This window comes from Elgaria multicarinata, chromosome 4 (genome assembly GCF_023053635.1).
Source record: "Elgaria multicarinata webbii isolate HBS135686 ecotype San Diego chromosome 4, rElgMul1.1.pri, whole genome shotgun sequence".
Lineage (NCBI taxonomy): Eukaryota > Metazoa > Chordata > Lepidosauria > Squamata > Anguidae > Elgaria > Elgaria multicarinata.
The window spans coordinates 62,608,773-62,752,951 of NC_086174.1; the positions used below are offsets into that span (position 1 = coordinate 62,608,773).

Here is a 144,179-nt window from a genome sequence, read left to right on the forward strand (position 1 = left end):
CTAACCATTTCTACTCAGAACTAACTCTAATTAAAATTAATTGGATTTGCTTCTGAATTAATATAGTTAGGATTGGAGTGTTCAGCATTTAATAGTCCTGTTCACACAGCACACTAAGCCATGGTTAGGCCACTAACCCTTTTGCATAAATGGTTAGTGAGTGTGTTTGAACTGTGGTTATGTAGCCACCATGGTGAGGAATGGTTCACACGACACGCTGAGCCATAATGTTTAGCTCAAAATGCTTAACCACTGTGGCTTAACGTGTTTGATGGGATATTTGATGGGGCATGTATTTCCTCTCTTTCTTGTGGGAGTACATACTCAAAGAGCAAGGTTTGGCACACATTGGGAAAGACAGGTTATTCCAGGTGAAAGAGGCACCATGGTATCCAGGAGGGAAGACAGATGGAAACTTGTTGGTAGGCCTGACATGATTCTGAACTGAATAGAGGCAATAAATCTCTGGTCATTTAATTTCTAGTATGTATACATACTCTAGAGCAGCCTTCCCCAAGCTTGTGCCTCCCGCATGATTTGGACTATCATTTCCAGCATGTCTGACCATTGGCTGTGCTGGCTGGGGCTTGTGGGAATTGAAAACATCTAGAGGGGACCAAGTTGAGGAAGTCTGCTTCTAAAGGGCAAGAAGGTGCATTACACGAGAAGCCTAGGGTGCTTCTTGACAAGGCTTTTTTCATGCCATCGCCCTGCCTCGTTTACAGAATTTTACTGGGTGTTCAAACAACATTGTCTTCCACTCATAATCTTCCCACTGCGTCTTCTGTCTTTTTTCTTACAACAAAAATCTGCTAAGGAGGGGGGAAAAAAGTTAGAATAGCTGCACAATGCCTTCTAATTGATAGCATTAGGAGCCCTCTGTCTGGAAGCAGCCCTGGTATGACCAAGAGATGGAATGTGTGAAATAGTTTTTATTTGCGTGGTAGTACTAGTAAATACAACTTGCATCCTGAAAGCATAGATATGTTCCTGGCTGCCACTGAAAACTCTCCTTGATTATCGCTGAACACCCAAATCCCAGCATTCTGTCTGCATATGGCTTGGCATGCTCTGTATTGGCATGCTGGATGCTGATGTTACTAAGACATATGGCCACCTGAGTTTCAATTACTAGACTTAGTGTCCTATTTTCAGCCTTTTCTAGTATTCAAGATGCCATAGATGCCCCTATATGTCTGGGTCCAGGTTATCTGACAGACCGCGTTCTCCCATGTGAGCCTGCCCATGCGCTGAGATCTTCAGGGGAGGCCTTTCTCTTGGTTCCACTATTATCTCAGGCACACCTGATGGGTATGCTTGAGAGGGCCTTCTCAGTGGCTGCTCCAAGGCTCTGGGACTCCCTTCCCACGGAGGCTAGACTGGCTCCCTCCTCATTACACTTTCGGAAGCAGGCAAAAACTTTTTTGTTCTGGCAGGCCTTTGGAAATACTCCAGACCTGTGTTAATATATTGGATTTTTAATTGTGAATTGCTTTTTACATTTTTTTTAAAAAATGTTTTTACTATTACAGGGGTTTAATTCTATTTTAACTTTTGTAAATTTATATTTATGTGTTTTAATTGTATGTGTTTTAATCTTGTAAACTGCCTTGAGTCCCAACATTGGGGAAAAGGTGGGATATAAATAATAATAATAATAATAATAATAACAACAACCTCAATTTCAGCCTTCTATTCTACACTAAAAGCATTGTTGACGCATCTCAGTGAGTCAATGAGGTCCAAGCATTTTCATACGTATGATCATGTTCTAAGCCTCTCATGTTCCCATTGGAAGTTATTATGAGGTTTCTGTTGCTGGTACTTTCTATAGATCTTTATTAAGGACAAAACTACTAAATTATTAAAAGAATTTTAACTGAACACCAGAAATACAGTTGGAAATGACATCTAGCCCAACCTGCTATTTCTGTTATTTTCCCTCCCCTAAAATCCAGCCTTAATTCAAGGTGCTGCAACCTGAGGCTTTTCCTAGTCTAACACTCTAACCTGTATAACATGTTAACTCTCTTTTACACGCTTGGGAGAGTTAAGTGGACATGCAGAACCTTTGGGACCTTTCAGGGAGGCTGAATCACAAAATCTGCTGAGTGATTAATAAGGACAAAAAATACCTCTAAAATTAATCCTAATGTGCTATACATTTCTAATGATATACTAATTTGGTATCTTTTTCAGCTGTACTATGGAGAGCCCCATGGACCTCTGTTTTTCTGAAGAAGGATGTAGCAGCAGCATAGTTCTTGAAAAACAGGTTTTTAGATCCAAAGTGCCAGAATCACATGTTCAGCTTGCTTGTAACCTCCATTATTGTGCTTTTCCTTTGAATGGGAATGAACTTTGCATTTTGAATACGACTGATGATCCTAACCACCAGGTTAGAAACATATTTCTTTGTAGGTGCTCAGTTCACATTGAAAATCAGGGTTCGAAGACATACAATCCATGTGCACTGCCCATATACAAATAACTTTATAATTAATGGAAGGAGTACTTAGGAGACCATACCCAGTAGCAGCAAATATGATGCTGATGACAATGATCTAAAGTCCAGTTTTCATTTTTAATTATTGTGGCCTGGACAGTATATAGCTTAGTGCTTAATGTCAAGTTCTTCATCGTGGTCTCTGTGCATCACACACTATGGGCTTCTGCGCCTGCGCGGAACCAGTGTCAGGAACTTCAATAGCTGAATAACATTTTTGGCGGGAGACCCGCCCACCATCCTACTGCGCATGTCTGGGGGTCCCGCCATGTCCTTCAGTTCTCTTTCGACCGCACTGCTACCAGCACGCCAGGAGCTTCGCTCTTCCTTAGAGAACAGTTTTAGCTGAGTTTTCTTCCACTATCATCTTCTTCTCCTTCTCCTTGCTTTTCCTACAAACAAACAAGGTTAAGTTAGTTTTTTTCTTCTATTTTTCATCTACCTTTGCTTTCCCTTCTCTACGTCTGACTCTAATAGAGGCCCTTTCAAAAGGTGCCGCTCCTGCAACGGGAAGGTTCCACTCTCCGATGGGCATTCATTGTGTCTCCTACGCTTGGGCGAGTCGCATGTTGTCGAAACCTGCCCACATTGTATGAAGTTATCTCGGCAATCTCGCCGTAACAGAGCTGACTGACTCAAGGCTCTCCTCTGGAAAAAGGTCCTCGAAGCGGTTGACAAACCCGTACCAAAAAGAAACCCTGTCGAGACGAGGCGTATCCGCCATCTCGCCCCCCCGACTCCTCAACCGCAACTGCCGCCGGCGGTATCGTCTCCTCCGCCACCATCGACTTCGCCGGAGCTGACTCCAGCTTCGGTAGAGCCGTCTTATCCTCACTCCTGTGAAATCACCACTTCCAACGAGACTACCCTCCTCCGGTAAGTCAGCTTGCTACTCGCCCATAGTGTGTGATGCGCAGAGACCACGATGAAGAAATGTAGGTTGCTTACTTGTAACTGTAGTCCTTCAAGTGGTCATCTGTGCATTCACACAACCCACCCACCATTCCCTCCTCGTCTCGTTAAGCCTTGGAGGCATACTGCAATCATCATACCAATAGCACATACTTGTACACACACACATATATATATAGGGGTAGGCTGCGTATGTGTGTGTGTGTAAATATATATATATATATATATATATATATATATACACGCATGTGTGTATATCTATATATACATGGGCATACCCTTTGGTTCCAAGATAGCTGCGGTCTCAAGGAACTGAAGGATATGGCGGGTACCCCGGACATGCGCAGTAGGATGGTGGGCGGGTCTCCTGCCAAAAACGTTACTCAGCTGTTGAAGTTCCCGACACTGGTTCCGCGCAGGCGCAGAAGCCCATAGTGTGTGATGCGCAGATGACCACTCGAAGAACTACGGTTACAGGTAAGCAACCTGCATTTTCACTGTGCTTTATGACAAGTGCACCATAGACAATTCCTGCTGACCATGAAGAGTGTCTTTTGGATAAAGCCTTCTGTGTGTTACATTCAAATAGTGTAGGCAAAAAGAATTTCATTATCATAGGCTAGTTCTTCAATCTGAAACTCCTTTAAGATGCTTGCCAAAGCTCAACCTAGAACATTTTTCTGGGGCAATTTAACCCATTAAAATATAGACATATTTACTTGCCAGGGATTAGAATAGGATTATTTTATCTATGAATTGTATCCAATGATGGTCATCCCATTGATGGATGATGTTCACCTTTGGAGCAGAGCGGGAGCAATTTATAGCAATTCCCCCTCCTCTGTGCAGTGCATCACACACCCCAAATCTTCTTCCGAGGGTCCCCCAACTGCTGGCAGATGTCTTCCATCAGTGGAGTGACCACAACTGGATATAATCCTATAGGTTTATATTTTATAGTATGTCTAAAATGTTTGTATCTAATTATTATAAGGCCACAATGCTATGCATGTTGAGACAAATTTTTTTTTGTTTAACTGCCAATGTTCTGGCTGGGGAATGTTGGGTGTTGTAGGACTTTTTTCAGTCTAAACATAGGATTGCAGCCTGAATCACTCTGAGAAAGCGAGAGTTTAACTAAAATGAATTTTTGGAAGAAATTGAGTTTCTCTAGCTGTTAATATATATGCATTTCAAATAACCCAAAACATCTTTTGTCAGCCATTACACTTAATAGGTCATCACCATTCAATTACTGCACTGACATTTGGGAACAAAGTAAATCCGCTCTTCATCTGCTCTGCTTCACGTGATTATGTGATAGTGTGGAATCTGGATGAATGCATGAAGAAGGTGCTACAAGGTGAACTTTATGTCGTATTTTCAATATCATTGCATTATGACTTAACAAAACCTGCTCCATACATGTAGCCACATCAAAGATAACATATGAACAATTGGAAACAAGCTCTCTCTCTCTCTCTCTCTCTCTCTCTGTGTGTGTGTGTGTGTGTGTCCTTCCCTTTACCTTTTCCTCTTGCAACCCTTACTTAATACAATACTTCCTGGTTTTCAAGCCACCATTTTCTATGACATCAATTGTCTTAATAATTTAGTGTTCTGTTTCAATTACTGCAGGGTTAATGCCACAAGGCATTGTGATAGGAACACTTTTGGGAATGGTGCTTTATGTCCGATTTAGTCCAGATGATCAGACTGTGGCAGTATGTGCTGGCAATCGGATATATATGCTAAATGCAAAGGTGAGAGCATATGGTGTCAAAGATATTATATTCACTTTTAAAATTTAGTGTGATATTTGTGTACATCTAAGCAGTGCCAAAAGAGAAGTAGAACTAAGTTGAAAGAAATTTTTATTCTGATGCATCAAGTAGAATTTTTCACGCGTGTTGGAGGAGTACATTATTTGAATTTCTCTCATTTTATATCCAGTGCAAAAGCCACATTGCTCATAATATATGTTTAAATTAAACTGCTACTACAATTTTGTGTATCATTGAACAATATATTAAAGGGGACATTGGAGACAAAACAGCCTAGAAAAAAGATAATGCTGATAAGAGGAGGAAAGAATTGAAACAGAAAAAAATACATAGCATGGGACTATAATTTAGGAAGAATTATTGGGAGTCTCTAAGTTGCAGACCTATTATATTATACTTTCAAATTATTGTTTCTTTTCCCAATTGCATCTGTGTAAACATCACTATTGATTTGGTTTGAATTTAATTTATGTTTGGATAGCCACATAGGATAAGTAAACATCTTAAAATTCTTTCCAGCAGGTAGCCATGTTAGTCTATTGCAGCAAAAACAACAATGAGTCTTGTAGCATCTTAAAGACTAACAATTTTTTCTGGCATAAGTTTCAATGGACTATAGCCCACTTTATCAAATGCATGGAGTATTGTAGAGAGTTTCTGGTTTATATACTGTACATATATTGGTGGTGGTGGTAAGGAATTGTAAACAGTGAGTTCAGAAGGAAATTAAATGCAGAAATTATTGGCAATGACAGTCACATTAGTGTCAATGGGCATTGGCAGAGAAGTAGCTGCTGATAATCCAAACATCCTGACACTACGTAAACCAATTAACACAGATGGTGTGACAAAAATTCTTTTATCTGAATTCATACCTCTGGTGACAGAATTGAACTGGATGATGAATTCTAACTCAGCAGTCTCTTGTTCTAATCTCGTTTGAATTTTCATTGTTCCACAATGGCCACTTTCAGTTACAGAGTATCATGGCAGGCTGAAATGTTTTCCCACTGGTTTCTGAATATTGTCATTTCTGATGTCAGATTTGTGGGCATCAATAGAGAACATTTTAGCCTGCCAGGACAAAACTGTCACTGATCTTAAGGTGCCACAAGACTGTTATTTTATCTTGAAAATCAGTGAATGCTAAGTGTTTATGAAATTAGGTGGATGACAAGTGTTCATGAAACTGAATATAGCATTAACTGTAGAGGACAAAGATAATGCAACAGACATAGGGCACAATCCTCCAGAAATGACTTGTGAGAGTTCCTTTGATATGAATGGAAATGGCACAAAAACACAATTGCACTTTGATATAGCTCTCATTCACTTCAATAGTTCTTGAATAGGAAGCATTCATGGTGGTTTGTGCCAGAAGCCTCTAGGTGAGATTGAATGTGTAAGTTATGTAATTACAATTGTGCATTAGAATTTGGCACAAAACTCTAGTAGCTTTACATAAATTAGTGAACAGAGTCAAACATGACCATTTTAACTTTGAAAATTTATGGACTTTTATTCCTGGATTAATTGCAGGATGAGGCTATACTTGCTGAATTGGAGGGCCATCTTGCTCCAGTGACTGCTGCTGAGTTTTGTACTTGGGAGAAAAATATACTTATATCGGTTTCTGAAGATAGAAGTTTTAAGGCAAGGAAATTGCCTCTTTGTGTGGGTTTTTTTTTATGTCCTATTTGGCTCAGGATAATGTCAAAATAAAAGAAACAGTACTGAAGTATAAAATTGAGGTAATAGTAAAACAAAATCCATGATTCTCATAAGTGGTATAAAACTGAAGACTGGGTAAACTGGATAGCATTATTTTTCTGAATCAGATGTTATCAGTGAACATTAGCGTTCAGTCATAATTCCATTTTCTGTATTGCTTGGTATTGTGTAGGGTTCAATGCCCATCCTGTGAAACGAACAGAAAACCTCTAAATGGTTTCTATAAGTCTATATTTTACTCTTCGTTATTTTTAAAGCAAATGTTGCTCACGATTTGCTTGTTTTGATTTTGTACCTGCTGATGTTAGGACTCATTTTTATCTTAATTTTAGAATTTCTGTAAACCGCCCAGAGAGCCCTGGCTATGGGGGTGGTATATAAGTGTAATAAATAAATAAATAAATAAATAAAATTTTGTGCTCACAATCTTGTTTAATGGCCATTCAAATAAAAGAGTTTCTGATTCAAGCTACCACAATAAACATGCTTATTTGAAAGTAAACAATATTGAATTCAAGATGAGTAATTTCCACAGATGTTTATGTTAAGTTCTAGGCACCAATCATTTTCTGCAGTAAGGAACAACCATCTAGAGTTCCATATGTTGTGTACCTTAGAACAGCAGTGAATACATTTGTTGAAGTTTTGACTTTGAACTATGCAGAATATTAGTTTACATAATATTCCATGCTTGCTTTCATTGTTATCTAAACTGGCTTTTATATATTACAATGTTTTTCAAAGGTATGGGACTATTGTACTGGACTGTTAATATATCAATCAGCAGTAATAACAGGTATGTTTTAAAAATAAATATATTATGGTCAACCAATGTCTTCTTTTAAAAAACAATATTTGAAACAAGAGATGAACATATTTATCCATGCCAGTACTATTATTTGGAGGGAAAGGGCAAAATCAATACATTGTTAGAATTATGGGCTGGGACTTAAATTTAGTTCAATACCATTGCACCCATTCTCCATGTTACTCCTAGTGACAACAATAATGGTATATATAGTTGCCCTGATCCAGAGTCCTCATATATGTTCTAAAACATACATGGAGCTTTTCCATCCAAAGTGCTGCCCTGTGAATATTTGTGGAGGCCACAGATCTGCAAATGAATACCCTACTCAGATAGGACAGATGTTGTATCCATGTGTGCAACGGCACTCCTGTATCCATAAACATCATTGTATTGGGATGACACATTATATTGAATGCTAATTATTATTGGTTTCTGTGTTTTACTGTTGTGCTGATTTGATAGTGCGGGTTTTCAGTTTAGGCTGACTGCTCCTTTCTTTTTCTTCTTCATATTTTGTTCGTTATTTGCTTCTTTTTCCTCAATCTTGGGTTTCCTTATTCAGTTCCCAGCATTACTGCTTGGAAGCTGTTCCCATGGGCTTACTACATATTACATGTAAGTGCATGTAAGTGTTGCCCACAAATGTTTTAGAAAAGCAGCCACTTGAGAGATAAATTGCTCTCCCAACAGATCTCTCCCCCATGGAGTTAAACATGTGTTTGCCCATAAGTGGAAGGCTATTTGGCACAGGAAATTTGTGAGCAGGAAAATAATTAAGCAGCACTCTCCCCACTACTTCTGTGCTCAAAATTCCCTCCTCTGGTCTTGGGAATTGTTCTTTTAGTTTTTTTTTTTATTAAAGCTCTGTTACATGTACTGTATGTAGTCAGCGCCAGTTCTGTGCATCTTGACCTTCATTTTTACCTTTCCACCTTTTATCAGCAGTGAAATAGTCCATATTCTCTTTGGAATAGTTGCTCAGAGAAATTGTTTCAGATCATGCACACATTTATACATTTCATTGCTCACATTCACTAAATTTTTCAATGGGGAGCGGTATATAAATATTCTAAATAAATAATAAATAAATAAATCAAAGTGAAAGACTATTTCTAAGATTGCAGCCTTACTGATGGATTTAGCAATCATATATATCAATGTCAATAGAACAAGATCCACATATTTTAAACTCAGCATCCAAACAACTCTTTTAAATGAGCAAAGATTTACTGCTGTGCATCTTCTTGCTGTGGGCAACTTAACTAATACCATAGATTACAGTATAATACATTAATAACACAGTGGAATTTGTTTGTACAGCATTTCCTCTTCTAAGTCTCTACATTGATGAAGAGAACAAACAGATTATCACTGGATGTGCAGATGGACAGGTAGGAAGCATTTGACTATTGGATTATTATAAAATTAGACAGTAAAATCATGCCTTTTGATTGGCTAGTCCCATCCCAGGTTCAGTTCCTGAGATCTCCAGTTATGGTTGGGAAAACCCCTGTCTGAAATCCTGGAGAGTTACTGTCAGTCTATGTAGATAAAATTGAGATCGAAGCAGCAAGGGCCTGACTCAGTATTAGGCAACTCTGAATATTTGTAAAAACTGTAACTATCAATATAGTATAGGATATTCTTTATATAAGCCATATAGCCCAGTATCTGACTCTCGGAATCAAGTCTTTCTAACAAGAGATATGTAGGACTGAATCTGCAACCATATACAGACAAAATAGGTTTTATCACTGAGCTGTGGCTTCTGGATTGTTGGATTTCTTCTTTGGGACAACTGAAAAACATATATTTTTGTAGTCACATGTTTTATAATGTATTTATATATAGGCTGAAAAGTTCCAACTTTGTTAAAAGTAAATGAAATTCAAGTTTTACTTCATTGACACTTTATTAGTGAGCCAAAATTCACAGTTATGCTTCCTTTACTTATACTGTAATAAATCTAGCCCAAATAAAATTGCAGTCTGAGCTGACATTCTGGAAAGTTGGTTTCATGGCCAAGTTGGAGAAAGTTAGCATTTATATTTGGTATCTTGCCACAACTTTACCGTTGAACTCAGGTGATATCACCAGAACATGCTTACTAAAAGACAAATGTGGAAAAGTGGGTTATTGTAACTGTTTTTTCTCTCTTTCAGTTGTGGATCTTCAGCTTGATTAGCGGGCATCAGTATCGCTGTGTGGTACATATCAACGTAAAGAAAGAAAGAGAGAAGTTTTGCAACAAAATTAGGAAATCTGAACATTTGGGTAACGTGATGCTTCCAGGAAACGTTTTGAGAATTATTGCCTGTTAATTAATGATATGGTTAAAATTATTTTCAAATATATATTTTTGATCAGTATAGATTAGTTGTATGCTCAAATGTCATATACATATATAACACGTGCATACAAATCAAGAGGTTCTATGAAGTAGAGTGATGTTCTTGGGCAGATTGATATGGAAAGAGGCAATTCCTGATACTCTCTGGCACTACAACATTTAAGGCTTTAAAGGTTCAAACCTGCTCTTTGAATTGATCCCCGAAACAAATTGGCAATCAGTGAAGTTGATTGTGGATTGGCATAATATGATCTGATTTGCTGTCCCTCGTTTTTACTAACGGTTTCTGGTACACCAGCTATACCCTTTGTTTGAGAAATCAGACCAAGGCCCTGCCTGGTCTTGATGGCACTGAATTGCTGCCACATTTAGGAAAACCTCACGCTTTCTCTGCTGTGGGATGGCAGAAACTAATCCTGATACAGAGAGATGGTGAGGGCTTTCTGGCGGCCATTTGGCCTGTTGAGACCACCCTCTGCCCAGGTCAGGGCTCTACCATGATGCTGGAGTGAGGTTAGACAGTGGTTGCACTGTATTTACCTCGCTCCAGCGAAAAAGTCCCTGACTTTTTAAAATCGCAGCTTTGTGGGAGAGCCCCACGATGGCTGTGAAGTGGCTGCTGCGTCATATAACTGATGGAGCGCCACTGCGCAGCAACCGTGGGCCTTTCAAAGCATCTAAGCAGCCCCCTAGACACAGTCATTCATAACCTAGTTACTTTGTGTAGGGCTGCCCTTAAAGACAATCTGAAAACTTCATTGGGTCCAGAATCTGGGCACTGGGGTTTTGTCTGGGGCCATCCGATCAGATCGTGCTATGCCAGTCTTCAGTCAACCTGCCTGATTGCCAGTTTGTTTTCATGCAGTCTTCAACCCCCCTCACTGAAGGCTTTTCTACGTGAGGCTTTTAACCTGTCACTTTACTGAGGCTTCTGCTTGAACTCAGTGGGATTTACTTCTGAGTAGGCTTGCTTAAGACTGCATTGTAAATACTGTTTTTAAACTGTCATTTATGTTGCTTTTTTTCTTTTAAAGTTTTTTTAAATTGTTTGCTATTCCTTTAAAAAAACACTTGTAAACAACTTTGAGTAAATTATTATTATTACTTATTATTTATTTCATTTCTATATCACCCAATAACTGCTCTCTGGGCAGTTCACAACAATTCACAACCCCCCCCCCCTAAAGAATCCCACCCTACAACATTGTAAACATTATACAACGTTACATAATACAACATTCTAATAAAAATAGTCTAAAAAAAATTAACATACAAAATGTAAATCAATTTTCATAACTAAAAACAATGTCGGTAAACAATTTCAATAACAGACCTGTTCAAGACAGCTGACATAACTGTTCATCATATGCCATTCAATGTCTGGGAGTAGAGGGCCATGTTGGCGCCAGGTGGGCCTCAGTGGGCATAGTTGGGGGCCACCACTGAGAAAGCCCTCTCCCTTGTTGCCATCTTCAGAGCCTCCCTCGGAAGAGGCACTCGGAGGAAGGCCCCACACGTTGATTGTAGAGTCCAGGTAGGTTCAGGTCAGGAGAGGCATTCTATCAGAAACTGCGATCCTGAGCCATATAAGGCTTTATGTATTAAAACCAGCACCTTGAATCAGGTTCAGAAACATATAGGGAGCCAGGGCTAGCAGGCCAGAATAAGTCTTATGTGCTCAGACCTTCTGGTCCCGGCAATTAATCTGTCTGCTGCATTTTGTACAAGTTGCAGCTTCCGAGCAGTCTTCAAGGGCAGCCCCACCTATAGTGCATTGCAGTAATCTAATTTGGAGATTACCAGAACATAGATTACTGAAACTAGGTAATCCCTGTTCAGATAGGGTATAACTGAGTCACCTGTCAAAGCTGACACTGAGCCTCAAGTGATAGAGATGGTTCAAAGATAGAGCCTCAAGTGATAGAGATGGTTCAAGCTACGATCCTGTTCCTTCAATGGGAGTGCAAGCCCATACATATTAATGTAGAATACTCAGGTTATAAATTATATAAATAGGGCAGTACCACAAATATGTCCTATAAGGGTCTAGTGTTTTTTAACCTAAGTGAGATCCACCACAGACTCCAGCAATATTGGAATTGGGCCCTGAAGTAGGAATGTATGAAAATTCCATTTGGGGCATGAAAACCTGACGGATTTTTCCGGTTCTGCCCTGCAGATTTCGTGCCGTTCTCCCCCCTCCCCACCCCTGGCATCAATTCGTTTCTTCCTCTCCACACAGTACTTCATTTCTTCCAACAGAGCTATATTACGTACTTGTCAAAGAATTCATCAATCCCCACCCCCTTCGCAAAAAAAAAAAAAAAAAAAAATCATCTGGAAGTGCCAAAGTGGAGGATGAAATTGGCAAGTTCTTTGACAAGTATGGAATAGGCTAAAGGAAGTAGTATGTGGAAAATACGAAACTAACAAGGATATTGAAAAGAGGGAAAAATGCCCCTGCAGGACTACATAGTGGACAAGTGGACTTACACAAGACTGCCAATAAAAAAGTATTTTTTTAAAAAAATTAGGACACCATGGAAGTATCCAGTGGTGCCCTTGCTTTGGCGGCCCAAGCATGCCTGTAGTAGCCTGCACACGGCCCCTGCTGCTGGCAGCCACAATATAGTGCTTCCAGTGGCAAGTGCTGAAATGAGCGGAAATGCTCATTGTTCCTGCTTGTTTCGGCGTTTGCCTCCAGAAGTGTTACATCATGGCCACCAGCAGTAGAGGCCTTGCGCCTGACAGGGCTGGCCATGCAGACACCGCCGCCAGCATGCAAGGGCTGGCCGTGCAGGGGTACCATTAGATCAAAGCCTACTTGCACAAATTTCAAGATCCCCCCAAGTTTGCACAAATTAAAGTTTGTACAAATGGCAGAAACTGAAGGAAATGTGCAAAATAGGGGAAACAGAATTCCCAGTGTCACACGTCCCTACTCTGAAGCTGTGAAACAGTAGCCCAATACACATTTTTAAAATTTCAACGTAAACATTTGCAATGTTGTGGATTTTGCTAGGCGAAAAAGTCCTGAGGATGTATTTTTTATTATTTATAATGTGAAGATGTGAAAGTCAAACGTCTTTGCATGTCATCTTAAAAGGAGTCGTGTTCAGCTAACAGCATGATCACATCTGCTGTGTGCTGCATCAGTGGGGCGAATGCAGAGAAGTCAATTGGTATTAGTTGCTCATTGCACCTTCACAGCTATGTGGAAGCTAAGTTTTCCCAACACAGTTGCTTATGCCAGGCAGCTACGCCAGCCCAGTTATCTACTGTAAGTGCGCAAATTTAGTGAAGAGAACATGGTAGGATAGGGACAGAGGAGGGGTCAACTGAGTTGATATCATGTGTGCTATATTCAACGATTAGAGCTCACCCTCATGCTGTTGCAGGACGACCAACAGAAAACACACATGTATTTCACTGTGAAGTAATTGTAAAACACCACCTCATAAATTGTCATACAAATGTGTTCTGAATTAAATCTGTTTATTAACTAATTCCATTTTAATTTTAAATTGAATGTCTTGGTCAGCTTGCATCTGATATGATAACATTGTCTGTTTTCCACAGATGAGATTCAGAATACTCCTAAGATGTATACTCCAAATGATTTAAGAGAAGAAGAAACAGTTGAAACCACTTTTCCAGTTCTCAGAATTGCACACTGTGATAAGTCTACAAATTTAGGTGATGAAGAACACAAGTAAGTGCAATAATTTTGGATTGATTGCTTGGTCTCGTATGTTACATAAAAGAGAATGATATAGATGTATGTAATATTCTATAGTATAGTAGGTGATTTTTTTTAATGTTGTAGTAACCTGAGGACATTATTTTATCGGCATTCATGTTATTTTAATAATATATAATATCAAACCCTTTAATATGAAATAAGCAAATTACAAAGCAAGTCGAGCACTTAAAACAGCATAACTCCTAATCTTGATTTCCTGACTTCATTTCACAGGTTTGATTTATGGCTGTACCTAGGCAGCCAGTTAGCCTCTCCGTTTCCCCTTCCATCACTGTTGAGTCAGCTTTTCTCTTTAAAGATGTTTAAAGTTTAAGATGAGTTTTCAAGTAATTTAAAATGAGGTTTATCTGTTTGTAGAAGGGGGGAGGGCGGGCTGATGAGCCCAAATGTAAGGAAAAATACCAGTTTGAGTATGTACAAACTCCAATTCACATGGTAAGTATTCCCTGCATCAAAACTATGAGATTTAAGAGTATCTCATTGTATCTGTAATGAAGACAAGGCCTGTTTTTTCCTAAAACAATTCTAAAATATACACAAATGTATTTTGGGGTCATTTTACTACCACAAGCCATTTTCCAATTTATCCTGGAGTGGTAAAATGCCCCACAACCTCAAATCCATCTGTGGTATCATAAAAATTGTGTTTTCAACTGAAAATATTAGAATATAACAAACTGTCAAAGTAACATTTTGAGCAAAACTTTTTTATTTTTAAAAGCTCATGTTTTTTGGTTGTGTGGAGCATTTTTCTAACCCCATAAGAAATCTGTCTCTGGTGAGGTAATTATTTCCCCCTCCCGCCCCCCCCCCCCGAAACCCCATGGCTTGTGCCAACCTACTAACAATCAGAGAACTTAAGTCTGCTTCCCCAGACCAGTTTCCTTTGAAAAACTGCATGGGACGTTTTTACACCCCAGAATGTTGCTTATGTTTGGGCCATAAAGATGCCTCCCAAGGCAACTCAGTAGATTCTGTCGATATTTTATGTTCCATATGTGGCTTTGTTTCCAGAAAGAAAACGGCAATAGTAAGAGTAAAATTTGGGGATGTTGTGCCGGTGACTGTACCCAACAATGTCGTGGGAGGTCTGTGTTATAGGTCTACCTCTGTGTAAATTCTGCAGTGTAAAGTGCAATTGGGGTAAGTTTGTTACTCTGCCTGAATGGAGGAGGCTTATAAATAGACATTTTCTTTCTCTCTCTCTTTTTTTAAACTTAGCTTTCCTGCTGTGAATGCCCGATGCTTGTGGATAGGAAGTTCTACTGGTTTATTCATAATCAATATGGCCAATTTCAACTTGGAAGCTGTTTTACATTATAGAGGTACAATTAAATGTTTGTTACAGTTTGATGTGCTTTATAGCCACACTAGTCTATGTGCGTGCGTGCGTATAGAAAGTCAGCACTTCTGTTTAAAAATTCTCTTCATTCATGTGTGACTTTCTTGTTCCTGTTTCTGCTGACTGGTTAGAATTACACAGTCTCTTCAGGGTTGACTTATAATTTTTGTATGATTATTGCAGTAGAAGCTAATGATTTCTTTTTTCTTGCATATTTTGAAATTGACAAATCCTTTTGTAGAAATCAATAAATCTATATTGATTTAAAACACATATGAGGAAAGAAATTAACACAGTATTTGATATAATATGATGTAGTTCTAGCTTAGAAAGATGGACAAACGTTTTATCATGTTGGACATTTTTGTGTGTAAAGATTTCAGCGCCCTCAGCGTTCAGTTTGCTGGATCGTGCGCTTTAATGAGGAGGGCAGTCAATGGTAAGGTGAGTACAGTATTGATTTTAAAATATTTTAAAATATTCAATAATTTTTGTATGTTCACAACATTGAAAACTGAAAATTTAGAAGAACCTTTTATTTTCCAGAATAACTAACAGATATGGTATCACATGCTAACAACAGTTTTAGATAAGGCACCCACCCCAGTTTTATTTTGAGAATGTAGTGGTAATGATGCAAAATTCTACACCATTTAAAATATAGCATTGGAAAGATTTATGCTGCTGCTTTATATCATTTATAGAACTATCATAGGAACATAGAAACCTGCCTTATACTGAGTCAGACCATTGGTCCATCTAGCCCAGTATTGTTGACACCATCTGGAAGCAAGACCTTTCCAGGATTTCAGGCAGGAGTTTTTCTCAGTCTACCTGGAGAAACCAGGGATGAACCTGGGACCTTCTGCATGCAAAGCGTGAGCTCTGTCACACTGCCCCTGCACATATCCATTATTGTCGACTCTTAATTGGCTACAGTTCTTTGGGGTCTAAGGCAGAAGTCTTTCCAAACCTTGCCAAGTTTCCCAATGACACCAAATTATTTACGGTTGTTAAAACAAAAAGGGATTGTGAAGAGCTCTAAAGGGATCTCTCCAAGCTGGGAGAGCGGGCATCCAAATGGCAGATGTGGTTCAATGTAAGCAAGTGTAAGGTGATGCATGCTGGGGCAAAAAAACCAACTTCAAGTATAACCTGGGGGGAATCCGCACGTCGTTCCGAGATCGCTTCTAAGCGACCCCAGTGCGGCGTGAAAGCGAGCGTGTAACTGGCCTTTGGAAGAGCCAACGAAGAGACGTCCTTCCCGCCGCTGCCACCCGCAGACCTCCTTGCTGGCTGGGACAGAGAGCTCGAGGGAAGAAGGCGGGGTGGAGAGCTTCTTCCACTCTCAACCCCGCCTTCTTCAGCCGAGCTCTCCTCACCGGTCAGCGAGGAGGTCTGTGGGTGGCGGCGGCGGCGGCAAAGACGTCTCTTCGTCAGGTCTTCCAAAGGCAAGTTACACGATCGCTTTCACACCGCACTGGGGTCTCTTAGAAGCGATCTTGGTACGACGTGCAGATTCCCCCCGATGGGATCTGAGCTGGCGGTGACTGAACAAGAAATAGATCTTGGGGTTGTGGTGGACAGCTCGATGAAAACGTCCACCCAGTGTGCAGCCACTATAAAGAAGGCAAACTCCATGTTAGGCATTATAAGAAAAGGAATTGAGAATAAAACTGCTAGTACCATACTGCCTTTATACAAACCTATGGTGCGACCACACTTAGAATACTGTGTACAGTTCTGGTCACCACATCTTAAAAAAGATATTATAATGCTGGAAAAGGTGCAGAAAAGGGCAACTAAAATGATCAAGGGGCTGGAGCATCTCCCCTATGAGGGAAGGTTACAACAACTGGGATTGTTTAGCTTGGAAAAAAGGAGGCTAAGGGGAGACATGATGCAGGTGTACAAAATTATGCATGGTATGGAGAATGTGGATAGGGAGACCTTTCTCTTCCTCTCTCAAAGTACTAGAACCCAGGGTCATCCCATGAAAGTGATTGGTGGGAGATCCAGGACAAATAAAAGGAAGTACTTCTTCACAGAGCACATAAATTATGGAACCCACTACCACAAGATGTAGTGACAGCCACCAATTTGGATGGCTTTAAAAGGGGGTTGGATAAATTCCTGGAGGCAAAGGCTATCAATGGCTACTAGCCCTGATGGTTGTGTGGTACCTCCAGTATTCAAGGCAGTAAGCCTGTGTGCACCAGTTGCTGGGGAACATGGGTGGGAGGGTGCTATTGCACCATGTCCTGCTTTGTTGGTCCCTGGTTGACAGCTGGTTGGCCTCTGTGTGAACAGAGTGCTGGACTAGATGGGTCCTTGGTCTGATCCAGCATCAGGGCTCTTCTTATGTTTCACGATGCAGATGACTGAAGGCACAGCTTTGGACACACAAAATAGCTTCTCTAACACTGAGCTTTGTCCTCTTCTCTTCACTTTTCTGATGCTGGGATACAGTGCTTCAGGGGCTTTGTTAGGCTCCTAAAAGTATTTCGGGACCAGGCCCCTAGCACACTAATCTGCATCAAATCTGAATATGCTAATATGCATGCAAATTTAGAAATGATTACAAGGATTTATTTAAATTTCACAGGGGAGCAAAGCTAGGCAATTAATTTATAATCCCAATAATTCCAAATAAAATACGTTCTTCCATGAATTTGTATCTTGACCCAGATCATCCCAAATCAATGAGATTTTTTTTCTAATTTAATTGCCATGCAGGGCAAGATTTCTTTAGAGAGTTGGTTGCAACCTGTTAGAAAGGGAGAGTTAACCCTTCCCACTTCAGCTTCAATCCTCCTTGAAAATTGCCCGCTTCATGTCAATTAAATTTAGGAAAAAATAACTTTCATTGGCACCAGTGCTCACTCAGGACTATGTAGAATCTGGGGCCCCGAAGAAAGTATTTAGGGCAGGGGTCCTATGGGCCCAGGCCTAGCAGTGTCCCTGGGGTGCTTACAGATGATGCCTTTGCCCTGTCTTATTCACGGAGATTGAATGGGGTTCAGTCAACATTGTCCGTTCCTCGTGTCTCTCTTGTCTTTTCTTACAGTTTCTTCTGTCTTTTTCCCTTAATGCAAAAGCAAAAAACAAAAACAAATAAAAATTCATTAAGGAGAAAAAGATGGAACAGCTGCACAATGTCTTCTGATTGCTAGCACTAGGAGTCCTCCAAAACACAAGGCAGCGTTTGGAAAGAAGTGAGATGTCTGCTTAGCAACTCTTGGTGTGGGGTATATGGCTGCCTTTGTGTTATGAAGGTAAAGCTAAGTCACAGTTATTATGATTTCCTTATCTGAAGTTCAAGTATGCAAAGAAGTGAAAATTAGTACTCTACGGATTTCCCAGAATGAATCAGCGTGAGGATGGTATGTTTGCAGCTGGCGTGCCAAAAAGACACATGCATGGCACCGAAAGAGCAAAGGTGCCTCATGCGAGGGTCACTGATTTTCACCAATTTCCCCTTCCTGCTGCAGCCCTGCATGCCATAGTTCCAGAGAGACCCCCAATCTTAATGAAGGCGGGTTTGAGGGGCAGTTCATGGGGTTGCAGTAGGAAGAAGGAAATGAGAAAGCCCCGTTTGATGTGCAGATCTCTGATGACAAGATACAAGCCAATGATGCTTTGGTACTGATGTTAACTATGATGGGAGAAATACTTAATGGACGTGTCTCCGCAGGTTTTCTGTTTGCTAACTTCAATGTTTGAGAACAGAATTGCCTTACTGGAGATTAATGTTACTGCCCTGTTGAGATCCCAGCAGAGTGAGTTCCTTGTAAGTGGAAGGGAGAAAGCCCTTTCAGTTGTTGCCAGGTAAAGAATCATTTCACTTTTATTGCAGAGTAATAGGTTAAAATATAAACTGATCTAAAATTTGATTGAATAATTAAAGCATGTCAGATTAATGTGTTGCAGCAGTGGTAACATATATCTATAAAAAAATTGAGTGTTCAGTGCACTTTATGTATACCATCTGAGTAATCCTTACCATAGCCCAGTAAGATAGGTCAGTTGCAGAAGGGGGGTTTGAGACTAAGGCCGTTTCTACACCTGCCTTTCCCCCCAGGATTGTCCCGGGATCATCCCTGTGCATCCAAATGACATACAGGGGATCCCGGGAGCAGGCAGGGACGATCCCTCTATTTTCTTGGGATAATCCTTAGGTGTAGAAATGGCCCAGGAGAGAGTGGTTTGCTTAATGCCACCTTGTCAGTTCATGGCAGAGAAGATATTCGAACCAGAAACCTCTTGGTTTGCATCTTAGACACTCAGTTAGTACATTGCATTAGTGCATTTTTATATTGGACTGGCAAGCCTATCTTTTTGTTTATACTTTTTTAAATGTACATGTAAAGGAAAGTGGTATGACATAAAGGAATATGATACCGGATATGATACTATTGTAAGTCCATGGTGCCCCAATTATTCTGAAGAAGTGCTATTGAAGTCACCAGTATCACTTCTCTATAAATTTATTGATTATTTATTTATTACATTTATATCCCACCGTTTTTCATCCAAGGAACCCAAGGCGGTGTACGTGATCTTCCTCCTTTCCATTTTATCCTCACAACAACAACCCCGTGAGGTAGGTTGGGCTGAGAGTCTGTGATTGGCCCAAAGTCACCCAGTGGGTTTCCATGGCTGAGTGGGGACTAGAACCCGGATCTCCTGACTCTCAGTCCAACACTTTAACCACTACACCACACTGGCTTCATGAATTATGGTGAGAATTTCTTATTAATATATATGGTTTGTTGATTTTAGGTGCTCTCTTCTGCCAAACTCTCCCTTGTGCCCAAAGAAGGAAAAAAGCAAACTTGGAAATAAAAAAGGTAAATCTGGTAAACTTTAAGAGGCTCATCTGACAGGGGGTAATTGTGTTTCCCTACTGTTGCTTTGCCTCCTGCTTCTGTCCCACAGTGGGAACGAACAGCTTCCTCTTTCTTCACATGGGGAAGAAAGAGGAAGGAAGCAAAGTCCACGTGGCCCATTCAGTGGGCGTTTTCTGCTCCTGCAAACAGCAGGAAATGGTGGCAAGTATCGTTATATCCCCCCAAAATAGGATTTTCTGAGTCATTTTTGTGATGGAAAAAGAACAGAAGGAGCGGGAGACGCACGGGGGAACACTGCATTGTTTAAAAGTCCCATGAAGAACTGTGAGTGGCCAGTCAAGAGCGTGCCATGAAATGCTCATCTGCTGACGCTCTAAATCAACTTGGCACTTTAGAAACGTACTTCGTTCTATGTTAGAATACCCTTTCCCATTTCCACTCAACACATTAAAGTTTCATTCCTCTTGTAGTTGACACTGCATTTTTAATTCCCTTTCTTAAAGTCTTAAAATGTATGAGCATGTGGTGCTTCAGATTACAGTTCTTTACATTTGGGTTTATTGCTCTGTGTGTTTCTTGACCAGCAGGGCAGAGGAGCAGGCAGCAAAGAGCTAAATCCTTTCAGTTAAAAGGCAGGCCTAAAATGAAATGGTTTATCTTTCCTGGAAAGGAGGACCATCCCAGTATTCTGGCTCTGCCTTCTAGTGAAGAACAGGGTTTCTCTGCTGCTCTTCAACCCTTATTTGGGACTGGCCTTTAGGCCTTTTGTTCTAGGCTTTCCTTTATCTTCTCCTCTTTCCCATTGCGCCTCCTCAGGGGAAAAGGAGAAGCCATCAGATCAAGCATTTCAAAGGATGCCCCTTATGCTCATTTTGAGTCACATCACAACCAGTCCACCCAGCCTGCTCCCCTTCCCCTTCCCCTTCCCCTCTTGGAAGACAGTGGATGTAAGCAGGGCAGTTTGCAGCTGGATGTCACTAACTGCTTGATCAGGTGTCCTGCTTCCTTACCTCACTGATAGGAAGGAATGAAATACAAGCCAGTGCAATGCAACTGTGCTTCCCTGCACTCATTGATAGGGCTGGTCCAAGATATTTTGCTGCCTGTGGCAAAGGACAAGATGGCGCCTGTCCCCATTCTATGTACAGAAACCAGCCAAACTGGAAATTGAGTTTTACGTCAATACTCAAGATGGGGGCAGCATCCTCCACCACATCTGAGGACATCAGGCTAATGGAGGGTGAGGGCGGGTGCAGGACAGACTGTGTAGCATACACAGCTCCATCCTCTTAGCTCTGCCTGAGGTGACTTGCCACTGCTCCACATTCCTCAGCATCTGCTGCCTGAGATTTCCAAAGTGTATTAGTAACGCTATGTTTGCTAAATGCATTTATTTACTGTTACTTGGTTGTAGTGTTCATTTCTCATTTTAACTACTGGTTTTCTATAAACTCAGGTGTAAGGAACCCAGTAAAAGACCAGCCACTGGTTTTCCATAACAAAATTAAGTCATCGGGTTATACATCAGAACCACAGTGAGTAGAAATGTAGTGGTAACATTATTTCAAGTATTTTAATATCTATTAAATGCAGAAAAAATGCAGGTGGGACAGTCTATATATTGTGACAGACAGCAAATTATTACAGGGAAAAAAAAGGAAAATTTGAACTTACTGAATATTTTCATTCTCAGGGGTTACAGAGTGGGGGAGTCTCTACTTTTGGAAAGCGCCTCGTCCTGGTGGCAGTCAGGGCTCTAGCAAGAAACAACACCAAGGGGAAGGGCTTCAACTCAGCTCTGGGAGCAGACCTGTTTGGCTAGCAGGTAACAGGTTTCTGGCATGGCTTGACGTTGAGGCCTTGCAGTACCTTTTGAATTGTAGGAAAGCAGGTTATTCAATTGTGGGAGACATCCACGTGTTCAGGCAGGGGCTCAGGCCATCCTTGATTGTGCTGCAACTGTCAAAACCTGAGAGTGTTGCTGAGATGAGGAGAACATTCCTGAGGAAAGAACGTTCCTTGGGTTTTGGCCTTCCACTCCTGGCAAAGTTTTGGCCTTCCACTCCTGGCCTTCCACTCCTGGCACAGCTGCCTCAGTTGGCTTCTTTTCCAGAGTAGGAAAGGAGCCAGTGCCAAACCAAAAGAGGCTGGTAAGATGTACATCCCCACCCCCTATACTCCCCAGTAGCAAGTCTTGCTTGACACGCTGCCTTCCTGCACAAAGCACGAGTAATTTGGTGGCTGGTGTGTTGCACTTTTACTGGAGAGATCTGGGTACAGATCCCTTCTTGACCATGGGGCAGTCAGAGTGGTTTTGACAACATTGTTTTCTCCTGGCCTAATTAACCTCTACATTGTAAAGGACTCAAATACGTTAAATACCATAATGCTAAAAATAATTATTTAATGTTCTTAAGATGGACATTTCAGAAGATGTATTTCCTAGGTCTGTAGCTTCCTCATGGAGAAAGATCTCGGAAATACTGTAAAGCTGGATATTTCCCTTAAAGACCTTAGAGATTTTAGATGTTTCACTCATATTTTCTTGGATGTCTCATATTTTATTATCTTTTTGCTATGGCTATGCTGATCAAAGTTAAAGTCCTTTTGGAAACTAATGGGAGAAGGTGTTTTTCTGTGCAAGAAAGCTAACCATACATGCTACCCACGTAGCCAGATATTTCCCATCTTTGGTGAAGAAAGGAAATAAGAGAGATTATGAAATCACTCAGATATTTAATGCGATGATTCCTGACCTCGAAATGAGAACTGCTTAGCAGCTTGTACTGGAGTAACTTCAGACACCAGCTGATTAGTGGGTACAGAAAACACTCTCCAAGGACTAAGCCTTGCAGCTGCCATATTACAAGGGCAGTTTGTTGTATTTTCCTTGAACTAGGTTTCAGCCTTTAACACTAGAAGATCTCAGCTGAACTTCAAGGCAAGTTCCTGCAGAACCTGGGCTTACCAATTGAGTCCCAGAGCCATGCAATGGTCACTTAATGGGACCCCTAAGAATGGCAGTATTCAACCCCTTCAAGAATCAGGAGGTTCATTACTGCAAAAGAAATTAATAATGGTTGAGTTCTCATTGTGGAGCAACAGTAGTGATGCCAGGAGTCAGATCTCTATGGCATCTGTTGATCCCTCAAAAACAATCTCCACAACTGTTTCTAAACCAGAAGGTTCCATTTATCTCTTTTCATCCCCAAGCAACTTTATATAAATGTATAGTTTATGGGGGTCCTTATCCCTAAAAAAGAGTTGATTTTTTTCCCCTTACCACACAATATCATCTTCTGGTCTTGTTCAGGGAAGGAGTTGGAAAGATTTGAGCCTGTCTTGCCTGTCTTAGAGACTACTGCTCCATTTTAAATATAGCTGAGAGCTCTCTTCCTCTGATACAGATATGACAACTTCTGGACTTCAGCAATTCCCACTCAGGATCCAAATGTATTTATCCATTCAGTCGAAGCTGATGTTATGTGTAAAGTGTGTGTCCCGGAACTGAACTCATTTAGTTAGTACTGAATTAATAAATATAAGCTCAGCACAGATCCTCAAAGTGCTGGATGTCAACCTTAGATACCATCCTGGGATTCAACAAGGAAAAGGTTATTTTTATATGTCTTCCACATATACAGCATTTAATTGCAATATTAAGTTGTTCTATAGATCTGAGAATGGAAATTTACAGTACATTCTGGAGTGATACAGTCTATACATCTGAGCTATAGAAAAGCAGTACAGCCCTGGAGTGGGATTATGTTCTCTCATATGCTAGACACATACTTTCTGAAGACACATCGATCAAAGGCTGCATCAGAGAAGGGCAAAACCATTGATGCAATAGTGCCTATTGTATGGGCAGGTCAACAGATTTCTGTCCCATATGCTGATTCAACTGATGGCAAGTTCCTATAGTCTGTGGAAAGTTCAGAACATTTCAAGGAATGATCTGGAGTGCCTTTCAATGGGACAGATATGTCGGACAGAAGTCTCATATCCAAGTAGCCATAGAAACCCCAGAAATCAAAGAAGATTGTCCAGGACATATGAACAATATTTACACTTTTTAGAACCCTGAGGAAATGGAGGGCTCTTATAACATTCACATGATGCCATTCTTCTCCATCATCATCATCATCATCATCATCATCATCATCATCATTATATTTATTTATATCCCACCTTTTGCCCAATGCTGGGCCTCAAGGTGGCCTTGCAATGTTTAAAACATACATTGGGGGGGGGGGGAACAAAACCATAAACATTTAAAATACACAACAAAATTATAAGACATTAACATAGATGGAGGGCCAGATTATTCTCCAAAGTCCTGCTGGAACAAAAATGTTTTAGCCTGCTTCCGAAAGCTCATCAAGGAGGGAGCCAGCCTAGCTTCCCTGGGAAGAGAGTTCCAGAGCACCGGAGCAGCCACCAAGAAGGCCCTCTCCTATGTTCCCACCAAGCGCACCTGTGAAGATGGTGGGTCCGAAAGAAGGGCTTCTCCAGAAGATCCCAAAGCATGGGCAGGCTCATAAGGGAGAATACATTCTTTCAAATAACCTGGACCCAAGCTATATAGGGCTTTATAGGTCATAACCAGCACTTTGAATTGTGCCCGGAAACAGACTGGAAGCCGGTGGAGCTGTTTTAACGGGAGTTGTGTGCTCCCTGTAACCAGCCCCGGTCAACAATCTGGCTGCAGCTCTTTGAACCAGCTGGAGTTTCAGAACACTCTTCAAAGGCAGCCCCACGTAGAGCGTGTTACAGTAATCCAATCGGGATGTAACTAAGGCATGTGTCACCGTGGCCAGGTCCGACATCTCTAGGAATGGGTGCAGCTGGCACACTAGCTTTAACTGTGCAAATGCACTCCTGGCCACCGCCGAAACCTGGGCATCCAGGCTCAGAGCTGAATCCAAAAGTACACCCAAGCTGTGGACCTGTGTCTTCAACCCCATCCAACACAAGCTGAATCCCTGTTCCCTGATCTGCCTTTTGACTGACCAGGAGCACCTCTGTCTTATTTGGATTAAGCTTCAATTTGTTTGCCCTCATCCAATCCATTACTGCCAACAAACACCGGTTTAGCACAGAAACCGCTTCCTTGGAATTGGTTGGAAAGGAGTAGTAGAGTTGGGTGTCATCAGCATACTAGTGGAACCACACCCCACAACTCTGGATAACCTCTCCCAATGGTTTCATGTATATGTTAAATAGCATGGGGGACAAAACAGAGCCGTGAGGGACTCCACAGGCCAACGGCCAAGGCGTCTAACAGAAGTCCCCCAGTACCACCTTCTGGGTCCGTCCATCCAGGAAGGAATGGAGCCACTGTAAAACAATGCCTCCAAGACCCATCCCAGCAAGGCGGCCCAGAAGGATACCATGGTCGATGGTATCGAACGCTGCTGAAAGGTCCAGCAGAACCAGCTGGGACACACTCCCCCTGTCCAGTTCCCAGCGAAGATCATCCACCAAGGCGACCAGAGCTGTTTCTGTCCCATAACCAGGCCTGAAGCCAGATTGAAATGGATCTAGATAATCTGTCTCATCCAGGAATCCCTGGAGTTGGGAGGCCACCACACGCTCCAGTACCTTGCCCAAAAATGGGATGTTGGAGACTGGCCGGTAGTTATCCAATACAGTGGGGGCCAAGGAGGGCTTTTTCAGTGTGGGTCTTACCACTGCCTCCTTCAAGCAGGCTGGGACCCTTCCTTGGCGAAGGGAGGCATTGACCACTCCACTTACCCACTCAGCCAGTCCCCCTCTGGCAGCTTTTATAAGCCAGGAAGGGCAAAGATCTAGTATACACGTGGTGGCTCTCACCAATCCAAGGACCCTGTCCACATCATCGGACTGTGCAAATTGAAAGGTATCCAATAATACTGGACAAGCAGGTGCCAAAGTTACATCCACTGGGTCTGTATCAACAATAGCATCCAAGTCAGAGCGGATCCGAGCGATTTTGTCTGCAAAGTGCTGGGCAAATTGGTCACAGCAGGCTGTTGAAAGGTCTGAAATCACTTTTTGGGGGCCAGAGTGTAGAAGGCCCCTGACCACCCGAAACAGCTCTGCTGGACGGCTCTTTGCAGATGCAATAGTGGCAGAGAAAAAAAGGTTTTTCGCTGCCCGAATTGCCACAGAGTAGGCCTTCAAATAGGCTCTAGCCTGTGTTCGATCAGATTCACTCTGAGTTTTCCGCCAAGTCGCTCTAGCCTCCGTCTCACTCGTTTCAATGCTGCCAGTTCACTGGAAAACCAAGGGGCTGGTGTGGCTTGCAGAAATGTGTACTATTTCCTTTGAAATAGTAATTCAAGCATAAGGAGTGCAAGACCCTCTTCTCAGTGGTTCTGGGGTGGGGCAGTCTCCTCACTCATTAAAGAGAGAGAGAGGGAACATCTGAACAGTCAGAGGCAAAAGCATGAGCCAGTACTCACTGATTTGTGCTTTTGGGATGTCTGAATTGTCAGTTTCGAACTTAGAGATTCTGAGTCCAGTGGGATTTCCTAATGATTTTCTTTAGTGTGCACCAGCAAGTGCACTTCTACTGCTGAATGGGTTTCTTGTGTTCTGTATATATACCTTTCCCTTGTTAGGGCTAAGGGGTTTTCTTCCAGGCTCTGGGCTTGGGCTTGGAGCTGAGGGGAACCCTCTCCCCTTAGTGTTGCTTCATGCCGGAGCCCTGTCTACGAATCTGGAGGACTCACTTCCCAAATGTATAGACTGCCCCAACCTGGAACCCCTGAGAATGGAAATTTACTGTAAGTTCCAATTTTCCTTTTTCTGTAATACTTTGCAATCTTTCACAATTTTAAGTAGATATATCCTGAGTCTTTGTACACAGCGCAAAATTGAAATTCTGAGCCCAGTCCCTTCAAATTCTGTACTAAAAGAATTGAATTCTGTGACCTGACCTGTATAAATTATGCAGATTAAGCAAAACCTGCATACCATTGTCTGCAATCTTTCATTCTGCATAATTTATTTGGTTTTAAATAAATGATCTTATTTATTTAAAATAAATAAATAAGGTGGGTTAAGGCCAGGAAATATGTAGTTCACTGAATCCTTGTCCTTAAGCACTGAAGATTTTTTTCAGCTATCTGTCTGGTTTCAGCAGGCATTGCCGATACACTTTGAAGTATACCTTTGCAACCATAAAGGCGCAAAAAGATTTTGACAATAAAGGTTGAGACACTGTGTCCAGGACTTCATTCTGCATGTTTCCTGAAGTTTTCTTCTTTTAGAATCACATTTTGCTTTTCTGTGTAACTTAGATTTTGGGATGTTCCTATGCTAAGGCAGTTACTTCATATTGCTCATTACAAGCACTCAAGGCTGCTTATACCAAGTGGGATGCATCTAAATATTCTCTTCCTCTGACAGATGACGCTTCCTCTCTGGAGGAAGAGAATCTTTGGATCCAATCCAGTGTTATATTAAAACAAAGATGCTTTACAATCATGGCATAATCCATAGAAAATGAAGTTACTGGGTATTTAGTGGTCTGTTCTCATGTTTACACGAATTTCTCTTGTATCTAATGGGCAAAAGATTTAAATTAAATCAAGCATCAAGATTTAAATTAAATCAAGGAACTTCTATGGTCATTTCTAAAGGCCAAACTAGATGTGATGCTAAATGTACCTTTTCATCTAGCCAGCAGATTTATTTGTTGCTGTTGTTTTAAAAAAGAGAATTGTGTTAGTTGAGGTGGAGGGGAGCTGATAATCAACAGGAACAGAGCAGCCACGGAGGAGTTTCCTACCCTGCTGTAGTCCTGAACAAAATTCTTTCTCTGAATCTGGCATTTGCTTTGGAGGAGAATCTCCCATTGTCACTATTTATATGTCTGGTGCAGTTTGACCCTAAGCGCTATCATCTTTAGTTGTGCCCTTTGTTTTCCCTTGCAGAATGACCATGTTTTCTCCAAACACTAAAGGAAAGCAAAACAGTTTGACATTGAAGTGCAAGAGAAGTTGCAAACGGTAAGTAATACAATGGATCTGTGGAACCAAAAGTATTTTAAACACCTAAGCAGTATTAGCATTATCCTGAAATCCTGAAACAAAGAAAAGGTGGGTTTTTTTTAAAAAAAAAAAACTTCAGCAATGTGTAACTTTTAGTTAAACTTGCATATGAATACAGGGGAATATTACATTTTCTTTAATAAATGTTTGTATGTATCACAATTTGTTCTTTTATCCGTTTAACTTTTCCCATATTATTTCTTTATTCTTGAAGAAGAAATAAAGAAGAATATCCACTTGCAGAATCTCCTCCAACAAAATCTGAGAGACTGATTACTGTAGCTGGTAAATCAACTTCAGTATGTTGTATTCAGTATTCAGGTACAGAAAAACCTACTTTTCCGTGGTTTATGAATTAGACGCCTTAACATAAAAATGTTAAAAATAATGTTGATTATCATAAGACTTAATAGGGTTAATTCAGACAGCAAGCTTGCCTTGATTTGGGGCATTGATTATATACTCCTATGCATGTCTGCTTGAAAGTCCCATTGATTTCCATAGAACTTACTCCCTGATAAATGGGTGTAGGAATGTAGCCTTGTGAGCAAAGAGCCAATTCTACTAATCTAATCAAGCACTTCCATACTTTTTGTGAGATTGAGTTTAATCTTGACGTCAGGCTTAAAAAACCCCACCAAAACTTTAGCTGTGTGGTATTCCATGTGGCTAGCATCTTATTTAAACTGTATCACCTCAACTAAGCATATATTCTAAATACACCATCTCTGCTGTGGATAGATGTCAGTGTCCTAATATTGCACACGTTACAGTTGACGGCTTAGCTTAATTGAGAAATCAACTGTATGGAACTTCACATTGGTAATTTTTCCTTACGCATCCAGTCTCTCATTCAGAACAAGAACGTGTTAGAAGTACTGGGAGACCTGAGATACATCATGATTGAGTTGGGACCAAGGGAGAACAGGCTCAGATTGCATCCTTCTCTTCCTTTGCTTTCTCCTTCCCCATTACTGTATGTAGGTTCTTTTGTGAGCCATCTCAGTTGGGACAACTCACATTGGAGCAGAGTGGTTTCTTGGTGACCTTACAGTAGGTCCCCTCAGAACATAAGAAGGGTCCATCCAGTCCAGCATTCTGTTCACACAATTACCTACCAGCTGCCCATGGAAAAACTAGAAGCAGGACATGAATGCAAAAGCACCCTCACAACCGTGTTCCCCAGCAAAATGGTCCATGGAGATGACAATACCCAACAGGTATTGCCAGTTCAAATTTCCTCAGCTTGACAACTCCCCTGGTTGATTCTTTGGCTTTTGTCCTTTAACATGAAGTCAGACAGATTACTCATGCCCCTCAATCAACTATAACCAACTCCTTCCGAGTGAGGTCTCTTCCACCAAATAGTCTCTTTGATTGTCTTATGTGAAAGTCGGAGATTGCTATTAGAACATACACAATTAATTGCTCTGATATAGAATACTATATTCCAGATCAGAGATCACAATTAGAATATTGATGACAGTGATAACAAATTGCAGATTATTAACCCAGTTACAGCTCTTTCAGATCTAGTCCCCTTGAATTTTGAAGGCAAGGAAATTAATATTACTGAAGCAAAACAAAACTTGTTGCCTGAATTAACTTTTAGAGCTTATAGAGCAATGAGGATGGCATCTGTGTGGAATTGCAAAGAATTTTTCCATACTTCTCTTTCCGTTTATTGAATTTTCATTTTTTGTATTTAGTAGTACATAAATTAGCTGAGCCTTTTCATTTTACACCGCTAACTGATACAAAATCTCCATGGCTAAAGAACTAGCAACAATTCTTCCTCGCTGCCTTTTCTTTTTTGTAGCACTATTGCTACTTTTAAGGCTGTTATATAAAGATATATAGATATATACCTTAAATGCAATATATATAACTGCAGTATTTATTTATTTATTTATTACTCTTCAGTATATTTTTTATTTAGAATTACTGCATTAACTTCCTATACTCATTATTCTTATAGGGGATGGAGAATTATTGGCTTGTGGCTTAGCTGACAAAACTTTGCTGGCGTTTAATTCCAACCTTACAGGAACACCAACTGTTTATTCAGGTAAATTAATTCTACTCTTTTCATCTTAGCTACTCTTTTCTGTCCTTCATGTGGACCATGATTGACACAAGATATTGTATTTTAAGTTGTTGATTCCCAGATTTTTAATTTTTTTCTAATCTACTTTTTAATTTCTAAGGTGCACTCCTTTGCATATTTAGACAGAAAAAATCCTAGAAGACCCCAAATGGTTGGCTGGGGAATGCTGGGAGTTCTAGACTATTTTCTGTCTAAACCTGCATAGGATTGCATCCTAATAGGATCTGAGCTGCAATACTCTGGCCCATCTATATATTACCACAAGCTGATAAATTCGAGCAAGCATAACTAGATTTAGTTCTCCGTCATCAGATGGGATCAAACACCCCAGCAGCACTGAATATTTTAAATAAACGTTCATGGCATTCTTCTACAACTCCAAGTTTCAGGTAGTCCTTAACAATGACAAGGTTTGAGTTGCCATGTGGTTTTTCAGCCCCCACCCACTTCTTAGTTGACTGAAAAAACTGTTGTGGCTTTGGGGCTCAATTCTGTTCCTACTAAAATGACTGGAACAATTGAAAAGCCATGCATATAAGGTGCCTGGTGTTAAAGTGACCACACCAAATACTTTTTAAACATATTAAGTTATTTGTCCTGTGCTGTATGGAGACTGGGACCAAAGGTTTCTTGCTCTATCAGGCACTCCCTCGCCAACTGGTAGAGTGAGCAGTGTTGCTGTTTGGTTTGTGTGCAGGACCTGGTTTGAGTTTCCTCTCCTGAAGAGAGTGCTTGGCTCCTCCTGGCTCACTTGCAGCAGAACGAGGGCCCTGAGTCTACCACCATGCAGCATCCGAATCAGCTGCACTTCCTGCAAATGCTGCTAACTCTGATGTTGATGATTGGCGAACCTGGCTGTGCAAGTGGGAGGGATTTCTATACATAAGGCATACGTAGTGTGTGAGATAAGATGGTAGGATTGCCCTGTGAGAGGCCCTTGTGGACCTCCAGTTCTAGATAAAGATCGGATGCATTATGGTGCACATAGCATTACATGTGTGTCTTAGTGTGGGATGGTGGTGATCTTAAAGAGCCGTAAGGGAAACCCTTCCTGTGCACCCAGCTGTGGGTCACTACTGGGGATATGTTTGCCCCAATCTCCAAAGTTCACCCCACTAAAATGTCACAGGAATTGGGGAGGGGATATTACACTTGGGAGGCTCATACCATTTGTTCTTAACTTAGAGAAATTGGCTGTGACCAAAATGGAGAATTCCTACAAATGAAATACATTGCAAAGTAAAATTTTAGTGATGTGCACTAGGGGACAGCCTAGGACCTTTAAATATCTTAACATAAACAATTTTCACCTTGGGAAATAACATGAAAATGGGGTGTGTGTTTTCATTTTGAATTTCTTTACAGTTTATAGAATTGAAGAATTAATTAGTAACATAGTTAACTTTCAGTTGTTATATTAACTGTTTTATAAGTCCTGTCTCCTGTTGGAATCAACAGAAGTTTATTGTTTTCTGTGTTTGCTAATCAGAACTCCAGTGCATATAACATCAAATTGTATCTTTCGTTATGAGAGTTTGTTATTTTATTTTTCTATATTCCTTGTAATCAAACACAATAAAAATAATATCATTTAAGGAAGATACTGTTTTAGCACAGTTAATTGCTTTTTAAGTATTTTTATATTAAACTTGATATTAAGCAATTGTGTTATTTTGCACAGATATTGTACATATAAAGATCTTTTAAGGAATGTTACCATTAAATTCCGTTTATGGCTATCCATAGTTCCTCTCGCTGACTTAATATTGCTGCATAGGTTAGATTTTTTTTATAAGAGATGTTTCTTAACTAAAAGGATTATTTTAAGGCTTTTTAATTATTGCATATTTGAATTATGCTATAATTGATGGGTAATAATTGATGGCCGCCTTGAGGCCCAGCATTGGGCAAAAGGCGGGATACAAATAAATAATAATAATAATAATAATAATAATAATAATGGAAAATAATTGGATGGGTGACTGGAAATGATGCAGTAACACTCTGACTCCACTCTAACAGAGCATACATGGGTGGGGCAGATTTTCAAAAAGCTGACCCTTCTGACCAAGTGGGGAAGGGGAAATGGAGAGGTGATATAATCCAGCCTCCTCTCTTCCCCTCTGTAACAGCTGGTTTCTGGACCATTGTTGTTGTTACCTGGTTGCTATAAGGCTGAAACCATTGCTACTCTAAGGCAGCCTTTCCCACCTGGTGCCTTTCCGATGTTTTGGACTGTAACTCCCATAATCTCTGACTACTGCCCAAGTTGGCTAGGGCTGATGGGAATTGAAGTCCAAAACAACTGGAGGGCACCAGTTGGAGAATACTGTATAGGGAGGGAAAAAGCATGCGGCCTGTATATAGCATGAGGATACTTATTCCAATATGGAGGAATTCCAGTTGGAAGGGTGAAATTAAATTGCATGCCACAACACAAGAAAAGGGATTCATTGGTAAGCTTGGTGAATTTCCACTTTGTCTCTCCTGTTAGGGTGAACAGTCTGATTGTTCCCAGATCTCACCTTACCTTAGTAATACTGAGGCATTTGCTTCGGGCGTCTGGTTTTGGGTGTCATGAAAGGTCAACACAAGTTATTTGATGTACTATTATTGTATTTTTATTCCCAGAGAGAGGTGTTTGTAGGATTTTCTGTCTTGGATGCCGAAATAATGTAGCCAACCTTGTTTAGTATATATCTTGGATGGGTGATACACACCATTTGCTGGTCCTAATTTTTCCAAAGTGGTCTACTACTTTGGAATTGGGAATTTTGTAATCTAAGAGAGATTGCAGTTTCCAGATGGATCACAGTCCTCCCTACATAGGCCTAACCCAGTAGTCCACTGCAACAGAAGGAAGAGAACATACCTATGCAAATGTTTTCTTCTCCTTATGGGTGAGAGGAAATAAATCCATATATACATTTTAATCTAAGACCTCTAAAGCCCATATTTGTGGGTATATCTGATTTGAAAAACACACCCAAACATTGTAAAATGAATGGTGATATTTCTGGATAAAAATACCTTATGATTTAATATGACTCTATGATAAACCTGCTTTTTAGAATGTATTTTCTTTATTTTTATTAGGGCATGATGGTGCTATTAATTCAGTTGGTTGGAGCCATGACAACAATTGGCTTGTTTCATCTTCTGAAGACAGAACATTAAGGATCTGGTCAGTCAGCAGTGCAGAACCTGCTTTATGTCTGGTAATAAATAGCTCATGCAAGCTGGGTAGATTTGTGGTTCTGTCCTGTATGCAGCCCCAAATCATATTGATTATATGCATTTGGAATATAATGCCCATTAGCATCTGAAAAAATGTCAATTATAGCTCAATAGTTTTAGTTACTAATAGTGAAGGCACTGGAATTAGGCTCATAATATGTTTTTGCAGGTTGTAATTCAAGCAATTTATGAACCAAGTACCGACCCCCTGAAGTTCTCCAGCATCTTAGAATGGTTACTAGACTGGTGTGCATGATGCAGGTCCATGAGGCTTCCTAACGGCCCTACTAGGAATTTAGAGGCATTGCTCACATCCCAGCCGGCTCTCCCACTGGTGACTTTCCTTTCCCTAACTTACTTTGTTTAGGGCCAAAGGACTGGCAACAGTGGAGGTCTCTCAGCAGTAGAGGCCTCATTCATAAGAACTGGATACTTCTCTGTTGACTCTAGCAACCCAGGATTACCATCTGTATCAAAGGTAGCAGAATGTTTGAAAAGGATATTAACAGAGTAGAAGCCTTTAGTTCTGGAAATCAGGGGACTGCTGGTAATTTTAGTAAGGGCAGTTACTGTGGGACAAAGGGCCATTCAGACTGTATATTCTTTGTAAGAAACTTAATTTTCAAAATTGCATTGTCTTTTCTTAGGGTTCTGACTAATTTGCGTAGTAATTATAGTAAACAGCAATAAACAATGTAAGGTGAATCAAGATTTGTAATCAAGAGTAACTGTCTTTAGCCAGAAAAATTAACACAGTAGGTAACCTGTTAAAACAGTGGTTCCCAAACTTTTTCAAGTAACCGCCCACTTGGTTCCACAAACTCATGCCCAGTGCCCCCTACTCTACACTATAAAAATCATTATTCAGAATAGCGGTTTTCAATGACCCACTAAGGAAGATAATAACAATAAAATTTAAAACAGTAACAGTTAATTGAATATTTATTCAAAATCCAATTACATTTTTAAAGTTTATTCAATTAAACATAATTGATTAACTAGATCCATCAATTGTCCAGAGCTGTGCTGCCAACAAGACCCTCCTCAATCCACATATGTATTAATACCGTTTAAGAAGAGTCCTTTTAACGGTGAATTGAAATGTTTCAAAAGCACCAAAACGCTAATGAAGAGACATACCCTGCTTGGTGTGCCCCGCCCCGCTGGCTGCAAACAGAGGGGTCCGCTCTCTTTTCCTTCCCTCCCTCGGCAAGCCTGGGGTGGGTGTTTCCCATTTAAAGGGTCCACGCTCCTCAGGATCCTGCTGGTCTGGGCGCCTGGGCTGAGCGGCGGCCAGGCGGAGGAGCTGAGCTGAGAATGAAAAAGGGGCCGTACTGCGCGCAGCCCCTTTAAATGGGAAGCACCCGCTGCAGGCTTGCCGAGGTAGGTAGGTAAAAGAGAGCAGGTAGGTAAAAGAGAGCGAACGCCTCTGTTTTGCAGCCAGCGGGAAGGGGCACACCAAGCAGGGTATGTCTTTTCATTAATGTTTTGGTGCTTTTGAAACATTTCAATTCACCATTAAAAGGGCTCCTCTTAAACAGTATTAATTTAATACATGTGTGGATTCTTCCCCTAAATGGCTTGGGACCAAACTACCTTCTCCCATAAAAATGTCCCTGGGTTTTAAGACCTTCTGGAGAGGCGCTTCTCGGAAAAGACCACCTCGAGCGCCCCCCTGCAGCCCCCTTGCCTCTTGGTGCCCCCCTGCCACCCCCTTGCCTCTTAACACCCCCCTATGTAATCCCACCTCCCCCAAGGGGGTGGTACCGCCCTCTTTGGGAACCACTGTGTTAAAATAACTATTCTGTAAAGAAACCAGCTGGATTTTCTAATGGTAAGTTATACAGCACATAATGTTAATTATGTATTTTTAATTTCAGGGAAAAGAAATGTTTCATAAGTCCATCCGATCAGCCCAGTTTTATTATATCGATACATTTATTTTATTATCTTGTGGAGCAGAGTTTTACTTGTTAAGATATTATCTTGACACCAGCAAAGATGAAGTGAAACGGTAGGTAAAAATGTATGGTAGAATCCAATGTACTACTAGCAGAAAAAGTAGAAGAGGTGGCATTGTTCTGCTAGTGGTAGTGTGTTTTGCTAGTGGTTGTGCAAGCACTAGTGGAATAACTAGAGACATAGAGCAAGTGTGTGTCTGTTGTTACTCGTTGATGGGCCCGTTCAGACAACCCTGAAGGCTCTGTGGTTATCTTAACTGTGCTTCTCTGTGAATAGCACTAACCACAAGTGGAATGGTTGCGTATGACACTGTTAACCCTGTCAGGTTCCTGGTTTCCTTAACCACACGCTAACCATAAACCTGTTAGATGAGCATCTGAGCCCTCCAAATGCTCTGCCCCATATCCCAGCATTCCTTGCGCTAAGAGAGACTGCAGTTGAGCCTGCCATTTTAGTTCTATCTAGCCATTACTTGTATAATGTGGCCCTTGAGGCTAGCGATTCCAATGTTCTGGGGCTCAAGCACCGTTTGGCATTCAGGATTATTGATCCCCACCCTTTCAGCGGCCAGGAGTTATGCCAGCAGATTTATTTGCACAGAATGTGCAGCAATGGCAGCCTGCTTCCCCTGCCATTTTGGAAGTGTCTCCTGCTTTCCCTTACTCCTGCAACAATCAGGAGTAGTGAGCGAACCTGCAGGCTAAAACAGGGGAAACAGGGCTTGTCCTTGTCTGTCAGGTCACCGGAGGCCTTTCTGTGTTTGTCCCCTTCTGAGAAAACTAGATGGGGATGGGTGTGTGTGGCAGTAAAGGAATGGACCTTTATGGAACTTTCTCCCAAGGAAGCTCACCTGGCAATGACATCTCTTTGCCAGGCAAAATACATGCTCATTTTCTCAGGCATTAGTTATGACCCAGTTGTTGTGGGTTGTTTTTGGTGGTGTTCATTCTAGGCTGGGGGGAGGATGGGTGGAGCAGTGAGAGATTTGTGTATTGTTGATGAAGACATCTCATATTGTATCGTTCTTCTGTGTGGTCTCTGTGCATCGCACGTATGGTCTTTCTCCTACACCTATGGGCTCTGTGCTTGCATGGAGCTGCATTTGGGAAACTTCTATGGCTGAGGAATGTTTGGTGGGAACCCTCTCCCATATGCCCCAGTGGGCATGTTCCTAACTTTTTATATTGTATTGTTTTAGGTTATGTTTTATGGTGTTTATTTGTATTTGTATTATTGTGGTGATTATAGTTCATATTGATTTTGGTGGGCTTTTTTATTATATTATGGAGTTCTGTTTGTGTGTAAGTCACTTCAGGACATTTTTTTGCAGTGGAAAGCAACACATAAATTTAATAATAATAATAATAATAATGATAATGATGATGATGATGATGTAACTCATGTGACTTTGACATCAAAAGTAGATTTGAATTTTCTAATGACATTTATGTAGAAGAATATTTACATATGTTACTTTTACGTTGATTTCAAGAACTTGTAGTTATAAGATACTTGATAAAGTTTTTAAATTATTTCTTTGTTTTTGATTATTTAGTGTCATTCGTATTATTTTTTCAGATACAGAACAAAGAGCATTTGCAAATCAATACAGAAATTTCCCATGGCCTCGACAGTGGAAATTACCAGCCTTTCAGCAGTAAATGATTTCTACTCTTGTATCCTCCTGCTGATTATTACCGGAGTTCAACATTTTAGTTAGAAACATTTGATCTAAAACGATTGGCATTTGTTCCTTAGCTAACTGTAATTCTTATCTATAATAATAGCAGTAAAAATAATAACCTTATTATAAAAAGTGATGCCACCAGCTTTAATATACTGTTATTCGTTCTCATTTTGTAAAATCAATAGTGACCTAAATCTGGGAATATTCATTATGATAATACAACTTAGTCAGAGCTGTTAATTCTACCGATCTATTGAACGGTGTTGGCCAGTGTGGTGGTTTGCTAGGCAAAACCACTGGCCATCATGGTGTGACAATAAAGAGAAGAGGGATCTTTTTGCCATTACCTTGAGACAGTAGTGAAAATGTAGGATACTGAGGCCAGCATTATGCCAGCACATGGTTCTTGAGTGGACGGTCATGATGGTGCAAGAATAGGCTGCAGAACTCATCAGGATGACCATCTATTCAGCAACTGTAAGAACATAGGAAGAGCCCTGCTGGATCAGACCAGGGGTCCATCTAGTCCAGCACTGTGTTCACACAGTGGCCAACCAGTTGTTGACCAGGGACTCACAAGCAGGACACAGTGCAACAGCACCCTCCCACCCATGTTCCCCTGCAACTAGTGTATACAGGCTTACTGCCTCTGATACTGGAGGTTGCACTTAGCCATCAGGACTAGTAGCCATTGATTGCCTTTTCTTCCAGGAATTGGTCTAACCTTCTTTTAAAGCCATCCAAATTAGTAGCCATCACTACCTCCTGTGGTAACAAATTCCATAGTTTGATTATGCACTATGGGAAGAAGTACTTCCTTTTATCTGCCATGAATCCCCTCTAATCAGCTTCATTGGATGAACTTGGGTTCTAGTATTATAAGAGAGGGAGAAAAATGTCTCACCTCTGCTTCCTGGCCACTCCCTGCTCTATCACCATGCCATGATGCCCTGTACGTTCTCCTGCACAGGCACCGAATATTAATCTTGCCTATGAAAACAAATTAAGGATGTATTTCAGTGAAATTTGATGCCAATAGTTTGATGCCATTTAAATGTGTACATTTCCCCATAGATATTAAACAAGATGTACATACAAACAGGTCTGAAAGTGTTTATTGCTGTTCTTGTAATGCAGAATTGATTTAACAGAACTTTAACTTACAGAGATAACAGATATTGTACTGGCAGCTGGTAGCAACCGAGCACTTGAAGTATTTGACCTCAATGTGGGTTGTAGTGCAGCAGTGATAACAGATGTTCATTCGAGATCCGTTCACCAGATTTGTCAAAATAAGGTAGGCGTGAGATCTATTAATAATAATTAGCAGTTTTATTCTACATGCAAACCAACATAAAATACACACTTAAGAATAACTTCACTATTACATTTGTTATACTTCAAACTTCTGCAAAGGGGAACACAGCTCATATTTAAAATGGATCTACCTTTGTTGGGAAGATTAAAAATTTACATGCCAGATACAATGGATGGGGCAAAAGTATAGGGAAGCAACAAGCTCTACTTCTCTGCTTCAATCATATACTGGTCTGTTGCTAGAGCAGTTCAGCTGATCTGTACTATGGTGCAAAGCAATATCATTGTTGAGCAGGAAGGATATTGTGAGTTGGAGATGCTAACTTGCATATTCATTCAATTCCTTGTATATTCTGCCCCATTTTCCTTCCCCTCACCACCAACAGTCAGTCTGCATTCTGTTGCCACTGCACATGCTCAGCCTTCATTGCTGTTTTTGTTTCCCCCTTTAGGTTTTTTTGTAAACAGATTTTTTTGTATCTCTGAGAACCTTAGGGTTGTCCCAAGACTTATGATATCTCCCTTTTGTGTGTGGATTGTGCCATTGTCGTTTCCTATTAGTAAATACATAGGACATGGGCTGCAATATAGCACAGTTACCTTCATAGAAATCCTATCGGATTCATTGAGGGACTCAATGTCGTTGAGTTTGATGATTTGACATTTCATTTATCAAATGTTTCACCCTCATGAATACTCAGGAACAAGAGGCATTTGCAATGTTGTGGCATAAGGCTTTACACATATGTTTCCAGAACATTATGAAATAAATCAGGATTGTTTGAATATATGTTTGCTGTGATCCAGAGCATTTATGCATGCTCAAGTGACTCTATGTGTTATGGAAGAAGATTTCATTTGGCCTGCATTTTTAAGCAAATTGGCTTAGTTCACACTTCTCGGACTAACATGTGGGTTGGAACATGGTTATTCTTCAAATTGTACACTTCTCCTAATTTTGTGATCCAGATTTTAGCTCAAAGATCATAGAATCATAGAATAGCAGAGTTGGAAGCAGCCTACAAGGCCATCGAGTCCAACCCCCTTCTTAATTGAATACAAAAATGTATATATTAGAGAAAGATGCCTATGAAATGCATATACAAGGGAAAGATGTGTACAAAGTTCTGTATGACGATAAATGTGATTTTTTGTTTTTTTAAAAAATCCATAGAATGATGTGGAAATTGGACAGAATGGACTTTTGATTGAATATGTACTAAATTGACAAGGACCAGATAGAGACTGATTTGTCTGTCCTTAATGTGCAGTGGGAGATTTTTCTTTCTTTCTTTTCATTCTAGCCCCATAAACTACTCTTGAAATCCCCCTGAATTGCAAAATCCACTGTGGGGCTATTGTGTTGGCAGAAGAAAGACCAAAAAGGTTCCCTTGTGCACATATGTCTGGCACCCACAAGCTTCTCTGGATTCCAGTCAGTAGGCCTGTTTGCATGATCACCAAAGCCCACCATGTCTTACTTAAGTCACTATGGGTTGCGGTGCGTGCTGGAGCATGCCAAGTGACTTTTGAATATTCAAGCCACAGCCATAGCTAGTTGGGTCGTGTGAACCCAATGAGGATGGGTTATTGGTGTGGTTAATAAACCACACACAACCCTAAATCAGCCCATGTTTTACTGCGGTGATCTAGGAGACATGTCACTCTCTTTAGTCCTTTGACATGTTACACGTACCACACCATTCCCGGTTGGTAGATGCATTTTTTCAATGTGTTTCTTACAAGTAGCTGGAGAACATTCACTGGCACCCTGATCTTTATTTATTTGGAAGTAAGTCCTGTTGGTTTCAATTAAGCCTATTTTCCAAGTACTCATGCTTAGATCACAATCTTGGTTAAAATATTTTTCTGAAGTTGGATTGGCATCATTAGAGCTAAAACAACATTGCTATTATAAAAAGTAATCTGTCAGCAGTTCCATTTTAATCCTGATTTTCTTCTAGTATTTATAAAACTACTATAAAAACTCACTCTTGGCTAAAGCTTGGCATGCAGTAGTCAGGAGTGGAGCGGGGTGGGTGGGAAGTTCCCAAATTTAGTCTGAATAAATTCCATTTTCTAGGTTTCAGTAGTGCAAAGCAGTTCTTGCGGTTTCTGATATTTCTTGTTAATCCATAAATCAAACATTTAAACGCATTTTTGAAAGCTAATTACTCTATAATTTAGACTTTTATTTTTTTATTTTAATGACATGAAACTAGATCATTCTCTTAGAAGTTAGCTACAGAGAGAATTCCAGCAGAACAAACTCCATTTAAAACTTACATAATCTGTCACATGGAGGGAAGTAACTCCAAACAGCTTTCCACAACCCCTTCTTCGTGCCTCTAACCCCTTCCACATTAGTGGTGCGCATGTGGATGTGCAAGTTTAAAACAGTTTGACATGGTAGATGGAGTACAGCCTGGCGAGGGCACAGTGCAGAACCACATCCTGGTTTACCTATGGTAAAATGTTAGTAGGAAACATCCTTTCTCGTGGATTTGAGCTGGTTAGCCTTCTAAACTTTTCCTTATATGTTGGTTATGTTTTCTCTACAGCTAAGGAAACACAAGCATCTGTAACGTTTGAAAGTTATTTTGATGTATATTTCCTTTCGTGATATGCACATATGACCTGCTCAACAAGATGACAAGTAGCCATTTGTGTCTTAGCATGGTGAAAGGGAGTGGTGGAACTGATATTTCTTCTTTGTGGTCTCTGTGCATCATACATATGGGCTCTGCGCCTGCGCGGAGCTCATTCGGGAAACTTCCATAGCCGAAGGAAACATTTTGGGTGGGAACCCCTCCCCCACTATCCACTGTGCATGTCCGTGGTTCCCGCCCATCTCCTCAGTTCTCTTTCAACCGCCTTTCTAGACAGACGTCTTTGGGGGAACTTCTGTGTTTTCTTTCAAAAAACAAAGTGCTGTAAGGATTTCTCCTGTTTTTATTTTTTCCTAACTAGTAGTTTAGTCATATATATATTAGTCATATATATATAAAAAATTAAATTAGAATAGTTTCAATTGTCGGTCACGTTGGACCGCATGGCCATAAATTCCCCCTTTCGTAAGTGCCTTGAGTGTGGCAGTAAACTCCCTCCATTGGACGGACACTCTTTATGTTTATTGTGTTTGGGTGAATCCCATGTGGTGGAAACCTGCTGCTTTGGTGCAAAATTTACAAGGCAAACTAAATGCCACAGAGCTTGACCGTCTTCGCGCCCTGTTGTGGCAGAAAGCTTTGGAGGCTGCAGATCATTCAAAGGTTGCCACTGTAAAAAGGGCAACCGGAATGTCAACCACAACAACAGGCTTGTCGGAACCATCATCTCCTGGCCATTCCTTGGCTGTATCTACCGCCAAAAAACTTGCCAAAAAAGCTCACACTGCCAAGCCAGCAGGTACCGAGCATAAAAAGAAAAAGAAGGATAAGGCGCTGAAATCTACGGAACTGGCGATCCCATTACGGACACTGACCCCACCACCTCTGCTGGGGTCGCCTATTCCACACGTTTCCGCCTCGGTACAGGTGGCTCTCATAACCTGCCAGCACCGACTGTTTGCTGTGGCTACAACAGCTTTCCTGCAGTAAACAAGGAAAGTATGAATGGTAGATACTTATTCCTTGGCTTTGATGAATGTGACCTGGATGTTTATGTGCCTGCCCTACACTTTACATGTTTACTTCAATGAAATACTGGAGTAACCCAATGTACCCATGATCACTGTTTGCATCAGGAAGGGGGAACCCATGGACTTAATCCATCTTATGAAGATGCCTCATCCAGCCCAAGGAGGCTTGGGCTCCCTCCGAAGGTCCTGCCCACTCCCCCAGCTCTGATCTTTAGCCTGGAGGTTACTGTGAGTTTGGGAAAGAGGTGGAGAGAGGAATTCCCTTGTTATCTCCCATATTGGAGATAACAAGAGGATTCCCCTGGGGAAATGGTATGCTAAATGCTACACACACAGCTGGCACTTGCAGGAACTTCTGCAAACATCAACCAAGTCCCTTCCCTCCACACCCCACTCCGTCAGTGCTTGCAGAAGTGCCTGTTACATCTCAATTCATAAACTGTTGACAAACCACATTGCTCCCCCTCAAGGGGCTGTTGTTGATGGAGATGGGCGTTAAATTATGAACATTTGAAGCTGTGCGCTTTATAAATGGGAATGAAAGCTAATAAGCATCGCTAAACCTTAATTTGCCTGTTTTAAGCATGGAAATTCAGACCATAGTGTGAGTTCTTAACAACAGTTAGCACAAACTGTTGGTGTGCTGTCTGAATCAGGCCTTAAGAATGTTTCTATGATTGTCACCGAACCTGAGAACCCTGGTTGCATTGGTGACCACAAGTACTTTCCCCCAACTATATTTGATATGAAGGCTGTGACTATACTTGTTTGATTCAGGTACAGCAAACATCCTATATAACTTCATAACTTTGTGAAGATTGTTATGATGCATTCTAGTTGGGTTGCACAAGGGGACTGCTTGAGAGCTTCATTAGAGAACATGTTGGCCTGCTTCCCAACCTTGGTGAATCAATGGATGCACATTACATCGCTGCTCCAGCATCTACATTGTTTTCCTGTTGTGTTTCAGACATAATTGAAAGTGATAATTTTGTCCAAGCACTAACCACATGGTGCTTACAAGCATAGAGACTGCCTTTTCCACTCTGTTCCATCACAGTCTTTAAAATTAGCTGACCATACCTCTTGCCTATGCGATCCTTGCCCCTTGATTTGTACATCAAGGGCACATTGTCAGTAGCTACTCCACAACTTTTGAACATGTACATTTTCTGTGTTTAGTGTTTTAATTAGTGTTTTATGTATTGGTTTTATTGCATTTTAGTGTGATTATTGGGACAGACTAGAAATATATAAAAATGAATTTTCTGGATAGTTTATCACAATATTTCATCGTCTTTAAGGTGATTAAAGGTGATTAAAGGACACTGCTGTGGTGTCCTTTTTGTAGACAGGCAACTTGAGACAAGTAAAGGTCTCAAACTGGAGCACCAGTTTCTCTCTAACCACTATATGTGGTATTCTGAGCTACTGAGCTATGTAAATAAATAAATAAATAAATAAATGAGGTGCTGCCTCATATTACAATCTTTCTCTTATGGAAAAGAAGCAAAATAGGGAAGACAATTTTATGCATTAGCTTTACAGATCTGTTGTAAACAGTGTGATATATAAGACTCTGATAAGGTTTAAAAAACACTTGAAAGAAGCCCAAAGTAAACTGCTTTGTTATCTTGTTAAACCTGCCATGATAAGTACATTGACTTTGTGTGTCTGTAGGCCCCAAGTAACCCTTCATCTTGAAGTACTTTTTTTAGTCAAAATGGTAAATTTTCTAAGCAGAATCGGGTTGCTTCTCAACTTTAATCTTGGGCAGGAGACATAGAATTCACAGCCGTTATCTAATTCTCAAAGTTGTTTCAGGAATATCTACCGGCACTCTAAGGATTACAGACACGTTGAGATATTACGATCATTCCTCGTGCCCAGCTTTGTCTTCCTGGTTTGCTTACGCTCATTTGTTAGCTACAGACAGTAATCCATTCTCAGTTCTGAATGTCTTTTCTTTTGTGGTTTTAAAACAGTTTCTTAGAATGACTTTAGCATAGGTTTTCGTGGTTTTCAGAGAGACTGGTCTGGTATAACACTTAACTTTACTAAACTCCTGCAGTATTATTTGTAATACATTGATGCTTTTACTTTTTCTGGCTTTTCTTTTTTGCGTTGTCAGCAAAGTGACTTCAAGTTACTTAAGCAGAGCACATTTTGAAGTTATGGACGTACATTCACATGAGGAGAGAAACTGGAGCTTGTTTTTATGGAAAATTGAGGATTACAATCCTAAATCAACCTTTGCAGTTTTGTAACACACATTAAAGGTTTAAAATGAAATGCTTACTGGTAAAACACTGTGGCCACAATCCAGCAAGTCCCTTTAGACGAAAAGGCTTTGGGAAGCCGCTGTTAGAGAAATATATAAAAAGATAGAATCCCACTGGATGCATAAGTTATGCTTCTTTTGATCATAGCCTGTAACAATTACATGCTGATGAGATAGATGAAAGATGCTAACTCATGATGGTTTAAATAAGCCATCATGACTTACTTAACTCATAGTGGGTTAAACTCGTGACATCCGAACCCAGTCAGTACATTGAAATCATATTAGTATAAGTCAGACAAACTCTTACATAAAATTATGAAAGCAGTCTACTTTTAAAAACTTGTTCATTTTGAATGCAACGTGATGTTTCTGCTTTCCTTTTATGATATGATTATGATATAATTGCATCATGATATAACTGCAGATAAATTCCATAATAACTTTTTTCTTAGGCACAATGGCTATAGTCCAACACAGTGTTGTGTTTACTCCCAAGCAGTGTTCCTTGAGGGTACAATGCTGAAATCAGTGCTGCTGTTGGAAAGCAGCATTGGGAAGATGAAGAATGCTTCACTCTGGCTTGGATTGTGGCTTTGAGCATAAAGGGTACATATTTATTGGAGGTGCTAATTGGTAGGGTGACCATATGAAAAGGAGGACAAGGCTCCCATGTCTTTAACAATGTATTGAAAGGGGAATTTCATTCGTATGCATGCAGCACCTGGTGAAATTCTCTCTTCCTTACAACAGCTAAAGCTGCAGGAACCATAATCTCTTTTGTATCTGGTCACTCTAGTATAGCTCCTGGAGCTTTAACTGCATGCATATGAATGACACCAGCTGAAATTCCCCTTTCAATACAACAGTTATAAAGATACAGGAGCCTGGTCCTTGTTTTCATATGGTCACCCTACATTGGTTTTTGTATTACTGTAATATATTTCTATCGTCCAACCTGTCATATAGAGCTTTCTAGGGCTGAAGACACACAATATACTTATTCTGTGTTTGGTATTAAATTGTTAGTGGAATGCTGTTCACCTATAGTCCAGCCAGAAAGTAAAAATGTTGCTAATTAAAATAGGAGGTATGGCATATGCTTGGATATTATCTACCAAAGACTCCACCACAAACATTGTCCAGTAAATCTGAGGCTGAGCAAGGATATAAATCCATGTTTCCTATTCCTAAGTCCAATATTAACTACAGGTTCACACTGTTTCTCAAATAAAATAACTATCATAAATATAGTTACTGAAAAAATGTTTCCTGCGATGTCCTCTTTGATTGTATCTAAAACACGAGATGTTCAAATACCTTCCAAATGTGAGTCAATTTTAGCAATTGCCACATAACCTCATCTGAGGTCCCCTAGCTGCTGTTGTACTTCTTGATGCCCTTTTGATTTTGATGAAATTCTAAACTTGTATACATACCCTTAATGGGAAATAGTACTACTTTTATATTTGCCAGATATATTGTTAGAACTAAGGATAAGCAGCAATCAGCCACATATACTGTTAGTTTTACCCTACCCTCTGCCTGCTTACCCTACCCTGTGCCTGTTGGCATTCTCTTCCCCTCCTTATTGTTTTACTATGATTTTGTTAGATTGTAAGCCTATGTGGCAGGGCCTTGCTATTTACTGTTTTACTCTGTACAGCACCATGTACATTGATGGTGCTATATAAATAAATAATAATAATAATAATAATAATAATAATAATAACATGAAATATGACTTTGTTAGGGACATGCTTATAAGGCAATATTGAGCACTGAATCATCCTCAAAGAAACATGAAAAGATTTTTTTCCTAGTTGTGACCTTCGCACTAAATATTATCATGCGTATGAAATGAACATGGATGGAATAGGGAATATATTACCAAAACTTTAATCATTCAGGTGGTGTCAGGTTTCCTAGTCCCTCAGGCAAGCACACATTTTGGCAAACTGACACGGGATACCCAAATTAGTGAGACTTCTTTATTGCAGGAAATCTCATGGCAAAAGCTTAATGGTTACACACTTCAGAAATCTTATAGTTGATAGTCAGTAGCTACAGGCTCTAAGAAATTCTAGAACAGTCAAAAGCTAGTCACAACTACTGTGATGAGATCCCCAACAACTTGGTTTCCCCGTTGCCATCTCCAGAGTTCTGAACACAAAAGAAGATCAATCCATACATGGGTTCCAAAACCGAACAAAGGGAGGGGAATGATTCCTGACATGATCCCTCAGGCAATAAAAGGAGCAAATCCTTGGAAGGCCTAACAAACCACCCGACCTCGGATCACATGTTGGTAACTCCAGGTGACATGGTCAAGGCCTAAACAAGATCCAGGGAAGGGTAAACCCAAAGACACAAGGAGTTATGTGCCACTGCTGTAGCATGGGCAACTCCTTGCCGCATGAGGCCAGACAGGAGAAAGTCCAAGAGTCATAGATCAAACCCAGTCTGCCGGTACACTGGGCTGCCAACAAACAAAGACATACAATCCACAGTAAACAAGTGTTCAAGTCTATGAAAAGCCTCACAGTACTTTTCATGGCAAGTCATTAGTGATCCAAAGTTCCAATTAGGAGTGACCATGTGCAGAGTGCCCCTAGAGCCTCAGACGATGAGAATCCAAACAGGGAGGGGTTTCAAGCATTGTAGATGAGATGTTCCTAGCAAAGGCTCGCCTTTGCATCAGTTTAGGGAGGTGTAGGCCTCTTCCAGACTACTTGACAGACAGGGGCTTTTGGCCTTTCAGCAATGCTCCTGTCCAAACAGGGCAGCACTGCTCAGCCTACCAGGATGATGCTTCACTCTGGGTGATCCTTCTGCAAACCCCTACCCTTTCTCTATTGGGTTCTCACAGGTAGCTTGCCTTCTCTCAAAAGACACTTAGAAAAGTTGATGACCAATGAATAAGCTGTTTTGAGTATGTGGAAACTGGCATACCTGTAAACTCTTCAACCATTGCTAGGTTCCACATGTACCTTTTAATGCACTTTCATAAATGAAAATTTTATCTAACCATATAGGATTCAGCTATTTCAAACAAATGTTTTGTCTTGCAGGGATCAGCCTTTAGCTGTCAGCAATATGAAGCTTACAATCTTTTCTTAACAACAGCTATTGGTGATGGCATCAAGCTCTGGGATTTGAGAACACTGAGGTAATGGGTGTTTATTTATCTTAAAATAAAAAAGGCAAAGTGTTGCTTCAAACTGTTCACACTTGTTTGCAAATGACTGGTTCACATATTACACAAATTCTTGGTTACGTTGAGATTGTCATGCTAACTATGACAAAAGTAGTTGAGTTACTGGACAAGTGTCATTTTGTGTGTGTGTGTGAACTGCAAAGCCCATTTTTCACCCCATCACATCATTTGGTTTCCTATCATTTGGTTATGCAGATTTTTTCCTAACACTTCCATGTATGCACACTTCTAGGTATAGATCTGTGGTTCTGCATACTTTTCAAAGATACTATTGATCCAATATGCTACAGATTCTACTGTCACTCTAGACCGCCCGAAAACTACTGGGTAGTATGACTCTCCAGAATGGAATTGCTATAACAGCTTTTGAATGGAAAATGTGTGTAAATACTTAGAAACCTCTATAATAACATCTTAATCGTTTTGACTCCGCTATTCCCAACTGACTTGCAACTTCACGAACACTTATTTTCTTGATTATTGTGAGCCCGCCGAAAATGTTTATTGTGATTCAGTGAATTATTGTGATCATTGATATCCTTCAGATTGTCGTTTTGTCGGACAAGATTTTCACATTGTCTTCACTGACATTCCTGATTCTTGCAGTATTATGAAGCTCCTGAATGATCCTGTTCTTAAAGCATTAATGTCTCATCTAGATTAGGCCAGTTGTGTAGAACTCCTTAGCGATAACGCATGGTATTATGCTTTAAAGAAAGAAAGAATTTACATACATCAGGACATAAATCCTTTGATGCCTTTGCTGATCACTTATTGTGTTTCAGTTAGACATGTTACAAAAAGTATGTACAGAACTGGAAAACTATTCTGACTTGTCTGACTTGAAAAACATTCAATATATAGGATTACAAAGCTGCAGTAGTACAGGAAAGAGCATATATGGAGAGATCACAGTAAATCATTAAAATATAGAAAATGTCTAAGTGAAGTGTTGGGGGGGGGGAACTGCTTTGGAAGAATGCAGCAGCCATCTTAATATCAATTGCTTTTTTGTTATTGTTTTATAATTTAATCGTATCTTTTTGAAGGGAGCTTGTGAGATTTTGCCAAACTGTAAAGGTTTATTACCCCAACCAAATGTCAAAATATAATAAAATGAGAGACATTGTATCCTTATGTTTTTGCAATCAACTGGTCTAACTACAGTTCATGAATAATGAAAAAGTTGAAAGTTTTTCACAGGTCACCTATATGCTGTCTCCTTTTAAAACATTAATTTTAGCAAAGGAGATGAATGGTAAAATAGTTAAAAGTAAAATCTGGGTAAGTAATTTATAGGGCTGCGCATGGACCCCCCGATCCGCTTCGGATCCCGATCCGCAACTTCCAGATTGGGTCTGCTCCGCAGCGATCTGCCAGTGGTCTGCTCCGCTTCGCTGCAGAGCTCTGGATCCGAATCAGAGCTCCGTTCTTCCCCCCATAGACTTGCATTGAAATCCAAACGCTTATAACTTTTTTCTGTTAACATTAGAAACCTCAAAATTGGCACCATAAGACCTTATCCATCTATCCACCTTCATGCCCAGTTGGAAGTCAATCTGAGCCTCCCCTGATTTTGGGGGAATTTTTGAAAATCTGACACCCCATTTTCAGAAATGGGATTTACTCTGACATTTTTACAGATACAAACTTGGAAATGGGCACCCTCGCAGATGCCATCTAGATCTACATGCATGGCAAGCTTCAAGCAAATCCCATTATCCCCTGATTTTTGGCGGGTTTTTTCCCTTTTAACTCACCCCAATTCAAGTCCCATGCTATAACTCTGTCACTTTTCATGTTAGAAACCTCAAAATCGCCACCATGACAGCTTATCCATGTATCCAACTTCGTGCCCAGTTGGAAGGAAATCCGAGCCTTCCCTGATTTTGGGGAAATATATGAAAAATCCCCCACAAAGAACAGTATGCCCATAAGGAAACCAGACCTGCCCTTAGGGATCCATTGCAAAGTGTTTGCCTATAGCAATCAATAGCACAGATCATTTGGGGGAATCAAGATTTTTTTCTAAATAAGGATCTTCATCTGAGGTGAAACACTTCCAAAAATGCACACACACGCGCGCGCCAAGAGCATGCAATGCAGCTGCCTTTTATCACACGGAAGGATACCCTCCCTGAGTCAAAGCAAGACACGCACAAACCATCCCTGCGAGGCGGGCACAGAGGAGGACAGGCAGCACTGGGAGCAAGTTCTAAACATGCATAGGTTTGCACCTCTAGATTCCATATTCTGATAAGATTATGCTTTTCTTGTAAAGATGTTGGGTAGATTTATTTATTTTTATTTATATATTTATTTCTCAACAGGATTTTCAAAGCAGCTTACAACAAAAAATGCAAAATAGAAAACAATTGTAAAATTCAGAATTGAAAATAAAGCCACAGTTAAAATAGACAACACTTAACAGTTTCTCAGCAAATATGTCCACAAGCCTGGCAAAAAGAAAGATTTTCTTGGCTCCAAAAAGGGCTAATTGAATTGTTCAAATATATTTCCACCATGAGCCAGAGACCACCATCACTGTAAAATACCATAAATCTGAGAATTTATTTATTTATTTTATTTATTTATTTATCATACTTATACCCCGCTCCTCAGCCAAAAAAGGCTCTCAATAAATCTGAGAATTCCAAGTGTTAACCACTTAGTTAATCTTTATTATAATGTAACAAAAATTAATTTTAATCTTTCCCCAAGATACAAATTAATTCTATGCAGGGATGCCCTTTAGAAACAAGCTTCAGCTCTCCAGAATGTGTCGGCCCAATTAGTGACTGTGGTTTAGATATTAGGAAAACAGCACCCTGATGGTGAAAAAATACTTAACTGGTTTCTGAGCTAGTATCCAGACACAATTTAAGTTGCAGGGTTTTATTTTTAAAGCCCTAAAAGGTATGGATTTGGTATGCCTAAAGGAACACAGATATATACTCCCCGCTTAATAGTATATGTGCATAATTATTCCAAGATGGCAAGCTGGTGTCTCTATTCTTTGTCAAGCAGGAGATATTCGCTGACTGTTCTCTTTCTAAGTGGTTAAAGCTGCTGCTGAATCCTGCATTCCATATTCTAGCCATATGCATTTTGGTGCACAAGATAATCTTTAGTATAAAGTTTACAGCTAGGACTATAAAAGCTCCTCCTCCTAAGATGATTCAGTGCTAATGTAGTTGTATGAAGCCTTGCTCAGAGTTTTCTTCTTTATTAGACACCAAACTAAAGGGTAGGGTGCTTTCTTGGTTATTTATGGAATTCCCCTAATTTATGGAATTCCTCCTGTTTGCCTGCTTTGCTTGATCGAGAGCATTTAATGTTATACAACACTGCACTGAGAGCAATTCCCAGTGGAGAACCACTTATTATTCCTTCCAGATTGAATAGCTTGTTACTAAGGACAAATTTCCAGTCAGTTGTTTACCCATTTGAGATGTTGGTACTTGTGTATAAATCCCTAAATGATTTAGATCCAAGTCCTTAAAAGAGCACCTCTCCCAGTACCAGCCAGCCTGGGCTTTAAGATTATTCGGAGAGGCCCTCATCATTATCCCACCAGTAGGCCTGACCCATGGTGTGGGGACTTGAGAAAAGCAGTGCCTCAATTATGGCACTCCCTCTCTAAGGCAATGTGGGTGGCCCCCACATTGTTGAATTTTAGCCAATTACTAAAAACATACTTGTTCACTTGGACTTTTGTCAGGATCAGGTACTAGTGATGAGTACTTTTAGGATCCAGGTCCGATCCAGGTGCTGGCAGAATTTATTTATTTATTTATTTATTTATTACATTTCTATACCGCCCAATAGCCGAAGCTCTCTGGGCGGTTCACAAAAATTAAAATCATAGTAAGACAATCAACAGGTTAAAAGCACAAATACACAATACAATATAAAAAGCACAACCAGAATAAAAACCACGCAGCAAAATTGATATAAAATTAAAATACAGAGTTAAAACAGTAAAATTGGTCTTCAGCTGGCGACGAAAGGAGTACAGTGTAGGCGCCAGGCGGACCTCTCTGGGGAGCTCATTCCACAACCGGGGTGCCACAGCGGAGAAAGCCCTCCTCCTAGTAGCCACCTGCCTCACTTCCTTCGGCAGGGGCTCACAGAGAAGGGCCCCTGAAGATGATCTTAAGGTCCGGGCAGGTACATATGGGAGGAGGCATTCCTTCAAATAACCTGGCCCCAAACCGTTTAGGGCTTTAAATGTCAATACCAGCACTTTGAATCGGGCCCGGACCTGGACCGGCAGCCAATGAAGTTGTAAAAGGACTGGCGTAATATGATCTTCAGAACTCAGGCCCCGGCCAGCAGCAGTTCATGATAGGGTAATTCGGTGCAGCTAGGAGCAGCTAGAGTCAGGGCTATTTAAGACCCACATTGTGACTCCAGCATTTGCCACAGCAACATCATTCCTGTGGTGCTTGGCGCCTGGTTTGTTCCTGACCTTGGACTGCTCTTTGGACTGTGTTATTGCCTCTGCCATGCCTTGTTTGTTCCTGACCTTGGACTATGCTCTTTGGACTATGCTATTGCTATTATCTCTGCCATGCCTTGTCTGTTCCTGACCTCAGACTGTTCTTTGGACTACGCCATGTCGGTTATGCCAGTAAACCGCTCTGTCCTAAACAGCTTGTGTGTGGGTTAGTCTTTGTACACCTTCACTCTCCCGGGTCCTGGCACTCAGTCTGCGCTCCCAGCCACCCACATCCTGGACTATTACAACTTTTGAGATTTAACCTAGCCCTCGAACTTTGCTGCTTTAAGTTTGTGTGTCTTCTGCTATGGTTTTTTGTTTTATGGTTTAAATTATTGTATGCACCATCCTGAGCTCCTTTAAGAGGGAGGAAGGGAGGGAGGAGGAGGAGAAAGAGGTCTGTTGGACATTGGCACAATTTATGCTAAACAGATAAAATCATTCATAGAATTCTTTCACACTAACCCCGTCCCAATTCATAAAGCCATAGTAAAAGCAGATAAAAATTACACTCCACTCAACCCAGCACTACAAAACGAAGACCAAACATGACACTCAGTCGCAAAGAGAAAAAATGGGCACAAGAAGCACTACGGGAGAAGCACTATGAGCATCATCACATGGGGAAATCGTGTTTGCTTACCATCGCTTCTCCGCCTGCCTGTTTGTCCCTTATTACTTACTCTTTTGAAAGAGGAAGTAAACCCCTGCTTCTCCTGCACACAGCAGGAGATAGTGGCAACTTCCATCTTTAAAAATAAGTCAAACATTCTGGGTTTTGTTGTTGTTGCACGAAGAAGTCTAGAAGAGGTGGGAGGCGCTTGGGAGGCAGATGGCGTTGTGAGAGGGGCCCACGAAAATCTGTGAGTGCCCAGTAACAAGCGTGCAATAAAATGTTCATCTGATGGAGCTCTACAACATAATACAGACCCCACAAATAAACAAAGTATAATCGTACAAATGGTTTAGGAAGGGAGAGCTATTTCCTGAAACAGAAGTATTCCTAATAGCCATAAAGGATCAAGTTACAGCAACCAAGAACTACCAAAAATACATCATAAAAGATAACAGTGTAACAACAGATTTATGTAGGAAATATCAATTCCAAGAAACGAGGATGTAAAATTATGGCATGAATGGACTATATGGACAGCTGCAAAACTAATTCACCAACAAATGGTCATCAAATTCAACCTCATTAAACAACCTAAACCATACTATACATATTCACCCAAAACAATCTTGGAAAATGCAGATTATAAAATATACTGGGACAGAACAATTCATACTGACAAAACAGTACCCTGCAACTTTTCAGACATAACAGTTATATACAAAAAAGAAAAACACACATCATCATCATCATGACAAAAATGTTGTAGAAAAGGAAGAGGAAAATAGAGAAAAATATACACCACTGGCTATCGAAGTTAAAGAACTATGGCAACAGAAAAAGGTCACAATTATTCTGTTAGTCACATCAGTCACTAGGATCACATCAAAAAGACTAAACAGGAAACCTTCAGAAACTGGGCCTACCAAAGTACATCCACACCAACATCCAGAAAACACTCATACTTAAAACATGTTCGATAGTCAGAAAATTCCTTGATCAGTAAAAGACAGCATGACTTGATAAAGCCCATCATGTCCGTCTAGAAAAACTGCCACAAGTGAGAAAAAAGAGATAATAATAGTAATAAATGTTAGCGCCTTCTAATTCATATTTCTGAAATTTACCTGATGAGGATATCATGTGGACCTATCTCAAAGCCTTTGCTGAAGTAAATCTATAGGATATATGTTCAATTAATTTTGTTGGTGGTACTATTTCAATACGACTTATCATTAGTCTCCATTGAATAAGAAACTGAATACTGCATTGGAAAATATACTGAGGGAATATTCAGGGAAAGAAAACAATTTAGAATAAGGGAAAATGCTCCAATTTTTGCTGGAAAAGGAAGGTTGACATGGTAGCCCATGGTTTTGCTTGTTCAAATTGTATGCAAAGCAGGGTTTTGTGGGTTTTGTGTGTGTGTTTTTGCTCCGCTCCACTGAACGTTTGTAAACTGCTTTAGGAAGACAGGACAGTGATGTATTAGACGGGTGAATCTATCTCCGTCTGCACACATATATTATCATCTTTGGGCTCACTGATGTTTTAGCAATGTGGTTAATGTGGTGACCAATTTTTTTAATTTTATTAAAAGCGAGCATTATTGTGTTAGAGCATTTAGCTGGTATTTTTTCTAATGCTTTTTAAAGTTAAAACTATAGTGAAAAAACATTTTAGTGATAATCAAAAGAGTGATTAAAAAGGCGCAGATGATAAAATGGCCCCTACTGCAAAGGTCATAGTGAATGTGTTCTAAGCTTCAAATGACTGCTCAGGTAAATTGTTCCTTCCCCTTCTAGAGCAGCTATGTCATGCCACTGGTCTGGATGGAACATAGTGGGATGAACTTATAGAAAAATGCAATATTTCCAGTAGATTGGAACATCGGTTGTAATTCCGCTTGATTCTTACAGCAGAAGTTCAGTGATTATTAGCATTAGGACGTATCTGTTTGGAAGCAGTCGCTATTCCTCTGAGATACTTAATATGCATTCATCCTATTGTCTTCAATGTAAATGCAGACCTGACCTGACCTGTCGATGTCATAAACACCTAGGAATCAATGTATGCCTGCTGTGGTGTGTCATTTACTTTGCATCCGGGCTGGGTTCATGGGGAAAATGGATACAAAAGAGTTGTGAGCCTCCTTAAAATTAATGATTAAACCAAGAAGTAATTTGTTCTTTAAAAAATATAGTACTTATATTTATTTATTTTTCTGAAGGTGTGAGCGTCGTTTTGAAGGCCATAGTAGCCGCTGCCACCCTTGTGGAATTGCTGTTTCACCTTGTGGACAATTCATTGCCTGTGGATCGGAAGATAAATGTGTATGTAATAGTAGTTTATTTCTGGCAAAGCACACTAGTATAAATACAAAAAAATGTTATGTCATTTACATTTACGGCAATAAATTAAAGGAAAAACTGAGACCCAACTGACACATTGCATTGGTGTGGTAGGTACCGGAAAACAGTGCCTCAAACCACTCCTCTGTACTCTGGCTCTACATCGCCTTGGCAACCTCTTGAAGGTTAGCCCATATGAGATTGCCCTGATCATGTTATTTCTCACACCAGCACTCCTCCAACCCCCGTCGGGTGCTGATATTGGCTTGGGAACAGTGTGATTAGGGTCACCGTGGACCCTGACTTCCCAGGTATTATTGAGCGGATGTGGAGCATGGATACAGAGTGATTTCTTGACAGCTGCCACACCATAACAGTAACATGAACTGGACGTGAGTCTTACCTGCTTACATATGAAGGAATACTGTTCACTTTTAAAGGAATATGCATTGCTGCTCTTTTATTTGGCCTATTTTTTTTTCTTTCCACTACTTATTGGCATCAGTAGTGCAGCTAGGTAATTTTACACCTTAGACATAATGGCTATATGAGGGTGGGGGCACTTTGGATGGACCATGTGTTATGAAGCACGCTTGTAATTTTTCTTTTCCATTCCATGCTTTACTACTGCTTCTATATCCCTGATATGTTAGAGCAATACAAAACAAACTGTTGTCAAGCCGTGATAAAAAAGAAATATTTTGAGGATGTGCAGTTTTACATTTGAAATTTATTTAAATCGTAGAACCATGATGACTACAGGAATAAAACTCAGCCTGTTTTTGCTGTCCTGATGCTACACACATTGACTTGAAAATAGGGATAATTTTGTTCTAGAAAAGGATAACATATTTTAGAATCATAGAATTGGAAGTGACCATTTAGACCATCAAGTCCAGTCCCGCTGCTCATTGCAGGCATCCTGTTTCAAGCATCTCTAACAGATGGCTGGCCTGCCTGCTTGAATACCTCCAGGGATGGAGAGCCTCCAGGGATGGAGAGCCTCCATCCCTGGAGGTATTCAAGCAGACAGGCCAGCCATCCTAGGCAGTGGGCCTCATTGTCTGGCTGCTCTAACCATTAGGACGTTTTCCCAATGTTCATCCAAAACCTGTCTTCATGTAACTTGAGCCCATGTCTTACAGTCTTGGATGTTAGAGAACAGGTTTCAGCCCTTTTCAATTATTAGGTAATTGAAATATGCTGCCATATCCCCTCTCAGTTTTCTCTTCTTTTTAAAAGTAAAAATAATACAGTGAGCATCTGGAACCCTGTACATGCCTGATAGCCTGGCAGCCGGCCCCAGCTATTAAATGTTTTTAAAGTAAGAAAGAAAGGATACCACAGTAAACAGCATTACACTTGGTGGCCCCCAGCATACCCATGTCCAGGCACTGATGCCAAGCCTGTTTGCGGCGGTTCCCATCGCCTGCTGCTCTCTGAGTGGTCATCCCCCCCTTCATTCCCCCTTCATCCCCGTGGTCATCCCCCCCCTTCATCCCCATGCTGCAGGGGCTGATTGGCATCCAGCCTCTAACTGCATTTTAGGCTTGTAGTTTAACTGCAAGGTTGCTTGCAAATCTCTCCCTTCTATGTCCTAAACAAAGTTTGTATCAGTGCGCTGAGCTATGGGAAACTAGAAGTATACTGTGCATGAGGCAATGAAGGGAAATCATTTGGCAGATCTTGCAGGGCTAGAAAAACATATTGACACAGAGAGACTGAGCAATAGTCAGAAAATTATGGAAGTGCAAGTACTTGGACATCATCTAGGACCTGTTCAGGCAACACACTCAGCCATGGTTAGGCTGCTAACCCTTTTGCAGCAAATGGTTATTTATTTATTTATTTGTTTGTTACATTTATGTACCGCCCCATAGCCAAAGCTCTCTGGGCAGTTTACAACAGTTAAAAACAGTAAACATTAAAAGTATACAAAATTTAAAAACATAAAAACAACAGTATAAAAACAACAATATCCATTTAAAAACAATAGTTCTGGGGGGCCATTAAAAAACAAACTTAGCATTGTTAAATGGTGTTAAATGCCTGGGAGCATGTTTAAACCGTGGTTATGTAACCACCACGGTTAGGAATGGTTCACACGACACATGTAAGTCATGGTTCACACAACATGCTAAGTCATAATGTTTAGCTCAAATACTTAACCACTGTGGCTTAGTGTGTCATCTGAACAGGGTGCTAGGGAGCTATACTGGCACGACCAGAATATGGCTACCCTCCAGGCAAAGTACTTACAGCCAGGGCAAGAGACATCGAAGGTCTGCCTGGTTGAGTGGAGCTATACTGGAACCTAAGGGGCTCCAGCCTGTTCTCTGATCCCCAGTAGCTTGCCACACCAGGCAGCAAAACAGGAGATCCCTGTGCTGGCTGCTAATATGCATCTCTCTCTCTGAGCTTTGCATCTTATAACTATTGTTTGGCTTTCCAGATTAACCGGAGATAACCCCCTGCTCATCCAACGTGGATTTTATTGTGGACAATGGGAAAAGTCATAAAGAGTCTTGTGTCACCTTAAAAACTAACACATTTATTTTGGCATAGGGGTTAATGGACTACAGTCCAAATTTGTTAGTATTTAAGGTGTCAAAACTCTTTGTTGTTTTTGCTGCAATAGATTAACATGGCTACCCTCAGGAAGTGGAAAAAGTATATGCGATGCTGTGGAGAGAGTCTCCGATCACTCCACCAACCCTGCTGGCCACCAGTGATATTATTCTTGACTTTAAATACTGGAACCTAGAAACAAATCTGTTATTTAAGCTTCCTCTTCCCAATAAGTCTGTAATGATGATTAATATCTGAGACCTCTGTAATTCTGTTTATAAAGCATAGTGCTCCTTTTAAGGAAACGTGTAATGAATGAGAAGCCAAAAGAGACAATAAAATTAGTGATATTAATCTTAAACTGTCTTCCACAATTCACAAGTGCTTGACAGGGAAGAATATGTGTTGGCAGCACTGCTTAAAAACAAAATTGAAACCATATTCCTTTTCTTGGTACAGAATCAGATCACTGTGCTATGTTATTGTAAACAAGAGTTGCAGGTGGCTCTCCTCCAGTTCCTTACTCATAAAAATAGGTTAGAGACCTACTGCTCACTAAAAATAGCTTGGCACAGCTCCTCATTGGTTTAAGCTACTGTTCCATGATTTCTGAACATATGGTGGAGCTGGTTCCAACAAATTAACATGGTACCTACTAGTGTTCTCTTCCATTTGTTTTTCATAACATTAGGAACTATTAAGGTGTAGTGCCTGATTCCATAATTCACCAGTACTTCAATAAATTGATAAGAACATTCTGGATAACCTCCAACTTTCACGGAGTCCAGATGAAGAGGTTATCATGATGTACAGGCTATTAATATCCTATTTGTTGCTCAGAGTAATGAGCATGAATTGGGATAGGAAGGTATGCTTCTGTTAGCTCTCTGGCAGAAAATTAACCCTCCTTTCTAGATACTTCTTTTAAAGGCCAGAACTATATGTGTTAGCAGACCCATGCCTTCAAATACTACTTAGGACCAAACCTCTATAAAATAGGGCTTTAGTGATGATTCCAAGTGGAAGGGCTTGAGTAGAGTGAGAGTTCTAGACCTTTTCTTTGCTTTCTACTTCCTCCTGAGCAGCCTCTTCTACCAGTGACTCTTCCCACCCTTTTCTTTTACACCTAAAATCACATATACACACCTGCTATGCAGGCATTTCCCAGCAAGCAGAGCTTGAAGACACAGGTCTGCCACCATCATGTATTTAGCATTGTAGACACTTAGCCATTGTTAAGACCATGGTGGGAATGGATGCCACTGAGGGAGGTAGTGGTGGTAGACAGGAGGCATGTAATCCGATGGCCCACTCCTGATATATTGACCATGGTGAAGAGATCCAGAGTGTTTTGTATGCTGCATTATGACTGTAAGCCCATGGAGCTATTAAACCAAACACCATGTTTGTTGTCTCACAATTTCAGAAGCATTGGTATTCATTTATTTATTACATTTATATACCGCCTCATAGCTGAAGCTCTCTGGGCGGTTACAAAAGTTAAAACAGAGAACATTAAAAACAAGTAATTTGTTAGGTATTGGTATGTTAATTGTTATGTTGGTTTGTATTTTATGTAGTAATAAATAAAATATTATATATATAAAAAAGAACATTAAAAACAAATATACAAAAATTTAAAAGCATAAAAACAGCAATATCATTGCCACTGAATTACTTCTAAAGCACAATATTTACCTTGAGGTTAATGCTCATTTAAGGAATTTCAATAGAATAAAAATTCCAGAAATGTTCCAAAAATGCATAGTTTCTCCTGTACATGCAGAAAGATGCTACAAGGGAAAAAAAATTGTTTCCAGTATTTAGGGTGTGTGTGTGTGTGTGTGTGTGTGTGTGTGCATGCGCGCACACGCACATCTTTGTACACCCCTGTCTTCTGCTTCTTTTTACATAGTGATAGAAAGTTAAACTAGAACAGGAAGCATAACTCACATGTAACATTGTAGCTCTTCTCCCCAGGCCCACAGAGATGGTATATTTCTTGTTCTAAGTACTCTATAGAAAGAACATTTGTCATTGCTTCATTTTTATAGCTCGAATATAATTACATTAGCAAAGCACCCTTTGAATGTGCTGAAAGCAGTCTCTACATTTCCAATAAAAGGAAACAGAAGTAGGTGTGTGGTTATGAACACAGGAAGGCACTGTGGATGTGAATAGTACAGGTAAACCTCTTTTATGTTTAGCCGAACTGAGGCGAAAAGGAAAAGGAAATATCAACTGCTCCTGAATCAGTAATTTTTATTAGGAAAAGGTTTATATAAGAAAAGAAGAATTTATTTTGGCTCTTGTGAACCAGACTTACATATGCATTTTCCCTATATGTCCATTACCTTCATGGCTCCTTTCCTCCCTTTGTAACTTTACTTTGCAGGAAATATGTAACATCTAAAGCTAAATTCACATACCTGATTCCCAGTTACTGTTGTGCCTTCATTAAAAGAAAAAATAATATTTGAAAGTTTCTTATTTGTTAGTAATAATTTTGGAACAACATTAAAGAAGTTTAAGTGGGAACCGTTTAACTTGGGGAGCTTTGGCTATTGGACGGTATAGAAATGTAATAAATAAATAAACTTAAATCTAATAAAATTAATTAGGGAAGCTGGAAGCCAGTGAGGTGGGGCAGAAAGCAAGTAAATGGCCGCCATCACTAAAAGACAACCAAGAGGAAGAGGAGCCCTCTGTCCTTCCCAGTGGGCAGTTGTTGGAGGAAGCTAAGGCCGAGGGTGGCTTGCAAAAATACCATGCAGATGTCATTCTTCCCAATGCACTGGGCCTCAGAAGGCCTTTGAATACATTTCTCAACAATGGCACATATTTATAAGCTATCTTGTTAAAAGATAAATATGAATAAATATTTTAGATAAATAATAATAGATAAATGTCATCTCCTAATATTGTGCGGCAACAATAGTAGTAGCAATAATGAAAATTGCCTTCCACCAACTACACATGTTAAGAAGTCTATAGTTTATTCTATCTGAAAAGAATGTAACACCATAATCCATGCCTTTGTAGCCCAAAGAAATTACTCTCTCTCTTTCTTCCTCCCTCCTTCCCTCCCTACCTCCTCTCTCTCTCTCTCTCTCTCTCTCTCTCTCTCTCTCTCACACACACACACACACACACACACACACACAGCAGCCCCACACCCATTAGTGTCAGGGAAATTAAATACAAGAACCATGGTTGTGAAAAAACAGCAAAAATGCAACCCACTTCCCACAACAAGCCATCAGGTCGTAGGAAGCAGCAGTAGCTACACTGTGTGTTGTCCCTCCTCGCATAGGATTGTTCTTCCCATTTATGTAATAAAAGTTTTAAAGAATAAATGTTTTATCCAAAGTATCTTAGTACTTGGATTGTTATCCCCCCCCAACCCATCCCACACACACACACACACACTGCAAAGTTCTAGTTTCATTATGTGATTTTGACATCTTTCAATGAGAGGCCTTTTCGGTGGTGGCCCACCGACTGTGGAATGAGCTCTCCCACGTTAGGCCTGCCTGACACCAACAATTTCGTATTTTCAGCACCATGTTAAGACTGTCCTCTGCTCCCAGGCCTTTAACAGCATATGATTGGGCATTTATGCCAGCTATCTAAACAGGTCTAGTACTCTATTGAAACTGTTTTTAGTTGTCTAAATTGTTTTAAAATTTATATATTTATATTTTTCTGCTGTGTTTATCTTATGAAGTGTTGTAAACTGCCCAGAGAGCTTCGGCTATTGGGTGGTATAGAAATAACAACAACAAATAATAATAATAATAATGATGATGATGATGATAATGATGATGATGTCTTTCAGGCTTATATATATGAGAAGCATTCAAGCACGTATTCCCATAAGTTGACAGGACACACAGAATCTGTAATTAACGTGGCTTTCAACCCTTCATCTCCCCAGGTATTTTTCTCATTTATTCACTCTGATTTCTAATGGCTTGCAATATTCATTAGATACTGTAGTTTCCCCATTTCCTTTCCCTATGCCATCTCATGTTCTGTTAATATCTTCTAATGTTTATTTGTTTGTTGTTAAAACCATCATGGTCATATCAACTTCGCAAATGCATACACCAGCAATACAGGTAAGCCCACAAAACCTCTACAATACAAAGACGTAAAATACAAAAAGATACTAAAAAGGTTTTCATTAGAAGGTGGCCACAAATATGGAAAAGATTAGTTTTAATACAAAGAATTAAAATAAGAGACACTAAGGATTTACATCAGGTCCATAAATGTATAAAAGTTAATACTACTGATACGTTAAAACTTCATGTTAAATTTCATCATTACTGTTCATCATATTGACCTCTATGAATCTTCTTCTCAACTTTTGGGCAGCCACGGCAAATCTTGCAACCCGGTTACAAATTTGTCAGCATCAGAGAGCAAACACATAATTTTAATTTGATCATCATTGTCAGATATGACCCGTGACAGATTCAAAATAAATTTTGTCCTGTTTTCAGAATATAGAGAACAATATAATGAATAATGGTAGAGGTTCTCTACTCCTTGAGCACCACATATACAGAACTGTCTTTTACTATTTTAATTCTTATGTTCACCATTCCAGAATCTGTTTCAGATATGGAGCGGTATACAAATTTTGTGAATAAATAAATAAATAAACCTCCCAGCTGGAGGAGGAGGATTTTTGCTGATTCCTCCTTGGTACTGCAGGTGAGCACAACCTCACGCACTGTTCTAGAGGGTCCCCCAACAGTCCAGAGTGGATTTGGGGGCGGGCATGGGGCTAGTCAAAAAATTGCCTCCTTCCTTTCCACAGAATCATCACAAAGTTCTGCTGTTCCTAAATATTCCAACCTGTGTCCTGAGACACAGAGTACCCTTGCATACTATGGTACAGTGAGTGGCTACTCAGGGGTACACCTTCTCAGTGGTAACCCCTCCGATTGTGGAATGCTCTCCCTGTATTGGCTTTTCAGTGCCAGGCAAAGACCTTTCTATTCTCTCAGGCCTTTTAATTTGCTACTTATTTTATGGCTCAGTTGCATTTTAAAGCATGGGTTTTTAAAGATTTTTTGTATTTGTCTCCTTAGTATTTAGTGATTACTGTTCTAAATTGTATTTGTGCTGCTCATTTTAATTTTGATTGTATTTAACTGGATTTTATTGGTTTTACTGGGTTTTGTTTTGTAATTATGTACAGTGTTCAGGGAGCTTTGGCTGTAGGGTTTTTAATAAGTGGAATGAATGAATGAATAAAATAAACTGTGCTTTAGTCTAGTCTCCATTTTGGATAATTCTTGGAGGAGATCTTCCATGGAACTCAACACACTTGGATTCTATGTGTTGACTCTTACAATCCTTCTGGGCTTCACCTAGCACACTGCCCATTCCCTGTGATTCACTCATAATACTATTTCCCTTTTCATCTAGGGATGATCCTATGTATCCAAGCTCCGAGCTTTTTTTGTTTCGCTTGAGCTACTTTTCATACCTAGGTTGAGCGTCATACCCCATGAAGCACCCATTGCTGCATTCAGCTCCATAGAACTACTAATCACGCTGGGAGCTCAGATAGTTTCCTGGTCCACCCCAGAGACCCCCACACCATGTACATGACTATGATATTGGGGCCACAGATGGTTTGTGCATCAGTTTGTACCCTGAAAGTCCATGTGTGGCAGTAATAGTAAACAAGCAGCATGACTGTTAAGGACAGCTTAGGTTTGTTGACTTTATGATCAACATTTTTTCCTTCCTGTATCCAAGCAAACAGCTGAAGGTGTTGTGCTAGAGGTTTTCATGGGACCCCGGATCAACACTTAGCTAGCTTCACTCCCTTGCATCCTTTCCTCAATCCACTTGCCTTTCTCCATGTTTGCTGTTTTTGTTAGGTTAGTCAGGGATCAATGAGATGCTTTGTTTTATTGCTCTCCATTCCAAATTCTATGTTTTGAACTGCATTCCACACTTAGCCACCCATCATCTCCTATATCAGTCTTTATCTGCATGGGAACAAAGGCCATTGCATATGCATGCTGAACTGGTATCCAGAAGGCCTAAGAAGCCTGAATAGCTATTGCTTCCTGTGAGTTTCCAAGTGACTGTGACTAATAGGAGAAGTGAAACCCTCTGTTCATTTTCCTCTCAAAACAGGACAAGTAAATATACCTGCTCTAACATTTTCTCTTTATTTCTCTTGATATCACTCTAAATCTATAAGTTTTATGTATATGTTTTATCCTTTGCATGGTCAACCACTGTGCTACTGTAACTAAAGATGGTACCTATGTCTACAATTACTGCCTCACCTTGCACCCTTTCTGCTCCTTATATGGAGAACCATAAATCCCCACCCCATCTGCTCTTGTTCTGTCGCTGTTGTTAGGAATCATAAGGGAGTATTCTGCCAGTCTAGTGCTATGGGGTACTATACTAATAAATGCATTCCTATATGTAAACATCTCTGGTATCGTAAAAAATGTTACATTTCAAGCTTTACTCTCACCAGTTTCCACCCCCCATTTGTCCAGGTACAGTGCATAATCTGCCATGTGCACACCATACCTCTGCAAAAGATCCTAACACCTCTTTATCAGTCGAATGCTTGTGTATAGTTGCGACCTCGCATATGTGAATGACAACATGCAGTACCAATTACTTCCATCAAATATTATATTCATTTATATCCTGATATATTAGAAGACAACTAAGTAGGAAGTTTAATGTTTGTCACACGTTTGAATTTAACAATTAAATGGGGGAGGAGGGTTGGCCACTGTGACTTTGGAAATCCACTTTTTTCAGTTTTAGAGTTATACTGCAGCCAGAGGATGTTTTAGATTGATTTTTGATGAGCTGCTACATGAAGGTACCTGCCCACTACTAGCCAATAGGGAAATTTACACACATGTCTCCTAGACAGTGAAATTTTTAGCACTGAAATCATCCAAAGTTATTTAGAATTGGCTGTAAGTAGTTTGGGATAGGTCTAAAAATATGAGTTATTGAATTTTTACTAGCTACTAGGAAAATTCTGTTTTCCCTGGTGACAACATCTGGAAAACTCAATTATGAAGAAAGACACATATGAAAACACTGTTCTTCCCTGATACTGGTTCACTGCCACCTGTCATCAGTAGCATATAATTTTCCACAAGTAAGTTGTGCTTTGAAGTGATAGGGGAAATCTTTTCTTTTCTTTTTTAAAAAATCATTTACCAAACTTTGGCTTGGATTTGGCATTGACATTAAATCACTCCTAGGTTATCCCTCCTGTACCTGCTGAATATTTTCCATTGTGTGAAAGAATATAAGCTTCTTTCTTAAAAGACAGCCATCTTTCTCCTTAAAGTTATGTTGTGTTTGCAATAATACATCAGTAGAACTTGCAAGGCAGAAAACTTTTAAGGACAGAGGCCTACATGTGTAGCCCTAAATTCTGCAAATTTTGAATGTGGAGTCAAAGTTACTATTAGGGTTTCTTCACGATTAGATGGTTTTCAAGAAGTCGGCACTGTAGAAATGGAGGACTGAAGCTAGACTACACTTTCTTTTAAGCACTCTTCCACTAGCTAGGCCTGCACAGTGGCTATTGTCAATATAAAGCTATGCTTTGCTTTTATTTCTCATTTCTTACCTTGGGTTCAGTTTAAATATGGGGTTGAATCTCTGTTAGAGCAAGGCTGCAAGAACTGTAAACTCCTGATAGATTCCCCCCCCCCCCCCAGGTATTTAGCTGCCAACTGTAAATTTATAAAGGGTTACGCTTCTGGGATTTAGCTCCCTTTCTAATGCCCTTGTTTTGGCTTCAGCTGCTACTTGATGAGTTCTCAATTATTACAAGAGGTGATTTTAATAGGTAAATAAGTAAAAAGCACTTACCTTCTTCTCACACGATCACTTAACTTGCTTGTGTGCTTTGCCACTGGGGCTGAGACACTTTGTCACTGGGGCTCCTTGTGCTTGGAGAGCTGGCTCCCTTGCAAATCTGCCTCTAGCTAGCTTGGCCCAACTGCTGCTGCAGCCGAACTGATTGGAGGGTCTCATTTGAAAAGTAAGGTACACTGTGGCTGAACCATTGCTCTGCACTAGCTTCCAGTGAGTGGGAATGTAGATCAATTGGGACTGTAGTCCTCCATTTCTACCAAATGCTTTTTAACTTATTCATAAATGATCTGGAATTAGGAGTGAGCAGAGAATCATAGAATCATAGAATCATAGAATAGCAGAGTTGGAAGGGGCCTTCAAGGCCATCGAGCCCAACCCCCTGCTCAATGCAGGAATCCACCCTAAAGCATCCCTGACAGATGGTTGTCCAGCTGCCTCTTGAAGGCCTCTAGTGTGGGAGAGCCCACAACCTCCCTAGGTAACTGATTCCACCGTCGCACTGCTCTAACAGTCAGGAAGTTTTTCCTGATGTCCAGCCGGAATCTGGCTTCCTTTAACTTGAGCCTGTTATTCCGTGTCCTGCACTCTGGGAGGATCGAGAAGAGATCCTGGCCCTCCTCTGTGTGACAACCTTTTAAGTATTTGAAGAGTGCTATCATGTCTCCCCTCCATCTTCTCTTCTCCAGGCTAAACATGCCCAGTTCTTTCAGTCTCTCTTCATAGGGCTTTGTTTCCAGACCCCTGATCATCAGTGGCCAAGTTTGCGGATGACACTAAATCATTTCAAGTGGTTAATTCAAAAATGGATTGTGAGGAGCTCCAAAAGGATATGTCCAAATTGGGAGAATAGGCATCAAAATGGGAAATGTGGTTCAGTATAAACATGTGTAAAAGTGATCCACGTTGGGGAAAGGAATCCCAGCTTGAAGTATAAGCTGATGGGATCTGAGCTAAAAGTGACTGATGAAGAAAGAGATCTTGGGGTTGTGGTGGACAGCTTGATGAAAGTGTCAGCCCAGTATGCAGCTGCTGTGAAAAAGGTAAAACTCCTGTTAGACATATTATGAAAAGAACTGAAAACAAAACTGCCAACATCATGTTGTTCTTTTACAAATCTATGGTGCAACCATACTTAAAATACTGGTACAGTTCTGGTCACCAAACCTAACAAAAGATATTGTAGGAACAAGTGCAGAAAAGGGCAACTTAAGGGTGCAGTCCTGACTGGGGGATGCTGGGAGTGGTAGGCCTTTTTCTGTATAACAGTGCATAGAATTGCACCTTAAATAATCAAGGGACTGGAGCAACTCCCCTCTAGGATCATTTAGCTTTAGGAAAAAGCCAAATAGGGGAAGACACGGTAGAGGTGTACAAAATTATGCAGGGTGTGGAAAAAGTGGATAGGGAGCCATTTTTCTCCCTGTCTCATACTAGAACCTGGTGTCATCCCATGAACCTGATTGGTGGGAGATTCAGGACATATAAAAGGAAGTTCCTCACACAGTGCACAGTTAAACTATGGAATTCACTTTTGCCAGATGTAGCAATGGCCACCAATTTAGATGGCTTTAAAGGGGGAGCAGACAAATTCATGGAGGAGAAGGCTATCAATGTCTACTAGTCCTGATGGCCGTATGCTACCTCCTGTGACAGAGGCAGCAATATTCCCAATTGCTGGGAATATGGGAGGGAGTGGCTGCTTGGCCATTCTGTGAAGAGAATGCTGGACTAGATGGGCCCTTGGTGTGATCCATCATGGCTTTTACATTCTTATGACTGGTACCCCAAGTGTGGCAAGGAAAGGAATGGAAGTTAAAGGAAGCAGTATTTATGACAGAAAGAAATTGGAAGGACATGGTGAAGATAAAATTCTTTGAGAAGTCCTCCCAGTATAAGAATAACCCAAGATGTATTATGGGGCATAGAGATTAACCCATGTTGTTGCCTAATATAGGATGTTTCAGTTCATTGTGTTAAAGCAACAGAAGACATTTGGTTGCAGATGTCTGTGAATGATGTCTTGTTATCTTTAATATTGCTATTCAGATTTTATATGCTTGGCATTTTGTCTCAGAGGCTTTCAGCATGGGAAGAAGTTGGAAGCAATAACTAAAATATAATAAATATTTATGTTTTGACTAGACAGCATCTGTCGGGGAATAATTTAAATCATCTAATTTATTAAAGGAAATACGATCTAAAGAGTAAATAGTGTACTAATTTAATAAAGCTCCTTTCAGAAATAACTGCTTACTCGCACATGACAGTAATACTGTTGACACAGATCTTTCCCTTTGACAATGTGGTTGCAACCTTCCTTGACCAGACATATTTTAATTGAGAGAAAACCAAGGGCAATATGACATCAATAGTTTGTGCCATTTGAAGTCTTTGAGTCATATTTGTACTGAGAAAATCTGGGACATGATGAATGTATTGCTTTCAGTAGCACTAACTGTAGTGAAACACACCATATGTCATTGTATGGAACATCTACTTTGTTCCTTCACTCTTATTAGCAAACAGTTTTTGAATACACAAACTTACAGTAATTGCCAACAATGAGCGGTGACACACGTGGCTGCCATTTCAATTGCTCATTGGGCCTATCGGGGATTGTGCTGTGTTGTCCAAACCCGATCATCCTCAGTTATTTGAGGGTTAAACAGACTTAACTTAACCCATGATTTGTAGCAGGATCAGGGAAACAGGCGATAGTATGAAAGGAAAGGGTTAAATACCCCCCTCTTCTTTCCCCTGTGCCAACCCCTCAACACTCTAGCCACTACATTCCACTCACTCTGGCATTATAAACATGTCACATAGAGCCCACTTTACATGTTGCTTATTTAAATTTGTAAGCACCAATGCTTGATTTTAAAAAAAATATTCTCATTTTACTGTCCTGTACAATATTTAGCCTCTCTTACTTGTCCCTTATTATCTCTCTCACACATTTTCTTCATGTAGTGGAAGAACGCCAGAAGATTAAAGCAGGAACAATTATTATGCCTAGTAAGCTATGATGTAGGACACCAATCAAATTGGGCCAATTGATGTTTTGTGATGATATAGGAAGTGATGGCTCTGGACTATATGATGCTCCTTGCTCTGGACACTCGGTTTGAACACTCGGCTGCCTAAAAATCCCACCGCTCAGGATATGATAATTCCTCTTCCTTTATCACTTGACAGAAGAACAATGGCTGTATACCAAATGCATGAAAATAATGTGTTTAGCATGAAATCTGAATGGGCATATTTGTATGCTGGTTGAGAGCAGAATGGGATGGGAGATAGAATACGCTTTAGCATAGCATCTGCATATGAATGAATGAATGAATTTATTATGGTCATTGACCAGAACCAATAAAAACATTAATAACAAACAGACAATCCCAGACACATACATACATTACTATATTACATACATCCAGCAGTTGCTGAGAAATTGTATCACACAATCAGAGGCTGCAATCGGCGGTTAAAAGATTACGGCAAGTTATAGCAATTGCACAGAATTTGGCCACTTTATTTGTAATATAGCATCTGCATATTATTTCTTGTTTGAGTTAAAAGTCCCAAAAAATCATGCATGAGTGACATCCTATTCTAATTGTCATCTGGTATATCCATCGAAAAAGGTTATTAAGTCTTCAGGAGCACTTCAAATACTTAACAGAATGCATTGCCCAATAGAGGCAGTATGGAAACTTTCCCCAGTTCAATTTCTTTGCAACCGTCCAAATCTTTCCTTGATGGAGCTTCATCTTATAAAGAATTGTGTCTCTGCAATCACTCTTCACATCTTTAGCTGATGGGGTGGAGCAGAACAGGGAAATGTGGAATATTGTTATGTCAGGGCACAGATTATTTCTACTAGACAGTACAAAGAATGGAGCTAAACGAACAGCTACCCTTTTCTGTGGATGCTTCACATTTAGAGTGATATCTAATTTAGCCCTGATTGTAAACACAGTTGCCCAATCTTTCTAGTCTATACATCCCTTGTTGTTGTTTATTCGTTCAGTCGCTTCTGACTCTTCGTGACTTCATGGACCAGCCCATGCCAGAGCTTCCTGTCTGCTGTTGCCACCCCTACCTCCCCCAAGGTCAAGTCTGTCACCTCCAGAATATCATCCATCCATCTTGCCCTTGGTCGGCCCCTCTTCCTTTTGCCTTCCACTTTCCCTAGCATCAGCCTCTTCTCCAGGGTATCCTGTCTTCTCATTATGTGGCCAAAGTACTTCAGTTTTGCCTTTAATACCATTCCGTCAAGTGAGCAGTCTGGCTTTATTTCCTGGAGTATGGACTGGTTTGATCTTCTTGCAATCCAAGGCACTCTCAGAATTTTCCTCCAACACCACAGTTCAAAAGCATCTATATAAAAACAAAGTACATTTATTTGGATTTTTAGGTTCTGTATACTCTGCTTTTCTTGCTTCGTGTGCCCCTGATGGACCAAAGCTATTTCATGAAAATCCGGATATAACCAGAAATGCTTCTCATTTCATTTCTATGTAGATTGGGCCAGTGAGAGAGAGCAAAAGGGAAAGGTCTGTGTGGACAGAGAAAGATTGGGTGAGGCCAGGAACAACTCTCTAATGTTTTCCAAGTTTTCTTTGTTAAAAATAAGTTTTTGAATAGGGCAAAGGGTTAGGGTTCCTGCAGGTGCAGCATTGTGGACCCCTGAACTAGACTTTAATTTCTGCTTCTCTCTCTGCCTCTTTTACTTATTATTGTTTGTTTTTATGGACAGAATTTCCTAATAGCAATAATAACAAAATAAAGTGAGTGTTTGTTCTTGTTGTAATTGAAGTGACCACCCCACCTCAGAAGAAGAGGCTAAGGATACTGTAAACAGTTGCCCTAAACTGTGCCTCCAAAGGTGCCTATTTTACAAAAGGCAGTTTGGGGATATTTGTTACCTCAGCAGCGTTAAACAAAGTTTGTTTTTTCTTATTGGGACAGTATCCATTTCTTATAAACTCAATATTTTTGTGGGCTGTATGTGATAATGATTTGGCTCCTGACTCTGCCATGATTTGCAAAGTATTTTCCTTTAAGGAAGCTAGATGGCTCAGTAATAATATGATTTTTATGATGAGGGATAATGAGGCAGACAGAAAATATCTTAGCATATGAGATGTCTTTGTGCAACGATAACATCTATGTGAGTTTAGACATTTCAAATATCAATTGCAGAAACATATGTTACATAGTTAAGTTCTTTATTGATACATCTAATTTCTAACCCATTTTTCTGACATAACAACCTAATGTGAGTAACAAATCCCATAACCAAAAATGCAATTAAACAAAATTACTGTAAAACTCCAAAACATGTAATGACTTTGCATTCAGAACAGGGGAACGACTGTGACCTAGGGAAGTTGCAAAACCTACCATTAGCATCTCCATCTTGTCTCCACTGAGCTTCTCAAAATAGCAGAAGCAGTTTATTAACATGCTTTCATCCCAACCTCCACCAATTCCGTTGTTTTCAAGGGAATTCCTAGTTTATAGCAAGCATGATGCAGCCTTATTAATACTTTGACGCGGTGCCAATGGAATGGGATGTCCTGATCAGAAATAGGACTGGCTAAGCACCAGACGAATCTCTTTCTGGGAAGACAAATTCCTTAACTGTAGCTAGGACATTTTTAAATCAATAACAAAGCTGAACTTTATAACACCGTACGGATTTGCTCCTGTTTGCTGCTCGCTATAACCAACCCACAAGGTTCTTCCAGTTACTGAGGTCTGAAAACATGTGCACTGAGCAATATTAAAGAGACTATCCATTCTTCTTTATTTGCTTGGATGGGACTGAATCCGTTTGATTACCGTAGCAGTGCAGCAAAATTCCTTCTTTGTTTTTTTAGTTTTTGTTGCTTGACTACTGAAGATGACACTGTTTTCATTGACAGCATTCATTTATTTTTGTAAGACACAGGAGAAGTGCTAATACTGCTTATAATAGCTTCTGTGTCTTCCTGAGTTGGCTAACATATTAAGTAATTCTTAGTGGTTTACCTGAGCATATTTCACTTAACAATCTAGGGGGCTTTTCTAACATTACTCATGTTCAATCTGTCAAGTGCAGTATAAGATTTTAGTCATATATGAGTCTTACAGTGCAATCTTATACATGTCTGCTCACTAGCATCCTATTAATTTCAATGGGGGTTACTCTGAGGTATGTGGGTATAGGATTGCAGCCTTAGAACACTGTTAGACTGATTAAAGGACTTTAGGGCACAATCCTATACGTGTTTAGACAGAAAAAAAAAAATCCCACAACTCCCAGCACTCCCGGACATTTTTCTATCAAAACATGTATATGAATGCACTCTGAGTTGATCAGCAATCTTCTTCTTAAAATTATTAATCAAAATACATTTGCATATTAAACTGCAACATACATGTCATTTTTCATGTTGAAAGAAGTATAATTTACTATATTATCCATGAAATCTACTATTCATTGTTAGAAGGAAAGGCCATCTTTAATATTTTCTTTTTAATTGCATTATATATCTTGAGCAAAATAGATGAACTAGCTTCCTTGAGAAGGAAACAGTCTATAGTTTTAATCTATATACTGGCCGATGTGCTAGGAGATGAAAACCTAAGACACGATTTCAATCAGTGTGCATGCATGCACACTTACACTATGCTTGTTCTCCACCCTTTCAGGTTACATTTTACAGATAATGGCAAAAAACAGCGAATTTGCTCATTTTCATTTGATGATGAAGTTAGACTTCAAATCAAACTTCAGAGGTCAAAGTTCCAGGTCCTTTTCTCTAACCATCATCTGTCTCATCGTTCTACTGTTTAGCAGGGTAATACTTTCCTAGAATTGGTAGCATTTTCTTAAAATTATGTAAGTCTTCAGAAAAGCATAAATGTTCTTTTGCACGTTGCTGCAGATTATTGTGGTTTGGTGGACCAATCTACCTCTGTCTCTATATGTACTTTTCAGTTTACGCTTTTACCAACTAGCACTTTCAAAATCCAAATGTCTGACATCGTACTTTCAGGAAAGGGATGATGCTGAGAGGCAACCACTAAATATCAAAAGCATTTCCAAATTTGTTCAGAGAAGTGGTTTGATGTCTGATAATAATAATAATAAAATGTTTCTATTCAGCAGGAATATAGTTGTTGTTGTTTTCCTGATGGAACTGTCCCAAAGTTTTGAAAGGGCGAAGGGTCATGCGGATGCTGTCAAATATAGGAAAATAACCTTGAAAGTCCAGTCGGTTGAAATTACACCATGAATACTGGGATGGTGGTTTTCCAGAACTGGCTTGGAACAATAATTAAAGATTCCATTCCATTCTGATATTATATTTATTATTATTACTAGCTGTACCCTGCCACGCGTTGCTGTGGCTCAGTCTGGTTAAATTGAAAAGAAAGAAAAGACAAAGCGGATGTTTCTAATATGTTTAATTTCACAATGCTTGTGGATATACAATATTTTTAGTTGTTCCATTGTCTGTGTAGATATAGAGATTGTCTGGTTTGCCGACTCTAGAACACGCAACATATAATTGTCCATGTGAGAAGCAATCTGTGTCTAGATCTAAACTGCACAATTCTAAAGATTGGCCCTGAGCTTTGTTGATGGTGATTGCAAACGCCAATCGAATTGGGAATTGCAATCTCTTAAATTGAAATGGCATATCTGTTGGAATCATAGGAATGTGAGGAATGAGAACATCTTCACCTTTGAAAGGTCCTGTCAAGATTGATCTCCGACTATAACAATTGCCACTTCGTCTATAGTTGGAGCATTGAATCTTCACACATGTTCTCCAGCAGGCGTTTTGTCAGCATGAATAACAATCTTGTGTGTATCAGATGGCATCATGTCAATTGCTGTTTTGAACAAATGTACTAAATTGTTTTTTTCGTGAAGTAGCTGTTGCAGTTTTGAAACGATGGACCTTTTTATGCTGGTATAAATTCCACAGCGTGCATTCAATTCATCATTGCCATCACCAATGAAATGCATTTGTAGGAATTTATGTTGACTATCTTGAAATGGAAGGAAGGAGCCGGCTTTATGATAAATTTGTCCTTTGACTTTGAAAGTTGGCATAAATGGAGCTGTGATGATTTCTGCACCGAACGACGTCATTTGGAAGCATGAGTTGTATTTCCTGATGTTAGATAGGAAATGTTTTGATTCTGCGGTATATCCAGCAAGCAAAGTTTGTAATGGCTCTGGTGGTTCTCCAAGTTGAGGCAGTTTAATTTTTCCAGCAGCGCAACACATTCCTTTTGTTTCTCCATTAAATTTAAGAGCCTTGCAATAAGGACACACTTCAATCATAGTGCCGATGAGAACATGCCGCCTCAAACTATAATCATTAGCTGGGTTGTACCGGAATGCAAGGCGATTGTAATCGTGTGATTGTTTACCACGGAGTCGTGTTTGATGCTGATGTGCTGTTTCTCGTTGACGTCTTTCAGCCACTCTCAGCCTGTCGCGTTCATTCTGTTGAGAACAAAGCAGATCTGAAGCTTCCGCTCTGCGAGTACGACGACCTAAGTGTGATCTTCTGTGAGGCATTATTTGGATGAAGTAAAGCAGATTGTTTGGTTTTTTAAAAAGGATGTTTTTACGGTGAGGAGGTTAGTGGAAACTCCTGGCAGTTACCTTTCTTCAGAACGTGTAACTGTCACAGGTGTGACATCTATATTCACTCAGCCAATTGTGAGATAACATGCAAATAGGAGAGGAGGCAGAGGCAGTGGATTGGCCTACTGGTTGGCGATGTCACAATGACCTATAAGAGCAAATAGGAGAGAACATGCAAATAGGAGAGAAGGCAGAGGCAGTGGATTGGCCTACTGGTTGGCGATGTCACAATGTCCTATAAGAGCAAATAGGAGAGAACATGCAAATAGGAGAGGAGGCAAAGGCAGTGGATTGGCCTACTGGTTGGCGATGTCACAATGATCAGCAGGACTGGTTTTGAGGAGGCCTATTTCTTCGATTTTAAGACAAACTTTTGACCCCATATAGAATATAGTTACATAACAACGCTCGCATATTCGAATGCAACGTTGTGTCAAAATTTCAAAGCAATCGGTGAAGAACTTTCGGAGATATAACGTCTGTTTCGAACGAACATTTACATTTTTATTTATATAGATTATATTATTATTATTATTATTATTATTATTATTATTATTATTATTATTATTATTACATTTCTATACTGCCCCATACACAAAGTTCTTGGCTATGGGGCGGTATAAAAGATACTGTACAGGAACTATAATGGTAACTAGGAATGTTCAAGTTTTCTTTGTGGAAAGAGCATCATCTATACCAAACTATTACCTACCAGTATATCAGTATAAGAATTCTGTCAAATTTGTTCATGGTGGTACCTGTCATACAACATTGAAGTTTTCTGGGAATCTCAATTGATTAAAGCTTTTAAAATTAATTAACAGCTCAGTTCTATGCATTACTTGGAGGTAAATCCCAATGTAAGTGGGTTAGGATTGCAACTTAATTGCCTGGCTTTTAACATAGGTTAGATTTAAATATACTTGCATAATGTAAATGACTGCCTTTTGAAGTTTCAGGAAAGAAAACAGTGTGAAACTTAACAATTTAATCAAAGAGGGTACAATTCATGATTAGAAGAAAATTCCACCTTTGTCATTATATTTTTCAGTATGGAAAATTCCTCATTACAATAACCCATTAGAACCAAACTAGTTTTCCAGAAGTAAGCACTTACATGACCTATCTGTGTTATGGGAGGTCAGGGTTCAGCTCTCATCTCTTATTTTTCATAGGATAGTCAGAGTCATTTCATTCTGAAATGCAAACTATGTGCCTGTGTTGAATGCAAGCTCAAAGGAAAGGCTTCCATTTAAAATTCAGTTTCATTAAATTTGGCGCTGTGAGGAAGCAAATATGTCTCTGTGTCCAGCACAGTGATGATTCTTCCAAGTTCTAGGATGCAAATTGTAATTTGCAGATGAGGTATTACTTGATGATTGCAGCAATTAAAGCTTTAATATTTTCAAAATGCCAGCTTGGCTGATTCACTTCAATATTTTTGATATATTATCTTATATCAGTGACTATTTAGAGCCTGTACTTCTTCCAGAGTAAATATCAAACCACATGATCACGGACTCCAAGAGGACACCAGCATGGGTAATGAGCAATGTCAAGGAAGCTATTAGAGAGAAGAAGACTTCTTTCAGAAAATGGAAGTCTTGCCGAAATGAGAACCATAGGAACCCTGAGTTAGGGGCACGACAGGAATCGATCGGGTCCAAAAAGCCACAATAAGCATTCCTAAAAGCGTTATAAAAGATAAAACAGACAGGCATATAGAAGGACAAACCCTGCTGAAAAAGAACTAACATGGCTTCTGCCAAAGTAAGCCATGTCTCACTAACCTTTTAGAATTCTTTGAGAGTGTCAATAAACATGTGGACAGGAGTGATACTGTTTATTTGGACTTTCAAAATGCCTTTGATAAAGTCCTTCACCAAAGACTTCTGAGCAAACTTAGCAGTCATGGAATAAGAGGAGAGGTCCTGTTATGGATCAGTAACTAGTTAAAGAACAGAGTAGGAATAAAGGGTAAATTCTCCCAATGGAGGGATGTAAACAATGGGGTCCCACAGGGATCTTGTTGCAGGAGCCTACTTAATAATCATAATCTTTACTGTTCAAATGATTAAGTCATAGCAATTTTAGAATTACATGAAAGTTGGAACTCAATGAGTTCGCCATTTATCTGGGGTTTAGTTTTATGTAGCATCGAGGCATAGGAATATAAGGGACAAATTTGAGTGAGTCTGAAATTATATATCATCTGGTAATCTCCCCCCTTCTTAAAAAATATCTCCCCCCAGTTTTTCTCATTACTAAGGAGATAATATCATGATGAGAATGATGTCATAGTAATAGCATGAGAAATCAATGCTGTCTTACCAAAAGAGGATAAGACATATTTGAGTTCTTTTAAGCTCATTTTCTCAAACTAATTTGAATCCATACTCACTCGTTCAGCCATGTGAATTTTAAATATATGTTATAGACTTACAAATGGCTATTACAAATGTGACTGGGAAACCATTATATATTTTAGGGCTAGCTTAGTAGAAGTTACACATTTTCATAGTTTCCATTACATCTTTTGAAACTTAGTGTGCCACATAACAGTAAATCCAGAAAGGGAGAACCATAGCCTAACTCAGAGAAAGGCAAATTTCTGTGATGATGAAAATTACCTTAAGTAATTCACATGCATCAAGCTGTATTTTAGGTGCCAGTTATATGAATGCATACAAGAAACTCTTTGGTAATAATGGGATATAACATACTAAGCAAGTTGTGGTGACTACATTAACTGCAATGGCCTCTGGAGCCTAATTTATGCTAGCTGAGCGATGAAAGTTGGTTATGATTATGATACTGCCTAGTATTGTGATAGGATAAATATAATGGCTTGGATCCTCATATAAGTTAAAGAAGTTCATTGAAGAAAAGTTTCCTGTCCTCTCTTTTCCCTGATAGCCATTTGCATTAGGTCCTCCTAAATAATGTGGGAATGATGTGTGTGGGGGTGGGGGAGGGAGAATCACCCAAAGTTGATGGCATGATTATTTTGAGTGATTATCTCCTTTCCCCAGCTGCCCACCCCAAGCCTTCATCTGTCATGGTCCAGAACTCCAAACCCTTGTTCACAGAGGATCCTGACCATTCACCTTTGGAAGGAAGGGCACCTGAATTAATGATTTAGGGAGAGGACTTGATTACAGAAAGATGTCATGAGGCTTCCACCTCCTCAGGACCCAGATCACCTGGAATAATGCAGGGAACTGCCTCTTGTGTCCAGAGGAGATTGCATTGCTGTCCTCAGACTCACAACCTGAGGCTGCTAATACAGACCAGGCCCCTTTAAGAAAAAAGGCCTTAGTAATGGTGGAGGTGGGGCTAACCAGCCTAAGGGAAGCCAAAACCCTACTTAAGGCTCAATCACAATATGCTGCTGGTTGTAGCAACAGCAGTTAAGGATTGGCTTCTAGCCCTAGCACCACTTGGAGGTCTCCACGGTGCTGTTCTATTCACGTTTCTGCCTCCCTGGGAAATCTGACTTGTCCAAGACACTGGTGAAAACCTGATCCATAGTAGACACCCTATATAACTCAGGTCTCACCACTGTCCAATGAGACTATGGCGCTTTCTACTAGAGATGTAAAGGCCCGGGAAAAAACCGGAAAAAATCAGGAAAAAAACCAAATTTTTCCATTTTTTCCAAAACCTTTTTTGTTTTTTTTTCCAAAAAATTGGAAAAATTGAAAAAAATGAAGAAAAAATGGATTATAGGATGTTTTATTTTAGCATGATGAATAAAATGTTTAAGACAAGGTATTCAGATAATTACTTCTCCAAATGATTTCTAAAAACTGTACAGTATCAGATTATTACAATGTCTGTGCACCAAGGACAAGCAAGTCCTAGGTTGCAAACTGAGACTACAACTCTCAAATGCAAGAGGAAGATGCATTTCTGCCTCTAGGGGGCACTTCCATGGAAGCAGAGACTGAAATGAATACTGATAGCTATAGGTCAGAAAATGAGTCTGATTAAATTTCATGCATATTCATTGAATCTTGGTCCCCCCTCCCCATTTTCCTCAGTTCTTTTTATGGGAATGGGGGCTTTATGTCTTGACGCTGGAAGACTAGCGGAGACAAATAATTTTCTTTGTTACTAATGTTGGTGTTTTCTTCAGTTGTTGTTTTTTAAAATTGTTTTTTACGTGCTCCTCATAAACTGGCAGAACCAAAGAGGTTCCTAACAGTTCAGGTGTTCCTAACAGTTCAGGAGCTTGTAGCTCCATTTGTTACAAAAAAAAAAAGTAAATTAAATTTGTAATAATTGTTTGAATACACTTGTTTTAATATACCAAATGTAATAATTTTATGCCAAACCAACTTGGACATAATTACATTTTATGTTCCTAAAGTAACAAAGTGACTTTCAATCTGTAAAAAGTGCTAATATTGCATTATTTCAATTTTGATGTGAAACCCGTTTTTTTCCCCATGACTTCAAAATTTCTGGAAATTTTACATCTCTACTTTCTACACCTAAGGATTATCTCTTGAAAATGGATGGATCGTCCCTGCCTGCTCCTGGGATCCCCTGTTTGTCATTTGTATGCACAGTGATGATCCCAGGATATAGGCATGGTGTAGACATGCCCTAAGCTGTCACCACAAGAGAGGCAGAACAAAACACCATTCCACATTGTTCAGGAGGCCCCCTAACCCATCTAAGAGGTTTTTCAGGGGAATACATATTAAGGGTGCAATCTAATGCATGTTTAGACAGGAAAAATAATCTGCAACACCCATCATCCATCCAGATATATATAAATGGAAATGTTGCTGGTGTTAACTGCTTGAGGGGTCATGATCCACCAGTTGAAAACCATAAATGGATTATATTTAAATTTGGCAACTAGTGGCCCACCTCTATCATGAGAGTTGCCACACCTGCCCGCAGGCTGCCAATTAACTCTCCCCTTCACCACCACCACCATTTATTTATATTATATCTTGTACTATATTAAACAACATAAAAGAAACATAGCTCTGCCTATAATGTTACAATCTAACATTTGAAAAACAAGTGAGAGAATCCAAAGATATAACATGGTGAAAGTATTATAAAAGGAAATAGAAAAAAATCTCTCTCCCCACCCATCTCAGCCCCCCTTCTTCTTTGAGCAGAGAATTGCACAAAGATAATTCTGTTGTTTAGTGATTGTACAGTCAGGGGAGAGGGTGAAAGAGAGACAGAAGAGTAAATTAAAAATAAATGTTTGTGTACCACTCTGCTGGTCTCTCTCTCTTTGGGTTTTCTAAATGTGTCTGTATACATTTCATTTATACCTCTAAACTGTTTGGATTTTCAGCAGAGGGCACTATACCATAATGAAAATCACACAGCAATAATGGGTATTCCAGTGAATGTATTTCCACCAGTGGGTGAAATGCAGAACCTCTTAAATAAAAATCATCCAGAAATATGAGAAGTCATTTACTTTTTATCTGAAGTAAATTTTAAAATATCAAGTTATTGTTCCCTCTGCAATGATGGGATTAAAAATGAACATATTGTAAATTTATTTATTTAAAACGTTTATATCCCGCCCTATATCAATAAGATCTCAGGGCGGCGTACAGATAAAAGCATACAGTATAAAACGGTAAATATACACAGCTAAAAACAAATTAAACCATAAACTAAGTTAAAACAATATATAATTTAAAAGCAGTAAAACTATTAAAACAGTTAAAACAGTGTGCCAACTTAGTGAATTCAACCATTAAAAGCTTTGTTTAAAAGCCATGTTTTCACTTGGCGCCGGAATATAATCAGCATTGGCGCCAGTCGGGCCTCCAAGAGGAGGGCATTCCACAGTCGAGGTGCCACAACAGAGGAAGCCCTCTCCCTTGTCCCATCATAGCGAATGTGTTGTGCTGGTGGGATGTGGAGAAGGGCTCCTCCAACAGATCTCAAGTCTCAGGCAGGCATAAATGATAATGCCCATTCTGAAATAATGCTGTAATTTAAGATGTATCATTCAAACAGTGGGATGTCATAATACTTTCATCATTCAGTGGACAGTAAATAGAAGCAATGCATTCTTAATTCTCTAACTCTGAGAAAGAACAATTTTTAAAAATGTTCACGTTTAAAATATAAAATCATTTAAAATAATTTTCACAATTAACAAATATAAGTAAAACATTAATACACATGTTATTGTTCTTATTACTAATAAGCACTTTGTGTTTATTAGTAATTGACTTATCAAGTTGTTTAGGTTAAATGATAACTCTGAAGATTTCTTTAAAATACAAATTGAAAGCAACCTGGCCATTCAAGCACTTTGAAATTACCCAAATGAAAAATACAAAATTAACATTGAATATTACGTTTCTAGTAATTCAGATTCCTGTTCTAGTCATTTTTGCTGGCAATATGATATGTGATAAGCCTTTGGTAAGGTCGTTCTGTTCATCTTTGTCCAGGAAATGTTCCGTGTTGTCCTGCTTACGTCTATAGCAACTGTGTCAAATGTGAGTAGACAGGAGCCGCGATGACTACTTATTTCTGCCCTCTACTATGCCATATCCCATATCATTGCTGTGGGTCCCTTGACCCTTAAGATCAGTTTTTTTGGGAGGTGCTGGAGAATGGGATAGAGAGGACAGAAAAGCTTTGTATCAAAAGCAGAATTAGGCTGAGAATATGAGGGATATTATTAATTTATACATAATATATACCACTTAATATAATAATATCTCTAAGAAGTTTACACTAAAATATAAGTATTGCCTGGCTCCTCTGAGTTCACCAAACTTCTCCGAACAATAGACTAAGCTTGAGTTTCTGTGATGTGTGTGTGTCACGTGTTCGCCAAAGTAATAAAAGGCCTTTCACCTCCAGAAAGCAGGGAGCAGGTCAGCTTTGCTTGATAAGCATAGGCAGCCCCACAAGAGATCATAGGCTCCAAAACTATCTATGGATGATCAGTTCCACACTGGCTTCTGCCATATTCTGTCTCCCAGGGCATTGTGGGAGATAAAATATGGTGACCATCATGTGCCAAACAGAGACAAGCAGCTGAAGAGTAAGCTCACTCACAAGCAAAGCTAGCAGCTGAAGAGCCTCAGCATTGGGGGACCTCTGTGGTGGCAAGCATGACCCCCACCCACTGATTGCAGCCTGCACAGGGCTCTCTAAAACATAGAGCCAGGTCTGCTACCCTTCCTGCTGATTTATCATAAATGTGCTTAATTATCTCAGTATCAGATATTACATATGTTCCAAGACAGGCAGATTCAGGCCTTAGCTAAACCAGCCTTTATCCCAGGGCCAACCCTGGGATCGTCCCTGTGCATCCAGATGACGCACAGGGGATCCCGGGATCAGGGAGGGATCATCCCTCCCTGGCCCCTGGATACAGCCCTATACTTTGAGCCCGGGACCGCGGAAGGTGTGGCCCATTGCTGCAGCTTGAGCCGGCTCCGTGTGATTACTCGGGGGTAGGGTGGGGGAGCGGGGAAAGTAATTTTTTTAAAAAAACAAACCCTTACCTTACCGCTGGAGCTCTCGTGCGCTGCCGGCCCTTTAAGACTAAAAAAAAATGTCAAGCGCGACACCTCTCTTCTTGAGGTTGTCGCGCCTTGTGTGTAAACAAGGGCGAGATCTCACATTATTCACAACGCAAGAGATATTTAGACTGAATGTGATGATTATATAAATAATATTATCTTATCTCTGTAGTGTTTATTCCGATGAAGCTTGAGCAGTGAAAACGGGAAATATATTGCAAAATCCTGTCAATATCAACTTACAACGCTGGAAAGAACAAAATATAATAAGAACAAACCTTATTTTCATTATATTTGTGAATATATGCTATGTACTGATGTTATTGCCAAATGTGTCAAATATACTAAAGTGTGTTAGTGTGATTTTGTTGGGCTATATTATAGACTTGTATAGTCTTGGTAAGTAGGAATATCATTCCAATTATTGTGTTATTGTATTATAGTACCCAAAACCACTATTGTTAAACTACTATGGGATACATCAGCCTTTTTATAACTTTTATATAATTGTAAATAAATGGGTTTCTTGTGGATCAATACTGACCTGTTTTGTGGCTTTTACTGATGTGGATATTTAGGGAAATAAACCAAACAGTATCAATAAAATCCACATGGCAATTACCATAGATGAGGGGAAGGATGAATGTTCCTTATGATCCACTCTAGCTCTCTTGATCTATATCTTGAGTTTGGGGGCTCTTCAGAGGTGTGAAGTTGCTCCACCCTAGCGCCTACTTCAGCTAGAAATAAGAGATCCCATGTCAGAAAGATTCTGCCTTTGACAGGTTGCTAAAGTAACTGCAGCTTTTACCAAGTGTGATCCACAAGCTCCATTTCATTAATATCATCTCCTACACCACCACCACCCCCTGAACAGGTAGCTAAGATCAGATATAACCCAGCTGTGCAACTTCTGCTGAGGCTGATGTGACTGGTTGGAGCAGCCCAGCAGCTCCCGGGGCTGTGCTCAGCTGCAGAAAAAACAACAGAGTATCACAAGCTTGCAGTTCCTGAACAAGCCAGTTGTTGGACAAATGAACTGGTAGTTATGAGTTAGGACCTTCTACAACTGCTCAGACTGGTAGCAGAAGCCTTTGCAGATGTTGCATAATACTGTGCCATGAAGAATCCTGGAGTTTGCCTGGCTGTGTCTGCCTAAAGTGACATGAGAGTAGATTGCACCATAATGTCTCTTTAACATCATTGCCCTTTATCTGGCTATTTTGTTTATCGTGAATATTTCCATTACTCCTTGTATTCTGCTTTTCATTAGACCTATGAGACAATTAAAATGCCTTTTGAAAATTCTGTTCATTAAGAAGTTTTGCTAATTGTTGTCACTATTTCTAACTCCGTAAAATAGTCACAGACATAAGAAGTTTTATCATTTTGGTTTGAAATGTAAATTAATTCAAAATGTACTTGAACTAAATTTCTCATTCCTAAGTGAGATCATTGCTAATGTCTGGAGTGAAAAAATATCAAGGGATCAGAAACGGGTGATTAGTAGCATCTGTGACTCATGCAAATTACTGTAACTCATGCAAATTATAAATCACTTTCACCATAAATTAATTAGGTAGCTTCTTCATTATTCTTGCTTCCTGATAATGCTAGTGTTAAAAATTGTGCAAGCTGTATAACTGATTTTCTATTATTCATATACTGTGTTCTTAGCTTATATGTACATATATGGAGACACACATACATCAATTTCAGTCTTCCCGTATAAAGGTCAGTTGAAAATGTAAAATAATATGTAATTGTCATATGAGTAACTCCACTCATTAGTCACCATGCAACTCTTAACTCTGCATTGCAACCATAAACTAATGAAAGAAATATAGCTTATTGTCAGCTGTACAAAACATTCTTTAGTTAGATAACCAAAGTAAAGGTTGACAAACAATTTAAAGGTAAAGACTTTCTTTCTCCAAGAAAATATTAATAACCTCAATTTCCACTAAGGTATTGTTTATCTACCTTAATTTTACATGTCCGTGTTTTCCAGGGTTCTTAAAAGGAGGACTCTTTGTATAAACAGTAAAGGCTATTATGCTAGTCATTGTAGACATGTGCTGGATAATGGTCATGCACTGTGAACATTCCAAGCAATGGATGCTGGTAAATGAGAAGTACTATCCAGCCCTGGAATTACTGGCAATTGGGACTGTACTTTTCTTTTACCCTCTCCCACCTACAATTACTAGAGATTTGGTCAGAAATGGCCCAAATGCCTCAGGTTTCACTGGCCCTCCAAGTTAGTGGCCCAATCTCTGGATCACTCACTGCCACAGACTTTCAACAGGAAGGGGAAGGGAGGCAAAAGGGGAACACACTTCCCTTCCCAGCTTGTCCAGCCACAATGCTCCGCCACCTCCTCTCCTTCCAATTTACTTGGAAGGAGAGAAGCTGGTGCTGTGCTGTGGCGGCAAAGAAAAAGACACACCCACATGACAGTGGCAAGCAGTGGTATGTTCACTCCCTCACCCACCTGACATTTTGATTTGCGCCCCAATGGCAGGGCTAACAGGAGTGGCTCACTCCCTTATCTCAAGCCAGTTGGCAGCTCTTACTCTGCCCTTTTAATGCATGGTTCTGTACCAGTAGTAACACATTTTTTGTCTTTCAAATGTCGGCAGCCAAGACCCATGGCATTCACTACCACAAAATATTCACTACCATTACAACTATGGAGGTGATGGGCACCAACATGAATAGCTTTAAAGGAGAATTGCTTAAATTAATGGAGAAGAAATTGACGGTAGCTACTAATCGTGACAGCTATACAGTATCAGAGGCAATATGCCTCATAATACCAGTAGTAATTTAGTACTAGGAACTATTGCACTCATGTCCTGCTTGTGGGCTTCCCATGGGCAACTGCTTGCACTGTACGAATGGAAAGTTGGGCTCCTCTTAATGATTTTATGTGGCACTCCCGGGCCAGCCTATGTTTCAGAAGTTGAGATACTGGAGACCTGGCAACCATACCTCCACCCCTTCCATGGTGCCCCTTGTCCACCTTTTCCTGTCTTGCATCACACTCTCATTGCCCACCAGAAAGCCCCATTTACAATTGCTCAGTATAAGGAACTCCCTTAAGGACACTTCTCGCTTCCCATTCCTCTGGCTATTCCAAGTTCACTATCTATTCCAAGACAGTGCTTGAAATCTTGCCCTATCCAAATAGAAGTTCAGTCGTCTGGCTCACTTGCTCTGTTACCATTTGTGACATGGATTTTTGAAACACTATTTCCCAGCAAAAGTGGTTTTCCCCTTCCCAAACTGTCAAATCTGCAAGTACTTTCCACTTTTTGACTGGCTCAATATAAGGTCAGATCATAGCCATCTGGCTTCAGAAGTCTTCATTATTTTTAAAGACTAAAAACTGGCCTGCTCTGGAGATATGTCAAGCCATTCCCTACAAGCAGAAGCATGTGCATATCTAATATGAATTGAATGAAGCAGTCAAGACTACATAATATTAGTAACAGTCTTTTTTATTGTTCATGACAATGGAGACTAAAGATCTTTAAATCTAAAGACCTGAGTTCTTAGTCTCTTTTTCTTGTGATATTTGTTGCATCTGTGTCAGTTTCTCCAGGACTATAGATGTACCTGGTGGAGTATTAACAGTAGGGGTATGTACTGATCACAAGATTTGTTTCATAATCCACTTTGGGGATTCAGAAAGAACCCCAATTTGTTTTGGACCACTTTGGAGGCCTCTCAAGTTGAGTCTAGTTCAAATCACAGCATCAGTCTGGGAAATCTAGAGCTTCATACTCCCCACCTCCATTGACTATTATTGGGAAATCAAGAGAAGGCTATATATAACATGTTGGCTTTTTGACATAATTGGGTGAAATCTGTAGGCCTAATAGTCCCTTTCTGAGAGGATGTAGTCTCACAAGTTTCAAATAAATAGGTGAAGGGGTTAAATGCAAGTAGTCTTTAATTTTTAATTTTTAAAAAACAAGTGTACTGCTGAATATATATATATATATATATATATATATATATATATATTTGTTGCAGAATTGCGTGAAGGTTGCAGGCATACGTGACCCTTCTGAGGGAATGAAGCCTTCCAAATTTCAGACAACTAGGTTAGGAATTATCATAAATTTGTTTGTTTGTTTTTGAACGGATTTGCCAGTTCGCACCTTCTGGACCAAACATGGACTCCAGTTCAATCTGCACTCAAAATCTGTACGTTTCCAAGCTTGTAATGTGATTTGCGAACCCCAAAAATGTGTTCAGCAGCATGTGTGCATTTGAAAAATGTGCATGGAAAAATGCCTTCTTCTGAAAAATGGACACAAACAGGTTTTAATCAACAAGAGAAGAATTCATGTAAAAAGAAAAACAAAGATCATAATCTGATATGGACACGAGACAGAATTAAGTTCAAGGTGGAATTTGAAGAGCGTTGAGCTCAAGATTTGCTCCTATGCACATCCACAGGATAGGTGCAGGAGTATGTGTGTGTGTGTGTGTGTGCGCACACGTGCGCAAAAGCAGCCATTACAGTTTGAGGGTGTTGGTGTTGTTAAAAAAATCATTGGCTTACACACATACATCACGTTTTTGAGGAATTTGTATGGAAATAACATATAACCATAGATCATAGAGGTGTCCCTAAGGAAGAAACATGCAGGATTTCAGAAATATAAGTTCATCATCATCATCATCATCATCATCATCATCATCATCATCATCATCATCTTCATCATTTATTATACAGTCACAGACCCAATGAGAAACAATGGCAGACATTATTAAGACAGTAAAAACACAACCATTAAATCGTTATGGTGAGGCAGAGAAATTATTAAAACATACACATGTTTAAAGTATCATGGCATGGTTAAAACACCTGAGACAAAAAAAGGAAAACAATTTGAAATAGAAGTTGCAGTTACGTTGGGGAAATAGTCTTACGAGTCCTTTGTACAGAGAAAAGGAAGCCAGCCAAAACCTAGGTTCAGTTTTTTTGTGCTATCCTTCAGAATGATACATACAGATCTTTTGGGAAGAGATTAAAATAGGATTCTCCCCACTCCCTGGTGTTGTAGGCTATTTGTTTTCACACAATGTAGAGCAATATGTAAGATAGGAACTAGTAAGCAACACAAATCAAACATTTCCTAAATGTCACCACAACTCTTAAACTTTCAATCGCAAAGCAAAGAGGTCTGGGAAGGGTAAGTGCCCAGTTTTTATCTCTTGGGTCACTCCTCGCAGCCCAGTGGCGCCAAACCCAAATGCCCAATCACCATTGGGCACACCTCTTCCCTTGCCCTGCCCACAAACCTCTCCCCATGCTCAGGCTTTGCCGGGCACGGCAGAATGATCCTTCTCAGAAGTGAGAACCAGCAGAGAACATAGACTAGATAGAAGCAAGTTGATACATTACTTCAAAACTCTTTCCCCCAAAGCAACATGCTTGGAGATCCCTGGTAAAATCATTCCCCTTGATTACAAGCTATAACTGTCAGTTACAAAACTACATGCCCCAACTCTCCCTCCCCTTTCTACTGGCATTTTTCTTATATAGAGAAATTGGGGAGAAATGTTGCAATATTTGTAGTCATACTGTTTGCCTCTCCTATTGCCTCTAAATCTCCAAATTGCACATGAAGGAGGACCAGGGGAATGTCTATATGTGGGGAAAGACCCACGGTCACTGTGGATCTGCACCGCATTGGGCTTCCCCACAATGCTGTGATACGAAAATGTCGAAGGAAACAACATCAGCATGGCGCTTCCACTATGTAACATTGCTCCATGGCCAATCCAGGGTCAACCTGGGGGTGGAGTCTGGTGGAAGGCAACCAGCGATTGGTCACCTTCCACCAGGAAGAGGGCTGGGGCAGCTCTGGGACCTGTATGGCCACACAGAAACCCCACACTCCCTCCTCAGCATCAGGATTACCCAACGCCACCCTGGTAGAAGAAGGAAAGCACAGGGTTGAAGAGGGAGCCAACCCAGCCCTCTAGACAAGCTTTGGGGCAATTTGGAGGACCCTTGCTTCACTTTGGAGAAATCCCAAATCTGTCTGAATCAGCCTGATCTGATGTACACCCCTCATTAAGATGTGACAATATTGGGACTAGACAGAGGGACCCGGATTCAAATCCCTGCTCACCCATGAAGTGCAATGGATGAATCTGGGACAACCATGATCTCTTAACAAAATCTACTTCATAGTGTTGTTGTGAAGATAACAGGGAAGCTGTTCATTCATTCATTTGGAAGACTTTATAGCCCCCCCTTTACAGCTCTAAGAAGTGTCTTATAAAACGTTCTCATTGTACAATCACGTTCAAGAACATAAACAACATGGTGCTATATGGTATCATAATTAGTTCATACTTTTAAATGGAACAATAAGATCCCAGTCATATATGATCCCAGTTGTGAAAGGAAACTCCTGCTATCTTGTGAAACCTCTACAAGCCTGCAGCTGCTAGCAAAAAATAATAATCAGTAAACAATCTTGCATTTTAGCCGTGGTTCATGATCCTTGGTGTTTCACAAGAAGTGGGTTACATATGCAGATGGAAGAGTATTTTTGCTGCTGCTGTGTAAATGGACACAAAAGTATTATGTTTACATGTGGGGATGCCATAATGTCGTTTTACTAGGGTGTTTTGAAAACTGGTCTCATTCTTTTAAAATCTATCAAAAGCTGGGACTAAATTCTCAGCCACTGACTTGTCATATACATTGACAATGGAATGTATAGCTGGAAAACAACTCTGTTTGGAAGAAAGATGCAAACGAAGGGATTTTCCAAGTGAAGTATTTTGCAGCACAAATTAACTCCACAGTGCCTTCAGTCACCAACCTAATAGTATAATAGACTGTAGCTAGTAATGTCACTCCACTCATGAAAGGCTCTTTGCTTCAGGGGAGGGAAGCAATTTTTGCAAATCCCCCCTTTTTCCTGCATCGCCCTCTACCACCTTCCACATTATTCTAAAAGGCTCTCAAGTTTCTGGAGCAGATTTGGGGAGGGGATGCATAGGATGTTACAGAGGGAACAGGGGAATCAGCAAAAAATTCCTTTCCTTCCTTCCGTTAAAAAAGCCTCTGTTAGGCCAAAGAGCCGTCCATGAGGACATGATTGGATACATTTTTCCCCGCCTGATGGTTAAAAAGAAAAGAAAAAGAAGTTTGCAGTGTGACTGTCATTTTTGCGAAGTAACAGTTGATTCATAAAGTACGTTCAAGAAAATGACTTACAATGCAATCCTACACTTGTCTACTCAGAAGTAACTCCCATTGAGATGAATGGGACTTACTGCCAGGTAAGTGTATATGATTGAAGGCCTTAAAATAACATCAGGTTATTTGTGTGTACTTTTTGTTTCAGTCAGTTTCTGAACATTTTTTTCCAATTCCTATCTTCTCAATTCAGGTATTTTATAGCCTGCTGTTTCAGATTTGTTCCACTGCCTATAATTCATAAATACGATGTCCATGCTTGTGCAATGCCAAGGCTTCTAATGTTGTAGTTGATGTGTCCGTTTTCCCAGTACCTGTGCAGCAAGTCTATTGGATCACTAGTCTTTTTACCAAGATACACAATCAGCAGGCATATGTGATTTGCTGCTGGGCTATATCAGTTCAGACTGTCAGTGTATGTGCATGGTGGAATGGAAATGGATTTCATGTTTAAATGCTGCCTTACGTAACAACATACCTGCATATGTAAAACTAGAATGTCATAGAGTATGCAAAGCTAGAACACTTTCCCTGACATTCTAGCTTTATACAAGTAGTGAGTTTATTATACACTGCATTCAAGCCTGTAACTCACCACTCAGTGACCAGGTTCGCATGATCACTGCAGCCCACCATGGCTTATTTAAGCCATGGTAGTTTGCGGTGCATGCCAGCAGCAATTTTGCCTATTCAACCCTTGATGGGGGGGGGATTGCCATGGTTTACCGTGTCATCCAAACCCAGGTGTCAGGGGTTGTTTGAGGGTTAAACAACCCTCAACCCATTGTCTGTTGTCGGATGATCATGCAAACCGGCCTAGAGAGCAGCCCATTTCATTTGAGATAGTTCTTCCAAATCTCTTTCTCTTGCTAGGTCTTATATCTAAAGCCATAATATTTCTATATACTTGACTGGTAAGAGGTTCTCAAGAACCCCTTGGGAAGTTTCCAGATACCATCTATTCAAAATCTAATTTCTCAGAAGCCCACATTTGTTTAGAAGTATGGTACAGATTACATTTTCTAACCCCCTATAGCCATTTGTCTTGGTAGTAATAATTGAAATTAACACCAAAGGAACCAACTGAATACACACACACACTTGAATTAATAGATTTAATTAATGTAAATAAATTCAAGACACTTTTTAATTTTAAATTAGATTCAACATTCTAGAAACGCCTTCCATCAAGCAGCATTCAGTGCAAATAATTATATGCCAACCAGAGTCTTTCTGTTTTGAATTACAGCTCACCACAGCCACCTTGGATGGCAAGCTGCAGTTGTTCTTACCCTGATGACAATCAGCCTTGACACTCTTGGCCATGCTACTTTCACAATAAAGCTTCCTGAAAGAAAGGAGAAGATTGGTAAATGGGCAGGCTACAGCATGTTTCTGTTAAATATAGTCTTCCATATTATTTCTACTTTCTATAAACTGTATAAAACTCACTGGGATTTGCTTAAAGGCTTATTGCTGGAAAGCTAGCAGAAAGTCATTTAGTATTAGAGTACGGAGTCTTTTCTGCCTCCGCTCCCAGCAGGGCACAATAGCATACTAGTTAACTTCACAAGTGCTGCTAAGTAAGTAGAGGTTTATCTTTTTGTTGGACTGCATCTCATTCTCTCTATTCCTAGCTACCATAGTACAGTTTGTAATTTGTTAGAGACTATCAAGTGAGATTTAAGAAAGTTATATCTAGCACTCTGTTTACGGCTATGCTGTATTTGTGGGTACTGTTGATGGTTACCTCCGCAACTAGACCATTTCAAAACAAAACATTTGAGTACCCAGTAAATCCCACCTAAATAAGCTATAGGCCATCTTTGTAACATTTTTGACTAACACCTAAATCCTCAATAATAAAGCAATTTTCTAACCATTTATTGTCTTGCCTGTTGATTCAACTTCAGGAAAAGTCCGAGATGCTGAGCATTTCCCCTTTACTGTGATGTGCTAGGAAAGCATTACCCTGTTTCAGATATCAGTGGATATAGTCCTTCAAGATTCATTGAATATTATGCAGTGGTTCCAGAGTGAGGCAGTCTATACCCCTTGGGAAGCTTCTACTCCAGGTTGGCACACAGAGCCTCCAGCCAGAATGACACCAAGGGGAGAGACTTCTCCTAAGTGCCCAGTCAAGTCCTGTCTAGCTAGCAGGCAGCAAGGTTCTGGCATGGCTAGTAGCCGAGCCATTGCAAACCCTTTGAATTGGATTTCAGCAGCTTATGAATTGGAAGGAGAGATCCATGCTTACAGGCAGGGGCTTGGGCCATGGTTGGTTGCATCTGTACCCCAAAGCCTGAGGAAAAGAGCGCCATTGAAGAGAAAAGAGCATTCCTGAGAGGTCAGGACCTTTCCTCCTGACCCAGTTTTCTGAGCTTGGCTTCTCCCACTCCCATGCAAAAAGAGAAAGCAGTGCTGAAGCAAAAGAGGCATCCTCATAGCTCTCTTGGAAAACACACGCACACACACATCTTCCTAAAGCCTCCTAGCTCAGCTATTGCCTCTCAGGACCCACAAAGTGATTATCCATTCAATGGGGACTGCTGTGAAACTTAAAGTGATTTGAAGACCTGTTCATTCATTTGCTAGACAGTATTCTATTCATTCATTTGCCTCCTCTAATTCAGCCTTTAGTCAATGTGTCCTCCATACAAGAGACTAGTATCGCACCCTATGGTTGAACTGTTTTTCTACATCGCAAAAGTGTAGACTGCCACACCCCGGACTCAGTGGAGAAAGGAAAATTTGAACTTACTGCAAATTTCCATTCTTAGGGGTTCCGGCACGGATCAAACTTCCCACCCATATTAAAAAGAAAGAGAGAACCTGACAATTAGAGGTGGAAGCATGAGCCAGTGGTCTCTTGTTTGTTCTTTTTGGATGTCTGAATGGTCGGCATTCAGTTTAGATATTCCGAATCCAGTGGAATTTCCTAACGTTTTCTTCATTGGACACATACTTTACTCATAATCAGTCTACACTGAATGGATAAATGCATTTAGATCCTGAGTGGGAATTGCTGAACCAGATGGCTTTGTAAGTAGGGTGTGTGCATGCACACACCAGGGGAAATATGTGGGTGCTGAAGTATGTGTGTGTGCACGCACATGCACATGTATTTAGCCAACACTAAAGCTCAACACTACTTATTTTAATACAAAGGAACAGAGAATCTGCTCTGGCTCATTGAAGGCATGTATGATAAGCCAGTCTACTGAAGTGATTTGATTGCTTGCTCTGGAATTTAAAGCCCAAAGGCGAAAGAACTTCTGAAAACAACCATGTAGAATCCAGACCAATCACTCTTGTGAGAAGACCATCATGCCTAGGGATTGACCTGGCACTATAAATTCACCATATACCCAAAGACCTGAGTGATACCCTAGTGCTTGATGTTGCCATGTTTAATAAAATTTTGTTGTAAGTCCAGCAGTTGTCATGCCTGTATCAAAGGAAAAGAGCTCTCAGCTATATTAAAAGTGGAACAGTAGTCTCTAAGACAGGCCTGAATATCCCCCGTTCCTTCCCAGAACAATACCAGAGGAGGATATTGTGTAGTGTGGGTGAGTGGGAGAATCAGCTCTTTTATGGTGATAAGGATCCCTATGAACTATACGTTTATATAAAGTTGCTTGGGGATGAAGAGATAAATGGAACCTTTAAAAAAAACAGTTGTGGAAATGCTTTTGAGAGATGCCACATAGATCTGACATAACTGTTGCTCCAGGATGAGAACGACCATCATTAGTTTCATCTGCAGTGATGAGCCACCTGAAGCTTGAAGGGGTTGGAGGTTAATGGTCACATTAAGTGACCACTGCATGCCTCTGAGGCTGAATTGGCAAGCCCAAGTTCTGCAGGGACTTGCCTTGAAGTTCAGCCGAGATCTACTAGTGTTCAAGACTGAAACCTAATTCAAGGAAACTAAGCAAAATGGCCTTTGTAATACGGCAGCGGCAAGGCTTAGTCCTTGGAGGCAGTTTTCTGTACCCACTAATTAGCTATTGACTAAAGTTACTCCAGTATAAGCTGCAGTTCTCATTTTGAGGTCAGGAATCATCACATTAAATATTTGAGTGACTTCATAATCCTTCTTATTTCTTTTCTTCACCAAAGATGAGAAATATACGACTGTGTGGATAGTATGTATGGTTAGTTTTCTTGCACAGAAAAACACCTTCTCCCCTTCCTTAGTTTCCAAAGGGACTTGAACCTCACTGCTGCCAGTTGGCCCCTACTGTCACCTTGACCCTATGGTGAAGAAGAAGCAAGGGAGACTGGAGCAGGCAGAGACCATCAGAGCTTGCTTCAGTTGGACCCCCCGCACAGGGCTAACTGTCACGTTGACCCTGTGGGGAAGAAGAAGATGAGAGGGGGGAGCAGGGCCTTCCCACCAGCCTGAACAGTCTCCTTAATTTCTTTTTATTTTCCCCATCCCCTTTTCCTTGTGTTTCATGTCTTTTTTAGAATGTAATCCTGAGGGCAGGGACAGTCTTCTTTACTGATCAACTGTAAGCCGCTTCGGGAGCCTTTTGGATAAAAATACTCTAAATAATAAATAATACTCTAGTCCCGAGCCTCCTGAGGAGAAGGGGAGAGGTAACTGCTTAAAAAAAAAAAGCACTAGAGCAGCCTTCCTCAACCTGGGGCGCTCCAGATGTGTTGGACTACAACTCCCAGAATGCCCCAGCCAGCTCTGCTGGCTGGGGCATTCTGGGAGATGCAGTCCAACACAACTGGAGCGCCCCAGGTTGGAGACAGGGTTGTCCTTCCTTTCCATTCTGTTCCTACTGCTAGGCTCCTGTGCAGTCCCTTGTCTTTGGTTACACTTCATTCCTGTGCTTCATGAGGGGGAGGGAAGACGTAGCTGCTTTCTCTCGGGAAGATAGGGAGAGAGATTTATTTATTAATTACATTTTTATACTGCCCAATAGCCGAAGCTCTCTGGGCAGTTCACAAAAATTAATCTACCATGCCACTCTGTGTGATGCTGCAATGAGGTTTCAGAGGCGTTCTGTACCTTCCATCCATGAAAGAAGAAACACCAGCTTCTTAGGGGGAAAAAATCAGCTGCTTATTCTAGATGGAAACACATAAGCACATACTAGGCTTATGCACGTTTATGTTCAAATTGCTCACATGTTTTTGTATGCTACTGAGAAGGGGCATTTTTAGCTCACTTAAAGGTGAATTTCTTGTTTGAGACCTTCCCCTTTAGACAATCTGAATTCATCCCACCTCTATACAAGTTGATTCCCTACATTTCCCAAGGTGCGGGAAATAGATGCACCAAATAATGCTGAAATGCCTCATTAATTGACCAATGCAGAGACCTGCTATGGGAAAGCAGGCCAAAAGTACTGTTCCTATCAACATTCATTAGCATTTCTAGAGATCTCCACCCAAGATACGTAGACAAAACATTTTTGTACAAACACCTATGGCAGAAAATGAAACCCTACTATCATCACTTAGTTCCCTCCTGCCTTCTTTGGTTCTTAAGAAACACGCTCCTCCCAAAACCAAGGTTTTAAAAATGAATTCTAAGGCTCCTTTCTTTACTGCTCAACTTCCTTCCTTGCCTCATCTCCCTCAGTCTCTTCTCCCAGAACCCCCCACCTTTATTTTACTCCTTTTGAACTCAGAAAGTTAGGGTTCACGGGGACCTAGCAAGGTGTTCTCCCATCATCACCTCTCTGTGCCTTTGACAGAGTATATTTTGAGGGCTAGAATATCAAAGCAATCCATAATTTGTAAGGAAATCCAATCACAATCCTAGGGTCTCACTTTACCAGACAAACCATACCATTGGTAGGCACTTGTAGACCAGGACATGCAATAACAAACAAGTAATGTGCGTGGTCTAGTCTTGGATAGCCATTTGATTATAAAAACAAATGTGAAAGTCAAAGGAAAATGCTCAGCCATCAACTGTATATATTGCATAACTGGTAATTCACTGACAGCACTTTATTTTTTATGGCTCCTGGGAATGCTTGGTTCTTAAATATGGCAGACTTGCAGTAATCACTGTGGTTCTGTAATGAAATGTTTTCGGGGAAAAGCCTGAGATGATTTGCATGTTGCTCTAATAAATTATTTGTTTCATGTTTCTTTCCTTTTCCAGATTTATTCAGTGCCACTAGTGGTATGCCTCTAGCTGAATAATGTTCATATATCAACTAAAAGCTTCTACCACTGGAATTTTGTTTTTGCTAAGGTCCCTTTTCTCAGTCTAATCTTGATTGCAAATCATCATATAGCTTTAAGGCCAAACTACACGTGACAGTAGCAGACGTTTCTCTTTAAATGTGGGCCTGCCACAATTAGATATAAAATGGCGAGAGGCAGTTTTAAGAGCAAAAGAGGTACATGGTTGAGAGGAGCTCAGTCCCCCCTTCATCAGCCAGTTGTTTTCTTGCAGCTCCTCTCCCCAAGAACCTTTCTTCCATCTGTGCTCACTTTTGCTATTGGAGCCCAACTGAGGGGAAAAAAGTGACACTAGGAGCGTCATCACACGGGGATAATCGTGTTTGCTTACCATCGCTTCTCTGCTCGCATGTACGTCCCTCATAACTTCTTCTTTTGAAAGAGGAAGCAAACAACGTGCAGGTGGCCCATTCAGTGGGCCGCTTAGATCCCGCTGCTTCTGGGCACAGCAGGAGTAAGCGGCAACTTCCAACGTTAAAAATAAGTCGGATTTACTGGGGTGTTTTTTGTCAAACGAAGGCTAGAAGGGATTAGGGTGACCATATGAAAAGGAGGACAGGGCTCCTGTATCTTTAATATTTCAGCAGGTATTATTTGTATATATGGAGAACCTGATGAAATTCCGTCCATCACAGCAGTTAAAGCTGTAGGAGCTATACTAGAGTGACCAGATTTAAAAGAGGGCAGGGCACCTGCAGCTTTAACTGTTGTGATGAAGAGGAAATTTCCCCAGATTCCCCATATATACAAATGACACCTGCTGAAATTCCCTTTTCAATACAACTGTTAAAGATACAGGAGCCCTGTCCTCCTTTTCATATGGTCACCCTAGAAGGGATGGGAGGTGCGTAGGAGGCCAGCCAACATCATGAGAGGGACCCGCAAAAATCCGTGAGTGCCCAGTAATGAGTGTGCAATAAAACGCTCATCTGATTGGGCTCTAGGAAAGAGATAGAAGGGAGGTGTGCCCCTGGTGTTGCAGAGTGGTGGTGGTGGATTTAATACACTTTCTCCATGCACATATTTTGCTCATAAACAAGATCTCCTGCCCCACCCAACCACATATATGTGATTGGGACAGGCTCACATTAAAAGAGACAGGTCTGCTACTGTCTCGTCTAGATTGGTCATCGGATTCTTTCATTATACTGCCTCTGGGTCCCACTATCTCTTTGGCTAGTGGCTCCGATGTCAGTGCAGCGGTGAATCCACTCCAGGTTTCAATTAGAATCAGTCAGAACTCTAAAGGAGCTACCTTGGATAGCTTCTTTAGAGTTCTGACTGAAACCCAGAGTGGATTCACTGCTTCACTGACCGGAGCCACCAGCCTCCACTGGTTCCAGGCTTATATTTAGAACTCTCTACCCTACTTCAAATGTGTGGGGACCATAATCTCATTTGTAGTGGGATAACTGGATGTTGTTCCTATTGGAATTCAACAAAGCTACTTCCATTTCTTGCCTGTGTGCTCACTGTTCTTCCTCCACAATGCCCAGTGCTAGGCTACCAAACAGAGATTCATAGGGTACCTCTTCTAGATTTACCATGTGCTCTTTTCTTTTAGCTTCACTATGCAAGTGAGGCAGCAGCGGTATATTGTGTATGGTAGGGTGACCATATGAAAAGGAGGACAGGGCTCCTGTATCTTTACAGTTGTATTGAAAGGGGAATTTCAGCAGGTGTCATTTGTATATATGGGGAACCTGGTGAAATTCCCTCTTCATCACAAGTTAAAGCTGCAGGTGCCCTGCCCTCTTTTAAATCTGGTCACTCTACTATAGCTCCTGCAGCTTTAACTGTTGTGTTGAAGAGGGAATTTCACCAGGTTCTCCATATATACAAATGACAGCTACTGAAATTCCCTTTTCTATGCAACTGTTAAAGATACAGGAGCCCTGTCCTGCTTTTCATACCCTAGTGTATGGACTGCTAAAACATCTCTTTATGATGGAAGGGGTGGGTGTGTATGTGTGTGTGTGTGTGTGAGAGAGAGAGAGAGAGAGAGAGAGAGAGAACACAAAAACCTTTCTGAAATGTGTTTTGGGAGCAAACAGTCCACAGTAAAGAAGCATCAGATCAGGAGGAAATTCCACTAGTTTCTGTCAGAATGTCATTTGACAGTGTGCAACACAAATGCTTGATCTGGTAAAAACTTATCTCATTCATTGGGCATATAAATATATATTATAATTAGACTCTCCAAAAATATTTTGTGCTGTGTTGCATGTAGCATTTTCAAGGAATTGCAACTTCTCAAAAGGTTGTAGAAAGAATTAGATCCTAAAAGAGAGAACTAGTCTCAAGATACTGGGAAAATTAGTTATTCTTTAGGAAGCCCAATGCATTTCGCCCCAATACTGTTTGAAGAAATTCTTAAAAAGCCTTCCGAGAACTTTATCAGGACTGTCTCATACACTTAAAGATAAAGCATTTTCTCCATTACTGAATATTTATATCTTTTCAGGATTTCTTAGTTTTTAAAGGCAGCAATGCTGCATTAGGGAGGTTGATAATAATGATGATGATGATGATCATAATAATAATAATAATAATAATAATAATAATAATAATGAAAACTGAAAACTGTTGTTGAAAACTGACCTTCCGCAGTTCAGAAACTGTACTAGCAATACAAAGCTAGCCCACACTTTGCCACCCACCAGCCCTCTCTGAAATTCTGCCACCCCTTTCCCAAGCAAACCTACCCTTGCAAAGCATTGGGAAAAACATACTGAGGCGGACTGGCTGGAGTCAGGAGAGGTCTTGCATCCTAAAATCCTGGATATGGTGTAGTTTCCTGTAATAGCGTAGTAGATTCCAGTGTTTTGAACTGCAACAGGAGGCAGAGGAATCTCTAAATCCCATGCACCCTGGGAAGAAATCAAGTTCTTGAGTATGCTTGGGAGCCTCCAAGCCTCCATTGCTTCTATCTCCAGTCCACCCCTCCCCATGGCCATCTCTCCCCATTGCATGGATAAGCTTGTTTGGTAGGGGCCTGCAGGGAGCTGTTAGGGAACATTGGGGCAAACTCCCTAAGACTTCATTTTTCAAAACGTTTGGAAAGACTTGAGTTTTGCTTAAGAATTTTCTGGGAAAATCTAAGAAAAGAAACAAATTAATTAGTGGGCAAATTGTCCTTGCACAATGTTTTTCAGAACAATTGAATTAGCAGAAGAAAGGCTGTAGACTTTTGAAAGAATGGAATGCTTAATTCCTGTGTGCAGAAATTTATGAAGGGTAAATTGTTTCAAGTTGTGTCTAAGACACTTAATCACAATAACAGAAAAGTGTGGGAGAATTAGCCTTGTTTCAATTTTGAAATGGCACACAAACTCCATAGTCTGAACATTATTTGAATTCCAATCCTGGATAATTTTTCTTCCTTGCCAGTCTGCTTTTACAAGAAAAAATGAACACTGGTAGCCTGATCTCATGAAGTTATGGTGGGAAACAAAACAAAATGTTTTTACTGTTAGCTAGCAAGACTCTCCACATTTCCAGTTGTTGAGTTGACCTTTAAAGTTTGTGTAAGGTGAAGAGTAACACTAAAGCCAACTAAGACTTGGGTGCTTCAGGAACCTGGTTAAAGGCCTGACCGTGAGGTAGTTTCATGATGAGCCAGAAGAACTGAAGCAAATTCTATGCTGGTTCTCCACAGTATTTGATGTTTCGTGTTAGCTTCTTCCCCGCTCTTGATAAAAACTCTGAGATGTGAACTAGAGGATCGGCAATCCTTGACTTGATATTGACCAATAGGGATGACTTAGTGGATAAAGTGGCAGTTACGGGAACTCTGGAGGAAAGTGACCATGTCATAGTTGAATTCTTGATTATGAAGGAGACAAAAGTTGAGTGTAGCCATACACGTACTCTGGATTTTAGGAAAGCTGATTTTAATAAACTCAGAACTATGATAAGTAAGGTCCCATGGCAAATGAGCCTAATGAGAAAAGGAGTGCAGGATGGGTGGGAGTATTTAAAAAAGGAAATTTTAAAGGCACAGTTACAAACAATTCCAACAAGGAGAAAAGATAGAAGACAACAGAGGAAACCAATGTGGCTCCACAAAAAGCTTAGAGATGACCTGAAAACAAAAAGGGATACATATAGGAAGTGGAAGGAAGGCCAGGCTACAAAAGAAGAGTACAGACAGGTGGCGCAGAAGTGCCGAAATGGCGTCAGGAAGGCTAAAGCTCAGAATGAGCTGAGATTAGCGAGGGAGGCTAAAAGCAATAAAAAGGCTTTCTTCAGATATGTGAGTAGTAAAAGACAGAGGAAAGAAATGGTGGTTCAACCGCTTAATGAGGATGGCAAATTGATAACAGATGACAAATAAAAGGCTGAAGTGCTCAATTACTACTTTGCCTCAGTCTTCTCCCAAAAGCGGGTCTATGACCCCCCTGGAAAAAGTGAAGCAGAAATTGAGGGAGCAGGATTACAGTTTGAGATTGATAAACAAATGGTCAAAGAACACCTAATTTCCTTGAATGAGTTCAAATCTCCAGGGCCCGATGAACTGCATCTTAGAGTAATGAAGGAGCTAGCGGAAGAACTCTCAGAACCTTTGTCTATTATCTTTGCAAAATCATGGAAGATGGGTGAGGTGCCGGACGACTGGAGGAGGGCTAACATTGTCCCTGTCTTCAAAAAGGGCAAAAAGGAGGAACCTGGGAACTACAGACCAGTCAGTCTGACATCCATCCCTGGGAAAATTCTGGAGCAGATTATAAAGAAGTCAATCTGTAAACACCTTGAAATCAATGCAGTGATCACTAGAAGCCAACATGGATTTGTCAAGAACAAGTCCTGTCAGACAAATTTGATCTTATTTTTTGATAAGGTAACTTCCCTTGTGGACCGTGGGAATGCTGTGGACATCATATATCTTGACTTCAGCAAAGCTTTTGACAAAGTACCACATGACATTCTGATTAACAAACTAGCTAAAAGTAGGCTAGATGGAACAACTGGAACAACTATTAGGTGGATTCACAGTTGGCTACAGAATCGGACTCAAAGAGTACTTATCAGTGGAACCTTCTCAAACTGGGGAGAGGCAACAAGTGGGGTGCCGCAGGGCTCAGTCCCGGGCCCAGTGCTCTTCAACATTTTTATTAATGATTTGGACGAGGAGGTGCAGGGAACGCTTATCAGATTTGCAGATGACACAAAATTGGGTGGGATAGCTAATACCCTGGAAGACAGAAACAAACTTCAAAGTGATTTTGATAGGCTGGAGTGCTGGGTTGAAAACAGCAGGAAATAGAAACCAAATTCACAGTTACAAGATGGGGGGATACTTGGCTCAGCAATACTACAAACGAGAAGGATCTTGGAATTGTTGTAGATTGCAAGCTGAATATGAGCCAACAGTGTGATATGGCTGCAAGAAAGGCAAATGCTATTTTGGGCTGCATTAATAGAAGTATAGCTTCCAAATCACGTGAGGTACTGGTTCCTCTCTATTCGGCCCTGGTTAGGCCTCATCTAGAGTATTGCGTCCAGTTCTGGGCTCCACAATTCAAGAAGGATGCAGACAAGATGAAGCGTGTTCAGAGGAGGGCAACCAGGATGATCAGGGGTCTGGAAACAAAGCCCTATGAAGAGAGACTGAAAGAACTGGGCATGTTTAGCCTGGAGAAGAGAAGATGGAGGGGAGACATGATAGCACTCTTCAGATACTTGAAAGGTTGTCACACAGAGGAGGGCCAGGATCTCTTCTCGATCCTCCCAGAGTGCAGGACACGGAATAACGGGCTCAAGTTAAAGGAAGCCAGATTCCAGCTGGACATCAGGAAAAACTTCCTGACTGTTAGAGCAGTACGACAATGGAATCAGTTGCCTGGTGAGGTTGTGGGCTCTCCCACACTAGAGGCCTTCAAGAGGTAGCTGGACAATCATCTGTCAGGGATGCTTTAGGGTGGATTCCTGCATTGAGCAGGGGGTTGGACTCGATGGCCTTGTAGGCCCCTTCCAACTATGCTCTTCTATGATTCTATGTTGCTGGGCTTGGTGCATGGTCCTCAGAATGCTGATCAAAAACAGCAAGAGGCCACTGCCATCTTAACATTTGTCATGCAAGTCAGGTGGCCGTACATTTATGTGCAAGCCCTGGCTTGAGAATCTTGGGGGCTTATAAATACTAGCTGTGTACATACAGGGGGGAAAACCCACCCAAGCTGTTCTGCACATGTCTAAATTAATTTGTTTAAGCCTATAAGTTGTCTCTGGAAGCAGATGCCAAAACACTTGCTGCCTAGTTATAAAAGGCCTTTGCAAATCTCTGAACAATGTCGATGTTTATCAAGATCCTTAGCGCCTTATGTATACATTTCTGTATAATTTAATGTTTCTCAGTAGACTCCTAGGGGCATTTTGGCCTCTGATCAAAATGGCCATAGGATTCTGATTCTCCCGATTCTCAGATGACGGTTGAGCCCTATTAATGAATCATAGGACTACAAGGTTATCAGATTGGATGACAATTCACCCCAAATAGCTATGGTTGAGGCGACAGGAACAACTTTTTAAAACAAAGGATCCTCTGCAGTTGTGATCTTGACACTATCATCACCTGCTAAAGACTTGGGGAAACTTTGTTACATTCTAAGGTCATGCCATTTTTCAGATCATCGGATTTTCTCCATCTAGTAAAGCAGCGACTTTCAAATCCCAAGCCCAGACCATTCCATGGATCGGTGATCAATTGAGTACCAGTGGTACTTGATTGTCTCAGAAAATCCCACAGAAAGTGGAACAAATGAAAACAATTCAGACCCATTTGCAGTGGGATACTGATAGAAAAGGTGACACCACTAAAAAGCACTGCTTGCTTAATAAGCCATGTTGATAGGTGGACTATTAGATAAGTGGAGGAATTTCCAATGGAGGTATGATTGTCACACCAACTATGAAATGTCATGCGGAAAGGGGAAAGCACGGCGCAGCGCTAATATGTTGATGGAGCTTTTCCCCTTTCATTCTGAATTCTAAAAGTACAACCTCTCGTATAGCTAGCAACTACAACAGAAAGAAAGAGAAAGAAAGAAGAATGGGCATTTTAGTTTAGATGAAGCCCAGCTTTCATTAGAATATGCACGGTTATGTTGAACTGTTCAGATAGGAATTTCCCCTGTCCCAATGTTTGCCATAAAAAAATTCTTTTTTAGTATCCATTTTCCCTTCTTCCGTGCCGGCGGACATCTCATTCCATCCATGCCTTATTTGTTACAGTTCCAAATATGACTCAACGAACCATTTGTCTCTTGTCTATGAAACCCTGGTCAAATCTGCCAATAATAAATGAATAAAAATTCTCAGTTCCAAGGAAGTTACCAGTGTGGGTTGGTAATGGCAAAATTAGCTAGACACTAGAAGGGCTAAACTTGGCTTGGAGGATGAATGTTCCTTTCTGACCATTGTTCATTTTTCAAGATAAAAGGGGGGGGGTCTTGGAAAGAGGAAGTAGAGGAAAGAATTTACCAGATGTGTTTGTTTTTTTCCCTTGCAAAAGTGAAATGAGGAAGCCTCTAGGATTTGGTTGCAACAGCAGTAAATGTGAATGGAGCTCTTTATGGAGGGATATTTCCACCCATCAGTGAGCCTTGACGTCAGCTGGTATGTTTCAAAAGAGATAATAAATCAAACCCACCCCCAAAAAGAAAAAGACTGAAAAATCCACCTAACAGCATTTTTCCTAAAAGGAGCTCCATTTAAGGAATTTGCAAGAAAAGGAACAAGTACATGGCTACAAATTTACAAACATGTTCTGATATGCTTCAGCCATGCCCTGTCTGTATCTGAGGCCATAGCTAGACCTAAGGTTTATCCCTGGATCGTCCAGGGGTCAAACCTGTTCATCTAGGTGACACACAGGGGATCCAGTGCTCAGGCAGGGTCGAACCCTGGATGATCCCAGGATAAACCTTAGGTCTAGCTGTGGCCTGAGATTCACCCCAATAAACATAATTAATGGCTCTTGTGGTGTGGCCTGTACCATACTACACACACACACAAACAGAGACACAATTTACAGTCCCAGGAGAGCGGTTGTACATGGATGGCTTTAGCTTGGGTGACCAGTTTGAAAGCCTGATCCATTGGAAATTGCGGTCCTTTTCTTTTGTAAGGAACAGAATTCTACTTCAATCCTTTCTGTACAACAAGGGAAGTGAAGCCCCCCCCTTCTAGTTGTCTCCCACTCTCTCAAAAGCTATTGACTGTCTCCAGCCCTTGTAGAGCTCTGAGCACTGTAATTAGGAACAGGACAGAAGATTATATGCATTCCAATGATGTGTCATGAGAACATATATTTTGGGTGGAGGCAGCTCTGTGGAGTGAAAAATCTGTAACGAGAAGAAGCCAAGAGGGAACAAACCAGATGAAAACCTGCAAGCTCTATACATTTTTGTACATTTGCACACATGCCGCTAGCATGCATTACGCATTCATCAAGCTGCAACATGGACAATATTTCAAATATAATAAGTGGCAGTAAAAACGAATGGACTGATGCTCAGTCATGTGATTAATGAATCTATCAGACACAATCCAAAGGCAGCCAGGCACACCACTGGCGCGCCATATTACACAATAAAGTCCCTTCCCATTCATTCTGGTGGAACGAGGCACCCTCAGACATTAGCGCAGTGGAATGGGAGCTGCTTGTCTGCACTGTTGGACCACAGCACCATCATGGTAACATTTGGCCGCTGGAACCACATGAAGGGAGCTAAGCAGGTGACTTGGCCCCATCCTATGTGGCTCCAGTGGCCAGTGGTTATTTGCTGCAGTTGCATGGGTTGTGGCCACAGAAAATCGGCTCCTGTGCCACTGCAGTAGTATACGGGGCCTTTGGTGCACTTTGATCGCACCCATTTCATTGTACTGCATGTATTTGCCAGACAGAAATGGATTGGGAGATACCCTGTGTAAAATCTTTCCCAGCAAACAATAGGGGCCTAACTACACATGATACTAATTGTGTTGCAATGATGCCACTGTTTTTTCTTTAGTTACAATTGCAGGGGTTGGCAATTTTGATCAAGCTTCATATATGGGGAGGTGAGGTTTAATCCTTCCCTTCCCCACCATAATCATGAAAAGAAATCCCCCCTCCCTTGCTGCACTTGGGCTTAGCGGGGGGAAATAATAACCCTGTGGCTGGTGTCAACGGCATAGTTACAGCATTGGGGTGCACGGGGTGGTGGTGGCGGTTCATGATCACCGCAGAGGAAAGAAGCATTAAACCTCCTCTCCCTACACAGTGTGGTCCCAATAGAAATCTCCACCTGTGCACCTGTAATTAATGTGATTGCAAGTGACACAATTAGCATCCCGCATAGTTAGGCCCTAATATTGCAGGGGTGTTGAGCCTCTTTCAAACAAAGCGCCGAATTCAGTTTTGGAGAAGCTCAGGGCTGCATTCTAGCGGTAGGCGAGACCAAAGGCAAAAAGGGGCAGGGTCCAAAAATACCCACAACAGTACCCAGGAGAGGCATTTCAACCTCTTAGAATAGGGGAGGATCATGTGAAAGCCAGGAATCCACCAAACTATACGTGGCTGGGGGGGAAGGGGGTGTGGCCATCTGAGGAATCCCAGAAGCAGGCTGGCTTTGGCCTATGGGCTTGAGATTCAACATCCCTGCTCTGATGCTAATTTGCCAGTTCCCAGTCTGCCTTGTCTTTCCTATTCAGTTTAGGAGAGCAACAACACCTAGGAGACTCAACTAAGAGTACTTTCTAAATGAGGATTAATTCTGAAGAATGCTATAGCAGTTGTCAATTGACCATCATTGCTACCTGCTTGCTTGTGGTCATCTGATGTTTCGAAAAGGAGCCTTGATGGTTGAGGGATATTTACCTGCTAGGAGATGCCGACCACCTAGGGATGGACTGAGAACTGTGGGGGTTGGGGTGCAGGGAGAGAAGCATTCTGGAATTGCAACTTAGCTAGTAAGACACTAGGCCAGTTTGCATGATTGTCTCAGGCCACCATGGGTTATTTAAGCCATGATTGGTTGCGGAGTGTGGTGGTGGCCATTTTGAATATTCAAGTCATGGCGGGCAGGCACTACGGCTGGTGAGCATCAGTTGTTGGTTAACAAACCATCCACAAACCATGATTCTGGTCTCTCATCCAAAATGAAACTAAATTATGTAACAACACCCTGGTGAAAAACTGTACATGCATTTCCTTAAACGATCTTACATACAAAATAGGACAGGTCCTTCTTTGGCTTCAATATAACCAATTAAGATTCAACATACATGCATGGCCCCGCTCGGGCTCTCCGCTCCTCTGATGCCATGCTTCTCGCCTGCCCAAGGACCTCCACTTCCCTTACTCGGCTTCGTCCTTTTTCTTCTGCTGCCCCTTACGCCTGGAACGCTCTTCCAGAACACTTGAGAACTACAAACTCAATCACTGCTTTTAAGACTCAGCTCAAAACTTTTCTTTTCCCTATAGCCTTCAAATATTGAGTTTGTTCTGACTTTACACTGTTGGTTTTGCCCTACCCTGTGCCTGTTTACACTTCCCTGTGCCTGTTTGCATTCTCCTTCCCTCTTTATTGTTCACTACAACTTATTAGATTGTAAGCCTACGCGGCAGGGTCTTGCTATGTACTGTGTTATCTGTACAGCACCATGTACATTGATGGTGCTATATAAATAAATAATAATAATAATAATAATAATAACACCATGATAAACGCAGATCTAACTCTTTTTGAACAACGAATTTATGAAAGGAGGAAATGGAAAGGCTTGTTATCACAGATTTGTTTGTTAATTATATAGAGAGATGAAAACAAGGGTAACAGCTTCAAAACTAGATAGGAAAGAGCAATAGGCCGTCCAGTTACATCGCAGATATGAAGGAAAATATTCTTACAAGGCCCAGCATGCTCCCCTTGTGTTAACATGAAAGAGAACCATTATAAAATACTATACCAATACTGTCTGACCCCTAACTGACTGAGTGATATTTACAAGAACTGTGAAGATCAGTGTTGGCGATGTGGAACTGACAAAGCTAATTTTTTGCATGTTTGGTGGGAGTGCCCTCTATTAGCTATTTCTGGGGGGAAATTGTATGTGCAATTTCTATAATTACACATATTTCTATACCCTGTGACCCTCTAAATGTCTTGCTTGGTTACATGGAGGAACAGATAGACCCCATATATAGAGAGATGATTCAGAATCTCTAAATTGCTGCCAGGATTCTGGTTGCCAGAAACTGGAGGAGTAATGCTATCCCCACACTAAAAGAATGGTTGTGCAAAGTCCGGAAAGTTGCAGAAATGACCAAGTTAACCGAATATGGTCGTCTGAGAGACTGAAGTCTAAAAACTGCTCGTTTTTCCAATGCCTGACACCCTTTCATTGTCTATATGAGAAACAGACATAATTTAGACATCAATAGGTGTAACTGTTTCTCCCTGTTATAGTCTGACCAAAGAGGGAAGCTCATGAATGTACTCTCTATAACCTCTGCGATTGGCATCACTTTATATCTTTGTTAATTTCCAAATTTATTGATGTTAAATGCTATTGCAGGGTTTTTTTATTATTAATTTTAAAAGACAAGCAACCCTTATCCTGGCTTTTTTGGACTCTCACTTAAAGATGATTTGATCACAATGAACTCCTACACTTAAACTCTAGCAATATTTTAGAAGATAATTCCCAGCTATTTTTGTTTTTGTTTTGTTTTGTTTGGATTCTGCATACAAAATATCTAATGTTTCTAATTTTTATGAATGTAAAAATGAATATTTAAACTTAAATAAAAAATAAACAAATAAACAAAGATATAGGAGCCCTGTCCTCCTTTCCATATGGTCACCCTAGCTGTGGGTTAAATTGGATCTCCCCTTTTGGGATGGGAGACCTCCGACCTCAGAAGGATAATTCCAATCTTGGATCCACCCTGTCTGCCCCTGTAGCAGAATATGCATTGATCTGCAGCTCTTATCTCCCAGACATCAGACCTCTTATGTTTGGAGTAGTGAAAAGTGGGTGGATCAGAGGCATGGAACAAGCGGAGTATGTATCTAGATACTAGGGCTGTGCAAAGTGGGTCTTCTCCATCTTGAAATTCGAGCCACAGCTCCATTGAGGCGATTCTCTGCCCCGATTTCTGAGTGGCTCCCATTACTCTGCCTCATCAGATTACCTGTCAGAGAACTGCCCGTTTTCAGAGAACTGCTCTAGTCAATGGAAATTAATCAAATGCTTACAGCTCCCTCATTTTAAAAGATAAAGAGATGAAACTTGGCACAGTGATAGCTCTTAAGTAGGGCTTTAGGCATGCCATGTTTTTAACAGATCCATTCATGCCTTGATTTTTAAATAATTTTAAAATCCCCCCTCAAACCATTATCCCACTTAAACAGACAGACAGACAGACAGACAGACAGACAGACAGACAGACACACACACACACACACACACACACACACACACACACACACACACACACGTTAATCCACCCTTGGGCATTTATGGAGGGAGCTTTTATCCATTACTTTGCTGATGCAGAGCTCCACTGCTGGTGGTGGAAGTTTCTACTCCAGCCTTCTCCAACCTGGTGCCCTCCAGATCTATTGGATGGAGACTCCACCCCCTGCATTGGAAGCCCAGCCAGCCAATAGGAGTAATAGTTTAACTGAAATAAGAGCCCGTGGAAATGTGGATGATTGACTTCTATGAGTCCCAGCAGAAACGCGCTCCCTCTCTCCACCCCCTACGACCAGAACCAGCAGCCAGTTAGTGTTTCCCACTCCCCTGAACTCTGCAATTGGAGGAGAACACAGTCACAGACAGCACTGTGGCAATTCCTAATTGGTTAGCCACAGATGTCAATATCAAAGCTACCCCTCACCCCACTCAGTGTCTTCCAAATATAGAGATACTCTATTGAGACACACACACAGCACTGACTCCTGAAAAACAGTCAGGTGATTTCAGAGACATTAGAAGCTCCAATTAGGTGCATCTCCACTCTGATATTAATCGATGGGCTTGGAAGTGGCCAATCTCCACTCTGCGGGAAAAAAAACTCTCAATAAGAGGGAAACCATTAAAAAAAAAAGCACAAAGCAAGGAGTGGTGAATGCTGCTCCCCCTCTCTTCTGCCCTCTGACAGGGGCCTGGCAGGGCTTTGGAAATGTTGGAGTGCCTGGCGTAGGTTTGCCCTGTGTATGGCCTTAAGCACATATTATTCTTCAGCTTCTGATCTAGGGGATTATAATACTGAGCTTTGGGCTTTGCCAGGATCATAAATATATGTAATTGCTTTGAACATTCTAAAGCACTTTATAAACATATTATTCAGATTGCTGTATTAATTATTTGAGAGACACTTTCCATAAATCTACTTCGAGGGAACAGTTCAAAATCTGGAAGTGAACTTGTCAAGGATGTGCTTATGCAAAAGGCGAAGATACACCATAAGAAAACCATTTTCTGACACACACACCTCTCACAGGAACCCTTATTTAGGCAGCTGTGATATAAAGAGCTTGGCTCAACAAAACATGTTGGCAACAAAACATGCAAAGAAAAGTTCCCCACCCATTTTTAAAAATATCTTAAGCACCACAGTGACTTTCACTGTCACTTGCCCTGGAATATAAATTCAGTGACGTATCATGCAAACAACACCCAGTTGAACCATTATAACAAACTCTGCACACACATAGCAATGAGAACTAAGCATTCAAAATCACACGCCGTATGGGAAAGAAGCCATAGGCATTTGGTCTGCCTTCCGCCATGTCATGCGTAATCCCCCAAATACATCAGCTGGTTATTAACGATTTTTGACTCAACAGTCTCTCTTCATATGGCTCCTCAACTGCATATACACCAAGAGAGCCTTTTAACTGTGATCTGTTGAAACTCTTAGCCAAAGACAAGTACGACAGAAGCTATATGGAATTTCCCTGATTTTCTATGTTGAAATCGCAATTAAGGGGAAAAAATTGCTTGAAACAAATTCTTAAATGAACTGAGTTGAAACAAACAGTGGTTTAAGTAGTCAACCATCAGTTGAGTGGTCAACAGTTGGTTATAACCCATCATAGGTTAAGTACCACAGCACTGATATTTATGGATCAGCTTTGTGCCTCAAAGAGTCCCCAGAGTGACATATAAATATTAAAACAATCTAATACAAAAACAAATCAGAGATTAAGAGCTACACAAACTATCTTTAAAATGGCCAGAGAACAGAATAAAACTATTTAAAACCTTCCAAATGCCAACCTAAATAGTCTTTAAGATGGAAACTGGCTGACTTCCTGACTCAGGGTGCTGCCACAGAAAAGGTCCTGACTAGTGTTACCACCAAACTAACCCCTCTTGATGGTGGGACAGATAACAAGGCCTCTAAAGAAGATTGTAAATTTGGGTCAGGTTCAGATGGGAGGAAGCAGTTTTTCAGATAGCCTGACCCCAAATCATTTAGGGCTTTGTGGGTAAGAACCAGCACTTAGAATTGAACTCAGAAACAAATGGGAAGCCAGTGCAATTGATGTAAGACCACTAGTGTAATATGATCTACAAAGTGCATACCAGAAAACAATATTGCGGTTGCATTTTGCACCAGCTGGAGTTTCCAAACACTCTTCAAGGACAGCTCCATGTGGAGAGCATTACAGTAATCTAAATGGGATAGGAGGTGATTAAGGCATAGCTTGTTGTGGCTTGATAGTGAGTGCTTCCAGACAGAGGGCTCCTGGCACTATCAAATCAGAAGGTATTGTGTAACTGATCCATCTTTTTCTCCTTAATGGATTTTCTGTGGTAAGAAAAAAGACAGAAAAAGCATTACAAACAGAAGACAGCATTGCCTGCTCACCCCCTGCAAAATGCCATGAATGAGGCGAGGCAAGGCTTTGCAATGGAATCAGTTCACCTATGCAGTTGTAAGGCATCAAGTGGTGAATATGTGTGAATCAGCCATACATCTTGTCATTTTGATAGGAATGATTCCACTGACAAATTGGAGGATGCCAGGCCTGCCTTTGATAAAGATTGCTTTCACTTGCTGTCCTTGCTCGATTTGGTAGAGATCTGTCTCTCCGTGTCTAGCAAATGTTATGGATTTGTTGTGTTTTCATGGGTGCCTTGGAAGGGAGCCCCAGTCATGTCATTGATGGGAACTTTGTGATTTGACACCGTCCATCCAACCATGTTTGTATTTCTCTTTATGCAGTTGGGGACTCTGATACCAGCACACAGTTGGGAGCACTTAGTGGCTTTCTTAGTCATGCACACGTAAAACGCTTCCTTTTGTCTCAGGAATTTTTCTTTCCATTCTGAAATAGTCTTTCACTGAAAATGTCTCTTGCCCCATTGATGCTTGGTTGCACATGCATGTTTGCTTTAAAGGGAACATTTTTATTGTTGTGCTATCATGATTTAAGCCACATGCTGATTTTGTCAGCTATGAATACCATATGCAGCCGTGTCTGCACTTATGTGTGAAGTTGCCTGAACTATGGAAGTTCATTCCAACAGAGTTAAATATTTAAGTTTGGATCCAGATTTAGTTCTTTACCACACCAAGCTGAAATCCCATGTCCTCACCAGGGCTTTCAGATTCCCATTTCTTTGCTGGACTACGATGGAATTCTTTACATAGGGAACACATGATTTGAATTTAAAACTTCCTTTCTCTTTCATTTCACATTGCCATCTAGTGTCTGAATTATAGTGCAATGCCATCATTTCACACTGCCGATATCTCACATTAACCTTTCTTATTGCTTTATCTCCAATCTTTTAAAAAGTGGAATGAAGCTCAAAAAGCACAGGAGAGGGCATGTAAAGGACCAGTAATCTTTGAGTGTGCAATAAAAGCCTCGTGTAGAAATGCCCTTAGTCATACTTGGAGCAGACCCATTCAAATCAATGAGGCTTCAGTTAGTCATGACTAATTAAAGTACCATTTATTTCAGTGGGTCTACTCCAAGGATGATTAAATCTGGATCCAACCCTTAATCTAATCTCCCAGGCACTTAAAAAAGAAAGAAGAAAGAACAGGAGGGTATTAGTAATTGATTCACTTAGCCTCACATCCATATTTGTGTGCTTGTAGTAGCTCATGGCAGGGAAAGTAGAATAGGCAGAGTAACACTCTTCTTTGCAGCTTGCTTTTGTTGGTGAAAGTAGGCAACCTTTGGCCTGCCAACCCTATGAACCCCTACTTAGGCATAAAGCTCATTGAACGCAGGGCCAAAGTAGACAATACGAGAAATGTGTGTGATGACATTTCATGTCTTGTCTTTTAAAATATATAGCAGGTGTGTGCGTGGGGGGGGGGCAATGGGGGCAAACAAGAACTATACCATGCTGTGCAAGGAGGTTTTTTTTTAAAAGGGATTAGGCTGTTGGGGTATCAAAGATCACTTCTTGTTTTGTATATTTTAATTGTGTATTTGTAAAGACCTTGAAACCATTTTTCACATATTTCCCACCCAAAAGCAAATGCCACCTAGCACCAATGTGGACAATTAAAAATAAAATAAAATTAGAGCATGTACAAAAAATAACCAGGAAGCAAAATCTGCAGCACATGCAATAAAATTAGTGTCATACATGTAAATAAAGCATGTTATGGTACAATGATGAACATTGTTGAACATTTTTGATAGTTAAAGTACATCAGACAACAGTGTGGTGTAGTGGTTAAAGTGTTGGACTGGGGAGATCTGGGTTCTAGTCCCCACTCAGCCAAGAAGCTCACGGAGTGACTTCGGGCAGTCACCAACTGTCAGCTTAACCTACTCATGAGGTTGTTGTGAGGATAAACTGGAGAGGAGGGTTTGGGTTGCTTGAAGAGGGGAAAAAAGCCATGTTATAATTGTAATAATTAAACTACAAAACTAAGTCAGGGGCTGAAATTATAAGGCTTTAATATATGTATATGGTTTTATATTGGCAGGGGGCTTTGCTACTGAACTATTGAGATTTCTGGCATATTCAATGAATGGAATAAGCAAGAATAAGCAACAAACCATTTTGGTTTAAAGTCTGCCCATGCTAACTTTAATTTCAGCTGTAATTCAAAGAGTCCATTAGAATTTGGCCCAGCAAATGGTAACAAAGGGGTGGAACTCTTTAAGCCAACCTTCTCTAACCTGATATACCACTTCCCTTTGCCAATAGCTCTACACATTTATTTCATTTTATTTATTGCATTTCTATACCGCCCAATAGCTGAAGCTCTCTGGGCAGTTCACATTATACTTCTTCAAGATTTGCATCTCCTCCAAGCTTGCTGACACCTCTGTCTTGTGCTTGGATGGTGTCATGTCTAACCCTACTGCCCCTGTTTTGGGAGAAGGTGTTTCAGGTAATCATTTAGAATCAGATTCGGAGCTAGAGGAGGCAGCACCAGACACCAACTAGCCTGTACCAGTTGGGGAGGAAGCTCTCACAGGTGATTCACCAGCTGGAAATCAGCCCTCTCCAGAGCTTATCTCCTCAAGGCCAAATCCTACACACTCAGTGGGAAGTGAGCTTTCTTCCGGAGGAGAGCGCCCTGACAAGCTAGCTGATGCTAGGGTCCACCGGAAGCTCAAACGCACGGAGCGGAAGGAAGGCTTGAAAAAGTCAGTCCAACTAGGATTGCACCAGAACCCGCCTCCGCACCATGTGAACAGGCTTCCTGTTCTCCTTGATTGGACAATTGTCTCGCTTAGTTTGCATAGTTTTGCCTAGGGGGAAGTTTCCAAGAGATTAGACTCTTTTCAGGGAGGAGAGATATTTGTTACTTAATAAAAGCTTTGTGGATTACCTAGCAGGCCTCGTCATTTGCCTCCCATCGAAAGCAGGAGTTTTCTGAGAAACATGACAGATGATTCCATTTTGTCTACAGAAGGGTCATCACTCAAAAAATGAGTTGACTGATTGTAGCTCGATTATCAGGAGTAGGGGTATGTCTGACTTGGGGGCGTATTTTACATGCTACTTGATATGCAGATATGCTGTACTATTTCTGATTTGAGTGTGTTGTTTTTCACTTTTGATGTAAGGCACCTTGGAAGTCATTTTGGTGGGGAGGCAAGGTGTACAGCTTTTCAATAAAATAAGAATAAGGCTGCAGTTCTAAGAACAGATCCTTGGAAGTATTGGAAGCATTAATACTATCATCCAAATAAACATTGTTATAATAATAAGCCAAGTGTAATACTGCCATGTGAAAGGCTTACACTGAACTATGCTCAGTTGGGTATTACGTACCTATGGGTTATGTGTGAGAAGCAATCCAGTGGATTTAATTAATCCTTTTTCGCTGTACAATTTCACAAAATGTCCTTCCCCATTCTGTGTCTGTGTTACACATGAAAGACACACATTTTATTGAAAAGTGCCTTGCCAAAGACATTTGTGTATATGGTTGGCTGTTTTCAGATGGATCCAGAAATATTTCCTTGACTTTTCAGCCCTACGTACATGTTTCTTTTCTTTTCTTTTGTGAGTACAAAGTTCTGAGTCACCAAATTAAGACCCAAGGATTGGTAAATGTCAGACATATTTGGAAGTGGATGACCTTTTCAAAAGTTTCCCCTAAATGTGTCATCCCCCATGCTGCTCCTGCTGCTGATTACATGTTGGGACTGTGAGCGGCATATGGAACACACCACAGCATCACTAACTGAGAAGAGGTCATGAATATCTTTGGGAGGAAATCTTTGGCTCCAGGGATGGGATGCCCGATGGTTTCATTCATCATTCATTTGATTCACATCTAGGACAGTCAACACTCCTGCCCCAGGATTATTTTGGGTTCTTGGCTGTTAAATAGTTTGTATGATGTGATGAATAATCTGATACAATACAGTTGGTAAGAGATAAACATTCATGTATTTGCTGTAATAAACAGGCTCTGTATTCAGTTAGAATGCAATTCTATCATGATTCTCATCAGCTTCAGAACTCGGAGGCTAATGGAAATCCTTTGCAGTGTGGGAGCAGCCTGGAGGCAATAGTTGCCTCCATGTTCCAGCCCGCCCTGCATTTCTGCTAGGTGTCACCCATCTAGCAGTGGCACCTCAGAAGCAGAAGGAAGGAGGCTGGGGCAGCCATAGGAAACAGCGGGATGCAGCCACCCCAGTCTCCTCCCCGCCCCATGGGAATACTTCTTTTTCCCCATGTTTGCAAGTGCGGAGAGGTCACTGGCATGATTCTCTCTGCACCAGCTCTGGTAGGGAGGGATTGGGAAGCGTAGTTGCCTGGCTCCGAGCTTGGAGCCAGGAAACCAAATAATCCTATGCCTCCTAGAGGCTGTCTAAGGTACAGCGGATTGCTCCCTTAATGAAATAAGATAATGAACTGCACTCAGTTTATAATAAGGTTTATAACATATCAACAGGCAAACCAATTTACTGCGTACACATAAAACAAGACAAAGCATAATTAATATGTGGCATTCATCCTCCACGGCATACAATATATTTATTTTTATCACAATTATTTCATCTAAGTCACTGTCTTCCCCCACCCTCATCCAGCCATGGCATATTCTCAAAATTAATTAATGAGAATTCATTAATCTATATCCATTCTTAATGTCCACAATGAGGGTAGATAAAGGATGAGAAGGTATTATTGTTTAAGCAGGAACTCAACTGGGGTGCAATCCTAAACACACTTATTTTAGAGTATTTAGGCTGGAGCACAACAACTGCGGTACCATGCCATGTTCCACTATAACCTCACACAACATTATAACTTCACACAGCACATAGTCAGACTATGGAATTCACTACCACAAGATGTGGTGGCGGCCACCAATGGTTTTAAAAGGGGGTTGGATAAATTCCTGTAGGGGAAGGCTGTCAATGGCTCCTAGTCCTGATGGCTACACACTGCCTCCAGTATCAGAGGCAGTAAGCCTGTATACAGCAGTTGCTGGGGGACATGGGTGGGAGGGTGCTGTTGCTCCGTGTCCTGCTTGTGGGTCCCTGGTCAACAGCTGGTTGGTCGACAGAGTGTTGGCCTAGATAGACCTTTGCTTTGGTCCAACGTGGCTCTTCTTATGTTCTTAACCTCCTGTATTGAAAAGATGTTACAAACAGATCTAGGTCACAGGGCCAGCCCAACTCAATGTGTTGGAGCCATTGCACCAGGAACAACCACCATTGTCATATGGAGTGTATCAGTATCAAAGCATGCTGACAATACACCATATAATATGTCAGAATCCTGGTGTGGAATGGACAGGATAGGGATGGAACCTGACACCACTGGCCATCATAAAAGTGGCATTGATGCAAACCTATAAGCCTGCCATGCCACCTAGAAGGACGGCAAAATCCAGGGAGCAGATCAAGATGGATTTGAAGAACCAAGCCCTTCAGAAAGCACAATGCGGTCTCTATGCCACTGTAAGACAAGGTGCGGCATCACATTGACCAAATATTTTTAGGACTGGACTGTAGGTCAATCAGCAAGAACAGCAGCATCTTTTGCACATTCTAGGAAAGCAGCATCCATGCCAGCGAAATACTTTCCAGGTTGTGAATGTTTTTTGAACTGTCAGGGGGAATGTCCAAGCCTCCTCATACAATGAAGAAGTGATGAACTCCAACAAACAATCTCATAAAAAGAGCAGCAGAGGGGAAACAGATTTTCCAGGCAGTAATTCAGAAGAAGATGGATCTCCCATCCAAGATCCCACGGTGTTGAGGAGCTCTGTCATGCCTGCTTGGATCTCGTTGGAGCGATGGCTGGAGAACTGTTTCCAAATACTACTGACTGCAGGGCCATAAGTACAGCAGTACGGTGACTCAGGTTAAATGGAGAAAGGCATCAGTTGGATCCCTTTTCAACACAAATATCCTGGGATATGTTCCATGAGCCTTTGTGGAAAATCCTACAGAGATGTAGAGGACAATATAGAAAACAGTTCTCGTTGGGCTTTGCTGGATTCATTCTTAATTGATTTCCCAAGGATAAAGCCTAAGGAAGAGCAGAGGTTCATCTCAAGCTATCAATAGGACTGTTCCTCAATTAAAGAAACTGTAGGTGATTAATCAATGAAATAATCAACGAAGGGCATAATCCTATGCAGCTTTAGATAGACCAAAGTCCCACAACTCCCAGCATGCTGGGAATTGTAGATTTCCCCCCATATTTAAACATACATAGGATTGCACCCTAAATATACTCATGCACAGAGGGTGTGTGTGTGTGTTCCCAGGCACTTTCATCAGAAGAGGCATTTCTCTTGTGCATATGTGAAAAGGGATGTACTCTTTCAAGATGGTGCTTTTACACATTTTACATGTGTGTACCTTTTGTACTTCATGCAAGCCTCATGCATTTTGTAGCCAGGTATCAGTTAGCATAGACACATGGCTGGGAGGAGTACTACCATCATGTTAGAAATGTTTGCTTGCCACTGAAGCTGATCTGTATGCAACTGAGTTCATATGGAGGTTTTCCTATTTGATCCTGGATGCAGTTATTCCTACATTTTGGAAATCATGGTCCATTTGGTTTAGTAAAATTATCCTGTACTCCCATTTTCTCAACCTGATGTGGGCTGTGGCTTTAACCCAAACCATTCATATATGCATGCATTATATTGCAAATAGCAGTGACTGTGGAGTTGCTGTTGGCCTAAAGTAGGTAGCTGTATGATTTGGTGCTTATAAAGCTCTCTGTGAGCTCCCTGGCTGTGACATCAGAGCAGCTAAGCCAATGGCAGCTAAAAGGTGTGATGCTTGCAGAGCTGCAAGACTTATTGTGACACTTGAAGGTTTCTATTAAATTTCCAAACTACAACAGCTGATCAAGGTTTTTTGGGACTTAGTTGGCAAGTGTAAAAGGGAAACTAGGCAGGGCAAGCAGAGAGAACACAAGTAGAGGCAAAGGTAGTGGACAATTGTGCTTGAATTAGGGGTGGAAGTTGGAGGGCCTTAATTAAATCCAAAGGGCCTACTTTAGCTAAATCATGCCCTCTTTTGACATTCTAAAAGCAGTAGTTAAGGGAGCCATCACAAAAGACAAGGGGACTGACTCCCCTCTGCCATCCCTGAAATGCAAGCACTGGTGAGCTGTGCAAAATTTCCATGACATAGCCCACTGCAGTAACTTTTCATCAGTTCATGGGCTTCGTTGTTGGCAGACATCACACATGACTTCTTTATGTTTACTCTTCTTTCTGAAATAGCAAGGTGATTGAACCTTTTCCCCTTCTTTGGTTGCATCCTCCTCACTTTTTTTTTAATTTAAAAAAAGAATCCACAACAGTCTACATGGCTACCAGAGTCATGCTCCAGAAAACATTTCGTAAGCGCAGGCTTCCAGCTGCTGAATTCCAAGCCAAGCTCCAGCTGCACATCATAACGATAGGAGAACGTGTTTATCTTTTCTCCCACCGAACAATGAAGTCAGATGCTTGGCAGGAGGGGGCGGGGGAGGGCGTCGACGCCTTTCCCCCCTTGCTGTTGAATGACAGCTTCCAGTGATCATTCCGTTTATTCTGTATTAGTAAGAAGAATAAGAATGTGGTCATAAAACGGTGGTTTAGCATGGCATTTGGGGGCCACATCCCAACTATTCCCAATCACACCCACATGTTCTGGTGTTCCACTAATAACAGAATATAGAAGAGAAAAAGATTGGGGGGGGATTTGCTTGCTTTGTCTTTGGCAGGAAAAAAAACCCTCATTCCTTTCAGTCTGAGGTTGTTCAGTTCATGGTTTCCCTCAACCTTCCTCGTGAAGAGATTGCATTTGCCAGACTGGCACCACAATCACCTCCGTGTGCAGCACTGATGGTTTTGCAAGAACAGGGTGAAGTGTGCACTAGGGCATAATATCCAATAGCCCAGGTACAGCCCTCCTCTGAGGTGGGGTGAGCCTCAGGTAGCTGGTAAGGAAGGGTAGTGGATCCTGCATGCCTGCCACCAAGAGTCTTGCTGTTCCTGCTGTCCAATTTATTTATTTATTACATTTATATCCCGCCTTTTTTCCTCCAAGGAACCCAAGGCAGTGTACATAATCCTCCTCCTCCTCCTCTCCATTTTGTCCTCACAACAACAACCCTGTGAGGTATTTTGGGCTGAGAGTCTGTGACTGGCCCAAAGTCACCCAGTGGGATCTCCTGACTCCCAGACCGACACCTTAGCCACTACACCACACTGGCTCTCAAAGAGCTCCATCATACAAATGATTTATCGCACACTCGCCATTCCAGGTATGTGGTTTTGCAGCGCGGTACTCACATGACATCGTCCCTGTCCTGCACTCATCTGGCCCCTTCCCCCCTTGTTGCATTTTATTGTGGTGTGAGGAAAGTCTGGATTATTTTCCTCTCTTTTTTTCCTTTGTTGGGGGCATGTGCTAATAGAATCTTGCTGATGAAAGGGGAGGGCGGGGTGGTTCTCATCCTCCAGCGCGGTCATCATAGGGACTTGTTAATCAGTTGAATGGACTTTTTAGTGCTCCAACTCCCCCCCCCCATTGCCCACAGAAATGGAGACCAGATGAAACCTTAAAAGTAATCGCATGATAACAAAGCCAGAGCTTCTACATGAAGCATTTATTGTGTGCTTGTGATCCCTTTACTCAAAGTTGTTTATAGGTTCTTTAGATGAGTGTATGTTTCTCCAGTTTTGCTTCTGTTAAAGAGCACAGTTTTTTAAGGGATTTTTAGAGTGGGGAAAACGTATTATTTCTGAAAGCAAAAGAAAAGGTGTTTTCCAACTTGTGTAATTAAATGTTCCTCTATAGCACAGCTCCACCTAGAGGTTCTGTAGCAGAAAAGCAGGAAAAGAAAAGCTGTTTTGTTTAGAGCTTGGATCTCAATTCTGCAATGAGGCTGAAAGCAGATACAGCAATTAATATCCTTGTTCATCATCTAGAATAGTCTTTCCAACAGGGTTTGGACCACAACTCCGCTACTACTTGACCATTGGCCATGCTGGTTGGGGTTAATGGAAGTTGTAGTCCAAAATATCTGGAGGGCACCACATTGGGGAAGACTCATTTAGAAAGACCCCCATGCTTTGTGCCAACTGATTTTTTTAGCAGCAACATATGGTCACTCACTCATATTGTTATTAAGTTGTTCTCCTTAATGTTTTGGACTCAACATCTGGCTGCAACTGAGTCCATGAAAGCAAATGTTAGCATCAGGTATAAAACAGTTCATGGAAACTATGGAGCAACTGTTCAAAGAGTGTGCTAAAGAAAACAAAAAACAGAGACTCTCCCATGATTTATGGAGCCATCATAAAAAACCACTGCTTGCTAGATGTTCACTGAGAGGACATGAGTTCAATCATTTTTTTTCAGCCTGGCATAAACAAGAATGCTATACTCCAAGTGGATGTAAACCACCAGACTCTTTGAAATTCCAGCAGTGACAAGTAATTCTTGTTATACTGGCTGTGGATCCAACACTGACCTTTCTGTGTTTGGAAACCCATTTTTTTTCCTAAAAGGAAAACCCTCCACGATCATTCCTTCATCTCTTGGTCCATGGGAGGCTATTTGATCCCCGTGAAAATAAATAAAAAAATGCATCACATATTCAAAGAACTACCATCTCCTGCTTTGCCCTTGAGCTGATCTACATTTGAGCTGAATAGGATGGTTCAATTAAAAATACAATTTAACCAATATTTCAAAACTGTGGATTAAGTTAGAGAGGGGTGAATCTGTCAGTTTTGCTTTCTCCTGCCTTTGAATTTGTTAAATCTCAAGTTCTTTCTCTCCTGAATATGAAGAGCTTTGCAAATTTGGTTAATTCTTAACAGAAACATGTTGAAATGAAATACTCATCCATCTGCACCAGCCAAATTCATAGGTACAGCTATTCCCAGCATGGAGAAGACCATGATATACCTGCTTGCCACATACCTGTTAAAGTTGAGGTAGCAACCCTAATTAAGCACTAACATGGTTTGTTGATATTTTGAAATTGTGTAAATAATCAAATGTATATTTTACAAAGAATGGGTGTAGTTAAAGATTGAAAGTAGAGAAACGCAGCAGCAAATTAGGCAGCTGTCTGTAAAGAAGGCAAGAAACACCTGAGTTAATTGATCTCAGTTTGCTAACAGTTTAAAAAGGGAGTGTCTTAAACAGTTGGTAGGAGGGGGGGTCGGAAGAAGAAAAAGTATTGATGAAAGGAACTAATCGGTGAAGGAAAATTGCTGCAGAAGGAGTTGGAAACAAGGTTGTTGATAACACATCGTTTGGCTGGCACAGGAGGAAAGCTTCAAAGCAAAAGGTCTGAAAAATGAAACTCCCAGAGACTAATTGCTGGTAGGAAAGATTGTTTAAAAGTTCTCAGCAGAAAGGAAGAAGAACTATGCAATCCGAATATACAATGTAAAGAATTATATGTTGTTCTATTGCCAGTGCTGAAAAGTAAAGCTATCCTCCTATTAACCTACTTGGCGTAAGAACTTATCTTTACAGCAGCGTGAGGGAGTAAGCTTGAATTCTCTGACTCCTTCCTCTCGAGTGAGGAAAGAGTATAAACCCAACCCAACAGGGATTCAAACCCAATCCACACCAAGCAGGATATAACACTTTTAAAACAGTATGAAAATGGTATATGTAATGTGTCCTGGGCCTGAACAGTTGTCATAACCCTTATAAACCGTGATAAGCAGTAGTGTAGATCCTGCCCCAGGCTATTTAGAGCAAAGCACTCAACGTTCTGGGCCAAATGGACAAAACTATCAGTTTTGGTTTCTCCAACATTCTTTTTTGTTTTTTCCAATCACAAGTTCTTTTTGTCTTGAACATGGAGAACTTTACAAATTTTGGCAAATTCTCATCAAAAGTGAACTGAAACAAAATCTTCACCCACTTCTAGATTAAGTATTGGTTGTCTTGGTGTGCTGACACTGAGCTCATGGCAGAGACTAACCATTGATACAGAAACACTGTTGATATGAATTTCTACACCCATGGTGGGGCTGCCATTATCACACAAGTAATGGAAGAAGTACACACACACACGATTCATAGAAATGGTGCCTCTGTGTCAGTGCCTCCCAGAAAATAGCATACATAAGAATCTAAGAACATAAGAAGAACCATGCTAGATCAGACCAAGGGTCCGTGTAGTCCAACATTGAATTCACACAGGGGGCAACCAGCTGCTCATGGGAAATCCACAAGCAGGACGTGAGTGCAATAGCAGCCCCTGCCCATGTTCCCCAGCAACGGGTGTACACAAGCATACCTCCTCTGATACTGGAGGTGGTAAATAGCTACCAGGACTAGCGGCTGTTGGTAGGTTGGTAGCCCTGCATGCTGCCTCTTATTGTAATAAACCAGGCCAAAGAGGCTTCCTTCCCCAATGAAGATCTGGAGGCTTTTGATGACCAAAAATGGTTTTGAAACCATTATGGAGTATATATATTCAGGATGTTATGTTTTCTGAATTCTCTAATAAAATGTAAAAAAAGGATTGTTTTTTATGTCTGACTAATCCAAAACTGAGCATTAATATACATCACACCTAACAAGAGGGTTTATCCAATTAATGATGGGAATTCCTGGCATTACTCTAATACATCCCAATGGATATTATCTGGCTTGTTTTTACAACACAACAATTGTAGTTTGCAGCAAAATGGCTGCTTTCTTTGGTTTTTTCAGTTTTGTCAACAAATCTGCTTGTATGGCAGGAGCTGCACATGATTCAAGCTAGAAATGATTGATAACACAATCCTATACAAGTGTACCCCCAAATAAGTCCCATTGAGTTGGGTGGGGCTTTCTTCCAGGAAACTCAGTATGGAATCACAGCCTGAGTGGCCTTGTCCATTCTCTTGTGATGCTTCACAATCTTCCAGGTGGATCAAGGAGAACTCCAGGTCATAACAAACTATCCCGTGCTTTTCAGCCAACCTCCCTGACTGCCAATAGATATGGTGGGACAGCCTCATCTGACTGGGTTCTGGCCAGCTTTGAGTTTTCGATGGCTTCCAGAAGATGAGGCAGTGTGATTAGGAACAGCTAGGAGGGGACATAATGAATAACAGTTCTGCTCCCCCTTCTAGTTATAAGGCTTTTCATTGCAATGAAATTGTTAATTGTGCTGTGATTTGGAGTGCGTGTGTTACACTTTAATAGAAATCCACCTCAGTTTTTTGGGAAAACAGATAAGAGCAATAGCAGGAAACAATGGACAATTACTGAAACTATCAGACTGGCTAACAGACTCCGTCCCCCTACCACACAGCGTGTTTTATTCGTTTCTGGAGAATCTGGGATCACCACAGCCAGATGTGACTATCTGATTTTGGCAGGCCAAAAGGAAGTTCCAGAAAGTATCTATTTTCTTCCCCCCCCAACCCCCCCCCCCCCACTCTTTCTTCCCTGAATGTTAGAATATCTACTCTTGGACCTAAACTGTGGCTCTTGTAATGAAAATAAGATACCTCCATAATAGCACAAAATATTGCATTTAAATAAATAGAAATTTGAATAAGGTCCAGTGTACTTATCCTACTTTCATGATATCATCATGGTTGGTGATGCCCTGGTGCATTACTGCTGCCTAGGTCAGCCTTCCACAACATGGAGTCCTCCAGATGTTTTGGACTACAACACTCATCAGCCCCAGCCAACATGCCAATAGTTGGGAGTGATGAGAGTTATAGTCAAAACATCCAGGGGGCACCAGCAGGGGGAAGGCTGGTCTAGGTTTATTGTGCTTCATATTTCATCAGAATATTTACATTTTCTACAAACGTTTTTCAATTGTCTTTGCATCTTCCTTTGATGCAATGATTTGTCCAGCTTTTATAAAATTGATAAATATGTTCTTCTTGTTTTAACAGTGGAAACTTGTTTTTTCATTCTATGGTCCAATCATTGTTATTCTTTGAAGTGGCTTTTTAAATTAAGCATTTGTTCAATGTAGGTTTTCTCTCAATAAATTATCTCCTATATTTTTGAACTTCTCTTCTTCTGCACATTATTTTCACATTTCACTTTCTCTTTTCTTACATTTTCTGCTTCAGGAAGGCAGTGTTTTGTAATTAAATGACATTGGCATCCTGTTCCTAACCCACATGTGAAAGCAAGACTTAGTTCTAAGTAAACATGTTGAAGAATGGCAACAAGAACTTGAAGATACAAATCGAACATACAATTGGAAAACCTTCCAAGTGAGATTGTAATCCAGCAGCTAGAAGACAGATATTTAGAGCAAAGCACAAAAAGAAAAGAACGTTTTGTACTAGATTTTTTAAAAAATTTTAGAAAATAGTGAAAACAGTAGAATTTCAATGTTTCTTCTAAGAAGGTTAACTATATCTAATATGAAAATATTCTGGAAGAGACAGCATGCTTAATGTTTAGAATATTCAGAAGAAGATATCCTTCATATAACTGAAAATAATATGCAGCATCAAAGTTACGATGATTAGATATTTCATTCATTTGTTTATTAGGTTTCTTCCCAAAGCGATCAAGGGGATATACAAATACTCTACAGATTGCTTGTAACCTTACAAATTCTGGACATGACAGGCATTTTCCATTCATTTTTGTCCCCCAAATGTATACCGAAACACATAGAGGGGGAAGTGAAGAAGGTACCAATTGAGAAGAGAGGCATCACTGGGTTTTATACTGTGTGAAATGTTGTAGTTAGGGATGGTTCACATGACACAGTGGCCCCGTTCAGACGACACTCAGGGCTTTGTGGCTAGCTTAACCATGTTCAGCTGTGGTTAACACTTAACCCTTTTGTAGTTAAATTTTCCTTAACCACACACTAACCACAACCCGGTTAATTGAGCATCTGAGTCCTCTGAATGTTCTGCTCCATATCCCAGCAGCCCTAGTGCTAGGAGCCCTGGCAATTGCGCCTGCCATTTTAGTGCAGGCAGCAATCTCACCAGCCATTATTTACATGCCTTGGCCCGTTTGGTGAGCGATTCCTGTGCTTTTTGCCTCGCCATCCGAGTGCAGTGCAGTAAAAATAATCTGCTGCTGTTTCAAACTGCAGAAGTTGTGTGGAGTGTATTTCTTTTCCCCAAAGGTCGACAGTGCTGTTCCACTCCCATGGCCACTTTGAGCAGGTCGCCCAGCTCCGGCTGATGCCATCAGCCATTTTGACGAGTACCCTGTGCAGTACACTTCCTGTGGCTACTTTGAGCCTTCTGAAACACCTGCATGAGCTGCGTCATCAGGCAGTGCCGCCACAAAAATTGGATCATGAAGGGGGTAATGGTTCTTCCACCAGGTAGGAAACATGCCTGCTTCATATTGGGGAAATGCCGGTGGGGATTAAAAATGTTCTGCAATAAGCACACGCCACTATGAAGAACTAATACCTCTCAAAAAGCTAAACCAAAACCATGAAATGGCAGTCTCACAGAGCGTTGAAGTCAAGCAGCAGTCTGGAGCAGCAATAGAGCCCGCTGCCTAGAGTGGCCTGGGCTAGTTAGGCCATTCTGTACTATATTTTGGGGGGCCCTTAACCACAGACACTGTCATGTGAACCATTCCTAACCATGGCGGCTACATAACCATGGTTTCAATATGCTCACTAACCACTTGCTGCAAAAGGGTTAGCAGCCTAACCATGGCTTAGAGTGTTGTCTGAACAGGCCCACTTTTAGCCATGGTTAGTGCTATTAACCATGTTGCATAATGTCTTTAGTGAGGCTGACCACAATGTTGTTAATGGAGGAACATGGTTAGGCAAAACGCATGTCAGATGGCACCATTAACTATGCTACTTAACCACAAAATGGTTAACGGCATGGTTAACGGTGTCGTCTGACTGGGGGCCCTATCTATGTCTGTAAAACTTTGAAACCAGATTCAAATCAGTCTTCATAAGAGTGTAAGAAGAGCCTGAGAACTCCAAGCTATAAGATGGCTAATACATTTTATAAATTAAATAAATAACCTGACTAAAGGCCTATATTCTTTCCCAATGTGGTACATTCCAGATGGAATGGACTACAACTCCCATAATTCCCATAATGGCCATCTGGAAGCCCCAGGTTGGGGAAGACTTGGCTATGTAGTACAGTATTCTGCTCTCATGCTCCTCCTGCACCCCCAGTGGCCGCTTGAAGAACAACAAAAGATTTGCACAAAAGACATTCCAAAATACCTTGCTTTTTGGGGGGGATAAAGTGCAATCAAAGCAGGATACATTGGAGTACTTCATTGTAACAGAAGATTAAAAGGTAGAAATCATGGGAGTCCTTGGCATGCAATTCTCAGTGATTGCACAATATAATGCTGGTCTGATAGAGCTCTAAGTGAAACTTATGAAGAAAAATTGCTTTAGTCGATAACTTGAAAGATCAAGTCTTTCAAAACTGAATGGAAAAATAGTATATTTGTAGTACATTCAAAGATGTAATTGATAAGCATAACTTAAATAAATTCAACCAACATCTTACAAATATATCATGGAATTTGCAGTTTCAGAAACGATGGCTAGACTCACATGTCTGTGGCAAACGTTTTCTTGCTACTAAAGATTTAATATAGACGTGTCAGTAGTATAATAATAGGAGGGCTATTATCTGTGGGCCAGTAAATGTGGCATGACATGTGCTTCCCATATGAGCTGCACAGGGAAAAAGGATAATGTTATCCTTCAAACCATAGTCTGACCTGCAGATTAGATGGGAAAGGATTCATTAGAACATGCTGAAGTATGCTTGTGGGTAGCACCTAAACAGAGCCATGATGACGTTGAAGACAAGATTGTGTTCAATATTTCCCATCATCCATTTCACTAGCATCCATCTAAACTGTTATTCATGTAGGAATTTAATAAAGAACCTGGGCTCCTAATACACATTTGGTCAATATTTAAGGCTTGCTGTTGCCTCTGCCAGCACCCTTTTAAAGAACATTTGGCATGCAGTATTCTTCACATGTCTACCACAGACCTGTGAAGTAGCTCATTATTCTACCCATTTCACTGATGGGCACCTTGGGCTGAGAGAAGGCCATGGCTGAACTCAGATGTGGTGGCACATATTTCTGATCAAAATACAATGTTCTTTGCACTGTTCCTCAGGCTCTCCAGCTAGTGACATACTTTATATTTTCCCCCAAAGCTGGCAATGTGGTTACTGTTCCCTGTCATGTTATGAAGGAACAGCCTGTATGTTCTGAACTACCTGGCATATTGTAGCAGCTTAGTACATGAAGCAGAACCAGCACTCTCTCCACACTGGGCATCTCTCTGATAACCTCACCATAATAGGAGTTCCAATTTGACAGGGGCCTCCTGCTATCGTTCACTTAGCATAATGGTGGATTCTGTGTTGGATTTGAGTGCTTCAGCTATTTCGGACCAATGATGTCCTTTCCCCAGACGCTGGCTCTGGACAGCAATTTCCCTTGAGCAATTTTATCATCCCAAATTCTTTTCAAATGTCACCATCGCCCTCAAACCAAAACTATCGCATTACCTTAGCAAACAAGTGAGCTTAACCATACCCATCGGAGGGAATCCAGCAAAATACTCCCTGCAATATGGTGGGGCTCCACGTGCCCTTGGTCGGTAGAATGTCTGTGTTATTATTTCAAATGACTGAGCCAGCATCCACTTCAGTCCACTTGAAGTTTGTCGACAGTGAAACACGGTAATTCTAGTAACCGTATATTATGTAGAATGAATGCTGCATAGTCAGCCATGCAGGATGGAAAATACCCCATGAGCATATTGTGGCTTTTCTTCAGTTGTGCTATGTTCCTTGAGTGCTTGTATGCGGACTCAGTTCCTGTCCCTAGAGGGAATGTGCTGTTCTTTCTTTTGCTGGCCAAAATAGATTAAAGTTTTAAGATGCAGTCAGGATTGCCTGATTTGCCTCAATATCCAATCTCTGCTTTACATTTCAGTCAAAAGAACAATAGAGAAACTTGTGGAGTATATAGACTGGCTCCTCTCCCACACCCACCCACATACCTGCCACTTACTGCTTCTATTGTAAAAGTTTAGTTGCAACCAGACTTAGTAGGTCTTTAATTTTTCTTGGAGCATAAGATGTATTAGTGATGAAATTCCTTCAGAAGCCAAAGAAGAAGTCACCAAAAGTAACCTCGATTTTAGATCAGGGATGCAGGACCTCTTTCAGCCCAAGGGCCAAATTCCATTCTGGAACAGCTCTCAGGGGCCACATCCCAGTGGTGGGTGGGACCAAGGGCAAACGGGGGCTGGGCCAAAAATACCAGTATATTTTAGCTTAAAGGTCTTATAGCTAAGAACTATAGGCATTTCAACTGTTTAGAATGGGGGGGAGGCACAAGAGCCCAACCCCCCCAATGATTGGTTGTCAGGGGAAAGGGGGTGGGGCTAAGGCTAGGGTGCATGGCCCTCAGTGGAACCTCAGAGGTTCTGCAGCGCTGTTCTAGGTGATGTCGATGAGAAAATCTACCACAAGATGTGGTAATGGCCACCAATTTGGGTGGCTTTAAAAGAGGGTGGGATAAATTTCTGGAGGAGACGGCTATCAAGGGCTACTAGTCCTGATGACTACGTGGAGTTAAAGGAGAACTCAAGGAGGACAGGGAAATTGCAGAGAAGCTGAATGAATTCTTTGCATCGGTGTTTACTGCAGAAGATTCAGGACAGATGCCTGTGCCCGAACTGATGTTTTCAGGATGGGAGCCTGAGGAACTGCGGCAAATTGTGGTGACAAAAGATGAAGTTCTTAACTTTATTGACAAATTGAATGCAAATAAATTATCAGGCCCAGGTAGTATCCATCCTAGAGTTCTCAAAGAACTCAAATATGAAATTGCGGATCTCATCACAAAAATATGCAACATGTCCCTAAGTTCAGCCTCTGTACCAGAGGACTGGAAGATGGCCAGCGTAACACCAATTTTCAAAAAGGGATCCGGGAAATTACAGGCCAATTAGCTTGACATCTGTTCCAGGTAAATTGGTTGAAAGCATTATTAAAGACAAAAATAGTAAGCATATAGAAGGGCAGGTCCTGCTGATGAAGAATCAACACGGCTTCCGCAAAGGCAAGTCTTGTCTCACATCTACTAGAATTCTTTGAGAGTGTCAACAAACATGTAGACAGGGGTGATCCAGTGGACATTGTTTACTTGGACTTCCAAAAGGCTTTTGATAAAGTCCCTCACCAAAGACTCCTGAACAAATTTAGTAGTTGTGGAATAAGAGGAGAGGTCCTCTTATGGATGAGTAACTGGTTAGAGAACAGAAAGCAGAGAGTAGGAATAAATGGTCAATTCTCCCAATGGAGAATAGTGGAGTCCCACAGGGATCAGTATTGGGACCAATTCTTTTCAACTTGTTCATAAATGATCTGGAATTAGGAGTGAGCAGTGAAGTGCCTTTATACAAAATAACCCTTCAGGGTTCCTGAATAGCCCATGCTCGAGGAATCAGAATAATTAATTCATTTTAATTTTTGTATGTCTATTTATTTCATTTTATTTAGAGAGGTTTGCCTGGCACTTACATTGTACTCTTTCTGGCGCCTGGTACCTTGTTATTTTCCCAGTGTTTTAGTATTTTACCATTCTAGTCTTTTAGCTCTGCTATTTTAAATCTCTACATTGCTGCTCAGTTTTATTCTGGTTGTTCTTTTATAGCATAGTTTTAAGCTTTCATATTTTATATTTTACAATATACCTTGTGATTTAACTTTTGTGAACTGCCCAGAGAGCTTCAACTATTGGATGGTATAGAAATGAAATGAATGAATAAATAGAATAAATGTCTACACTGCCTTACTGGAACCTTACTGGAACCAACCAAGGCAATTTACAAAATTTCAGAAAACAAATAAAGGCATAGTAAAACATTTTTTTAAAAAAAACAGCCTTCAAAACGCAACAATTTAAAAAGCCAAATTAAAAAGGTAAAAAATAGCATTCACAAAATGTCCTTCATACATATAACCATTTCTGTCTCAAACCCAAGGAGGTTCTTGAAACTCACAGCCTTTCCCAAGAGAATATTCCAGAAATGTACAGCTTTAAATACCTTTTTCCGATCTCTATCTTCAATGTATTAAGAACCACACAATATAATTGTAGAGTGCTGTCATGTCCCTCCTTGTCAGTCTTTTCTAAGCTAAATGGCCAAGCTCTCCTAAACTCTGCTCTGTTCCCACAATCTTACTTGCACTAGTTTCAGTTTGAATTCTTTCTTTTAAGACATGGCTAATGAAAACTGCTTCAACCACTTTTGGCTTGGTCATAGTTCTTACGTTCCTTGCCCTTCTTGGGGAGGCCAAGGGAGGCCTGCCCAAGTGGGTGAGGAGAGTGGTGAGTGTTTCCTTAAAGGAGGGTGAAGATGGCAAAAGATGGGTGTATTTTACCTTTATTGAAAAAGGTGGATCCCACCATGGTGAATAATTTCTGACCAGTCTCAATTTACCATTTCTAGGCATGGTACTTGAGTGAATAATGGCGTCTCAGCTCCAGAGATCCCGCATGGTTCTGCCATCTTTTTCAGTATTCCTTTTATTTATTTATTTACATTTTTATACTGCCCAATTGCTGAAGCTCTCTGGGCGGTTCACATATATGCACAAAGCACTCTAATTTCATGTTTTCCACAAATTTTGACACATGTCTACTACCCAAGGAGTTAGCTATTAGGGACATCTCCTCATCCTCAGACCTTGCTTTCGTGCAAAACAAAACAAAGCTGTATTGTCCCCATTAGCCAGCTCTTGATGCATTCACATTTTTAACATATGAATGACCATCTTTTCTGAATATGAGTAACGTTTTCCCACCTGGGATTGTATTTTACAGAATCTTTTTATCTATGAGATGTCTCTGCCACTCTTCTTACACTGATTTTTTTTCCTCCCCCTCATTTCTCAAATACATGCCAAGTGAGCATTCTGGATTTATTCTTTATTTTCTTTGGTATCAAGTTATTTTTTCTGCTATTTATGATGTGTGATCACAGAAGCTTTGTTATTATTAAGTAGTTGCTCTATAGTTTTCAGTCATATTAAAGGTCAGTTCATTGGGTCATGGTTGGATACATTCGTAAGAATCCTAAGAACCATGAAACTAGTTCCGTATCTGTGCATCTGTATCAAAAACAGCAGCCACCTGCCATCCTGAATGACAAACTGTTTTTTGAAATTCAGGCAAACTTCAAAGCAATCTGTGAATGATGTCCATCACAGTAAAGAAGAGAAGAACAAGTAAAAATGTCACTGAGCATGCGAAAAGGCTTGGGCATGCTCAGTGCAATTTTGACTTTTCCCTCTCCTCTAAAATGGATCCTGGCCATTCAGTCTTCTGCTTGTTTTTACAGAATCTAAACAGTCTTTTAGTCAACTTAAGAGTCTTTTAGCATTTAAGAAAGCTATAATGACGGATCACTTCCAGCAGGCCTATCCAGTGGAATTTTAGGATGCTTTTAATCAGCATTTAATGTATTTTATACTTGCTGTTGTTCTCCGCCTTGATCAAAATGGAGAGGCGGATAAGAAATAAAATTATTATTATTATTATTATTATTATTATTATTATTATTATTATTATTGATGTTAGATTCAATAGAATTCATTGTATTTAACAATAAGAATGCAGATAAATAGTTAACCAAAAGATTCCCTTGCTCTATTCTACCCAGAATGTATTTCCGGTTAGTAAGGTTTCCTTGAACATCATCTTTAATAGGGAAACTCACATGATCAAGAGGTTGGAGCAATTCCCCTACGAGGAAAGTTTACAACATCTGAGACTGTTTAGCTGAGAGAAAAAGTGTGTAAGGGGAGACATGATAAAGGTGTATAAAATTATGCATGGTGTGGAGAAAGTGGAGGAGATGTTTTTCTCCCAGGGACATCCATTGAAGCTGAATGATGGGACAGATTAAAAATATTTCTTCACATAGTTAAACGATAGCAATGGCTGCTGACCCAGATAGCTTTAAAAGGGGATTAGCCAAATTCATGGAGGATAACACTGTTAATGACTACTTGTCATGATGTTTATATATTACCTGTAGTATTAGAGGCAGTATGGTTCTCAGCACCAGTTGCAAAACATGAGTGGGAGGGTGCTATTGTCCTCTTGACCTGCTTGTGGGCTTCCCATAGGCATCTGGTTGGACACTGTGGGAATAGAATGCTAGACTAGAAAGGCAGTAGGTTTAAAATGACAACAAATTCTTGTTGTTATTGTATTTTTACTGCCAGAGATGAAGAGAGGTGCTTCTGGGATTTTCGGCCTCATGTGGCCAAATAATGTGCCTGGCTATGCATGCTATGCACCTTGACTTGGGGGGCGGGCAGTAAAGGGTGCCATTTGCTACTCCACCTCAGGCAGCAAAATGTCTTGGGCCAGTCCTGCTTTGGTCTGATCCAGCATGGCACTTCTTACGTCATTGGTTGTTTTTTTGGGACAAAACCTTTCTTTAACTAGTTGATATGTTTTGTAAAAAAGAAGTATTTATTTATTTATTTATTTATACCATTTTTTACCGCCCAATAGCCGAAGCTAGAGTAATTATCTAGAGTAATTTGGCCTTCTGCCTACTTTTTTTTAAAAAAATCTTGTAGATCATTAATGTTCTTTTTTATGTCCCAGTATCTTCCCCACTACATTTTCACTGCATTTAACCATGCATATATTTGTTCTCATGTGATGGATTATTGGAAAGATCTAATCTTGTATTTCTCCAAGATTTTACAGCTGTGTCTGATTCTTTATCCTTGTACATGTTATAAAACTGGACTTCGGGGGCCTGGGGATGATTCAATGGCCTGTGAAAGAATTTAGGGATAAAACTCCATGTATTGCAATAAGATTTCAAAAGCCATTCATTAACTGTACGAAAGAACGTATACGTTTTTAATAGTCTTTCCTTAATATTGACCTGGTGTGCCTGTAGATGGACTGCTATGAAATGAGGAAAGAAAATGTCTCCTCAGACTTTGGTCAATAATTTATTTAGGAAAATTCCCAAGCACTTCCTTTTCCTCTTTGATTTATGCAACATTCATCTTCTTAAATAGTTTCTTTTCTTTATTCATGCTTGTGTTGGCTGATGTCCTTAACTTCGTATGTTTTATCATTTTTAAGAGAAGCATTATTAAAGATGGGTAAGTTGGAAAGTGCATCGAGACTATTTTTGTAGAATGAAAAATGATTGCGTGAAAAGTTCACAGTAGATAACCTTTAAGTTCTCTGCAGCCAATTCAGCTAGAGACATTTTCAGGACTGAGGGAGGGAGGGAGGGGATGGAAATGCATGGACTGGCAAAATGTTTTGTGTTCATGGAATTCAAGAACGATGCCTATGAAAAAATAGAGGATTGTTTCACTGGTTTCCCATTAAGGAAAACAATTACTATGAAACAGAACAGCACTAATTTGTAGAAAGTTAGGCTTAAGTCCCGTTGAAGTAAATGGTGCAATAAGAACAGCCATTCTGGATCAGAGCAAAGGCCAATCAAATCGGTTTCTGTTCCTACAGTGGCCAATCGGATGCCTCAAAGGGATGTCCACAAGCAGGACATGAGTGCAATTGCAGCCTTCCGCTTGTGTTGTCCAGGAAACGGCATTGAAAGGCCTACTGCCTCTGATACTGGAGGTGATAAATAAGTTAACCGCTTCTCCTTTTCTCCTCAGAAGAGCTATGCTGGCAGTATTTCATGTTACTGCTTTAGGCAATTAGGCCCACAGGAGAAAGATGCCATACTTTGAGGGAGTCGGTGTGTGTGTGTGTGTCTTCATGGTGCCTCTTCGGCCCCGCATTTCATTAAAACCCCATGGCATTGCCGAACCTTTCTGGGCAGTTTGATCCTTCTAACCTTTTCATTTTTGAGCTCAGTCAGGGCTGGAGGAACCATGAGGAGATACCAGTCTCCTAATGGCATTTAAAAAATGAAAAGTAGCTGCAGGGTTGGGGGATGTTCAGAACAGTGGCAGTGGGAAGAGGTACTTTATCTGATCTAAATCATCACCCAGTAAGGCTGGTTCAAAACATTTTGCTGCTTGAGGTGGAGGAGCAAATGGTGCCCCTGTCTCCCTCTCAAGTTGAAGTGCTTAGTACCCAGGACAAAGCAAGTTATTTTGGTACCTGAGACACAAAATTCCACAAGCATCTCTTCCTCTCGTTGGCAATAAAAATACAAAAAAAGAATTCAGTAACTAAAAAATAAGCTCCCCTTTCCCCAAATCAGCTGCCTGAGGTGGCTGCTTCTCTTTGCCTAATGGTGGAGCCAACCCTATCCCTCCGGTGTTTCTCCACTCACTCTCAGCAGGGAAAGGAGTAATATTGTCTCCTCTGTGGCCAGTTTGGAAAGGGTAATTGTGACAGGAAAATGCCTTAAGGAGAAGGAGAAGGTTAAGCACCTCCCCTCTCCTGCTCTGATGAGATTGGCAAACCCCTGCAGCTTTTTTAAGTTTTTAAAAAGCTGTTGAAGGGCCCTGTAGCTCAGTGGTAGCGCATCTCCTTTGCATCCAGAAGCCACAAGGCTCAATGCCTGGCATTTCCAGTTAAAAATGAATGTGGGGAGGAGGGCATCAGACCTCGGAGAGAGATTGCCAGCCAGAGTTGACAATGCTGAGCTAGATGGACCACTGGACCATCTTTCCATGTTGACAAGGGGAGTTAGGTCACACCTAGCATCCATGCATCATCCACCCACACCAGCCAGAAATTCAGCCAGCATATATGAAGAGGCTCTACACACACATCAATATATGCATAGAGGAAGTTCCTCCACATGAGATGGAATTCATACGGTGGTCATGTGTCCTCTTTTACAGAAGACTGTCCTGTATTTGAAGCTGTCCTCTATTTGAAGCGCTGTCTAGTCCAAGTCTGATATAGAGGTAAAAGGAAGAACCATCAGAAGACCTTAATATTTCCCACCAACAGCATCTGGACAGGAGACTGAGCAAAGCACCAAAGTCACCCAGTCACAGTCTTCCTCCCTATGGTGAGATGTTCTGCATTTCTATTTAAATTATCATAGTTATTTTTAAATTGGCATCGATACATATTCATTACCATATACAAATTGTATGCAAATACATACATTGGTATGTGGATCAAACCCCTTGTAGCACAGAACATGTGGATGGTGTGGGAGGCTACAACCTACATGGCCCTGTCAACCCCTTATGCATTCCTTGAACACATGTGTACGTGTGTGTGTGGTATCATATGAACCCCTTTACTTTATGGTAGTTTCAGATGTTTGTGTGACTGATCATGGCTATCCCATCTAGCTTGGCTTTTAGAGCTAGGGCTCAATCCTGAAATCTCTTTTCAGTACCATTAGCTACCCCAGGAACATGTGAAGGGATAGTAATGGATAAGGTGCTTAGGAGCCTATCCCTCAGCCCTGAGTAACTGTAGCCCATCTTTCTACTCCTGGGATTCAAATTGGGCTTCCAAGCCACTGTTCTTCCTGATGTCATCTTCTCCCCTCTTTCTGCTAAGTATTCTGACCTCCCTTCTGCTTTTACATGTGGGAAGGGGTGCAGAGAGACAAAACAGGTTCACTTCCAGGACTTTCCCATCGTAATAAGGACTCTGACTTTATTATGGTACTTAGCAGCAAGAGTTTAAAATCCAAATGGCAGAAGAAACTATATTTGTTGGAAAGCATTTTAATTTAAAAACAGGACTCTTAGGAGCTAGCTTCCATAATTAGAAAGATTTGGCACGTGCCTAATGAAGTAATGTTTGTTGTTGCTTACCTAACATTACAGGGAATCTGTTCAAATGTACCCCCTAGCATTCACTAGAGGGCACCGCATCATGTTCTGAATGGGTCACATGGCTTTTGGTTATTCCATCTGTGAAATAACTGTTTCACATTATTTTATATGAAACATGGTTCAGTTTCAACATAAAGTTAAGCAGAGGTGAACCAAAGAGCATATCCTGAACAGGAGAAATGCCGCAGGGTTTGAGGAAAAAATAGACAATTGCATAAAGTCTGGGAAAGAGAGGACAGATGAGCAAGTAATGGCAGCCCCTCCATGCCCAAGCAAATGGGTGGCAAGAAAACTGCAACGGTGACAAGGAGCCAACAGAAGGGGCTCTGGATAGTGGTGGGCCGTTTCAAGGTATTTAGACCTTGACATCTGCCCAAGGATATCAACCCCCAGCACCAGCACTTAGTGAAGCTCTGTATGTGCTGAGGAAGAGCCCTGCTGGATCAGACTAAGGGTCCATCTAATCCAGCACTCTGTTCACACAGTGGCCAACCAGCTGTCGACCTGGAAACCACATGCAGGACATGAGTGCAGCAGCACCCTCCAGCCCATGTTCCTCAGCAATTGGTGTATATAGGCTTATTGCCTCTGATACTAGAGATAGCACATAGCCATCAGGACTAATATCCATTGATAGCCTTCTCCTCCGGGAATTTTTCTTTTAAACTTTTATGATATGAGCAGTGAAAGGAGGGGAAATGTGCCATGTGCTCAAGAGAAAATCTTTAACTGGACACAGAGCACTTCACTTCATGAAGAGAACAGGAAGCTCGCATATACTTAGGCCTTTTGATCATGTTGTCCTGAAATAAAGAGAACTCTTCATAATATGCTGGCCTAGAATCAGGGAATGACCTTTAAAATAAAGGATATGCCCTACAATAAGGGGCATCTAGTGAGTCTATCAGGGCCATTTATGAGACCAATGGTCTGAAGCGGAGGACAGAATCCAATAGGGTGCTAATGCCTCTGCAACCCGCTCATTCTGTTGCATAAGGTGTGGTCTCCTCGATCCTGTTGCATGAGCGGGATCCAATCATTTAGCACTTCCAAGAGGAAGCCTTGAAACGAGTGAAAACACTAGTTTCTCAATGGGGATAGGTCAGCTGAGCTCCTTTATGCAAGATCCACAGACCTGCCCTGTTTGAGAAACAAGCATTTTTGTTTGTTTCAGGTTGTCTCAGAAGCGTTAATTCTTTGTTCCACAAGCAGTGGATGCTGCTTGTGGATGGGAATTGGTGGGGTAGAAGGGAATCGCTGGAGACATAAGTGCCCTGTTGGATTCAGCATTTAGTTCACTGTATCCTCTCCAGTTACCCATCATCAACATAACTGGTGGGTATATAATCTCTCTCTCTCTCTCTCTCTCTCTCTCTGGTGGTTGTCTGTGAGTCTCCAAAATCTCTATACATAAGAGAGTAAGACATTGTATACATTAACTAAAATGTAATCAGTTGCAAACTGTGCTATATACAGTAACATATATTTTACTAGGGATATATTTTCTTGTTTTATTATTTTATTGCTCAACAGCATGAAGCAATCAGAATCAATGTGCTCTTAGAGCCAGACTCTAGATTAATCAAATGGTTTCCCCTCCAACAGCTAGAGGAAGTGGTTTCTCTGTATAAAGAGAACTTAAAGAAACTCTGCTCAAGTAGCTGATTTCTCATCCATTCAGGGTTCCTTATCATTCTTCCTCAGGCTCAGCTGTTCTCTGGAAGACAGTGCCTTAAGTTTATTTCAGACTCTATAATTTTCCCACAGAGAAAGCACATCTAGATAAGAATACACATGAGCATGCGCGCGCGCACACAAACACGCATACACTTGTGTATTGGTATTAGATAACCACATGCCACATGCTTAAGTAGTAATTGGAAAGGAAAGGAACCTCTTGTGCAAGCACTGAGTCATTACTGACTTTTGGAGGGACGCCAGCTTTCGCTGACGTTTTCTTGGCAGGCCTTATCGCGGGGTGGTTTGCCGTTGCCTTCCCCGGCCATTATTACCTTTCCCCCAGCTAACTGGGTACTCATTTTACCGACCTCGGGAGGATGGAAGGCTGAGTCGACCCGAGCCGGCTGCCTGAAACCAGCTTCCGCTGGGATCGAACTCAGGCCGTGGGGAGAGTTTCGGCTGCAGAAACTGCTGCTTTACCGCTCTGCGCCACACGAGTAGTAATTACCTGTGAATTTACTATAGTAATTACTATAGTAAATTACTATAGTAATTACTACTATAGTAGTAATTACCTGTGAATTTTGTAACACAAATGTTGTTAATCAAGATTATGTAAAATTTTAGACCCAGAAGGAAATGGAGTAAACACATTTTTTATTCCTGTGGTTGGTCATTTTGAGGCACCAACCTGAACCTCAAGAGAATGCCATCTTCTAACCTTTCCCACCAATAGTACAAACACCTTCCCTAGTGTCTTTTGCCCACTGTCCTCTTATCTCCTTGCCTCTCTCCCCAAATCCCCTACCCTCATATGCTGCTCCATGTGCAGTTCCCTTGGACTTGGAAATGCCTGCAGCTGGGCCCTGTGTGAGGCCTTTCAGCCAGCCAAACCAACCCCTCACAGTAGCTGCACCATGTTTCACTTAAGATTCTACCACTGGGCCTTTTTGATGGTGAACCCAGAATCCTCTGCTTTCAGGAAAAAATGAGCAGGGGGCTGCCTTCACGGTGCCACGTTACCTCTGCTTTGGGGGAAACTCCTGCTTTCGTTGCTGCAGGATAGCCGTGGGTCATTTCGATGGCAGGAGGCAGCATGGGCTTTGTGGCAGCCATTCAGCTTGCTGGGCCCACCCTCTGTGATCTTTTCCCTTCTCTCAGTCCCAACTCCCCCAATTTTTTTAAAAAATACACACAAGCCCTTTCCTTTGGAATAAATAAAGGAATCGTCAGGTTTAGGCAGGTTTGCCCTTTGTGACTACTTTATTCACAGGCTGTTTCCAGATGGATGGCTCCTAGTGCTGCCAATTAAAACTCATTGTACAAGTGTTCTCTCTTTCCATCCTTAATGGGGGTGGTGTGGTGGTGGGTGGTGCAAAGAGGAAAGATGGAAGAAGCAGTCCAGAAACATGGGAAGGTTACAATGGAAGATGATGATGTCCAAAGGAAAAAAATCCCGAATCCTGTGACTGAGGCAGGGCGATTGCACAACAAAAAACTCAGTTTGGATCCAGATTTATGCTGGATCAACTGCATGACAAGACCCTGCTGAGTGGGGTGAGCTGTGATGTGTGTGTGTGTGTGGGGAGATCCCCAAAAACCAAGGGAGGGACCTATGCAAGTGGAGCTCTTCATCTAGCAGATTCCTAGAATCACAGAGTTGAAAGGGGCCATTTAGGCAATGAGGTTCAATCTCCTGCTGAGTGCAGGAATGCTGTTTAAATCAGGGACAAAAAGTCCTGTATCCAACCTTTAGAGCTTTTCTACATGAGGCATTTATTGTACATTCATGATTGTTTATGGGTTCTTTAGATGACTTTGTGATCCTAATGTTTCACTGATGTTTTCTCAGGGCGCTTTCTCCATTTTTTTTAGATTGGGGAAAATGGGGTATTATTTCTGAAAACTCTGTTTTTAGTAGGGGTGTGCACGGACCCCCCGCTCCGCTTCACTTGCAGATCCGCCATTTTCCGGAGCGGGTCGCTCCGCTCCGCCCCCGCTCCGCCCACTTCCGCTCCGCTCCGCTCGGAGCTCCGGATCCGGATCCGGAGCTCCGTTTTTGCCCCCCATAGGCTTGCATTGAAAGCTAAAAAAGTAAACAACTTTTTTTCCGTTGAAGTTAGAAACCTCACGTTTGGCACCATGACACCTCATGGGCGTATACACACACACGCCAAGTTTCAAGGCAATCCCATCATCCCCTGATTTTTGGCGAATTTTTGAAAATCGGGCACCCCATTCACACCCCTTGGGATAGCTCCGTCAATTTGCATGTTAGAAACCTCAAACTCGGCACCAGGGCAGCTTATCCATGTGTCCACATGCACGCCAAGTTGCAAGCAAATCCCATCATCCCCTGATTTTTGGCGCGGCTCTACCCTCTAACGCACCACCCATAACCCTAATTCACACCCCTTTAGATAGCTCCGTCAATTTGCACGTTAGAAACCTCAAACTCAGCACCATGATAGCTTATCCACGTGTCCACATGCACGCCAAGTTTCAAGGCAATCCCATCATCCCCTGATTTTTGGGGAATTTTTGAAAATCGGGCACCCCATTCACACCCCTTGGGATAGCTCCGTCAATTTGCATGTTAGAAACCTCAAACTCGGCACCAGGAGAGCTTATCCATGTGTCCACATGCACGCCAAGTTGCAAGCAAATCCCATCATCCCCTGATTTTTGGCATGGCTTAACTCACCCCAAATTGTCCCATTCTACAACTACGTCAATTTGCATGTTTGAAACCCCAAAGTTGGCACCATGATAGCTTATCCACGTGTCCACATGGACGCCAAGTTTCAAGGCAATCCCATCATCCCCTGATTTTTGGGGAATTTATGAAAATCGGGCACCCCATTCACACCCCTTGGGATAGCTCCGTCAATTTGCATGTTAGAAACCTCAAACTCGGCACCATGAGAGCTTATCCATGTGTCCACATGCATGCCAAGTTGCAAGCAAATCCCATCATCCCCTGATTTTTGGCGCGGCTTAAACTTTTTAACTCACCCCAAATCAAGTCCCATTCTACAACTACGTCAATTTGCACGTTAGAAACCTATCCTTTGGTCCCATGACAGCTTACCCATGTGTCCCCATGGACACCAAGTTTCAAGGCAATCCCATCATCCCCTGATGTTAGGGGAACTTTTGAAATTTGAACACTCCAGTATGTCAGGGATTTAAAGTTGCAATTGCAGACAGCTCAATGGGGCCAGTTCCAAGGCAATCCCAACATGCCACGAGATAACCCTAAATCTTCTGGCACATTTGAAAAAGGGATTATTGAACTTGATAAAGTCTAAGTGAGCGCAGGAAGGACTTCTCCCCTGAGTCAAAGCAAGACACATACACCATCGCTGCAAGGCGGGAAGGGGAGAAGGGAGGGAAAGCAGGCAGGCAGCATGCATTGTAGTGCCGCAAGGATGGCTTGAGCACTAACGCATAGCAAACCAACCCATAAGTGGGCGCAAAGTGAGGCAAAGATGGCTGGTTATTTCTTTCTAAGCCAGCAGTTACGCCTTGAGGGGCACAGAGGAGGACGATTGGGAGCAAACCAGGCACCAGGCGGGCAGAGAGGCAGGCAGAGTAGGCAAGGAGTCAGTCCTGGCAGATGCCCCACCACAGCAGCACCCCGGGGGAGGCGGGCAGGCGGGCAGGCAGGCAGGCAGGCTGCGGGCATTTCTGGGGGCACAAGGAAGTGATGGCTGGTTTCTAAGCCAGCATTGCAGTTAGTCACGCATTGCAAACGCAAACCATCCCAGCGAGTCGGTCACCGAGGAGGACAGGCTAGCAGAGGGGCAGGCAGAGTGACATGTCATAGATCTAGTATTGGGGAGGAGTCAGTCCCGGCAGATGCCCCAACACAGTAGCACCCTGGGTGGGCATTGGAAAACGCCATCTTGTGGGTCAATACTTCCCCCACCCCATGTCCTGCAGGGTTGCCTGCCTAACCCTTGTGGGGATGGGAGATGGAGAGCTTAGAGTGGCAGTGCCAGCAGCAGCCTTCGGCTTTCCCCTGGAACCAGTCGCCTTGCCCGCCTCTTTACCCAGCAAGATCGCCTGGTGCTGCCTATGAAGATGCATCTTCATGCTGCTGGTCCCATAATGCCCTGTCGATGAACCCCTGCTTAGGCTGAGTTTGCAGTGGCGACAGACAGCAAAGCGGGGATCCGCTCCCAACTCAAAGTGGTCCCACACGATGCTTGTCTTTCGTTTCCGTGGTGACACCACCAATTGCCCGCCTGAGCTCTCTGGTGTTGCCACAGAAACAGGGGTGTGGGATGAGACTGGGGAGAGAGCCTCGGCCTGCTGCTGCTCCTCCTCAGCCCCCACATCCTGGAGGCCCACCGCCTCCTCCTCCTCCCCCCCCTCCACTGTGCTGAGGACCTCGTCTAGGTCCATCAGCGGGCTCGTGGGCTGAAAGGAGAATGAAGGAGTTGGGGATACTCCTCCTCCTCTAATGGCACTGCTGCCACGTGCCTCTTGCAAACGGGCACTTTTCCCATTCCCACCCTCAAAAAGAGAACGCCGGGCACAAGTTGCAGAAGAGAGTGGCTCTGCCTGCTGCTTGTCCTGCTTCTGTTTTGGAGCAGTCAGCCAAGGAGTTGCCCGTTTGAGTTTCACAGGAGGAGAGGAAGCCTGCTTACTGCTGGCAGACTGAGCCTTGCTGCTTTCAGCACGCCTGCTTCCTCTTTTCATGATGACTAACAAAATATTAATACTACTAATACTATGTATAAGGTACTACTAAGAATATGTATAAGAAGAATATAATATGTTTAAATGTAGGGAAATGGGACAAGAACAATAAAATATACTACTACTAATATGTATGAGAATATACTAATATATATATATATATATATATATATATATATATATACTACTAAGAATATCTACAAGAATATAATAATATGTTTAAGAATATTACTAATAAATGTAGGGAAATGGGACAAGAAATGGGACAACCACTACTATAACAAGAACAAAATATGAATACTACTACTAATATGTATGAGAATGTATACTAATAGACTACTAAGACTATGTCAAAGAATATAATATAATATGTTTAAGAATAGGGAAATGGTGTGCGTATGCTTTCCCCAAAATGCTCAATCTGTGGCTGCCTGTTGAACTTGACAAAAGCAGCCCACTCTGTCCAAGTTACACAGAGAAGAAAAAGAGAATCCAATTTTTTTGGTATATTTGGTATATAGAAGATAGAAGGAAACACAATCAGGATTTAAGAGAGGGGAGGGGGGAAAAGAACCAACCACTACTATAAGAAGAACAAAATATGAATACTAATATAATATGTATGAGAATATATACTAATGGACTATGTGAAAGAATATAATAAAATATGTTTAAGAATATAAATGTAGGGAAATGGGACAAAAAGTGTGTGTATGCTTTCAAAAGAAAACTTTCACAAAAGCAGAACAGTCAGGCTTTAATACAGGGAAGGGGGGGGCAACCAACCCCACACACTCCAAAATTCAAAAATAAAGTTTATATTAAATCAAAGTAAGGGGAAAACACAGGGCAAACTAAGCTACAAGTCAGAAAGAAGCAAACAAACACACACACGCGCCAAACTAAACCTATCCTAATCTATCTCCAAAGTCCAAAGCAGGAGCACTAACTAACTAAGTGTTCCCTCCACGAACGCCAACCCACAAAGAGACACAAAACAGAAAGTTCTCAGGGTGGGTCTGCCTTAGTCCCCCCTCCAACGCTGGGATTGGAGGAGGATGCTTTCTGAGGAGATCAATTCTCATCAGGATTGGGAGTTGAATGTGCCTGTCATCGCTTCCAAAAAAATAAAAAAATAAATAAAAAAAACCCAAACCCCGATTTTTAAAAAAATATTGCACGTGAACCACAGCACGCAGAAAGTTGAGAGTGGTCTCAAAATGACCCCCATCCACGACTCTCTGTGCACAAGAATTTTCAGAACGATGGCTTAAACCCCCCCCCCAGTTATCCCCGATTCTTTCCCTCAATGCAATCCTATGGGCGAAAAGCCGAAACGCAGTTTGAGCCGCGCGGTTGACCCGATTTTTAAAAAAATATTGCACGTGAACCACAGCACGCAGAAAGTTGAGAGTGGTCTCAAAATGACCCCCATCCACGACTCTCTGTGCACAAGAATTTTCAGAACGATAGCTTAAACCCCCCCCCAGTTATGCCCGATTCTTTCCCTCAATGCAATCCTATGGGCGAAAAGCCGAAACGCAGTTTGAGCCGCGCGGTTGACCCGATTTTTAAAAAAATATTGCACGTGAACCACAGCACGCAGAGAGGTGAGAGTGGTCTCAAAATGACCCCCATCCACGACTCTCTGTGCACAAGAATTTCCAGAACGATAGCTTCAAAAACAACGTAGTTATGCGCGATTATTTGCCGCAATGCAATCCTATGGCGAAATGTTTTCAAGATGGCGACCGGAGCGCTCCGCCTGAACTCGGAGCTCCGAAAAATGGTCGCTTCTCTTCGCCTTGCTTCTAGGGGGTCCGCGGTCCGCTCCTACTCCGCCTCTGGGTAAGGCGGAGCAGGCCAATCCGCTACTGCTTCTACGCTCCTAATCGGAGCGGAGCACATCCCTAGTTTTTAGTTGTGTATTTGCACTATTCTGCTGTAGCACAGCTCTATCTAGAGACTATGTAGCAGAAAAGCAAGAGAGCAGAAAAGTTCTTTGTGTAGAGCTTGGATCTCAATTCTGTGATGAAACCAAAAGTAGATACAGTGATCTACTGAAAAGTCTGGAGGCAGCTAGAATAGAAGGATGGGGTGGGGGGCGTTAAGTGTAAGAATTGATAGGGAAGGCTGAGAAAATCACTGGGCTTCATTTTAATGTGAGATCACCCAGTTTACACCTCCCAGAACCAAATATAAGACCAAAACACAATTTGAGATTAGAAATCCATACATTTCTGAGTTTGCAATGCATTTCTCCAACCCCCCCCCCCCGCCCCTGCAAGTATTTGACAACACGCAGACAACTGAAAAAATATGCACGGGGAAATGCCTACATTTCTAAAATGCGAATGTTCATGCTTTAGTCAATCCAGAAAAACAAAAGGCTTGCACAGAAACAAATTCAGAAGCCAAGTGATATCGGACTTGCCGGACACCGCCATCCCCAAGAATGGAGTACTTCAGAAAGAGAAGAAAAAGATGCAAATGCTACTCAGTCGTTGACTGCGCATTGAATACTCTGTATGGATCATGCCTGAAATTGCTCACTTGCGATGGCAGGAAAGCTAGGACCAGGCTCCCTTTGAGTTCTTTCTCTTGGGGTGGAGGGAGGAGGGGGGCTTGTAAACTGCTTTATATTTTTCCTGTGAGATCACTGTGTCAGCAGGACAGAGAGTAAGCTAAAGGCCAGGCGAAAAAATCTTTACCCTGGGAATCTTATCACTTAGCTCACAGACAGACTGGAGTGTCCCCCCTCCTTGCTCCGTCGGAGTCCCAATCCCAGGGGATGGGAGCTGCCTTGGCAGAACAAACGTCTGTGTTCTTATACACTGTTCCCTCTTTGCTTCAAGCGTAAGTAGGCTGCAGCAGGGAAAGGGAAGCGGAATGAACTGCAACTGTGCTACAGCTCCCGGCTTCAGCGTATGAACGTTCTCCCGTACTGGAGGCACAG

General features: G+C 41.0%; 1 protein-coding gene across 1 annotated transcript; it reads left to right on the forward strand.

The window, feature by feature from the left end:
• The first annotated feature begins 2,204 nt into the window (after positions 1–2,204).
• On the forward strand, positions 2,205–90,569 carry WDR27 (WD repeat domain 27). Its single transcript, XM_063125659.1, has 24 exons — positions 2,205–2,398; positions 4,640–4,781; positions 5,057–5,181; positions 6,742–6,855; positions 7,678–7,729; positions 9,065–9,135; positions 9,907–10,018; positions 13,674–13,806; positions 15,079–15,182; positions 15,576–15,643; positions 18,894–19,027; positions 19,982–20,049; positions 21,506–21,584; positions 27,972–28,046; positions 28,303–28,409; positions 30,067–30,156; positions 33,292–33,413; positions 35,313–35,446; positions 36,973–37,070; positions 38,257–38,378; positions 47,391–47,488; positions 54,881–54,983; positions 61,408–61,506; positions 90,146–90,569. Exons 1-24 carry the CDS (start codon positions 2,207–2,209, stop codon positions 90,191–90,193), a joined length of 2,490 nt encoding a protein of 829 aa, XP_062981729.1. The 5' UTR covers positions 2,205–2,206; the 3' UTR covers positions 90,194–90,569.
• The last annotated feature ends 53,610 nt before the right edge of the window (positions 90,570–144,179 follow it).

Coding starts and splice junctions, on each gene's coding strand:
- WDR27 (XM_063125659.1), top strand. CDS start 2,207: ATGGAGAGCCCCATGGACCTCTGTTTTTCTGAAGAAGGATGTAGCAGC. Junction 5,182..6,741: donor TATATATGCTAAATGCAAAG/GTGAGAGCATAT, acceptor GATTAATTGCAG/GATGAGGCTATACTTGCTGA. Junction 7,730..9,064: donor TCAATCAGCAGTAATAACAG/GTATGTTTTAAA, acceptor TTGTTTGTACAG/CATTTCCTCTTCTAAGTCTC.